This window comes from Canis lupus, chromosome 4 (genome assembly GCF_003254725.2).
Source record: "Canis lupus dingo isolate Sandy chromosome 4, ASM325472v2, whole genome shotgun sequence".
Taxonomy (NCBI): Eukaryota; Metazoa; Chordata; class Mammalia; order Carnivora; family Canidae; genus Canis; species Canis lupus.
In genome coordinates, this window is record NC_064246.1 from 72,658,346 (window position 1) to 72,788,186 (window position 129,841).

Genomic DNA, 129,841 nt, shown 5'->3' on the forward strand with positions numbered 1-129,841 from the left:
AGTGGAGGTGAAGTGAAGTGAGGTGAAGAAGCAGAGAAAGGAGAGAAGTGTTTGTCCAAGAATGAGGCTGGGGCTGGTAGAAAAAGAAGGTGAGACAGGATGAAAGACAGTCTGCCTGGAGCAAGAGAGCAGGACTGTCCAGGTAGTGGCTCCTACCCCACTGAGTAAAAACAGCACAGGAGAGGGTGAGACACCACCCAGGTCCAACTCACTAACAATTTATCTGCTGGTCTCCCAAGAGACCTGGGTCCTGTCCTTTACAGGCTCCCCAACATTGGAGGAGGTGCCAAGGACCATCCTTAACCTACTGCTCATTATTTACTCTTTCACTTCTTATGGCAGGTGCTTCACCTGGAACAAGCTCTAAAGAATAGCGGCTGTTCTGCTCACTGCTATCTCCTCATTTTTTTAATTGCCCAAGGACCTAGTTCTTGTTTGGAATAAAAGAACATATAAACAAACACCAAATCCAACATCTCAGGATATCACAGGCAGGAAGAAAAATGTTGTTCCAAGCTACAGGCAGTAAGTTGTAAGAGGGGCAGCTGGAAAAATAGTAAAAAGACTGAAGTCCTCTGGTAAGCTTAATTTTTCTTATTTCTGGTAAGCATGCTTATGAAGATAAATACGGAAGTTTCTGGTAACTATAGGTAAATAGTATGAATGCACATACAAATTCAAAGGGACAAAAGTTATGATACATGTTAAGGGAAAAGGAAAATAGCAAAGGCTTCACTAGAATGTCTCATGTCTTTGAATTTGGAAAAGCTAAACATCAAAATAATATTTGAAAGGTGAACTTCATAAAACAAAAGTCAGAAAACAGTGACTCATTCAAATACTTCATCTTTAGAGATTATTTATAATTGAGTATACTGACATTACATCTCCTAGAATGGGTTTATAAGCCATCTTTGAGAAAGTGTGTGGGAAGGCTTTTTAAATGAAGTGAGAATTTATTTGGTCAAAAGTTTTTGAGTAGCCCCCTTCCTTCAGCACAAGAGATCTATTCATTTCTTTCTCTTTTTAAAAAAATTGTTATTTAAATTCAATTTAGTTAACATTTATTGTATTATTAGTTTCAGAGGTAGAATTTATTGAATCATTAGTTCCATACACCACCCAGTGCTCATTACATCAAGTATCCTCCTTAATGCTCATCACCCAGTTATCCCATCCTCCCACCCCTTTTCCCCCCACCCACCTCCTCTACATCAACCCTCAGTTTGTTTCCTAGAGTTAAGAGTCTTTTATGGTTTGTCTCTTTCTGTTTCATCTTAAGAAATCGATTAACTTCAATTTTTTTTTTTTCATGTATCTCTGTATTTCTTTGTTCTGGTTAGGAGTCAGAGAAAGATAGAGAGGAAGGTATGGTCCCACCGCAAACAGAGGATGATGGGTGTTTCAAAATGTGCAAAATTCATGCTTTGTCCAACAGTATTTCTTAATTATTTAGAATCCATTTCATTGCATTTTGCTGACAACTCAACACAGCAAAACTGGTATATTATGCAGGCTTGTTCTTAATCTTATTAAAATAATACAAAGACAAAAATTATGCTTATTTTTAAAAGAAGAGAAAATATCCAGAGAAAGTATACTTAAATATATTAAATATGTAATGAAAAATCCTTTGCTGAAACTGAACATCAAAATGTAGCAGGTGATATTAAGGCATGAGCACATAAAATTTAGTATTTTTTTTAAAGGGTAAAAAGAACAATATTCTAAAACTTATTCTTTCCAGTAAAATCAAGGGTGTTGCATGAAGATTCCTTTGTAGACTTGTTACTATTTTATCATACAAATTAGCCAAAAACTAAAAATTATCCTAGACTTTGCTTCTGGAACCCTTTAAATTTTCATTTCTTTTTGGGGAAAATTTGACCCTGGCTCAACTGGTAATGTCTCAAACCTGAGTCCAATAGCTTGCTACACCTGGGTAGCTCCTACTGAGATCCACAAGCATGATCTTGTGTGAATCCTCAGGAGCTTCATCAATAAAATATTTGATGGAAGGCTTAAAAAGTTCTTGTGTCATTTAAGAGCATGGGAGAAACAAGACCCTCTAGACCACTTAGTCCGTTAACTGAAGACTACAACTCATCACAGATGCCCTAAGCAGTCAGAAGTTCTGGTTAGAGGATTAAATCTGGGCTTCTTAGTTCATAGCATATGAACACATAGTCTCTCTCTCCCTCTCTCTCTCTCTCTCTCATATGTGTGTGTGTGTGTGTGTGTGTGTGTGTGTGTGTGTGTGTGTGAGAATTCTGGCTAGAGGATTAGATCTGGGCTTCTTAGTTCATAGCACATGAACATATACAGAATCTCCCCCTCTCTCTCATATGTGTGTGTGTTTGTGTGTGTATGCGTGTGTCTGTGTGTGCATGATATAGATATTTGGATTGCCTCACAGGTTTTATTCTTAATATATGTGAGCCTCAAAAAGTAATATAGAAATGAAAATAATGGATTATTAAGCCAAAAATAATCTCAGTATAGATCTACCCTTAAAGTTATTGATGTTGGCTTTTCCATCACATTGCACCATCTTGAGGGCTTCTTAGCTACATCTTCCCACCCCCTGCCAGCAAGTGAGCATGAGAGAGCAAGGGTGAGAGAAAGAACACTACTTCAACAAGGATTTTTACATTTCTGGACTCAGGAGGCATTTTGGAAAACTGGATTTAGATATCAAAAAAGTGCAACTTTAAGAAATTTCTCACTGGCTTTAGAAGGATAGGATCAAAATATTTTCAATTTTGGTTTTCTGGCAATTTCTGAATGTATTTTACATGACATACTATGCATATAGTGATTCCAGCCTTCTCTATATTCTCCACATCTCCACGGATGACTGACAACCCCCTCTCCAACTCTCAGGAGATGACCTTAATGTTTTCATGAGTAGGTAATAAAATTGCTCTACACATGCCGTCCATCTGCCTAACTCTACTCCTACAAAATTTTTTTTTTGCATCAGGTTATTAAGTAGCCAAAAAAGTGTAAGACATTGTTGAATATATCTTAATAATTGACTCATTCTCTGAATATTTTGGATATCTCTTTGCAATTGGCTAGGTTATACCTTTTATTTTACTGATTGACTATATCTTTATTTAGTTTTAATTCCAATTCAGTTGTTATATATCTATCTCTTATAGCCACAGTGGTTTGAAAATTGAGGAAGAATTTATTTGACAAAAATTCTGATTCCACATTATGTCTTTTCCTAATGAGTTTTTTTAAAACTTGTTTTGCGAAATTGAAATTAATCCTAAAACAATAAAAATTTAGTTGTTTTCTTGTTATTGAAATTTGAGACCTCCTTGTTATATTCTGTATATAAGTCCTTATCAGATATTTTCTTCCAGTCTATAGTTTGTCTTTTTATTTTCTTAACAGTATTTTTTGAGAAGCAGAAGCTTTTAATTTTGACAAAGTTCAATTAGGCCGTTTTATTTGGTATGATAAATTACATGGGAAGCATTGTCCAAAAATATGATGATACACATTCTTATGTTGTACTTTTGGGTACATACTACAACTGTTATAGAAAATATAGGAAAGTACTGAAGTTTTAATATGTTCTGGTATAGGGTCATCATTTGACATTCTAATTATGAAATGTTGTAGGTCACAGAAATAACCGTATTTCTTTGTCAACCTCATTATAGTGAACTCTCATCAGATATTGATCCATGGCCATTTTTTAGTCTTTTGTCATATATATTTATTGTTCTGATGCTCTTGCAAAATGTATTTCCTCTTCAAGGAGATTCATGGAAATGACTTTTGAAAAATACACGGTTTTCTATCTTTAAAGTCATAAAACTAAACTGGGTAAGAATTTCTGGAATTAATGGAAATGCATTCAAACACAGGGCTGAATGAATGGAGGGAGATGGTTATAGTTTTTGTGACTTTTATTTGAAAGTTTGCTGGTTCTCTTCTGTTCATGTTGGCTCCTCCAGGTGTAAAGACTTTCTCTCAAGAGATCTCTAACATGATAAAATATTCCTTTGTAAGAAGATTGAAACATAAACTTTTCTCTCAACCTGAACCCTCCAGAGTTCAGAAACTCTTAGTGAGTATTGTTTCTTTCATGGCAATTTCAGTTGTTTCCCAAAGTTCGATAAGAATATCTTCTTTCTGTAATAGGACACCATTGGAAACGTTGGTTACTTTACAGAGTCTCTGACGGGAATGTCATATTGGAGGGAGACACTCATAGACTCAGATATGACCAGACAGTATTAAGGAGCTAAGGTTGACTTTATGGAGCCAATAAAGCCCCCTTAGAAATGTTGGCCAGATTCCTTGATTTCAGAGCTCCAGTAGCCTTACCAGATGACTAAAGAATGTCCCTTCTGGCAGGTTCACGAAACCTCAGGATATCTGAGGGAGGTGGAGAAGAGGAATTCACCCAAATCTACAGTATTGCAGGCAAGCCTGATGGCAACTATTTGACTTGGATTCTGGCCTGGAGAGGCTTTTAAAAGTTCAATTTAGAGGTTCCTTATGAAAAAGTTCCAGTGAAGCAAGTTTGAAAGGATCTATAAGGCCAATCGCTGTTCTTGCTAAGCTTATGTAAATAATTGGGTCAACTTTGTTGAAATTGCACTTGTTTTTCCAATGAATTAGTCTCAGTATGTATACAATGGAATATTCCTCAGCCATTAGAAACGACAAATACCCACCATTTGCTTCAACGTGGATGGAACTGGAGAGTATTATGCTGAGTGAAATAAATCAATCAGAGAAGGACAAACATTATATGTTCTCATTCATTTGGGGAATATAAATAATAGTGAAAGGGAATATAAGGGAAGGGAGAAGAAATGTGTGGGAAATATCAGAAAGGGAAACAGAACATAAAGACTCCTAACTCTGGGAAACAAACTAGGGGTGGTGGAAGGGGAGGAGGGCGTGGGGTGGAGGTGAATGGGTGACAGGCACTGAGGGGGCACTTGACAGGATGAGCACTGGGTGTTATTCTGCATGTTGGTAAATTGAACACCAATAAAAAATAAATTTATTATAAAATAAATAAATAAATAAATAATCCTCATTTCTAAATATATCACGTTTTTAAAATAACTCATGCATATACCATATCATATCATTTATTTATGGCTCATGCCTATGAACCACTTTATCCTATCTATGAAATCTTTGCCTAATTCAAGGTCACAAAGGTTTTTTCCTCAAAACTGTAAAACTTCTAGAGAAAAATATAGGAAAAAATACTCTTTATGGGTCTACTGGGATGATCATATGATTTTTCTTCTTTGTTTAATATGATGAATTACATTAATTAATTTTCAAATGATAAACCAACCTTGTTACTCTGGGATAAATCCAACTAGATCATGATGTATTATCCTTCTTATGTATTTTTGGATTTGATCTACAATTTTTTTGTTTAGAATTTTGGCATTTGTTTTCATGAAAAATCTATCATTTTATTTTCTTGTCTTCTTTGGTTTGGGAGTCAAGGTACTGCTTCATAGAATGAGTTGGGAAGTTGTCTTTCCTATTTAACTTTCCTATTTAATTTTCTTTTTTACAAGAAAAGCTTGTATTTAATTGCTATTATTTCTTCTTGAATGTTTGGTAGAATTCACCAGCAAAGCCATCTAAGATGTTTTTTGTCTGTGTGGAAGATATTAACTCCAATTTCAATTTATTTAATAGATATAGGGCTCTTCGTGTTATGTGTTTTTTCTGAGATGAACTTAGTGGTTTGTGTTTTTCAAGGAATTTGTCAATTACCTGTAAGTTGTCAAAATTCTTGGCATGAGTGTTCATAATATTTCTTATTATCCTTTTAATATCTATATATCTGTAGTGATGTCACCTTTCTCATTACTGATATTGTTAATTCGTGTTTTCTTTTTTCCTGATCAGTGTGCCAAAGGTTTATAAATATTATTAATTTTCTCAAAAAAGTATCTTTTGGTTTTGTTGATTTTCCCTTTTGTCTAATTTTCTATTGTATTGATTTCTTTTCTGATTTTTGTTATTCCTTTTCTTTCATTTACTTAGGGTTTTACTTTCTCTACTTAAAAATCATATCTTGGGGATCCCTGGGTGGCTCAGAGGTTAAGCGCCTGCCTTCGGCCCAGGATGTGATCCTGGAGTCCCGGGATCGAGTCCCACATCCGGCTCCCTGCATGGAGCCTGCCTCTCTCTCTGTCTGTGTCTCTGCCTCTCTCTCTCTCTCTCTCTCTCGCTCTGTTTCTCATGAATAAATAAAATCTTTAAAAATAAATAAAATAAATAAAAATCGTATCTTTAGGTGGACTTCAAGGTCATTCATTCAAGACCTTTCTTCTTTTCTAATATAGACATTTACTGCTATAAATATCCCCCTACCTATTGACTTAGTGGCATTCTACAAATTTTGATGTGTCATGTTTTCATCTGTATTTAGTTCAAGATACAATTAATTTCCTTTTGGTTTCTCTACGGCCATAGGTTATGTATAAATGTGTTTTTTAGTTTCCAAATATTTGGGGATTTTCCAGATATCTTTATGTTATTAACTTCTAATTGATTTCCATTGAGGTTGCAGAAATACTTTGTATAACTAGAATCATTTTAAATGCATGGAGGTTTATTGATGCTCAGAATATGGTCTTTCTTGGTAAATGTTATACACACTCTTGAAAAGGATGTATATTCTGGATTTTTGGGTAAAGTGTTCTATAAATGAATCAGGTCAAGTTGTTTGATAGTGCTGTTCAGGTCCTCTATATCCTTACCAATTTCTTTTTACTGTTTTATTAACTATTGAGAGAGAAGTATTGAATCTCTGGCTACATATGTCTATTCTTCCTTGCAATTCTATCAGTTTTTGTTTCACATATTTTTAAGATCTAGAATTATGTGCATAAACATTTAGGATTGTCATGTTGTCTTTTTTTTAAAGATTTTATTTCTTTATTCATGATAGATGCACAGAGAGAGGCAGAGACATAGGGAGAGGGAGAAGCAGGTGCCTCACAGGGAGCCCAATGTGGGATTCCATTCCTGGTCCCTGAGATCACGATCTGAGCTGAAGGCAGATGCTCAACCTCTGAGCCACCCAGGCATCCCCATTATGTTGTCTTTGTGAACTGACCCCTTTAACATTATTAAAGGCTCTTCTTTATTCCTGGTAATAGTCTTTGATCGGAAATGGATTTTGACAGTAATATCACCACTGAAGCTTTCTTGTGATTAGTGTTAGCATGGTATAGTTTTTACATTGTTTTATTTTTAATCTGTTTGTGTCTTTACATTTAAAGTGGGTTTATCAGAAGCAGCAGGGAGTTAGTATTACTTTTTAATTTAATCTACAATCTCTGCCAGGGTATTAGACCATTTATATTTAGTGTGATCATTGATATGATTAGGTTCGAATCTATCATCTTACTATCTTACTTACTTTTTCCTATGTGGCCATCTGGTCCTTGTTCTCTTTCATATTTTTCCACCTTCTTTTGGATTGAGCATTATTTTTACTGTTTATTTTATTTTTAAGTAGGCTATATATTTTAAAGAAGCAAAGATTCAGGTCAAAATTAAGTGGAAGGTACAGAAATTTCTTATATATCCCTGCTCCCACACATGCATAACCGTCCTAACTATCAATATCCCGCATTAGGGTGATAAACATTTGTTACAGTTGATGAACCTGCATTGACACATTATTATCACCCAAGATCAATAGTTTACATTAGGCTTTACTCTTGTAAATTCTATGGGTTTCTAAGTGTATAATTACAGGTATCCACCATTATAATATCATACAGAATAATTTCACTCTCCTAAAGAACCTTTGTGCTCCACCTATTCATTCCTTTTCCCCTCTCTAACCCTGTAGCCACAAGTGATTCTTTTCTACCTCCAGGGTTTTGCTTTTTCCAGAATGTCATCATAGTATGTAGCCTTTTCAAATTGGCTTCTTTCACTTAGTAATATGCATTTAAGTTTCCTCATATCTTTTCATGGCTTGATAGCTCATTTTAAAAACACTAAATAATATTCCATTGGTTAGATAAACCACAGCTTATTTGCCCATTCACCTACTGAAAACATCTTGATTTCTTCCAAGTGTTGGTAATTATGAATAAAGCTACTATAAACACCTGTGTGTAGGTTTTTTGTGGACATAATTTTCGACTTCTTTGGGTAAATACCTAGGAGTGAAATTGCTGGAACATATGGTAAAAATATGTCTAGCTTTGTAAAACCCTGCCAAGCTGTCTTCCAAAGTGACTATGCCACTTTGCATTCCTACTAGCAGTAAATGAGATTTCCTGACAGTTCACATCTTCATCAGCATTTGGTGTAGTCAGGGTTTTGCTTTGGCCATTCAATAGGCATGTAGTGGTATCTCATTATTCTAATTTACAATTCTCTAAGACATATGATGTTGGACATCTTTCTATAACCTTGTTTGTCATCTGTATATCTTCTTTGATGAGGTGTCTGTTCAGGTCTTTAGTCCATTTTTAAATCATGCTGTTCATTTTCTTATTGTTGAGTTTTTAAAAGTTCTTTGTATATTCTGCATAACTGTCTTTAATCAGATATATCTTTTGAAAATATTTTCTCCCAGTCTTCAATTTGTTTTCTTATTCTCTTGAAGTATTTTTTATTATTATAATGTATATCCTGTGTGGAATTATTAGCTATACCTTTTTGTTTTGTGGTCTCAAAGGTTTGTAAGTTATACCTTTCACAGCTTACCTTTAAGTACATTGTACCACTTTACTTATTGTCTAAGAACCTTACAATAATATACTTCTATTTCTTCCCTCTTGATATTTGTGCCATTGTTGTCATAGATTTTATTTTTGCAAATGTTATAAACTTCACACAACATAGTTAATATTTTTGTTTAAACAGTTGTCTTTTAAGGGGCACCTGAGTTGCTCAGAGGTTGAGTATCTGCCTTCATCTCAGGTTGTGATCCTGGGGTCCTGGGATTGAGTCCCACATCAGGCTCCCCGCAGGGAGTCTGCTTCTCCCTCTGCCTATGTCTCTGTCTCTCTCTCTGTATCTCTCATGAATAAATAAATAAATAAATAAAATCTTTTTAAAAAAAGAATTTTAAATTGTCTTTTAAATGTATTTAAATAATAAGAAAACATCTTATATATTTACCTATATAGTTACTATTTCCAATGGTATTCATTCCTTTGTACAGATTAACATTTCCAACTGATATAATTCTCCTTTTGCCTGAAGGACTTCCTTTAGCTTTACTATTTCTTATAGTAAAGGTATGTTGATAATTAGTTTTTCAGCATTTTGTGTGTAAAAAATTATTTATTTTGCCTTCATGGTTGAAAGATATTTTTACTTGGAGTAGAACTCTAGGTTTACAGTATTATTCTTTCAATACTTTAGAAGATGTTGTCCCATTGTCTTCTCACTTGTGTTGCTTATGATGTGGAATCTGCTCTTTTCTGTATCTTTGTTATGTTATAGATCACATGTGTTACACACATGTTTTCATGGGCTGCTTTAAAAATTTTTGGCCATTGGTTTCTAACAAATCAATGATGTGCCTTGGTGTGGTTTTCTTCATCTGTCTTGTACTTGAATTTATGGGTTTCTAATTTTCATTAAACTTGAAAACATTTTGGCTATTATTTTTAAAAAATTATTTTTTCCTGCCTTCCCCTGACTCTCTCATCTCTTCTGGTGACTCAAATTACACATATATTAGGTTCACCTGCAGTTGCCTAACAGCTCGCTGATGCTATATTCATTTTTTAAAAATCTCGTTTCTCTATATACTACATTTTAGATAGTGTCTGTTATTCTGTTTACAAGTTCATTTATTTTTTTCATTTTTTTCATTTCCAGTATCCAATTTGCTGCTAATCCCATCCAGTGTATTTTTCCTTTCATTGTATTTTTCCTTTCATTTCTATTTTTTACATCTTTCGTGTTTCTAACTTTTTGAACATATGAAATATATGAGTTATAATCACTATTTTAATTTTTTATCTGCTAATTCTAACATCTATTTTGTTCTGAGTTTATTTTGATTGATTATTTGCCTTACTATGAGTTGTAGTTTTCCTCATCCCTAGTAATAACTTGCATACCTGGTAATTTTTTATTGGATGCCAGTCATTGTGAATTTTACCTTAATATGTGCTCTACATTTCCTTCTCTGCAGATCATTAGGTGTCTCTGTCTGTAAAGCTCTTTTTTTTTTGCCCCAGTACCTTTTCCTGTGAACTCTAGCCACCTTATTCACTGCACATGTTCAGCTCCACTTGGGTCCCCCTTTCCGTCTACAGACTGGAATCTCTCTTAGGACAGCAAGCTAGGATAATCATAGGACCCACCTCATCTTTCTCCTTTCTTTCAGAAGTCGCTCTTCTTCATTGCATGATATCCAGTGTCTTGAAAACCATTGTTTCATATATTTTCTTCACTTATTTCTTGTTTAAGGTGGAAATGTAAATCTGGTCCTGTTACTCCATCTTGACCAGAAGTAGAATTCCGTTTCCAATGTATTAATTTAGAGAAGGACAATGGGTACAATTCATTATCAGGAAAGAAAGAAAAATAAAGGAAAAAAAGAGAGAAAGAAATTTGGTTTTAAATACACCTTATAGAGGGATGCCTGGGTGGCTCAGTGGTTGAGCACCTGCCTTTGGTCCAGGGTGTGATCCTGGAGTCCCGGGATCAAGTCCCACATCAGGTTCCCTGCATGGAGCCTGCTTCTCCCTCTGCCTGTGTCTCTGCCTCTCTCTCTCTCTCTCTCTTTCTGTGTGTGTGTGTGTCTCATGAATAAATAAATAAAATCCTAAAAAAAATAAATATATCTTATAGAAAGAGATTGTTGTGAGGTAGCAAAATGAGAAAAAAATAGTTTGTCATTAAGCTAAATTTATTTCATTTAAATTTCAGTTCCTTATGCTGAGATATATATATTTGCTACTTTTGTGTGTTAAAATGACTTTCATCTGATTTTGTTTTTTACCTTGTAAAATTAAAAAGTAATAATTATTTTATCTGAAAAAAATACTAGCATATCAAATTCTAAAATCAGAAAAGAGTGGTAAATTTGGGGCCTAAAAACAGGTGACTGAGAAATAATTGATTTCTAAGATGACAGAAAAAAAAAAAAAAACAACTGTGGTCTCATTGAATGTTGAGATTATATCTCTATTAAACACTTTTGTTTCCAATGTCCAGCATATAGTTGGTGCTTTGTATAAGCTTACTGAATGAATGAATAAATTTGGTGCCTAACCACATAATACTTAAGGACTGCTGGTCTGGCAGCCCCAGGAATTTTCCAGTGTAGCCCTCTTCTTAATTGATCCGCTTCATTAAAGTGGAAACAGGAGACTAATTGGCTTTGACACAGGGCTAATTTCCCCAGGTTGGTGATGTGGCTGTCACACACCTCTCAGTAAATAAGCTGATATTCAAGGCACCTGAGGCACAGGACCTAATCAGTTGGCAGGATCTTGGACCATGACAGCATAGACAGGGAGAGAGGAAACAGTACAGCATTAACTGGTGAATCTGCCAGGATTGGGGGACGTAGACACAAAGAATTGACCGGGAAGATACTTGCTCTGTGCGTTACAACCCTGGCTGCTCTTCAGAATTACTTGAGTTATTTTTATAGCATATAGAGCTAAACCCTATACCCAGTGATTCAGACTCAATATTTGAATATTTTTAAAGCTCTTAGGCAAGTTGATTGTATCTCTAGGGTTGCATATTACTGTGTCAAGCCAAGAAATTAATAATCCCCATCTTTTTATCTTTGTTAGTCTCTCCCATTCAAAAGATGTCCTATTCTCCAATAAGACACCACCAGTAAGAGATGTGTGTTAGAGGAATGCCAAGTCAGATGTTGGCAGATATGATCTTCCCTGTATTTTGGTACTGGTGCCCATTTTCCTCTTACAAGCCCCCATTTCTGTGCTGCAGCAGAATACAATTTAGTGTAATCAGGAAAACATCCATCTAATTTACTATGTCTGTAGTCAAGTTCAGGTCAAACCATTTCAATCGCGATCCAGTTCAAAATCCTTTCTATGAATTGCCTTCACTCCTACTCTTACTGAATTTCCGGGGAAGAAATCTCACACTTGACTTTTGTGAAAGTAGCAGGAAGATGAACTCAGGAAGAGTGCGCTGACTGATACAGGTCCTTGGGGCAGGAAACTGAGAAGCTGGTTCCAGTCACTTCTCTGCTGGTTTCAGATGCCGGTGTCCTCACCCAGTCTGGTTGTGGGTATCTCCCTGCTGGCTCAGTGGTCCATGAATGTTCTGGCAACCTGCGATTCCCTTCTGTTTTGTCCTCAGAGTGCTGACCTATCCTGAGTCTCTGTGGGTTTCCTTCATGCCCACCAAGTGTTATAAAGCCTGAGGCAGGTGGAGGCACACGTATCTCAAATCTATCTATTTAGGAGTTATAAGTCAGGTTAATAAATTGCCAAATGAAATATGTTCTATCCTCCTAACCTGATATATATATTTTGTAAGGGCAAATCAGGAAAATATATATAAAGCTGAAAGTTAGCAAAATGTCAGTCGAATACAATTGTATTTAATTTGTATTGCACATGCCCAGGCAGTCTCTGGACAGGATGGCAATGTTAGGATGAGTAACAGTTCAGAAATTAGTATATATTTGTTTTTGTAATCTAAATTTTTTGAGCCATTATTTCAAGTAAAGTCACTAATTTTGGTGATATATTCAAAACTTTCACACATAACTTGTATTCTTGTGTTCACTAATGAACACGTGGATTAAAAAGTAAAATGTAATTGTATTGAAACTGTATAAAATGTCTATGAATTTTTAAGAAAATTTAAAGTAAATATGAAAGGGGCACCTGGGTGTTTCAGTCGGTTAAGTGTTTGCCTTTGGCTCAGGTCATGATCCCAGGATTCTGGGATCGAGCCTGGCATCTGGCTCCCTGCTTAGTGGGGAGCCTGCCTCTGCCACTCCCCTTGCTGTGTTCTCTCTCTCTCTCACTCTCTCTCTCTCAAATAAATAAATAAATAAATAAATAAATAAATAAAATCTTTAAAAAAGAAGTAAATGTAAACAAATAAAATTATTTTTCCTACATTGTTAAATAAGATTTCTTCTAAAATATTTAAAATTATTTATTAAAATTAAAAGGCAAACTACAAACTATAATGAACATCAGTTCATTTTCCACAAATGGAAATTAAATTAAAATTTCAATTTTCAAAAAAAATTTCAGTTTTCAATTAAAACTGAAAACTTAAATATTTTTAATTCATATTAAATGTTTTTATAGAATCAGAACTATTTGTAATTCTAAAATGTAATGCCCATGAAATTGCCACTATAAACGAAAGTAATTGTGCTTCATGCCTGCTACACTACACCTACAATATATATGCATTTAAGGGGAATATGAGCAATACTGCAATTATTTCTCAGCTGTGGGGTTAGCTATCGAAAATAATGGCAAATTCATGAGCACCTCTGGAAGTACAAACAAAAAATGAGGAGAAAGAAGACAGTTGGCACAATGAGGTAATCGATATCTCATTGTAGAAGAAAGTTCTATATTCACACTATTTGAGAGGAAGGATTTATAAGTTAATTAATTTGCTTCTTTCTCCCCAAAGCGTTTTCACCAAATGTACTGCTATAATCCTCCCCACACTCCCAAGCAGCCTCTGTACAAACACAGACCACAAACCTTCCTGGCTATGGACACAACTGCCTTCTGTTTAGAGTACCTAAGGAGAAGAGAAAGTTTCCCTGGGGCCTGAATAGTATCAGAGAGCAGAGGTGTAGGGTTTTACGTTGGTCTGTGCCAACTCTGACCTCAAATCCTGAGTGGCAGCAGCACCATGTATTCTTCAGCACATGCATTTGCTGGTGATTTGCAGAGCCCTGTGAAGACGGGGTCCAGGACAGGGGTCCTAACTGCCTGAGACTAGGGCTTCTTGTGTGTCTTTTGGGGAGTGAGGATTTTCTTAGCAAGCGATCTGCGCTTCTGACCATCTTATTGGATCTCTGGGGCCCTAGGAAGCTTGGACTTCTTGATAGAGCCACCTTGGCTCCATGGGACGCTGGGAGGTAATCTGTAGCCATTCCTGACTTGTCCTGCCCCCCTCTGAGCCCTCTGCCTGTGTCCAAAGCCCTCTGTGTGTCCTTTGCCTGTTCCCTGGCAGCCCGGGACATGCCCATGGTTTCTGCCATTCAGCACATTCCAGAGAGAAGCTGGTGCCAGCCTCTATGTTCGGATGTGTCCCTGAACTTCACAGGCTATTCTCTGGGGATCCTCTTTGCAGGAAACCACGGGGAATGCTCCCCCTTCTCAAAGGTGGGGGCATAGGGAAATAAAGAAGCTTCCAATCTGACACTTGAAGATCTCTTGAAGAAGTCTTCCCAGTCTCTCTCTAATCTCTCTGTAGCCCACCCTCTAGCGGTGGAGTGAGGCATCAAATTCACTTCTGGTGTGCACCATTGTTTTGGACTCACACCTGGCTGGTCCTCACTGAGCCTACACGTCTGTATTTAAGTCTGTTCTCCCAGGAAGGGGTTCTTGCCAGGGGGAGAATGTAAGAATTGTAGATTGCCATTTTGAAGCCATCCAAGGACTGCTCACCACCTGGTTGTGGTGGACCAGGCTTGATACCACGTTGTGGGTTGGTGGACATCACTTTTTTCATGACGTTCATGACATTCTTTTTTTTTTTTTTTTTTGCCCTAGAGTGTAACACAGTCTGTGCCAGCTTCCCAAACCATACAAGGATTTTTTTCAGAAATCTGTACCCTGTTCTGCTAGACAATTCAGATATCATAATTTTCTGTTTGCTTTAGTCTCTTAAACTACAAAATGCTTGCCTACGTTTAAACTCAAAATGACACAAAGTTTGTTTCATATGAGCTTGAAAGAGAGAAAATCATATATTTTTATATAATAGATTTTAGACATACATACTTAACTCTATTTCATAATACTAATTCCCTTGGATGAAACAGTATTGCTTATCCCAAGCATGGTTGGCTCTCTCAAATGCACTGAAGATAATTCCGCTTGGTATCTGCTATGTCTGTAATTTACTGGGTCTGCCAAATGCTAACTAAACAATTGATGTTAGTTGACTCCCAATGAAGTTCTCCTCTTCAGTTCACACTGGACAACTATCTCCATCTTTCCATCATATCTAGTTAACATCTTTCATGCTTTGTGTGATTGTAAATAGTATTTTATTTAGAACTTTGTAAATCATAAAAATGACATAATTTTAAACATGCGTTTCACAACCCATAATAATAGAATTGGGAAAAGAGAAAGAAAAAATGTCTGTTCTTTTTTGTTTGTTTTGAGGGGGGGTTCTTTTGAGAGCAAGAGTGGAGATGGTTTCTAATGAAGTTCTCATGCAACTGGAAAATCCCCACAGCTGAAAAGCTGGCTGTCCCTCAGCCATCGAGCTGAAAAAGGTTTCTTTGAGAGAAAATGGGAATGTGAGAAAGTCAAGGAGGAATGAAGCCCCACTGCTTTTCTGCTTGATATTATGCAGGTTTTAAATTATCAGAGAAAAATCCTGCCAGGAGTTCTGGGCTGTGCTGTTGATACAAATTTTAGCAATTTGGCTCAGATAAGGCCTTGAGTGTGATTTCATGAATTCATTCTGCCAGTAAAACTCATTGCCATCCATGGTGTGCCAGTCTCTGCTCTACATTTGGACCCAAAGTCAAATTAGACACGGTCCCTGTCCACAGAAAATCTTGATTTCCTCTTGTTTAGACCCCTGAAATCCACAGGGCTCAAATTCGATAATTCAAATTTATCAGTTTACCCAAGCATGTTCATTTTATAGAGAGTGGACTCATCCTAAACCAGAACAGTATAAATATGGTAAGAAATATATATTTTCTAGTTCAGTACTTGCTATACATGGAAAGACGCTAGCATCTAAACAGCTTGTGCCCAGCATTGAGCTAAGTACAGTTATCTCATCTAATGTGTATTAATCTCATAAGATAGGGATTACTGCATTCATTTTGTGTGATGCAGAAATGGAAGCTAGAAGATGAACAGTTGCTCATGATCACACAGTTAGCAAAAGATGAAGCCCTGACTCCAGCAGGCCTGCCTGCTGCCTGATTTCAGAGCTCTTCCCAGTTAATGATCTTGAGCTCATTTAATAATATTAAAGTCAGCCTTTGGTTCTTAGGTCAGTAGCATTTTATTCTTTTTATTTATTCTGGATGTCAACCATTTAATGAATCTACTTTCCCCAACCATTAAAAAAAATTGACTGTAATCTTCTCAATTTGGTTTCTTAACCATAGATGAAGCAGAATTTTTCCCAATTTGGGGAACAATCTGCTAAGATCTAAACATGCCACAAGTTGGTTTTTTCATCATGGTCTCATTGAGAAAAAAGAAAGAAACCATAGAACTTTTCTTCCTTCCTTTCTCCATCCTTCCCTGTCTTCTTTCTTATCATCCCTTTTCCTTTCTGTCCTTTAATTCTTAATTCAAAAGCACCATATATTAGGCCCAATGCACTAATATCTTAGTAGGAAGAAACATATAAGTACAGAAAATTATCAGGAAGTACATAGACTCAATAATAGAAATATATCCAAAATACAGTTCCAGCCCAGAAAAGAGTATGATTGACTCTATCCTGAAGAAGGTGGTGCCAAGGAATCTTTCACCCAGATGTTTGATCTTGATGCTTGAAAAATGAGTAGGCCAGAGAAAGAGCAATTCAGGGAGAGAGCACAGAGTATGAAAAGCCCAAGTGTGTCTTTGTTGGCTACAGATTCCTTTATCAGTGTCTACTAAATGCAATATTAAGAAGAGGAATGGAGATGCAGAAAGGTCAGAGCCAAACAAGTGTTGTATTGATATTGGCAAAGTGTGCCTGATTTCCAAAGACAAGTCTCCTGTTGCTCTCAGTGGTATTAGTGTGGAAGGTGAGGCAGCTGCAAGAATGGCACCGTGCCAGTCCGTGTGGATGGAGAGACTTCTCTCTCCTGGAAATTATGATACTAAATATCATAATTTGTTATCAGGACTTTTTCTGTTTGTTATAAAAACCATTAATCCGAGCAGAGTGGGGTCTTCGTGATGATTTAGACCAATCCCCAATGATGGAGATGAGACCCACCTCTCCCAAGGCAAATGGCTGCACAAGATCAGTGTTCTGTGAACAAAAAGGAGGGAGGAAATGGCTGCTGGACAGGCACTCAACAATGTCTACTATGGAGCAAATAAGAAAATGGAGGCACTAGGTGGTTGACATTTGACATTTGCTGTGAAGTACAGATGATGCATCCGTGTACTAATGAAGAAGGACCATTGCATGTTTTCTTAGTACTATGCATATCACTATCGGTCACATATAATGGTCTGTAGAGGACTTTTCATTAGTTTTGTTTTGTTTTGTCATATCTTTAGTATCTTTAAACAGTGCTTTATAAAAGTGTTTTGAAATTTTTATTCATCATCTGCAAGGTGCTGGAGATTTAAATTTACCTTCATTCATTCCATATCTGAATACCTACAGAAGGGCAAGGAATTTGTTTTCTGGTGAAAGTAGCATTTTCTAAAGTCAAAGATGGTAAATAAAAATGGTTTTTTTTTTGAACAACAAAATGGAAGCCAGAGATCCTGGATGACCTCAGATAAACATGCCTACCTAGACTGGATCACTTGCACATCCCTGGGTTATTATACAAGAAAGAAATTTCTATCTTCTTTGAGGCACTGTATTTTATATTTTAAAAAAGATTTTATTTATTTATTTATTTATTTATTATTTATTTATTTATTTATTTGAGAGAGAGACATAGTGAGAGAGAGCATAAGAGGGGGAGAGGGAGAAGCAGGCTCCCCACTAAGCAGGGAGTCCAAAGTGGGGCTTGATCCCAGGACCCAGGGATTATGACCTGACCCAAAGGCAGACACTTAACTGACTGAGCTACCAGGCACCCTGAGGCACTGTTAATTTTAGAGCCTATTTATTAAAACAGCCTATCCTAACACACTTGCTGCCTTCTTTTGAAGGGGGACAAAATTTTCTGATATTGTTGCCAGAAACTGAAATTTAGAATTTTATATAAAATCTACAGGTCTCTCTCTCTCTCTCTCTCTTTAAGGTTTATTCTTAGTTCAATATTACTTGAAGATCTGTTTAGGGCAAAACCACATGTCTGTGCATTACCACTGCCCCTTTGGCATTGGTTCTTGCCTCCAACACTTCTTGGCTGTGTGACTGGTTGCTTCTGTGTTTTGTCTCCACCATGGGCACAACAATACTTGCAGGGAGGCAGAGAGGGGATCCCTGGCCATCATTTGAAAGGAGAACATGAAAGGTAGGTTGTAGACTCTTACTCTGTACTTTATACAAAAATTAATTTATCAGTAGAAATATTACAGAACACCCAGCTCCTTGAGTTAAGGATGATTAAGGATGCAGTAAACCATGGCAAATGGAAAGATAGCCTACAGAGGGCTGCTGAGATTAGATGGGTTAACGTGTAAGGACTTAGGACAGTGCTGGCAAACAGTAAGCACATACTTAAGGCTGGATGTTAGCATTATTCCACTTGTCCAAGGTCACAACTAATAATTTGAGGAGTATGTGAACCTCCTAGATGGACTTTCCATGTTTCAACTTGTTCACAATTTTTGTCTGCCTTTTTGCTCTGCACACTGAAATTTCCTTAACTTTACCTTCTATATGACTAATTCTACCTTTAATCATGTTCATTATTTAGTTCACTTTTTAAATGAGGTGTGGGGCTTTTGGTAATCATATTTTTTATTTCCAAGAATTTTTCTAGTGCTCTGGTAGCTCCTTTTTTTTCATGTCAACCTGTTCTTATATTATGAATGCAATCCTTTCTGTTCTGAAGACACTAATTTAAATTATTTTTTTAAAGTTCTCTTTGATTTCCTGCATTATTTCTACTTTTTTTTCAGGGTCATCTGTTCTGTTTGCTCATCTGGTCCTTTTCCCTTCTTTTATTGGTTTTCCTCAAATATCTGATGATCTTGCATTGGCCATTCACATTTAGGAATGAAAATGTAGGTTGATTTGTATGGAGAGTTAGCAGGATTTTCCTCTGCAGCCGTGTGGGTCTTTTTCCCCAGCAGGCTTCTCCTAAGGGTTGGTTGCATGCTCTGTGTACGTACACTGGTTGTATTGACAGACTTTGGGGTTCGTGGATGTAAAGCAGACAGGCATCCTGAAGACATCCTCCAATTACCACAAACTAGGACTTGACTTTGACTGTGGAAGGCTTCAGCACATTTCTTTCCTGAGAAGATCTACTTTTCTCTCTCTCTAGTCTCTTTCCATGTGGAATGTGGGAGGTGGGCAGTCGTAGGGTGTTTTGGCTCCACTTCTTTTTCTGGTCCCTGTTTAAGAGGCACTTCCAGGCAGATAGCTCACATTCTTAAATTGTCAGGATTTATCCTGTGGATAAACACTACTATTCCACATGCAGTTTTGTCAATAATATATGATGATTGACCAGTTACTCATCTTAATTGACACCAAACTTCTTCTCTTACTATGGTTTATTCCACTCTGTTTAGATTCCCCCACTCTTTTATCTTGTAAGTCTTCATAATTTCTCATCCAGTGATGGCACACACATAAAGATAATTTTCTAATCAACATCACCTACATTTTTTAGTCATCCCTTTGTATAGCTTTTCATATCATCTAAATGGATTTGGAAATCTGTGCTGAGCTCCTTATTTTGATTGGTCTTTCCTATGGGTAAGTTTAAAACATCTCTTCTCTACTGCCTTCTTTAAATGTTTATTTAGGATTGATTATCTACATTGGTTTACTTAGGAAAGGTGAGAATAAAGAAGTATATGTTTGCTGATATAATTGATATGTGTAATGTACAGGAAAACATACCAGGAGTTTTATCCAATTGTGCCAATAACACTTAAATCTAGGCTTCAGAGTTTCTGGGAGAGCTTCAAGCTTCTCCTAACTGAGAAACAGTTTAAGGGATCCCAAGTAAAAGGCTGATTGTTTCTTGATTTACCTCACTGGACCCCTGAGACAATGAGCAGGATCTTGTATTCTGACCCTTTCATCTTTGTCAAGCTCAGTGGCCCTGTGTCCTCACTGAACAACAAAGGAATGGCTTCAGTGGCCCTGATACCGATCCCACTGTTCAGGAAGCCCCTGTGCTACAGTTCACTGGGTCTTGTTATTTGAAGTTGAAGATCAATATTTGAGCTACGAGACCTCATCCTCACATGCCAGTCGTGAACACTAGGGGGATTAGAGGAATGTGTGTCTGGGGTGGGGGGATTTGGGAGGCAAGAAGTGGCTGTAGTCCTACAGCAAAATGTTAGTTGATATTTATTGACTATCATGCATAGACCTCTAAAGTCATATATGAGGGAATATAAAAACCTCCTCGATATTTTTTCTCCAATGCCCCACCAAGGAGCTGAATTTAGATTAAAAGCTCTCCTCCATCCTTGAAAACTTAACCTGTTATGGACAGTTTGTGTCCTCCCCTACCCCTAGTTCATATGTTGAAATGTTAATCTCCAAATGTGATGGTGTTAAGTGGAGCCTTTAGGAGGTGATGAGGTCATGAGGAAGGAGCCCTCCTGAATGGAATTAGTGCCCTCATAAAAGGGACCCCAGAGAGTTCTCTCACCATCTTCCTGCTCTGTGAGGCACAGTGAGAAGGCTTCAGCCTGCAGCCAAGAAGAGGGTGCTTGCCAGAACCCAACCATACTGGCACCCTGAACTTGGGCTTTCATCCCACAGAACTGTGAGAAATACATTTCTATTGTTTATAAGCCATCAGTTTATGGTACTTTGTTACACCAGCCCAAACTAAGATACAACCTAATTACATTTTTAATAGAAATTTTAAATATAAATAGTAAAACAGTAATACAATTAGAAAAATGGAACAGAAGAAAACATATGTACAATTGAGAAACAATGAGTAAAATGACTCTGGTTTTCTTTAAAAATGAGTGTGTCATCCTCATGTAAGATCCAGCCTTCTTCCTCTGTCCCAGAGGCCCCTAAACTTGGCAGTCACAGCCCCTTGCCAACGGCAAGTGTCTCCGAGTATACCTTGATGTGCGTTTGTTCATTTATAAATTGTATTCATGTGCTGCCCCACAAATACATTATGAATGTCAACATTTCCTATCTTCGTATATATTTTATAATATAGAAAGTAAAAAGTTAAATAGGAAAAGAAATTTGGAGGTTTCTCTTCACATCCTAGTAAGTCACAATGCCCATTCCCATTCACAATGCCCAAATTTTTTTATTTTGGAAATTAAAAATATGTATATAAAAGTCATGAAGGAATAGTAAATCTCATGTATTCATCACTTCATTTTAATAATTATCAATTTATGGCAAGTCTTTTTTGGGGGGGAGTTCCAGTGGGCTTTTATTGAGATAAACAAAAAGCAAGATTTTATCAGGTGCCTGGGTGGCTCAGTCAGTTGCGTATCTGACTCTTGGTTTCTGCTCAGGTCATGCTCTTTCAGTGCTGGGATGGAGCCCCATGTCAGGCTCTCTGCCCAGTGTGGAGTCTGCTTCAGATGCTCTCGCCTCCCACCTGCTGGCTCTCTCCCTACCTCTCTCTCTCAAATAAATAAATAAATAATATTTTTTAAAAAAACCCTCCCCCATAAAACCGTAAGATGGTTTTATCAAGCATCTTTTCTGAACCGTATAAACTCAGCAGAAATTCTAGTATAGGTATGTGTACATACAACATAACACATCCCAACAAAAACAGTCTCACTGGAACAGAAAGTTAAAGTTAACAGAAATTAATTTTTCCTATCCCCAAATGTTTTCAAAATTTTGAGTCACCACCAGTCTTCTCAGTGAAACTGGTCCCTCATGGCTAGGGACATTGAGATTCTATCCCATTTTTACTGAACAAAAAATACAATTTTTTTTATGTTTTAGTTTACTTTCAAAAAGGAGAAATGACTTGTTTTCTTTTCAGGCACTACTCTCCTCTAACCACTGGTTAAAATACAGTAAAATTTATGGCATGATTTATGTCATCTATATGTTCCATATCTTCCTCACTGAAATTATTTTGAAGCAAATTCCAGACATATAATTTCATTTTCAACTTACCAAAATTATATTTTACTCCACTAAATTAACATAAAATGAAATGAATAGAAGAAGAAATAGAAAAAAAAAGAGTGAAAAAGAAGGGAAGGAAGGAACCAACAAGCTAACTAATGAAGGAAGGAAGGTATGAGAGAGGTAGGGGGGGGAGAAACATAGCTTGGTTATTATTTTATTCCTGTGAATGTAAATTCATATCAAGTAACAAAAGTTTGGTCTGATGCAAGTTAATTTGCTTTATTTTGGAAATGATCCCAGTTAATGAGTGTTTACCTTCAAAGAGTTCAGTTCTGCTGCAAACCCATTGACCCCGTGCCCGTGTACTTCAAACAATTTTAGGTGGAATTCAGACTCTGTAGGATCATTTGATCCTACCCAGATGGTGGACATTATGGAACCAGAACCACCATACTCTGAGTTTCCTTGCCACTTAAAACAAACAAAATAAAACTCTGCATTTTTCTGCCCTTTGGTTTTATTTTGTCTTGTTTTCACTTTGGCTAAAAGGCTTTGATAAAGCTAGAAAAAACGTAAGGCTACAGAGATTAAATACTCGTGCACAGTAACAATCAAATTGCACCCGTAGGAGAATAATCAGGTAACTTTCCTACAACCTCAGACACTGATAATCATTTCCTGAGCTCACAAATGCAAAGACCCCATTCTGAAAGCACCAGATGAAAAGACGGGTTGATTTTGCACTGAAGCCAAGGCTGTTTTACTAACTGACCTTGGACTCTCCTGACCTCCAGAGGGAGCCCTGTGGCAGCCAAATCTGAGGCTCATCTGAGAAAAGGCCAAAAGTAATTTTGTTTCAAATGCCAAGGCAATGTTTATGGAGTGAGGCAATATTTCTGATAACCGAGACCCAAATGTTGGTGTTCAATGGATTACAGATCAATGGTAGCAATTTCAGCATAGTGAACACCTTTAACAAGTAAGCAGTTTGGGACTCCGCCAGTGTAGCCTCCTGAATTCATGGAGAGGAACATGTGTTGAAGCAGAACAATCTCTAATGCAACCATTTGCATCTCATACGTTTTGACAATTAGCAATTATGTGGATCCAGCCAACTGTGCTAGCCGAGCTAAAAACATACAGTGACTTAGAGGTAACACAACTATAGACAGCCACAAAGCCTGCCATGCTGGTGTTTTATGATATACACATTGCATAAGCCATTGTGAGATCCTGAAACTCAACATGCTTGTCCACCATGTCTTTGGCGGAAGGAAGAGTGATTTAGAAAAAAAAAAAATCTACCATGCGATGATATAAAGGAGCAGAGGAACTATTATTTAAAAATCAATAGAAAATCTAAAGTCTTAATACTAGTTCATCAGTCTTAAGCTAAAATGAGAATGTAGTGATCCTGCAGTACTTTAGGGGTCATAGTGAGGCTCTGGCCAGGGTTTCATGGTTTTCATGTTTGCCTTCTATTGAGGGTCTTTTATCCTATTCTTTGAGGATAAGAGTGATAAATGCTTTTTATTTATATTATACTTGTCATGCAAATCAGCCTGAAGACTTTCAAAGAGTAGATATACTTGTATGCTAAATATCATAAATACTTTTGAAACAGGCAGGTTATTAATTAAACAAATAATTCACTTGCATACTAATGTACAATGCATATGTTCCTACTTTTTAAATATGGTTCAACTGAAAGACCAAAACTCTCCTATAAACTTAAGGCCATTTATATTATTCAGCCAAGTACTATGCTTTCTGAGCTATAAATTCCCATCATTAAATATCAATTTGCCAGTATCCACCCCAAACGCACCAGTTGATAAGATCGATTATTTACCTGTGACATGCCGTTCCACTCTACCCCTCTGGGAGTACAAAGACACAGGTTAGGCAAAGAGAATACAAGAGAGAAGGAAGAACCAGGCCAAGAAAAACAGTGGCATCTTTTTGACACCACAGAGAGTTGACAAAGAAAGAACCTTGAATTTCATAGAAATTCTAATTAATATTTAATCAAATTGCAAGTAAAAAATACTAAATTATTCACCTTTTTTTTAACCCAACCAGACTTTCTATAGTCTGACTCATTCCTTTATTTACAACCAAAGAGCAAAGCATATTATGCCCATATGAACTACTAACTTAGTAGTGTCCCTGAAAAATAAGGGTATGGCTTACTATCGCTGATTCTTACTATGGCTGATACAGCTGATGTTAGTTCATTTATTCCTATAACACACTGCTTTCAGCTGCACTGGGTTATTTCCAGTGGAAACTGGTGAGCCAAAACAGAGACTCCTCCCAGAGGAGGCATGTGACTCAACATGCAATGTAGGAGCTCAGGAATCTCCTTAACTCAAGTAATCAATCGCGGGGTCACTGCCCAGGGCTGACTCAATGATGTACAACCATAGGACAAAGAGGAGCCGCTCAGGGAGTCTCCCCCGATATGGTCCCTAGTCCCTTCCCTATGTTGTGGCATTGGAAACTACATTTAAGGAGTTCTTGTTTGGTTGCATCAGCTTTCAGGAAAGATATAATGAACGAAATAATGGAGAAAACCAGGTCTATGTAAGCAGATTGTTTATTTACCCTGATAAGAGGACTTTAAAAATATTCCATCTAAAAAAGCCAAATTCAGAACAATAGAGAGTAGTGTGATGGTTACAAGGGATTGGGGGTGGGGGAAGTGGGAAGTGTATTGGTCAAAGAGTAAAACTTCACAGTTACAAGATTAACAAGTTTGGAGGTCTAATGTATAGGATCGTTGATTATAGCTAATCCTACAATATCATATACTTGAATGTTACTAAGAGAATAAATAGATCTTAAACATTCCCACCACAAAAAACAAATGGTAATTGTGTGACAAGCTAGAGGTGGTAACTAACCTTATAGTGGTGATCATCTTTCAAGATATAAAAGTGTCTAATCACCATGTTGTACACCTTGAACTTACACAATGGTTATGTGTTCATTGTGTCAATGAAGCTGGAGGGAGAAAGTCAGGTTAAAAAGAATATATATATTATATATATGCATGTATATAATATATATAATACATATTCTTAATATATGTGTGTGTGTATATACATATATATTCCAGACACTACCCCATACCTCCAACTCTGTAGTTGGGGCTCAGGAATCTATCTTTATGACATTCCCAGAGTAATTACACAGCCAGGTTTGAAAATCGAGGGCTTAGATTTTCAAATACATTCCCAAATCCTACTCATATTTTTAGGTTTAAATCTACTTCTTTCTCTTCAGGCCATAGCCAAAGACAAAGCAGGGTACTCCTTCCTTTCACAGGTCTTTATAGCCACAGAATGAATGTTGAATAATTTCTTGCATTGCTTGCCAAATGTCTGTTTCTTTTTTTTTTTAAGATTTATTTACTTATTTATGATAGACATAGAGAGAGAGAGAGAGGCAGAGACACAGGAGGAAGGAGAAGCAGGCTCCATGCAGGGAGCCCGATGTGGGACTCGATCCCAGGTCTCCAGGATCACACTCCAGGTTGCAGGCGGCGCTAAACCACTGCACTACTGGGGCTGCCCCAAATGTCTGTTTCTTTTGACGAATGAAGACACAAACTCAGAGATGTCATGTACTTGCTTCAAGATTACACAGGACGCTAACGGAAAGCTAGAAAGTTGGCTGTCATAGCCTCTGTGGTTAACCATTCCTTTTCCTTTTTTTTCCCCTCAGTTTTATATGCATAAGAAAAATGGAGACATCTAGGGGCTTCCTTGAAAAATCAGACATAAATCAGGGTAAGTGTAGTTATTAATCCGTATGCAACATTTTGTCTCAGAAAGAAACCTACAGAATGAAAAAGACTTAGGATACATATCAACCAAAGACAGTATGTGGACCTTGGGGTCCCAATTTGAACAAAATGTATTTTTTTCTTTTAATTATGGGATACCAAGAAAATAAGACCACCATTTTAATATTCAATTACATTAAGGAGTTGTGTTTAAATATTTAAAAGGTGACAATTTTATTATGGCTCTATTTTTCAGAGTCTTTGCATTTTAGAAATACATATTGAAATTTTTATGAATGCAACGGTCTGTGGGAAGCTTTAAATCCAATGGTGGGGTGGGGTGTGGGAGTGGCTGTGATGAAATAGATTTGAAATAAGATTGGCCATGAGTTGACAATGATTGAATCCAAGTGATGACGTATAGGACTTATTATGCTATTCTTTCTACCTATTCATATACACATTTTATTTTATTATTTATTTTTATTTTTTTAAAGATTTTATGTATTTACTCATGAGAGACACAGAGAGAGAGAGAGAGAGAAGCAGAGACACAGGCAGAGGGAGAAGCAGGCTCCATGCAGGGAGCCCGACATGGGACTTGATTCCAGATCTCCAGGATCTTCAGCCCTGGGCTGAAGGCGGCGCTAAACCACTGACCCACCCGGGCTGCCCATCATATACACATTTTAAATTTCTCACTAAGAACCATGTTTTTAAGAATCCAATTTCCTCAAGGGTTGGCTTACAATTTTGTGGGTTATTTGACCTATATAATAATATGCTTATTGGTGAGGTCCACAACTTGATAGAATATCAATAGCTTTATGCCTCCACCAGCCTTCCACCATGACCGTAGGAGATAAATGCCAACCGGTAAAGCAGAAACAATGGTTCTCTCGTAACTCTTTCCAAATAGCTGCATACTTCTACAACCTGTCGCACTGTGAGAGGCCTAAAACTGCAATAGGTAAACTATTAAAATAATAAAAACAGTTTAATAAATCATAGTAATTATGAAAGAGCAATCAACATATCGTAAGAGTTTTCATAACTCAAAGTATGCTTGGGGAATTATTGTTAATTGCATCAAAGTACAAGGAGGACACCTGTCCACATCTGGCTTGGGGGTCACCTAGTTAGGGGGTCAGGTTTATTCTTTTGGGGGGGGGGTCAGGTTTAGCACCAATTTCCAAATATGCTCAGGAAGCTGCAGCACCCAGACTTTGAGGCTGGACACTCTGCCTTCCTCCTTCGTTCCAGGCCCCCCCTAACTTGTTCAAAAATCTACAGAGCTGTGAATCTTGAAGGGCAGGATCTACCAGCATTCATTACAACTTCAGAGGTAGGAGGCTTCCAAGTTATATGAAATGTGTTCAGGGTATGTTCTTTGAACAGTAATTAAATATTCTATTATTTCAATGAATTTTTCAATGAAATATGCTATTTCAGTACAAGGAAACTGGAAAAAGCTTTGTTTTATGACCTGGAAGTGGAAATAGTCTAAGGGGAAACAGAGATAGATTTCTGGAAAGATGTCTAATGTGTTTATTTGTCTTCCAGAACTCCAAATAGTTGCATTGGCAGGCAGGCTGCTCTATAACTGCCCGCTTCTGAAGACTCAGAGGTGTTTACAGAAACTGAAAGTTCCAGCAGTATATTTCCATGAGCTCATTACCAGTTCTGTTATATCCTTTAGATGTTGCCTATACAAATGAGTATCCATGCAGTATAAACCCCTGCTCTGATATTTTGTTTTAATTACAACGTAGCAAAGTCAGATATGTAATTACTGTAACATCAGGGCATCCTTTTAGAATCCCTGCTTTGGTCACCATTATTCAAAGCAACTCCAATGCCATTTCTTGCCTGCCTCTTTATGCTAATCAGCCTAGCTCACTCGGCTCCTCCTCCTTCAGCTTCCCTTAAGAACTGTTCACTTTCAGCTGTCACGGAGGGTAACTCAGACCAGGCTTAGGAATCACTTGATTTAACTCAGCAGCACTTTAAAAATTTTGTGTCTATTACTCTAGCAGTCCTCTCTAAATACCAGAGGCATTAGATTTCATGTCAGCAGATGTCAAAAACTGCCAAAAACTGTAATTGGTTAGAAATAGTTATTTTGTAGGATTTTACATTATAAGGGGAAAGCTCCAAAGTGCTCTGAAATGAAAGAAGAATTAAGTTGTGTTTTTATCCAAACGAATTGGCATCTTTATATGTAGGGGAAGTTATGCTAGCAAATATTTATTTCAAGAACCATGACCAGGAAGCACTTTGGAAGTTTATTAGAGAAGTAAATGTTTTACACTCAAGGACAGGATCTGCATGTACCTCTGTGGCTCTGGGTATCTGGTGAAGATCATTTTAGGTAACTGACCAAGGGCAGGAAATGCCCCAGTGATACTGGACCCACAGCCATATTGCCAGCACCATGTCTACTATACAAAGAAAAGGCAGCAGCCACCTGTTTGACAGTTTGTCCACCTGTAAACTGAAGTTTCCAGAAGACCAGCGACAGCAAGGTGAGTCAGCCAGGCTAATGCACTATGTGTTCAGTGATTTCCTGGCCATTTGCACTCCAGGAAGAATGGTAGGCTGGGGAAGGACCTGGGGAACCTGGTTGTGAAATGCTTTACAATATTTGATTTTTTAACTCTGAGAATAGGCATAATAGTGATGCCTAAGGGTGAGTTAACTTGGATTCACTATTGGTTTTAAAGGACTATGGGAGACTATCAAGAATGCACATTCCTTGGACTTGTCATTATGAAGTTTATGTGCTTAAACTTCTGGCCACTGTCATTTTTCTAGAGTATACTAGCCTTGGGTAATTCAAAATACCCATCCAGGTAAAGCTGAATCAGCTACAAAGGGAATTTGCTGACACCAGCTTTAAGTTAGCCTGGAACTATCTTCCCCGTCCTGCCACTAATGTCACACTTTTGGATTTAAAGTTTAAACCTAATTTTTGCCTGGATCTCTGACTCATTTGTTTGTGGGAAAAATAAATATATTCTTGGCTCTTTCCCTGTTATAATGTAGGAACAGCTGGAGCCAGGCAGGGGAAAGTGTCGCATTTCACACGATGGGTGCTCATTCAGACTAAACTATCTACCTGGCAGCCATTTTCACCATCAATCTTTTTAAAATTTCAAATCCACTACCCAGCTGCATCAATTAGTGGCAGATGGTTGACATGAGTAGACAAGATGATCCCTCCAATCCATTCTGTCACTGACAGCAAGGGACACTTGAGAAAAAGGCAGGGTGCTGTCATAGATGACATCATCACTCCCCAGAGGTTAAGAATGGCCTCAGATATTTCTAACTTGCCTTCAATAGCTGCTGATGGATCTGTCTATGTATGGATCTAGGCTAAGAGCTTTTTATTTACTTTTCCATAGACATAGTTTTAGATTTTAGTGGAATGGAAAGTGTTGGCTAGCAGGCTAAAACCTCCCATTTCCAAGGTGGCATCTGTGTGCTGACATTTGCGTGAGCTGTCAGGCCACCTCCCTGCATTAGTTCCTGGACCTCATGCTGCACAAGGCTTGGCATAGTGTGGATAGAAAATATAATAAATGGAAACAGCAAAAACTTTTAGGACCATTCTGTATCATCAGGGATTATATAAGTTATTTTAAACTAACTGCCTTAGGATGTAAAGTCCTGGAATGTGCCAGGGTTTAATCACAGCACTGTAAAATTCTTGCCCTTCAATTAGTAAACCCTAATTCATCATAGGTTTTTTTGTTGGCTTTTCATTTTGTTTTAAATGTCTAAAGTAACCTCCCCCCTCCAATTCCTAACATATTTATTATATAAAATTTGTTAGGGGAGCATAAAGGAGGTGGTAAAAATCATCACCCAAAGATAGTTGCTATTAGCATTTTAATGTATAGTCTTGTAGCCTTTGCTTCTGTGCATATGTACAACTTATTCTTTTGCTTGATTTTTAAATAGAGTTATTTCATATGTCATTGTTTTGTAAACTGCTTTTTAATTTAATAATTGATTATGAACAAATTTCCATGTCATCATATATTCTTCTACAACCTTATTTTTAACAGTTGCATACTATTCCTTTATATGGATATAACAAATTTCTTAGGCAGTTCTCTATGATTAGATATTTTATTTTTATTTTTCACTATTACAAACAACATGTGTTTCACATAAGCTAATGGGTAAATAATTGCAGAGATAAGATTATTTTGGGGGGATACATTCTTAGTGGTGGAATTGTGAGGTCAAGGATATGTATGTTTCTAAGATTTTGTGTTCGTTTTTTTGCCAATTGGTCCTCCAATCAGAAGTTCAGGGGTATATTCTCAGTAGTACTAGGCATTATTTTTAAAAATCTCCCCCAATTTTATAAGCGGAAATACCATCCCACTGTTGTTTTAATTTAAGGCAGGCTGTCTTAATGTTCTCTCCTCTTATTGGCCATAACCAGAGGACACTGGAAAAATCATTATGATGACATACTTCCCAAAATACCAACAAGACTAGAAGTCTGGTCTCTTTACTCATACTGAAGCTTTTGCCTAGAATGTTTTGAAAGCAACCATATTCTTCCACAACCGAGTCTCAAAATATCAGCCCACATAAACCACAATCCATAAAGTTGTAAAGTATGCTAATGCGATCCAGACTGGCCATTGACTGCTGCAAGAACTGTCATTGAGAGGTCTGAATTGACAAGTGACACTGGGCAGTGTTTGCTATGCTGCTAAATAGCATACTAGTTAGTGTTTGAGAGTTTAAAAGTATTCATTGAGTATGGTGGCCTTGGTTTTTCCTCCAAGCTATATTTGCACCTTGCTATTATGCAAAGTTTAGCGAAGTTCCAAGAAAGCAAAGCCATTAGTTTCAGAGAGTGAGGTCCAGCTGTGGATTTATTCACGGAAGCATTCTGAGTTTGTGGTTTTGGCCTACCCTCAGCCACACCAAGGTTCCAGCTTTTTAAGTTAACATATAGATCATAATTAACTGACATTTAACTCTTGAGAGGGCATAACCAGATTCAACATGTATATACTTTCTAACCCTCCATGCTCTATGTTAAAGCGCTTTATGTTATAAAACTACTTTTTGGATGATCACTTAGATAAAAGTCACTTATTCTTTAGCAGCTATCTGAACAATGACTATGCAAAGCACTGTGCCAGTCACTGGGCACATCAGTTGAATCATGCCAACTAAGCCACGGTTTCCAGTCTACGTGGTATTTATATTCTACAGCAACAGATTCAATATAGTCCAGAACCAAAGGTCAGTAGGCTGGCTCCTCTCTCTAACTGTTGCTGTCTGATAGCTTCTGTGAGAGTTCAAATCCGTTTATCTATAACATTGATCTGAGACTATATTTGTAAACATTGATTTATACCTACAAAATTTCAACAAAGTTCAGTACACATTACTGTATGTACTAGGCAAACTTAACCAGATTTATGTTTTATAATGCTGTAGGCTAAAAATTACACAATTTTCAATACATTTCCTTATTCAATTCTTACAATAATCAGGTGAGGTAGTATATTAATCAAGATTCTCCAGAGAAACAGAATCTATAGGATGTGTGTGTTTGTGTATGTGTGTATGTGTGTGGATAGATAGAGACAGAGACAGAGATAAAGATAGAAATTTATTGAAGGGGAACCTGGGTGGCTCAGTCAGTTGAGTGTCTGACTTGAATTCGGCTCAGGTCAAGATCTTAGGGTCCTGGAATTGAGCCTCCACTGGGGCTCCGAGCTTGGTGTGGAGTCTGCTTGAGACTCTCTCCCTTTCCTTCTGCCCCTCCCTGTACTTGCATTCTCTCTCTCTCTCTGTCTTTCAAATAAATAAATAATCTTTTAAAATAAAAAAATATATATTTTAAGATATTGCCTCACACAATTGGGAAACTGGCAAGTCCAAAATCCTCTGTGTGGGCCATCAGGCTATAGTCCCAGGCAAAGAGCTGACCAACGTTGTGGTTGAAATCCGAAAGCAGTCTACTGGTAGAATTCCTTCTTGCTTAGGGCAGGTCAGTCTTTTGTTATGTCCAGACCTTCAGCTGATTAGACGAGGCCCACCAACATCCTAGAGAGCAATCTGCTCTACTCATAGTCCATCAGTTTAAATGTCAATCTCATCCAAAAGCACCCTCACAAAACATCCAGAATAATGTTTGACCAGATATCAGGCACTGTGGTGCAGCCAAGTTGACACATAAAGTTAACCATTGTTAATGTTCAGCCATTGTTAATGGATAATGCAGCATTATCCTCAATTTCAAAGATGTGAAAACTGGGAATCCTCAAAGTCAAGTGATTTTTCCAAGGTTATGTAGTTATTTAGGCCTACTTTCTGCTATATATAGCTAACTCGTAAAATCCATTATTCCTAATGTTACAATGTTTAATTTTCTTCATTGATTCATATCAAAGGATCTTCTCTGCAAATACTCAAGATGCATTGAGATTCCTTCTGAATTTGCTTGTTCTGACACCAGCTGGGTGTGCTACTAATTAATCCAATTCTGGCATTATCCAGACTTAGTAACTCAAAAAGTTGAGGGCTCAGTCTCATAAGACTGATCATTTCAAAACATCAGCCACAAATTTCAGGTGTCTCCAAGCCACCTGCATTTCTGCCTGCATGGCTACAAATTGAAGGCTTCCCACAACTCTCCCAGGTTTTAAAATTTGCTAAATGACTCATAGAACTCAAGAAAGCCCTGTATTTTTTATTACCATTTTATTATAAGGGAAGTAAATGAAGAGCCTGCTGAAGAGATACATAAGGCAAGGTGTGGGAAGGCTCTGAGCACAGGAGTTCTGTCCTCGTGGAGTCAGGTTATACCACTCTTCCAGAACATCAGTAAGATCACCAACTAGGAGTCTTGTTCTGTCTGCAAAACCATTTTACTCACATTTAAAGGCACAGATTGGTGGAAACAAATATAGACTACTTTAAAATAATTAGAAAGGAGAGAGTTCATATTCTATTAGATTTGATCACATTCAAGCTCCCACCCACTACAGGAGTCCTTTCCATTGAAAACTCCTTAATGGATGGCCATATATATATAAGGATTTGGAAAATATATGTGATGGCTTAAATTTCATTTTCCCACCTCACACTCATTAGGATGGCTACTATCAAAAGAAAAAAAACTTGGAAAATAACAAGTGTTGGCATGAATGTGGAGAAATTAGAATTCTTATCCATTGTTGGTGGGAATACAAAATGGTACATCTGCTGTGGAAAACGGTATGACAGTCCCTCAAAAACTAAAAATAGAATTATCACGTGATCCAACAATTTTACTTTTGGGTATAAACCGAAAAGAAGTGACAGCAGAGACTCAAATAGATACTTTACACCAACGCTCATTAGCAGCATTATTCACAATAGCCAAAAAGTGGAAGCAACCCATCGTCCATTGACAAATGAATAGATGGACAAAATGTGGTGTATACATATGATAAAATATTATTCAGCCTTAAAGAGAAAGGAAATTCTGACACATGCTACGGCATGGATGAATCTTGAGGACATTATGCCAAATGAAATAAGCAAGTCACAAAAAGATAAATACTACATGATTCTACTAATATGAGATTGCTAGAGTTGTCATTCACCAAAACAGAAAGCAGAATGGCAGTTGCCAAGGGCTGGGAGAGGGAATAAGAGGTTATTATTTAATGTTATAGTGTTTCAGTTTTGTGAGATGAATAGGTTCTAAAGATTGGTTGCACAACAGTGTGAATGCAGTTAGCACTATTGAACTGCTCACTTAAAAATGATTAAGATGCTAATTTATGGTATCTGTATTTTACCAAAAATTTTTTAAAGCCAGAGCTGCCCAAAGCCAGCCCTAATTAAATTTCTGAATATGAACTTTAAATAGTAAAAACCAGGATGCCTGGGTTGCTCAGTGGTTTAGTGCCTGCCTTCGGCCCAGGGCGTAGTCCCGGAGTCCCGAGATCAAGTCCCACATCGGACTCCCTGCATGGAGCCTGCTTCTCCCTCTGCCTGTGTCTCTGCCTCTCTCTGTGTCTCTCATGAATAAATAAATAAAATATTGTTTAAAAAAAGCAAAGACAAAACAACCTTCATTTTCACTTTTCCTAAAACCAAAACTAGAAGAAAACATCCTGCTCATCTCTGATTCCCAAGAGTTAGTTTTTTGAAAATTTTAATGAAATTAATAAACTCTTAATTTCCATAAAAGGAAACAAAACATTACCTCTATTAGAAATGACAGAGAGTGTCATTATAGATCCTATAGCTATTAGAAGGATAATAAAGGAATATTATGATTAACGCTGTGCCAGAAAGATGCAAAAAAAATTTTTTTCAACTGCCATTCATGCAGAAACTCTAAAAGGATTTAGAATAGAAGGGAATTTCCTCAACCTGATAAAGAATATATTTGAAAAACTGACAGCTAACATAGTACTTTCACTATCAATGAAAGATTTAATACTTTCCTACTAAGATTGGGAAGAAAATAAGGATGTCTGCTATAAGCACTTCTATTCAACATTATGGAATAGGACTGAAGGTCCTAGCCAGTGTAGTAGGTTAAGAAAAAGAAATAGAAGTCTCACATATTGGAAAGAAAAACTATATTCACAGATGAATGATACTCGGTATAGAAAAATCTTTAGGAATCTACTTTAGGAAAAAATAGTAGAACTAATAAATGAGTTTACCAAGGTCACAGGATAACAGTGTACAAAGCCAATATACAAAAAAAAAAAAGTATTTCTATATATTAGCAAAGAATGAATGGAAATTGAAATTTTTTATTCTTTTAGTAGTACCTTTTTTATAAAAAAATACTTAAGTATTAATTTAACAAAATATGTGCAAGACCTATACACTTAAAACAAGTAAACATTGCAGAGAAAAATTAAAGAAGATGAACTAAATACACAAATTGGAAGGCTCAATATTGTTAAGATATCAATCCTCCTCAGATGGATCTAAAGAGTCAAGGTCATCTCAATCAAAATTCCTCCAGACACTTTTCTTTTTCATTGACAAGCTAATTTAAAATTTATGAGTAAATGCAAAGAACCTAAAATAGCTAGATGAATCTTGAAAAAGAAGAACAAAGGTGGCAACTTATGCTTTGGATTTCAGGCCATAATAATCAAGATGGCGTAATATTGGTATAAGGAGAAAAAATTGATTATTGAAACAGAAGAGGGAGCCCAGAAATTGACACATTCATTTTTGGCCAATTGATTTTTGACAAAGATACTAAGATGATTCAAAGAAAGAAAAGATGGTATTTTTTGAAATAGCTCTGGAACAAATGGCTAAAGATGTCACTTAAAATGGACCTTGTTACCGTCCTCACACAAAACTTAGTTTGAGATAAATATGAAAACACAAAAGCTTAGGAACACATAGGAAAATATTTTCACAAATTTGTAATAGATAATTTTTAGACAGACACGAAATAATAAACTAGACTATAAACATTAAAACTATTTGTTGTTTAAAAGATAGCATTATTGATACAAGAAAAGAGAAGACTGAGGGGCACCTGGGTAGCTCAGTCAGTTAAGCATCTGCCTTCGGCTTATATCAGAACCCTGGGGTCCTGGGATCTAGCCCCATGCTAGATCACTGCTCAGTGAGGAGCCTTCTTTTCCCTTTCCTCCTCGCTCTTGCTATCTCTGTCACTATCTCTGTCTCTCTCTCTCAAATAATAAAGTATTAAAAAAAAAGAGAGAAGACTGGGAGAAAACATTTGTGATATATAGATCTGAAAAAAAAGCTTGTAATCGGAATATGTAAAGAACTCAGCATAAACCATTTGATTTAAAAATAGGCAAATGATCTGACACTTTAGAAAAAGGTTATACAAATGTCCAATAAGCACATCAGAAAATGCTGAACATAATTAGTCATCAGAAAAATGCAAATTAAAAACACTGTGAGAGGGACGCCTGGGTGGTTCAGTGGTTACACATGCCTTCGGCCCAGGGCATGATCCCGGAGTCCTGGGATCAAGTCCCACATCAGGCTCCCTGCATGGAGGCTGCTTCAATCTCTGCCTCTCTCTGTGTCTCTCATGAATAAATAAATAAAATCTTAAAAAAAAAAGAGAGAGAGAGAGAGCACTGTGAGAGATCACTTCACATCCACTAGAATGGCTCAAGTTAAAAACACCAATGATGATGTGTTGCGGAGAACATGGAACAACCAGAAGTCCCATTTATTGTTGTGAAGTGGTATGACCACTTTGGAAAATAGTCTGGCAGTTTCTTTTATAGTTAAATCTATGCCTACCCTATGATCCTCTATTACATTCTTTAAAAAAAAAAAAAGATTTTATTTATTTATTTATTCATAAGAGACAGAGAGAGAGAGTGAGAGAGACAGGCAGAGGGAGAAGCAGGCTCCATGCAGGGAACCCGACATGGGACTCAATCCCGGATCTCTAGGATCAGGCCCTGGGCTGAAGGCAGCGCTAAACCACTGAGCCACCCAGGCTGCCCCCTCTATTACATTCTTAGGTATTTTCCCAAGAGAAATGGAAATGACAGGTCCACCAAAAGCTTGCAGAGGAATGTTCATAGTAGATTGTATACCTGTGAACTCCAACATGTGAACAACCCAGATGTACATAAGCAGATAAATGGATAAGCAAACTGTGGCATGTCCGTAAACTGGAATACTACCCAGTAGTAGAAAAGGAATAAATTTACTGATACACGTAACCACATAGATGAATCTGAGATTGTACGACATTTTGGGGTTGAAGACAAGAGGCTGGCCCTATGGGATGAATCTTGGCACACATGTAGCTTAGATAGCAGGGTGCTGCTGCACACAGGCTGGTAACCTCTGGCAATAGCATCCATCCTAATCCGTATGCTGTGTTACAGAAGGCCATCTATTGAGGATGCTCTAGACACCTCAGATGGTAAGTTCTACTAGGAGGCCTATAAGATCCTTTCAAAACCAAGATTCTGCGACTGCCCCTAATTCTTTCATTCATTTTGATGTTGTCTCCTCAACTGTGTTGTAACAGTTCTTTGGGAGCAGTTGCCTGGGTTTATACCAGGACAAGCACGGTGCTAACATGTCACCTATAAACAAATCACATTTTGTCATATGCCAGGCACTGTTTTAAGCACTTTGCATGTGTTAGCTCATTTCTTTATGAAAGTCCTGTGAGGTAGATAATATCAAGACCTCATAGCTGGGGTCTTCTCTAAGATCCTAACCTAAGAAACTCCAGATCCTGTGCTTTAGCCCATGGTCTCTTCCTCTTATGGGGGCACAAAATAGATGCTCAACTAAGTACCTGAAAATGATCTGTGTGGTGGCTGGCCCTTGAACTCAGTTTGTGGTTCAGTTTAAAAGGTGTTGTTATTGAAGTCAGCAATCAATTTCTATATAAACTGCTCACCACATCCAACTGTCTCCCAACAGGGTGTATTTGACTCTAAAACAAATAAGGTGATAAAGTGGCCTGTTTACCAGGCTAGTGGTTTTCACTTAAATCTAAATAGCTTCATGGTCTCCATCTCTTACACTGCACAAAGTGTGAAAGATAGCAATGTACCACTTTTAGAACTGGGCCGATATGGCCTTGGAGAAATGATTTGGATTTTAACAAAAGAAACAAGAAGTGTCCAAAACTCCAAATTAAAAAGGGGTTAAGTAAGAGCCATTATTATCATTCGTTATTTTATTTAAACTGAAGACTCTATTCAAAGTGCTGGCTCAACTATTATATTAAATCATTAACTTGACTTGAAATCTTAACATTTAAGCAAGGTAAGTTTCACACCTGAGTTGCTTTTTAATGAAATCTGCTGGTAAAACTAGCATAACATCCAAAAGTCAGGATTCAAAATGCAGTAAATACCCGTCTTCCTTCTACCTAGTGATCAAATGACTCACCCTGTGTGGATGGGCAATAAGTAAGCGTAAGGTCATAGGAGAAAGATCCAGACTACTGGCAAGAGCTGATAGTCTGAAGGTGGCTTTTGATACTAACTAGAGCCACAGCAAAAGGGCTTTGTCCAGGAGACAGAGGTTAAACTCTAACGGAGGAAATGCAAACTGACCTATATACTCGAACAGGAGAAAGAAGAAAGACTTTTGTAAGTGTCCTGTATCAGTGCAAGATGGGCTTCATGTCTGAAAAGAACCCAAGGCTAACAGGACACAAATTCCTTTCCCTCAGCAGATGCAGAGAAACTACCAGACCTCCAGACACTACAGCTCAGTAATTTGATTGTCCCTCTCAGGTAGGGATCTGTAATGACTGGTTTAAATAATTGGCACCAACCTTTCTTGCTCTCATAAAAGGAGGTAATTCATGACAAGAAGGTATGTGACCATCTGGAGAGGACAGAGTTAAGCAAGGAAGATAGCCTTCTTTTTGGAAATGGGTGTTTTAGGTCTAAGGCTGTGTTAAACTTTAGTTGTCTTGCAGAGAAATGGAGGCACAGATAATGATTTGTGTGTATGTGTGTTTTTATAAACTGAGTGTGAGTAAGACTTATACCAGTGCCACGGATTATGAGGAGCTGTTTCTTCAACAAGACCAACTTTGACATAAGGAACTTCATTCTCAAGTATGGATTAATGTTTTGATATTATTTGCCATTTTTCTTTCTGAAAATTGACTAAGCTAAATTTAAATAGTAGAAGTGATTGTAGGATAAAGCAAAGTAGATTTTAAGGGACTCGTAGCAAACAACTCCAGCTACAAACATAAAGGGAAAAAAACAAAGATTTAGAAACCAAATCTTCAAAAAACACCATAATAGAGGTGCCAAACATCTTTCTATCTTTGTAAATATTTCTCACATTTTAAGGCTTAAATTCAAAATATTGTTATTGTTGATGACCATGCTCATACCAGGCACATAATGTTTATTAAATAAATCATGACTTATCCCCCTCAAAGTTCATCCAAGTGGTTAATATTCCTCAATCACTGAATACTAGAGCTTCACACTCCACTTAGGCCAACTGATCGTCACCAGAACACTAAAATCAGAGGAGAGAAGTGACTTACTCAAAGTTTATAGTTAGGGCAAAAAGCTGGTACTGTACTCCTTCTATGTCTGAGAATTTTATCATGTAAGGGCCAGCATAAGAAAAAGGACCTCAAATGGCTAAAAAAATTAAGACAAGATAAACTTGCATTTTATCTCATTTAGAATACCCGTTGAAAGAGTACTTATTTGTATAATAATCCTAATATTAAGCATGTAGAGAAAATGATGAGTATACAAGGGGCGAGGAAGGAGAAACAGGAAATGTGAGGAGGCAAGGAACCGGGCGCTAGAGAGAAATATGCAGCCAATATGAGAACAAGGAAAAGAAGAGAAGGCAAAGGAAAAAAAGCTGATTTAAAAAAAAAAAAGGGCCAAAATATGCTACATACACACACTGGAATATTTATTCAGCCTTATAAAGGAATGAAATTCTTCATACATGCTCCAGCATAGATGAACCTTGAAGGTATTATGCTCAGAGAAATAAGTCAGATACAAAATGATGAATATTGTATGACTCCACTTACACAAGGTGTCCTAGAGCAGTTGGATTCATAGAATGAGAGAGCTGAGTGTGGTTACAGGGTCTGGGGACAGTCAGATGAGGGGTTAGTGCTTCGTGGGCAGCGTTTCAGTCTGGGATGATGAAAAAGTTCTCGAGATGGATGGTGGTGATAGTTATGCCTCAGTGCGAATATACTTAATGTCACTGAACTGTACATTTTAAATAGTTAAATGAGAAATTTTATGTATATTTTCCGCAGTAAAAACCAAAAAACAACATTTAAATCACTTGATTACTGTATCTCCTCTAATCCATCCCGACTTGTCATGATAATTCAATGATTATGAAAACTTGAAGGAAAAAAATGAATAAATTTAAAGGATTCGTCTCTGTTTTCTTGAGAATCTTCCAAGTCACATAAATTTGAAAAGTGTAAGTTTGTCTCTTGTAGCATGGTGAACAAAACGTTTCTGGGAAGTTTTACAAATTGCTACCTGGCCTATACTTCTGCCAAATTAGCTCTAAGTCCATTCAAGAAGGTGTCTGCAGCAGGCATCACTGTATTCCTGCTCATTTCTGTGCCTGAGGGCCAGCGGGGCATTTCAGGGACGTCAGCCCGCCTGCCGGCTTCTGCGAGTTCCCAAGAAGAGAATGAGGCCCAGGCCTTCTGGGTTTATGAGCGCCTTGGGTGGGCAGCTCTGCTCCTTTCTTCTGGCCTAGGCCTCCAAGGTCTTGTTCTCAGGGGAATAACATCCATTTATTCCTGTGGAAACAAGAAAACAAGGAGCCTTTTCTCCTGCTTGCTCAAAGGCTCAAAGAGGAATAAGTTTAAGGAAAAGAGATTTGGAATTAGAAGAAGTTGCAATCAAACTTCTCCATCCGGCCTGTGTCCTTGGAATCCATGAAGGGATTTAAAAATAGTGTGCTTCTTTACTGAAGAGGAAGAGCTTAAATTTATCTGAATTCAACGTACCAAGCTATGCTTCAGCCATATTGACTTATTAATAGCCTATGTGAAGAGTGACTTAATTCTTACTAATAGGATACTTTGTGTCAAAATCACCTCTTTAATTTTAGCAGCACAGAAACACTGGAGAATTACTTGAAATAAAAAGATACCATTTTAAACCTGTGCATGTGCCTGTTCAATATTAATCTTCAACATGTCATAGGACCTAGACTATATTTCTCTTCCCCCTCCCTCAGCAAAATGGAGAGACCCATTTCTAACATATGGAAGCAGTTTCACACTGCAAGTTATTCTGAGGGGAAAATATGTGATTTATAAATGCTGTCAAATGAAATATGTATTTCCAAATGGTACTAAGTTGACCAAGCACATCCTAGGACACATTCCCCATCTTTATAACCCCATGGGCATAAATGAAGGAACAGTGTCGAGAAAGAAACAAACAGCCCCTTTTCGTATTCTCAATCCAGAAGTCCCACACTTGTTGCTGGTAAAAGTATTCAAGTAATCAAAGATTACAAGTAACCTTATCACAAAACTGTTTTATTTATAAATAAAATAGCACCTCCAAATTACGGAGAAGTGGGTATGGTCTGTCAAAAGTAATACATACATCTGAGTTATTTTATTAGTGGTTGAGTATATATATTGACATGAGGATTTTATTTTTTATTTTTTTTAAGATTTTATTTATTTATTCATGAGAGATACAGAGAGAGAGAGGCAGAGACATAGGCCAAGGGAGAGGCAGGCTCTCTGCAGGGAGCTCGATGCTGGATTCAATCCGAGGATCCCAGGATCATGACCTGAGCCAAAGGCAGACGCTCAACCACTGAGCCACCAGGCCTCCCGACATGGGGATTTTAGATGGCAAGGCTCTCACTTGTCTGATGACATTCTCGAAAAACCTCTTTCTTCAGAATGTGAACAGAAAACAGTGAGACTAAGTGAAGCATCTTACAGTGATTACAGAGAGCAAAACCCACGTGTAGGGAGACTGACACAGTCTGAGATCACGTCTCAGTGAGGCTGGTACAGTACAGACCACGGAAGCAGGAGAGCTATCGCAGCCCAGGCGTATCACAGCTCAGAAGACAGGAAGCCATCCCATAGTCATTTTACTGACAATGGAAGCGGTGTGTGTGTGTGGGCGGGGGGGTGGTATGGAAGAAGGGGGGAAGCTTTCTTTAGGGGGTTGGGGGTGCTGGGTGGGGAGCTCGAGACTTAGAGTCCTTGCTTGCTTTATTAGTCCCTAAGTATTGGCTGTTTGACCTTGGGCACATCCCATAATTTTAGAGCCTTTCTTTTCTCATGAGCACAGGGTTTAATAACCTACCTTTAGAAAATCCCCCAATGCAGTAAGAGCAGCAGCTTATTGCCTACCTTACCTTACTTAATCCTTACAACTCTGTGAAGAATGCTTTATGCTCTTCATCTCATAGATGAGGAAACCTGCCCTAGCTCGTAGTTAGTAAATTCAGGAGATGGAATTTGAATCCAGGTCTGTTTTCTGCCAAAGCTTAGATTTTTAAAACCATACATTCTGGTCCCTAGTAGCCATTCATTTAGTCACCAAAAACTGATATATTTAAATCTGTTTTGTAGTAAGTGATGTGTGATGCAAATTAAGTTTTTCTATTACACTGGTGGATAAAAGAAGCATCTTGGGAGATCACCAAGGTCTAACTTTTTCTGCTACTTCTTAAGGTCATATTGAGTTAAATACTTCAAAAGGCGAAAGGATAAAGACTAGTCATGACATACATACGCATATCATAAGGAGGCTACTGTCTTTACGAATGAAAAAGGAAATAATTCAAATAGGTCTATTCTGACACTGGAATAATAGTAAAATTTAAGGAAGTATGCTATGATATCTATTGAAAAGTCACCGATCACCCCCAAATATAAAGCACACTGCACAAGATGGCCATATCTTTTGGGGGGACAATTACAGAATATTCTCAAAAATATGAAGCCAGTTTTTTTCCTCACCATTATGTTTTGGTTGACAGAGTGATTTGGCCAGATGTTCTATACTAAATGATTTAATTAAAATGATCTGTTCTTTAATCTGTACACTTCTCTGTTTATATAGACATTAGTGAAGTAAATGACTTTAAAAAATAATAATTTTTCTTCAATTGAATTACTGCTGCTACAAATCACCAGAGTCTAAGATTGAAATGAAGTTAATTTACTGGCTATCTCCCACTACCACATATAACTGGATGATAAATTAAGCAGCACAGTTTAGAGGTGACGTTGGGTGAGTGCATTCAGCACAGAATTCTCAGGGCTTGTTCCTACCTCCAGAATGGTAGCAAGACCTATAAATGACACAACCTCAGAGTCTTCTTGCTTCTTGCTCACACCAGAGACTTTTATTATCTCTATGCCTTGGTTTTCCAAAATTGGTCTGTGTCTAGATCTAGACCAATGTACAAAACAGTGGAGGAAAGAGTCTAGACTCTTCAAAACTTAACAATGAACAGGGACACCTGGGTGGCTCAGCAGCTGAGCGGCTGCCTTTGGGGCTCAGGGCGTGGTCCTGGTATCGAGTCCCACATTGGGCTCCCTGCATGGAGCCTGCTTCTGCCTCTGTCTCTGCCTCTTTCTTTCTGTGTCTTTCATGAATAAATAAATAAAATCTTTAAAAAAAACCTTACCAATGAACAGATCTCTTGAAGATTATCAGCATGAGAAGCGGATGAGTTCAGAAAATCGGATGGATTGAATAAACTCTGGGTGGTGATGGTTGTTTTTAGTGGATTGAGAGAGACTTTTCTCATCTTCTCTAATTTCCTATTCTGATATGATTCCCATTCTGAAATTGAGTGATTTCTTTACCAACATTGACGAGAAGAGGAATAGCTTTCTGGTTCTATTCTAATGTCAATTCTTTTTGTCTCCAGTGTGTGCTTCTCATAATAAAACAAAACAAGAAATGCTATATTTCTTGGAGTGGGCAGTTAATAGCTTCATTTTCAACAAGAACTTAAAGCATCTCAAAAAATTTAGAAGTTAATTGAAAGTGTGAATGCTTTCCCCTTCTACTTCATATTAGGTGTTTATTACAACAGTTTTGTATTTATAGTACACAAAATTGGTTATGACTTCAGCAGCAACAACCAGGGCTGGAATCGTTCTAGAGGGTCCATTCATCTTGTTTCTCAAGTTGAGCTAATATTTTGTGAATCAGCTTGGAAACTTCCCATGTAAACTCTCTGTGTTCCTCTGTGTTTCTCTGGGGTCCCGGTTACTTCACCTTTAAAGCATATGCAGCATCTCAGAAAATAGAACCAAGAGTGTTCCATCACAGTTAATAATGTCACTCTGTGTTCCTACCATCCTCTCTGTAAAGACATACATCTGTATATATTGGTGGGTAATTTGTTGTTTATTTCATTCCTTTTACATTTTTATAGAACTCCTCTGTGTATGGCTGGAAATAAGTTACAGAATGTCTCATGCTTGTGCTTCCGTTGTAAATTGGCACAGATCACTTTATGTTCTGGGGTTGCAACTTGCCCTTATAAAACTGTCTTGGAATATTTTAATATGAGGTTGAGTTGTTTTTTTAAAAAAATCAAGATTATTCAGACCCTCTGTGTCTCCTCTTTCTGGGGTCCCATACAGAGATTAAGGTCACTTGCTATGATTTGCCTGTTATTTTCTACAGAAGACCTCATTTTTAGATTTGAAGCTTCAGATGTTTCGGGTTTTTGCTGAAGAATCTTAGTACCATGACAAAGTTTTTGATGTAGTTTATGCTTCCAGCCTATTTTTTTGCCTGGCAGAAATTAACATTTAATAATCTCAAGCAGAGACGTTTTCTAAAAGCATTTTTCAAGAAAAAAAGGTCAGAAATCAGATACATCAAAGCAGCAAACAAACTTTTGCATCAGAGAGGAAAATCATAATTGCTTCAAGCAAAATATTTGAATGACTGATTTCAATATCAATGTCAATATTTTAATATCCTTACTACAGGGATTTCTTTTTAAGTCCTCAGCACAGCCCTTGACTTCACCTTACATTGAATCATAATAATCATAGTATGTGGTTTGAATAGTAACCATTCTCTCACAAATTGTCAGGTAATTCCGAATACCTGGAGGTTTAGTCACTGACTCCATGAGCCTCCACTGCCATCTTCCTAAGTTTGGTCTCGGGTGACAGAAGCCCGAAGTAGTCTATAGGACTACTATCGGGACCACACTTTGAGGACCAACAATCTCTAAAACTATGTAGGGGCCACAGCCTGAATTCAGAAATTTGCTCCTATTAAAAGAAGAAGAGATATAAGAGCTCAATGAGGAGAACTGAGAATAGTAGCGGTAAGAATAAGGTAATGAGTGAAAGGAAAAAGAAAGACCTTTGAGGAACAATGAGACGTTTCCCCCAAACTAACAAGAGTCACTGGAACCTGCCTATACCATTGGATTGGAGAGGAGGAGGGCAGGGAATCTTACTTTTAGTGAATGTCTTCCGTGCAACCTGTCGTTTGATCTATTGCTATATGTTTATGGATAGATGATAGATAGATAGGTAGATAGATAGATAGATAGATAGATAGATAGATAGATGATATGGAATATGCTGTAAATATCTAGATGTATAGAGAGATGTGTGCATATATGGAGAATGGATAGACAGATAGATAGATAGATAGATAGATAGACAGACAGACAGAAGTTCTGCTCTGTTCCAAACAGGTTTGAAGAGGAAGGTGTACTAGGTGCTCGCATCTGCATACGTGACTTCAATCCTCACGACAAACTTTTAAAAATATATACAGAGAGAGAAGAAATAGCTGAGGCTTAGAGTAATTAAAAAAAAATGAACTCTAGGACTATTCGATATCAGAGCTCCAAAATCCATGCTTTGACCAGTCAGAGAGCCGGACACAAGTTAAAGAGGATGGGGGCATAAAGAACTGTATTGGAGCCTGGGATAAGACAGTGCACAAGAAGAAATTAGAGAGGAGGATGTGGCAAACATGTGGATAGGTCCAGGAAGAAAGGCAGAGGAAAATGCAAGTCCTGCCAGGGCTGCGGTCCAAGTGGATAATTCCAGTCCTGGTAGCAATTAAGAGGTGACCCATTTGGCAGCGCCTGCCCCTCTGCAGGGGGGGGTTGTTGCCACTCTCTTTCCTGCCAAGAGTGTTTCTATAACCTTTCTGGCTCTGCCCAGAGTAGCCTGGTTCTATCCAGCGTGGACGACTCAGTTTTCACCTTCCCTAAACCAGCAATGCAGTAAGAGACGGTCTGCAGGACTCTACATGGGAGAAACTGTATAGCAGACACTTGGGGACCCTGGCGATACCTGCCCCCACTCCTATGGGGACTCTGAGTCAATGGTACTCCACGTCAAGTGCCTTCCTCCTCTTCTGGATCTGCTTTTGGCTCCCTAGATCCTTTTGAACCTCCTTCTCTGAGATGATTCCTTGAGAAAATCCTCCAGTTACTTGCCTAGATGAAATAGGTTTGTCAGAGACTGTCAATTAAACATATGGAAATAAAGGGTAGGGACAAGGCCTTATAACCTATCTAAAATTGGGGGAAATTATGATACATATTAAAATAGGAGAAAAAGAAGTTTATATTCACTCTCCTTCAGCCTCATCTTGTACCACTTGTCTTCTCTCTCTTGACTTGCATGGTGTCTTGAACATAGTCAACCCTCAGTAAACCTTTTTTGAATAAATGGATTGATTAATGAATATATGAGAAAGAAAAGAGGATAAATTTATTTTTCTTTTTTAAAAGTTTTTAAATATTTTATGTAAATTCAATTTGCCAACAAAGAAAAGGATAAATTAAAAAATATAAAATCCTAAGAACCTTGCTTTTATTTCTAAATTTTCCTACTGGGTCAAGTAAGAAAATTGTTACAGACCTGGTGGCTTGATAAATGCTTGCTTTCGGCATTGTCTTTGGAGCCAAAAGAGTTGCTTGGGAGAAGGGGAGAGAACTCAGAGGGAGGAGGAGGTATGAAAAGTCTCTGTTTTCCAACCAATGTATCAGACAACGTCAGTGGGCAAGAGAAGGTGACTGTGCTGAGGCTAATATGCCTTTAATCAGACAATGTATACCTACAGCCAGCACAGTGGCTGGCACAAAAAAGATACTCAATAAGTTTTCATTGAATTAATGAATAAAAGTGATGTACTTACTTTACCATATATCCTCTAAGCTGCAAGTAACCGTTTGTGGTTTCTTCCTTAACGCCGCATGGAAGATTGTTTTTGCCTGTGTTTAGCTGAATGTTTTGATCAAGGGAAAGAAAGTCAACATGCCCTTTGTCACAGATTAGACCTCATCATGATGTTTTAGCCAGAACTATCCTAAATCCAGTTTAGAAGAGCAAATTTATAATTCTAATTCATATGTATCCTCTGAACATCCACGAAGACTATTTTCTTTCAAAGTCACTAGATTTCTCTTTTCTTAAATCTAATCTAATTGCTGGAAGAGGAGCTTGTTAGGGAAGCAACAAAAAGTTGAACTATAGTTTAATATGGATGGAAATGCTGATGTGTTCTTGAGCATTTTCTGCTGGGGCTCACTTGGTTCCAAGGGCAGACTATGTGGTAAGCACTTGCATGAAAAAGTGAGCAGTTTATCTCACTGGACTGAAAGAATGTACCCAAGCTCACAGGGCCCAGGAGCATGGCAAGGATGGTGTGGCAGAGATTCAATACTCTCTTATGGGATTAGATTATGGGGAACTGGAGAACCTCTTCCTGGCATATTAAAAAAATGTAATTGTCTGCTAGTTCCTTGAAACTCCTCTGTGAGAGTTTTAATTATTCAGCCCAGGGATGGCAAATACCTCGGCTTGTGTGCCAGGACAATATATTGGTAATGGCTGCTGGAAATCTATTATGGGGAGACTTATGAGATCATATTTGGGCTCATTAAGAAAGTGTTGTCATTTATACTTCAATTTTAAAAAGAAAGAAAATGTTGTCATGAATTGGCAATGTCAGCTAAGAGTTTTGGAATGGAGATTGGTGGCATGCCACATTATTTAATATCCTTTCTTTAAAGCTTTTTTTTTTCTCTCTCTCTCTTCTCTCTCTCTCTCTCTGGTCTTGTAAAAATATAAATAATTATATCTAAAAATCCATTTAATCATCATATAAACTCTGTGAGGTAAGTACTGTTATAATTTTCATTTTGTTTTCAGATGAGGAAACTAAAGTTACAAACCTATTATTTCTCCCAAGTATTAGTGCTACACATGCCTAACTAACTCCAGGGCCCAAGCTTTTAACAAACATGTCATCTTCCCTAAGAATTCTGGAGTGGCTAAACTGTTATCACTCATTTATACCCTAGAGTAAATGAGCTTCTCTCTGTTGTTTTACCTAAGAGAGGAAAATATAAAAGATTCATGAGGTCAGCAGGGCTGAAGACAAAAGACTGATTCTCAGTCTAAATATTGAAAATATGTCTTAGTATATGACTGCTCTAATGAAGGAAATATGGATTATTTCTGGAACAATCTGAGGATAGAATGCAATACATCCCCACCATTCTTACCTTGAGATCCAACTCAAGTAGAAGAACTATTCTTAGATGAGATTTTTCACCCCTTGCAATTTTTCATTCTAAAAGCAAAGATGTTAATCATTATGTCCTAATGATATTGTAAATGAAGATAATTATACTTTGTTTTCCTTAAACACTTAAAGTGTGTTCTTTTAATGGGATGATCTCACTGCTTATGGGAACGCGTTATTATCACTTTCCCCAAGTCCTTATTTCTGTAATTAACTGCTAAAATAATTTGTAAATACAGAAGTTATAGCGTCCATGTAAAAACAGTTTGGATTTTACCCAAAGGCAGGGAAAAATACAAAGTGAAACAAACAAACAAAAAACTTCTAATATTTTTAGTTGGTGTTAGAAATGTCCGAATATAGTTTGACTTTCTCCCTATTCTTTTCCTTGTACAGAAAAATCTGTCATTGCTCAACCAATATTTGTTTTTGCAAAGAGAGAACAAACTTTTAAGGTAAGCTCGAGCTAATTTTCTTTGTTTGATTTTCACTTTAGGCAAAGAAAATTGTTTCAAGAAGCTAGTGAGGCTAAATGATATACGATTGCCTTAGTTTATCCTCTTGCTCTTCACTTAGCAGAGTTGTGCCTCTAGAATATTTATATAGTGGGTTTTTACTGGTAGCAATTTGGCCAAAATGGGAGGCCAGAGGCCTGCCTTGTGTTGAAGCTATGAATAACACGTCATCTTTACCAAAATTATAGAGTTTTTTAGTGACTTGGAAAAGGGCGGGACTGAAAGAGGTTAGCAGGGCAGAGACTCCGCGTGGGTCTCCACCACTGACCTAGCTTACAACTGGGTGTAAAGTCCTAAACTGGGATGCTTGACTTAAAAGTGAACCTGTCGGATCTTATTTGGAATTGACATTCTCTATTATAATTTTGTTCCTGTTGATTTTTAAATTTTCTTTTTGTTTCGCTAGAAAGGAAAGATGATGCTCAGTTTTAAACGTGAAAAGTGTATAAGCTGCTTTCTTACAATAAAACTAAATGTGTATACAAGACATAAAAATTAAAAAAAAATAAAAGGGGTCTGAAGGACCCTACCTGCATCACACTAAAACCACCAGCTTTGAAAGACCAATGATAAGATTAGTAGCTTTCCACTTTAGCTTGATTGGTATTTTCCTGTTATTGGGTTCTGCTTATGCAAGTCATTTACCTTCCTACCCACAAAACTGACTAAAGAAAAGCTCAACCCCCAAGCCCCAGTCAAAGATAAGTCCATTTCCTGGGCTCCACCCCAGGTCAACAGCTCCAGATCTTGAGAGCTGGTGTTTCCAAATCTTCCTTTTAAACAATTTCTTTTTTTTTTTTTAATTGGTGTTCAATTTGCTAATATATAGCATAACACCCAGTGCTCATCCCATCAAGTGCCCCCCTTAGTGCCCGTCACCCAGTCACTCCCACCCCCCTGCCCACCTCCCTTTCTACCACCCCTTGTTCGTTTCCCAGAGTTAGGAGTCTCTCATGTTCTGTCTCCCTCTCTGATATTTCCTGCTCATTTTTTTCTCTTTTCCCCTTTATTCCCTTTCACTATTTTTTATATTCCCCAAATGAATGAGACCATATAATGTTTGTCCTTCTCCGATTGACTTATTTCACTCAGCATAATACCCTCCAGTTTCCATCCACATTGAAACAAATGGTGGGTATTTGTCGTTTCTAATGGCTGAGGAATATTCCATTGTATACATAGACCACATCTTCTTTATCCATTCATCTTTCAATGGACACCAAATCTTCCTTTTAAACAATTTCTGACAAGGCATTCTACAGTCCCTGAAATACAAAACCGCTCTACTGAGGCTTTGTTTTGTCTTGAATATGTGCCTAGCGAGTGAAGAGTAAGGGTGAGAGGCTTCGCCCTGGCCTAGCTGAGCAGACCTGGCTTTTGAGAAATCTCTGATGGAGCCACAGGGTGGAATTCTGTTGTAAAAACAGCAAACACTCAGCTCTCACTGGCAGCTTTGTTTCCTTCCAGAGACCTGCAGAGGACTCCACCTATGAAGCATCAGAACATGGTAAGGACTTACCTCTGGGATTTCCAAACCCATCTTCCTACAAGGAAAATACACAGGCACAAATATTTGGGCATGTGGCAAGATGTAAAACTTCATGGTTTTTCTCATGTTTAAACACCAAATTGGCTCTTGTTTTGAGAGATGACACACCAGTCCCCAGAGCACTGACGTTAGTGACGCTGAAGGCCCTCATCTCTCCATTGCCCTGTGTCTCAACCCGCCAAACAGTCTCTTTACCATCTCAAAATTCACATGCAGTTTCTTGCTGAAGTCACTTGTTTCTCATTGTTTCTTATGAGGCTGGTGTGCCTGTAGCTCTACGGCCACCAAGCTATTAAGCCCGGCATTTAAACTTGGCCTTTGGGAGTTAACGAGTTATCAGATGATGATCTATGCAGCAAAAGGTAATTCTGTTTATCCTTTGGTTGAGGATAGCTTGTCATTGTCAGCAATTTTACTCATCATGTTGAATTTCTTGCAGAATGCAATGGTTTTCTGAGAAAGCGCGTAAGGTCTTCATCTTTTACTTTGCACACTACACATCCTCAGTCCCCAGGAGGTAGGTATAGCCTGAGTGTTGTCTGTTCACCATTCTGTTTTCTCTGAGTGTGAAAGCACTGAGAGACTTTTCAAATGGGAAATGTTTAAGCCCACGTTTATAATAAATTGTTGCGTGAAAAGAGCAGTCTATAAAATGGATTGTACAGCGAGTCACTTTAAAAATTAAATTTATCAGGGGCACCTGGGTGGCTTAGTCAGTTGAGCCTCTGCCTTTGGCTCAGATCATGACCCCCGGGTCCCTGAGTCTGATTCCTTGCTCAGTGGGGAGTCAGCTTCTCCCTCTCCTTCTGCCCCTCTCCCGGCTCATGTGCTCCCTCTCTCGTTCTCTCTCTCTCACTCACTTTCACTCTCAAATAAATAACAAATCCTTAAAAAATACAAATAACTAAATAGAAATTCAATTTATCAACATTGGATGAAAGATTGAAAGGACAGAAGCCATAATGTCAGCAATGGTTATCTTAGGTAATGGGAGTGCAGGTGATTTGGGGTTTCAGCAATGGTTATCTTAGGTAATGGGAGTGCAGGTGATTTGGGGTTTCCCACCCATTCTGCATTTTGTTGTGCTTCCAAAGTATCTGCATTAAGTATGTATTAGCTTTGTAATTAGGGGAAACTGTCATTTCTCCCTGAGTATCCATCTACTTAAATAGATGTCTGCCTTGAAAAGAACCCTTTAGGAACTTCAGCACATACTGTATTCTGAGTAAATCAGTAACTTAGTTTGCCTCTCTCCTACACTCAAAGTACTCCGTAATTCCTTTTAGAAATGACCGCATTAAAAAAAAAAGAAAAGAAAAGAAATGACCTCATTGCCTTCTGCCTTGTAATACAGCTGTCTCTGTGTATGTCTGTCTCTTCCATGTGACTTCCTTGAGGTCGTCTTCATGCATGATAGAGTGTCTTACACATGGTGATCACTCCAATATTTATTGAATCAAATAGAAATTAATTTATAATTCCCACCATAGGCACATTTTATTTCTATTGATAACAATACAAAACATTTTCTAAATCAGTGATATAGAAATCTTCCTGAAACAGCAAAAGTCCAAATCAAAAGAAACACAAAACCCCACTTCCTCACTGACTTCAGTTTGCAATTTGCTTCTAGCATCAAGCTTGTCCCAGAATCGAATGAGATCATCATCCTTCACCAACCTCCTGACCTTCCCCCCTTCTGGGCCAGGTAATAAACAGCTTCTAGAACTTTGAGCTTGACACTCTGACTTTTCAAAATCCATTCTCACGAATGTTGAGCTTTCCTACTCAGCTACTATAAAACTGCTGGCATTGTAGTGAGTGGCAAATAAAATAGAAGCCTTTGCAAAGTATGATTAGAAGAATCCCTTATGAATTCCAACTCCACAAATCCAAGCAGTGTGTTTGTTTATTTTTGGTAGAAATTTTGAACTTGATGATGTTTTTAAGGAATTCATGTTTATGATAGTAATATGTTATATAAGACAGCTTTATAAAATAACTTGCTTTATTTTACTTATTATTGTTCATCTGTACAGTTTATAATATATATAGTACTCAAGGGTACCCAAGTGGCTCAGTCAGTTAAGTGTCTGCCTTCAGCTCAGGTCATGATCCCAGTGTCCTGGGATCGAGCCAGCATTGGGCTCCCTGCTCAGTAGGGAGCTTGCTTCTCCCTCTGCCCCTCTCCCTGCTCATGCTTTCTCTCACTCATTCTCTCTCAAGTAATTAAATCCTTAAATATATATATATATATATATATTTAAGTCCTTAAATATATATATTTACACATATATACTTAGAGTACTCAAAATATATAGCTATGTTTTAAATTCTTATTCTAAAGTTTATGCTTTAGGTGAATGTATCTAAAGTTTAAAATGTGATTCCTTTTATTTTTATTTATTTTTTTAGAATATGATTCCTCTTAAACTTTTCACTAATTAAAACATTACTTCTTTTTATTTGAAATTTGTAGTGCTTTGCTAAATAAATATTTTATCGTTATAAAATATTTGAAATGGTTGGAACATTATATTAAAACTACAATTTATAGGGTGCCTGGGTGGCTCAGTGGTTGAGCATCTGCTTTCAGCTCAGCTCGTGATCCTGGGGTCCTGGGATCGAGTTCCCCATCTGGCTCTCCACAGGGAACCTGCTTCTCCCTCTGCCTGTGTCTCTGCCTCTCACTCTGTGTCTCTCATGAATACATAAATAAAATCTTTTTTTAAATAATTAAAATTTATATTCTTTTTGTTCTTGTTTCTACTGAACAACCAGCTGCCTTTTCCATGTGAAATTTCTTGCCACTAAGAAATTAAAAAAAAACAAAAACAAAAACTATTCACTTCCTTTTAACTGATCCCTCTCTACCCGGGAGCCACAGGGTTTTCAAACTAACGAATTTATATTCTTATTAATAATTCCAAATATGACTGAGTACCATGTATACTTTTCAGATACAGAAGAAATATTTTCAAGTTCAATAGGCCCCATTTAAGCCTGACTAACAAGTTACAGACATTAAGAGGAATAGGGGTCCTAATCCTAGAGAATTTGTTTTATTGTATTTGTGCATAAAGTGAAGGGATGGCTCTAAGTTATCTGAATAACTGCTTCGATTCATTATTATTTTAAATTAGACATACACTGACATCAGTAAGTACCATTCCATTTTATGTTGTGCAGAATGTTGGTGATACTGGAAAGGAGAAAATGGCACCATTTTATAAGCCCCATTTGTTGCCGGTTTTTAATCATAAAGATCATAAACCATTTAATTGAACTTTGAATTAGAGAAGCAATTCTATGCCCAGCATTTATAATGTTTTAATACTCGGAAGAAGCAATTTTTATTCTATTCTCATTTCCATTAATCAAATGCTCAAAGGTTGGTGTTTCTGCCATTTGCAACCAAGAGGTAGGTAATCTCTTTGAAATGGATAGTAATCCTATACTTGCAGCCACTACCATAGTCTTTCGCCACCAACACATTTCACAGAAAAATCACCTAGCGTGACAGTCATCTCTCTAGAGAGGAGAGGGACAAAAAAAAAATATATATATATTGTATTTTTTATAAAGTGTTATGAAACCATTAGTAAATCCATATATATATGAAATCTTCCTTTCATATATATATATATATATATATATATATATATGCACTAATATGCCTTAATACGTATTAATACACCCAGAGGCTTCACTACCATCAGATTTTGTAATCGGTACTCATTTTCATGATTCTAAAGGAGACTGCCTATTCCATTAGTGGACCAATTTTCACTTATATTTCTGAAAGTAAACAGAACTATGTGGCAAAACTCATTGCCATCACCCATTTTTAGCGGACCTGCTTTCTCCGAGCACTACCTACAGTTATTAGTGCCAACAGCGACATCTACTGGTGAGTTTAGTACAAGGATTCTTAAAACCCAAATCCTATAGAAACCAACACTTAGATTTAAATGTGTTAAAATATTTTTTCTTACAGTGAAGAAAAACAATGTTTTTATGACATCATCTCTTGTGCAAAGGAATGCTGACATGAACAGTACAGAACAAGGTATGTAGTTTATTACAAGAACCTCTGAAATTTTACATTTTACCACTTATATTTTACTTTGTTGTGTGTGTGTTGGGGTATGTAGGTCCAAGTGACAAAACATGAAAAAACATATTTGGTAAGCCAAGTCCCATGGCCAAAATGAATAGTTATTGGGTAAAAGATAGGTCAGAAGTAAGCACTAAGTGATTCACTGGCTATTTAGACATTGAGCAGTTAACATTAATCCCTCATCTAATGATGACTTTAGAAAGTAAATATTAAATTAGCCAAAAATATGGAAGAAGAATGGGGGTGCCTGACTGGCTCAGTCTGTTAAGCATCTACCTTTGGCTTAGGTCATGATCCCAGGGTCCTGGGATGGAGCCCCATGTCGGCTTCCTGCTCAGCAGGCAGTCTGCTTCTCTCTCTCCCTCTGCCTCTCCCCTTGGCATGTGCTCTCTCTCTCAAATAAATAAATAAATAAATAAATAATCTATAAAAAACACGGAGGAAAAAGTATTTCACTAAAGACATTGACCCTTTAATTCTGTTCCTTTAAGGTCCTGTGAAACATTCTGAACATGTTCTAAGACCTGCTATTTTGCAGCCACCTCAAGCTCAAAGGTGTGAAAAAGTGAGAAAAACATTTGGACACAATTCCCTGGAAGCCTGCAAGACCAAAGAAAAAACAAAGAATAAGGTAAGAAAAACCTCCTGGAGTGGGACCAATATCAATTCTCCATCTTTCATTTGGTAGATTGTTATGGGCTGCCTGACTTTTGTTCTGTTGCTGAAGCGGCTGCCAGGCTGGAGAAACACCCCAACTATAGATGGCAAACAGTCCTTGGTAACCTTATTAAACATGTTTAATTAAACAACTGTTTTGTTTATTTGTTTAATTAAACAAATTGCAGAGTTGTTCCTGGGAAGTAGTTTTGTGGTAGTCTTCTAAGCTGTAAAGAGGAGTCCCTTGTGGTGGAAACCTCTGGGGTCTTGTTCCAGTGTACTGACCTCACAAGAGAATAGGAGGAGCAGAGAGGTGGCCAGGAGAAGGAGCCAGAAGTCAAAAAAGGAACAGGGGTTTTCTGCATCCCCAATTGGTCGACATCCTTGTGTGCTTTGCCAATTCAGGTCACACCAGGGATCTATCTAGACCCATCTTCGTGGATAATGGGAGCAGGGACCTACCTGCATAAGGGAGAGATTTGGGAGGGCTAGGGAAACTTCTGAAGACAAAGAATTCTCCCTTCCAATTGTTGTAGATAGCTGAATCTCTCATTGTGGGCCTATCTAGCCACACAGATATGTGTTTGAGGATATTCTGTTGCTGTGTCTTCCAAAAGACAGTACTTGAGAGGAATGGCACCCAAGATTTTCAGAATAATTCCACCCTTCATTTGTTTCCAGCTGAACTGTTGAGGGTTGGTCACCTGTTTTGTTTTTCCATACTGAAAATAGAGACAGTGACAAATGGAAATGAAAAATACCAGTCATTTCATTCATGCAATGAAAAAAGATCCATACTAATCCAACCTCTGCCCCTATCCAACTATGTTTATGTTCTTGGACAAAACACCCAATCTTCTCTTTTTATCAGTGAAGTGAGAGAGTTGAACTTGGTCAGTATTTGGCAACATTTTTATAATTCCAAACATTTTCCTTTGTAAGAACTGATCTCATGCGACCCATTGTGAATTATAAAAATCATTTCATCATTTTTGCATGGCATATGGTGTGATTTTTAAGTAAAACATGTTTTAAATTTCATATCAGTAGATTATTAAAAGTTTTCATTTAAATATAACCTAAAAATCGTAATCATATCACACAAATTCTTTTATCCATTTAAGTAGTGCGACATGTTGTTTCATTTGTGTTAAGGTATGTAACAGAAAGTGTGATATGTCGACTAATTTTTAAAATATTATATTGCATATAATTTTGGAACAGAATGTACTATAAATTATAGATTAAAATTTTTATTATGGGGACGCCTGGGTGGCTCAGTGGTTGAGCATCTGCCTTCAGCTCAGGGTGTGATCCTGGGACCCTGGGATCGAGTCCTGCATCGGGCTCCTCATAGGGAGCCCGCTTCTCCCTCTGCCTATGTCTCTGCCTCTCTCTCTTTGTATCTCTCATGAATAAATAAATAAAATCTTAAAAAAATAATAAAATTTTTATTATGTTATGATATAAAAAGTAAATCAATATTTCTTCTTTTGAATGGCTTATTGAAATCTTGCATTATGTATTTGAAAAATAAAATTTGTTAATATTTTTCTTGCATTTTCTCTCTAAATGATAATAAGAGAAATATTCAGGTAATTATAAGCATTTCTTCTTTAGCCAATGTATTAAACATATGAATAGCACTTTTTCCTAATTAGTGAACAGCTTAACTGGATATGCCTGTTATTGAATTTTCTCTAATAATGACCTTTGAAGATTTAAGGGCATGCTATATAAGATGCAATGTAAGAATTCTGACAAAATAATGTAATTTCTAGATCTAGTGAAAATTATCTCTAGGTGAATTTCATTGAGCTATTATTTTCATGTTCCTTAATGACTTGTATATAAATCAGAGCAATTTTTATTCATTCTGTCAATAATCAATGGTCACTTATTATGTACAATTTAAACAATATATGCCTAATAAAAAGTACTTTAGTACATATGAGTAAAAACTACCATTTTGGCTGAGAGAGAAATCATCCGAGTAACTGAGTCATGGGCATACACTTTGATCGTTGCTAACCAACAACATATATTCTCTTCGTATATATTTCTCAGGTCTCAAATTCTATTAAAAAGGGAAAAATGTTCAAAATTATTTTTATTGATTGGTATAAAATTAAAGTGAAAACAGACCCCGTCTACCTTGAAAGATATGAATTCTTTACAACATTTTTGCAAATCCCTACTAGGGGAAAGGAGGTGTTCATAAAACATTGGAGACCCTAGATCAGATCATTTATAGGGCTCCCTCAAGTTCTAAATTTGCTCATGCCTTCATTTATACATTAGTCAGGTAATGTACATATATATACATCAGACAGAGTCACCAGTTGATTAAGTTACCAGTGGAAAACTTTTAGATGATGAATGGGATTTCCTCTGACGTTTGATGGCCATGCTGGTGAAGCTCTTAGGGTGTTTTCAGAATTAAATAGCCCTGAAGGATGTATTTGCTAAGCTGGAAATGAGAATTAATTCCATATAAGCTAAAAAGGTAAAAATAACAAAAGGAGGAGGTGGGATTTCTGAATATAATGGCAAAGTGTATAGTCTCTGATATCAGACAGACTCTGGCTCTAAGGTCAGCCCTATTCCTGGTTGCCCAAGCCTGACCAAGTTCTTTAACTTTGGGTCAGTTTACTCATCTGTAAACTATAAAATGTGAATAATAGACGTATAACCTGTCTAGAGATGTTGTGAGGAGTAAATGAGATAATGTACATAAAATGCATAGGGAAGTACTTAAACATAGTAAGTTTTCAATACATTTAGCTCTATTGTTTCCTTGTGTGATGTTCCTCTAGTAAGGGAATTTAAAGGAACTCTCTGATGGATTTCCTTTCTTTCAGATCTCTGAGGGGAACTCCTGTTTGCTAAGTGAAAATTTACCAAGTGCCAGAATTTCAGTCCAGCTGACTACTAACCAGAATTGTTTAGGTGCTACATCAGTAGGGTAAGCTGATGATGGGGACTCAGAAAGGATATCCTTTTATTCTTGTTTTCTTTTATCATTATAATCATTTATGGAAAATAGCTCTCTGATACTGCACAGATAAATTGCTAAGATTTCTGTTTGAGATTTTATAAACGACACAAGTTTAAAATGCTTTTCAAAATGTCTCTAATACTTAAAGATTGTCATATTAATATTGGATTATCTCTATTGTTTTGTTGACTTGGGTGAGAATATCTAAAAAACTTATAGCTAAAATTTTATTTAGTTAAGAATTAATTATCTGGCTGCTAGATTAGCCTCCCCTTTCTCCCCTTTCTCCCCTTTCTCTCCCCTCGCATTCCTTCCACCCCCCCCCCTCGCCATTTTAAATCATTTCTGGTGTTATTCATTATTTATGGACATACATTGGCTAGACAACAAAAAAAAAAAAGCAGTGTAATTGTGCAAAATGAAAGTTTTATTTACTGATGTCATCACAATGAAGGCATGTTTGATCTGAGGGAAGATTAAAATGAGCCAGAGACATAAACCAGACTCACATGATTAGGGCCATGTAGTTGCATAGCATTTACCTACAGTGCATACTGGGGGTGCAAGGGGGCCCCAGAGCACATCAGCCTACAGATAGAGAGCTGCATGTCTTTGAATTTTTCATCATGCAAAACACTTTTAACATTAAAAAAAAAAAAGTTCCAGGGGGAAAAAACCCAAATTAAACAAAAGCACAGTCAAGTATAACTGATAAGAAAGATTGATGTTGCTTTTGCTCTGGAGACCTCTTGTAGCTAAAAGCATTGGCCACTTGGGGGAGGGGGAGAGTAGAAATGAGAGATTGGAGAGGCTATGCTGGAAAAGCAAGAAGATAAGATCCAGGCAGTCCCTGGTTGATCACACAGCCGGAACAGTGATGGGCATGACATGTGTTTGGACGGTCTCAACTAGTGTTGTCACAGCTGTCAAATATTTTCAATATCATCCCTGGGAGTACCTATCTCCATTTTTCCTTCATTTCTCAATAACTGCAGATGACCAAGAGTTAGCAGATGTTTTTATGCTTTATATATCAATGTGTTAAATCATCTGATTATTTCATGTGCTAAGGTCTAACATGGCTTTATTCATATATTTCAAATAGTAAATGTTTATTTCTTTTCCTTAGATGTCAACCAAATGAAGATAAGTATTCTTTTAAAAGCTGCAGTTCTGACTTCGTGTTTGGAGAAAACATGGTAGAAAGAGTTTTGGTAAGAATTTGGAAAATTTTTCTATTATATAGAAAACTGTCACTTTGCGTTTCTGGAGGCAAATTAATTAAGACAGTGTTAAATTGGAGCATACCTTAACTCCTGAGTTCAAAGCCACATTTTCTTTCTTTAACTAGAAAAATTCTCCTGGGAAGCAAGTTTTAGTTCTTAGAATAATAGGCAGGGACCCACAGAGGAAGGGAATTGTATAATTATAACATTCTTACTGATGAGAAATATTAAATAGTTCTTTGATATGTGTTACACCCAAAGTACCCAAAAGAATCCCAGAATTGTTTGCAATAGATGAGCTTAACTGGTAATGATATTTTAATATCAGGTTTTTGATAGGATCTTTCATAACAAGATGCATTTAAAATCATTTGCCATTATTTTTCTTGTTAACCACAACCTTCCCCGTCAAGCTTTTATGTGAAAAACATTATCATAACTATTTTTATTCTGCAGGCTTTAAGAGGAAAATCATAGTACTTTACTTGCCTAGGGAAATATACTTGCCAAGCGCAAACCCCTAACGAGTATTACTAGCACCCCTATTTTGTATTGGAGGTAGACAGCAAAGTGAGGGCTGTGTAGCAGAGATGCCTATGGTTTCTTCGGGTCTTTCACATCTTCATACCCTTTCCGGCTTTCACCCAGACCAGAATCTTGGCTGAGATTGGCCAAGGTGGCTAGCTTGCATTAGGACTATTAATCACATCCAGGATCCAGAGGCTACACAGATTTCAAAAACTGCACAGAGGCTCGGAATAGCAAAAGGACCAACTCGTGAGGCCTGTTTATTCCAAATTTTTTAGGGCTTTCACAAATCAACCCCTTTTAAGACTTTTTTTATGCTACACCCACCTCAGGCTAAACCCAAACTCCAAGAGTAGTATCATAGCTCTTTAGCTTAGGGATACCCTGTCACCCTCAAGATGAAGGCCAGCTCCACAGGTCTCGAGCTGGTGACCCACATCTTTGGATCTGAACCAGAATGGACCAGCTTCCAGAGTGGAGTCCCAGGCAATGCATTCAGGCACATTTCTTCTGTGTCATTCTTTCCTAACTTTGGCACTAGATTAGTCACAGCTTCCGGAAGATGTCACGGACACAAATAAAATACTTTCCCAGCCTCACAGGATCAACCTTAACACTCAATTTAATTTAACAAACATATTTTATGTTCTTATGATACCTAGGGTACTGGCGTTGGTCTGAAGTTTGGCTGCATATTAACAATCATCTGCTGAGCCTCTAAAGGATTTCTTAGGCCCGGGCATCTCCCCAAACAGATTAGATCAGAGTCTCAGTTGGCGAGGCTAGGTATCAGGTGATTTGAATGTACAGCCAGGATTGAAAAACACCTGGGTGAGTGGTTACACAAAGCTAAAGGAGACACTGTGCTCTAGAGGTGCTTATCGTCTAAGGGAGACAGAGACATACCTGAGCAAATGAACTACAGTTGAAATTCGAAATTTGGTTTGAGGAGGTCCTTGTGTACCTATGGGCACTTTAAATCTGGCTGGCTAAAGGAAACTGAGCTTCCTGTCCCTTTAAATTGATAACGTCCTAGGATAGCAGGAGCTATAGAGATCACTTGTATTTGTCCTCTGGTTAATCCTATAATCCTGTGACCTTGTGACTTGGGGGTCAGAACGCCCTCCTGATTTGTTTGCTGACCATGTGCTGCTCGAATGAGTCATTAAACTTCCTGTGCCCTCGTGTTTATTTCCTTAAAATGGGAATAATCACACCCATCTCTGCCAGTTTTACCAAAATATTTAAAAATATCCAGATGAACTAATGTGGAAGAATTTTGAGTTCACAAAGGAAAAGACAGAAAGCTGTTCCGATTCTCCTGGTTCTGCAGGGGGCTCTCCAGGATCATAAATGGCCTGGTAATGACTCGGTCTTTTTTCCCAGGCCTTGATTACAGCACCTGGGCAGGGCACCAGGGGCACAACCTTAAAAGCAACTCTTGGCAGACACTGTCTTAGAGGAAAAGTTAAGATGAGCTCTGAGAGAGCGAGTGCATTCTCTTGGTGACTTTTATTATTATTTTGGATAGAAAGTGAAGTGCTGGGAATATTGAAATACCTTGAAACAGAGATGATATTTGTATCTCCTGCTGGGCATCAGGTTAGTGTGGTGATGGCATCGAACAGTGCTGCTAGACCATCCTTCTGGGTCTCCAAACCTTCTCCCATTGTCCCTGGAATGAGATCCTGCCTGAAGTAGGCTGTAGTGACTAGATGACACTTCCTGAGGATCAGGACCAAGGTCCTCTGATGATAGGAAGAATCCCCCCCGCCCAGTTCAAATATATAGGGATGTGATTAAGTAATAGATCTTTTTCCCTCACCTAGGATACTCAAAATCTCACCCAACCTCAACTGGAAAATGATTCACATACTGAGGAAAAACCATTCAAATCCACCCTAGAATTCCCCGTTACCTCTCCAAACTCAAGTAAGAATTATTTCCTTTGTAAAAAAGAAAAAAAAGAAAAAAAACTATTAGCATATTTCCTGTTTTGCCATGTCATTTGTTTAATATCTATGTAATGCAAAAACAATAATGCAGCGCTTGAAAACTTTTTGGTAAAGATTAAAGCATACAAATATGGTTGTGCGATACATAAGCTTTCAAAATTTTTTTACTTGTGGATATGAGGAATCAAAGAGATTTATCTAAACTCAAGTAATTTCGCTTCTTGGGAAACACTCATTGTTATAAAAAGCTAAGGAGGGGCAGCCCCAGTGGCTCAGCGGTTTAGCGCTGCCTTTGGCCCGGGGTGTGATCCTGGAGACCCAGGATCAAGTACTGCGTTGGGCTCCCTGCATGGAACCTGCTTCTCCCTCTGCCTGTGTCTCTGCCTCCCTCTCTCTCTCTATTGTCGCTCATGAATAAATAAAAAAAGGTAAGGAGGCATGTAAAAGGGGACAGTAAAGAGCTTGTGCAGTAGAGAGAATGAGGTCTTTCATGTGTCTTTTCCCCTATCTTTTCTTAGGCACACACTCTATTCAAAGGATATCCCTAATTGAATCAGCTGCTGCTTTCTCTTCTAAGCCATCACCAAAATGCTTGCTGGAGAAAATTGATGTTGTAACAGGGGAAGAAGCAGAGCATAATGTGTTAAAGGTCTGTATATCACATGTTGTTCTTTCTGGCAGCATTTATGTGCATGAAGTCAAGTTTCTACAAGCAGGAATACCTTTAAAAATAAAGGCAGATATATATCATAAAGGGAGACAGAACATGAGAGACTCCTAACTCTGAGAAATGAACTAGGGGTGGTGGAAGGGGAGGTGGGTGAGGGGGTGGGGGTGACAGGGTGACAGACACTGAGGGGGGCACTTGATGGGATGAGCACTGGGTGTTATTCTATATGTTGGCACATTGAACAGCAATAAAAAATAAATTTATAAATAAATAAATAAATAAATAAATAAATAAATAAATAAGGCAGAAGTATATTTTTCGTGAAGTCTGAGCTGCTTCAATAAAAATGTGAAAGGCTTCCAATGACTGAGCTGATATTTTGTCGTATACTTACATTAGTTTGTGTAATTTTCAGGAAAATGGGTTATTGCGTTAACAACCATTCACATTAGTTTCTTAGAAAGAAGACAGCCAGGTACGGTGTCTTAAAACAAATTCAGACCTATGTTTTATACTTATGCTTGCTTTTATAATCAGTGCTATCATCCTATGATGTGGAAGATCTACGTACTGTAGACATTGTAAAAATGATGGTAAGATGAATAGATTTCAGTTCTAGATAATAAAAAAAATTCTGTTTTTCTTTGAAAAGTTCTTTTATATAAGTTTTGGGTTTTATATCAAGCAAGACTTTCACAGTTGTAGTATACAGTAGCATATGTAGGATTTGAGTATTGAGCGGCCTACCTATCGGTCTAGGCATGTGAAATGTAATTGCTATGACATAATCATTTTTCAATGAGGTGTAGATTTCCCTTTTTCTTTCTCCATCTGCTTTTACCCCCAAATCTCTCCATCTCTTTTCTTTTCTCCCATGATTTACTGATACATATACTATGCATGTGTGCTTCCAGGCATAACTCTCAGGTCAGATTAAACCGAGATTAATTGAAGTAATTGCTAGGGGTGAGGCCCTGGCATGCTGTATTTTTAATAAGTCATCTGGGTGATTCTTGTACACAATAAGATTTAATTCTAGTAAGCATTAAATTATAGTACAGTACTCTGTGGTATCACATCCTAGTTCTGATGCTGTATTCTTCAAAAAATGGTTAGGCATACAAATAATTTCACTATTCCTTTACTTTCACATGTTACATGGGTCAAATAACATTGAATTTCTTTTTTTTAAGATTTTATTTATTTATTCATGAAAGACATACACAGAGAGAGGCAGAGACACAGGTAGAGGGAGAAGCAGGCTCCCTGCGGGGAGCCCAATGTGGGACTTGATCCCAGGACCCCAGGATCACTTCCTGAGCAGAAGGCAGACGCTTAACCGCTGAGCCACTCAGGCAGCCCAATAACATGGAATTTCATTTAAAAGTTGCTACATATAAATATATTGTTAAGTGAAAGGGCACGATGCAGAAAGTATTACGGTATTCACCATTTATAGAAAAATAGAGGGCATAAGTGTTGGCATGTATATACATACAAATATCTCTAGAAGACATTCGCCGCTAATAAACTATTAGTAACAGTGATCACCTGTTCCAGGGGTGGAAATTGACAGATGGTGAAGTAGGGTTGGAAAGGACTTTTCATTTAGTACATCTTTTTGCTTTTTGATATTTGAAGTATTCAAAAATGTATGTTTTAAAAGTTAAATTTTTAAAGCTGGTTTACAAATCATTAAGAGATGTTATTCTGGTAAAATCAGACATAAAAGTGTTACAACATAGGAAAGAAATCACTTTAAAACGTTTTTATATATCTGACATTTTAAAAAATTGTCCTTTAGATCAACTGCAAGCTTTTTATATTCAACAAAACAACACAGTCGTGGATTGAAAGGGGCAGAGGAGCTTTGAGGCTGAATGACACAGCAAGCAGTGACTGTGGAACATTCCAGTCAAGACTAAGTAAGGAATCATTTTGTAAAGCAAACCCACTACTTCTCAGAGTAAAATTTCCAGTAGGTACACATCATTTTCTGGAGATGTGTTATAAAATAGTAAACAAATCAGACTGTTGAAAACAATGGTTTTTTTTTTTTTTTTTTTGGTTTGTTTGTTTGTTTAACAATGTTGTTTTTAATGTACTATAGGAGCTTCCTGTTTAGAGCAGGCTCTGATGTCAGACCACACAGGTTCTGGTTCTCCTCTATCATTGACTAACTAGTGACCTTGGACAAGGTACTTAATCTCTCCCTGCCCTAGTTACATCAGTTTAAAATGGGGATAATAGTACTCTGTGACTTATTGACCAACTGAGAACTCAGTGGAATAATGCATGTTAAGCACCTATGAGATAGCCCGGGACACACCTAAGTAGTAATCTCCATATTGGTTAAAACAATATGATGACATTATTTTTGAAGGAAAAATAGTTTTTCTAAAAGAGAATATTTGTCCTATAGTTTATTCTTGGCATTCTAAACATGGCGTGTGGGTTGAGATGAAGGGTCAGTTTCCAAGGAAATAAAGGTATGTGGTTACTGAATCTGTATGTGGCTGACATCCAGAGCAATGGTAAGAATCTAGAGTCACTCAAACTGAAAGTTTTCGGCACCTGAAGAGACACACTGGGCATCGTTCAGAGGCCCAAACTGAAAGTGAGCACAGGCAGAGATCTGGGTAGGGTGGGTAGGTTTACTGGTCAACATTAGGCAGTCAAAGCTGTGGCAGGGACCACTGGTAGAAGTTGGATCCATGTATATGGATGTTTTTTGAGCTTCAGATATCAAGCTCGAGAAATCTGTAAGGAATAGAATTCAGACTAAGAGAATAGGAACCATGTCTTCAGTTCTATAACTGGCAAACAGGTTTCTAAATAACCCAACCAAGTAGTATTCCCAAGGCAAGTATTAGTTGTTATCTACTATTGTTCAATGCCACCCATCCCGCTGCCTGCCAAAATTTGTGACCCATGGTGTTTCTATTGCTGTGTAACCTGACTTTACCTTTTATGTAGTATAACATGATCACCTTTCCACATCAGTAATTATCTTTCTTGCGAATTCTTAATGGATTCATCATATTATCATGAATAGCCATGTCATCATTTATTTAGCTAATTCCATTTTTTGAACCCTTAAAGCAAAGTTTTCTCCACTGTAAGCAATTCTTGGGTAAATATTCTTCAGACCACTAGATCTTCAAAGAAGTTCTAAAATTTTAATCCTAAAGAATTCCAGCTTTTAAGCTAAAAATAGTCCTCTAACATCATAAAGCCCTATTTGAAAACTGATAAATAAGCCAAATTACAACTTTTTTCTTTTTTTTTTAAGACTTTATTTATTCATAGAGACACAGAGAGAGAGGCAGAGGGAGAAGCAGGCTCCATGCAGGGAGCCTGACATGGGACTCGATCCAGGGTCCCCAGGGTCACACCCCGGGCCGCAGGCGGCGCTAAACCGCTGCACCACCGGGGCTGCCCCAAATTACAACTTAATAGTAATATTTTCACTAGTGATATTTCACTGTATTTCAGTCTGAAAAACAACTATAAGATTTACTTTGCTTTCAAAAATGGCAAATTCCCCAGGAAGGTCAAAGAATCAACTGTTCTGTAGTCTTATATATTCATCTTCCCATTTTAGTTATGCGCAATCAAGGCAGCCTGAGGCTGATTCTCAATAGCAAACTCTGGACTCAAATGGAGATTCAAAGAGCAAACCACAAAAATTTGAGAATAACAGCGACTGACTTAGATGACTATAGCATCAAAGTGTTTTTAATTCAGGTAAGTGACAAATCTCAGTAATAGAGAATTATCTTACTGTATTTCTAGATATCTGCAATTGCTAATTTGTTTAATTTCATTGTAACCTGCACTACTGGCCAAAAAAAAAAAAAATCAATCATTCATTTTGGTTGTTTACAGTTTAATATAACACCTAAATTTTATATGAAATTTACAGATTAACACCAAAATCTATAGTAATCAATTGGTATATGTCCCAAGACATTTGTATTGGTATATATGCTTCAAACCTCCACATTTTTCTTTACCACTGAAATTATGTCAACAATCCTACTCAGTGACCAAAGAGACTGTTGTCAAGATTGGCTCCTAGGAGTCCAGTGGAATACACAGTCCAGTGCTTACACTGAATGCTGAAATTGAGAAGGCTTTGAGATCCCTGGAAAGAAACCAGTGAGAAATGGAAAAACACAGGGCTACTAAGTTAAAACAATCAGTCCAGCAGCAAATTCCAATTCTGGACATGAGTCAGTCTCCAAGGTAACAGGATGGGAGCAGAGCTTTAGCTGTTCCTGGCAGCAGGAATGCTTGACCTCAAATACAAGATCCAGGCACAAAAGAGAGAGAGCTGGCAGGGATCAGACCAGAAGAAAGGCTAGGTTTCCCACATGGGCTGAGACCCAGAAGATTGGAGAAGACTGAGTACTCACATGACTCGAGCAGGAGGTAACAATACAAGTAAATTAGCTTCCGTATAATGAGTAAAAAAGGTGGCAAGTACCCAGTGATGAAAAACCACAGGTTTTATTAACTACCAGTAAGTGCACTGTTAGGTGTAAGTAATGTTGAGTATTGAGATGTTAGAGTAAGATAATGCCCAAACATTATTTACCATTTAGGGAGACAATATTTGATACCCTGCCAGGCTGGATCTCCTAGCTTAGAGTGAGTAAAGCAGCCAGCCTGCCTGCCACTGATACTGAGATTGAGACCATTAGCTAGATGGGATTCTGCTGTTCAATATCTGACCCATGCTGGCTCCATAAATTGTAGGATATTTGCTAGAATAAACAAACTAAATGCAAATAACTTCCATTCCCAGAGATGGTCACTATTAATGTTGTCTTATATTTTAGCATATATGTGTGGGCATAAATATGTATATACAGTACAAACTGTATGATCTTCAGACAGGTTATTTAGATTCCTTAACTTGATTTTACTCCTCTGCCAAATATAATAATAATATACTTGTGGTTGAATAAATTAGATAGCTAATATTTGATTATGAAGTACACATATATAACCTTTTCACTTATCAATGAAAATGAGTGTTTTTGTGGCATTAAATAGCTCATTCTTCAAAAGTTCTTTTAACGGGTGAAAAGAATTCTGTTATGCACCATAATTTATTCCATTAATTCTACTCTGTTAAATAGGTAATTTATGTCTTTCATTATTATAAATTCTGCAAGAAAGACATGAGGAATTCTCTGTATACATACACGTTAATTTTCTCGAGATAAGGTTTTGACTTGTCTTGACAAGTTTCTCTTCAGAAAGACTGAATCGATTTTCATTCCCACCAGCATTTTCTTATGGTACTTCCTGGGAATTATAATATTTTTAAGCAGTGATAATTTGTTATTCAAAAAAAGTATGACATTGTGATTTTATTTTTAATTTCTTGTTTGAATTTCTTGAATGAAAATATCTGAATGAGTTTGCCAAATGGCAATATATTGACTGGTGGAAGGTATATTTAAATTTTAATGTTAGAAAGTCAAGGTGGCAGAGTAGTATTTATATTTCAATTACAAATACCCTTTCAATATTTATCAAATTAATAAGGAAAAATTACACCTTTGCACATAATGTAAAAATTAAATCATTCGGGAGTGAACAATTATTTTCTAAACATCTACTATATAATACTTAGCACAATATGAGGAACGAAAATATTTTATTTAACTTATAGTTATTTTCCTCCACAGTAATTAAGGGAACTTAAGAACATGCAAATGAAAAAATAGAAATTAAGACTCTTCTCCCCAAAAGTTGGCATGTAGTTTTTTTCAACCCTCAGTTCTAGACTTTGAAAAGTAAGACAGCTTTCTGGAGGGGTAGCAAAAAGATAATTTACCTAGATTCTCTTTGAAATTGTGAAAGGATGCAAAAATGTAAACTACTGCCATGTTACCTTGAAAGAGCACTGACTTTGATGACAAAGATCTGGGATTTGAGCCCAACCAATTTGCTGACTAGATAATTAAATCCAAGCAAGTCACTGTAACTTTCTGAGCCTTAATCTCATCTGTAGAGACATGAGGGGAATTAGTATGTATTGACTACTTGTGCTGTGCACATTTGCTTATATAAATGAAATAAATAGTTAACTCATAGTTTTATAGTAAGGATTGAATAAAAAGTAATGTAGTAACCATAACGATTATACCAATGATATTGTTACCATCATTTTTTATATTAACAGCATCCATAAAACAGCATAGAAAAGTACTGAAAGCAATGACTTCTGATATATTGATGATACATATCATAAGTGTGACTCTGTGGTGTAATGGAAAGTACCCTGGGCTTCTACAATGCAATATTATAGATTGCTGTAATAAACTCTGCTTTTCCACTGAGCTGTGAAGCTTGCAGGGGAGATCTAAACACGGTTATGTAAAGGAAATGGAGGGGTTTTTTCATCCACCCTAAAATTTCCTACAGTGTAAAATAGTGGAGGAAGGATAGTCTTAAATTCAAATAGAAATTTTAAATCACAGAAATTTCTTTCTCAGTTTAAATGCACAAATTGGGACCTGTTATAAAATTATTCACTTTCAGAATCAATTTGGTTCAAGATGAATGGCTTTTTACTCTTTATTTTTTAGGGTTATTTAGATTCTAGATTTATGCCATGTAATTCCTTCCTCATTAATAGTGAAAGATTAAAAATCTCTAAAATGTGGCTATTAAGTTATTTATACTCTTTAAGATTTTATTTATTCATTTTTAGGGGGGAGGGGCAGAGGGAGAAGGGGAGAGAGAATCTCAAGTAGACTCACACTGGGTGGGGAACATGAGGTTGGATCCCACAACCCTGAGATCATGACCTGAGCTGAGATCAAGAGTCAGCAGCTTAATTGACTGAGGCACCCAGGGGCTCTTATTTTTATTCTCAACAACTTAATTTTCCTCATGCAGGCCAGTGCCAAAGACACAGGATGTCTGTATGCAGCAATACATCATCGGCTTGTTGCACTTCGAAGTTTTGATAAACAGAAAGATCTAAATCAAGCTGAAAGCCAGTCAGAAACAATCCTCCAACAACTAAACTGCGAAAGCTGTGACGAAGATGAGGATGATTTCATCCAAGTCACTAAAAATAGATCAGGTAAATAGCTTTTCTTAGGTTAAAGGTTTAAGAAAGAAATCTTCTGCACAATCCTAATATATGAAATAGATTTTTGTAAAGTGGAACTGATCTATTTAAAGTGGATGGGAATTAGAGTCCTCACTCTTTGGATCAGAGGAGTGGGTTTGGAAATCACGGTCTCTATATGTGGCCTTCATTAGGATTTTGCTAAAAGTCATCCTCAGGGTGATGCCCGCATGTCATTTGCACATAAATTTAATAAAAATACCATAAAGTCTTATACTGGTACACTGAAATTAACCATTTATTCATATTTCTCTTCACTTGCTCTCATTTTCCTATTATTGGCTATAATAGAAAAATCATAAATATGTTATAAAGTTAATAAACACATTACAGTGGAGCCCACCAGACAAATCTGGCTTGAAATGCTGAAACTCCCGCTTATCTCCTTTTTTGAATTTGCTTTATTCTCAAGGACTTTTTTTTGCCTAGGGCAAAAGGTATTATTTTTTTTTATTGTGTCAGGATTCATGAATTGAGCAAGGTTAAAGTGGAACCAGTAGTTAGCAGATTTTTAGGCTTCAATGCTTGTCCTGGTGAGTAGATTTAAAACAAAAATTTATCATTATTTTTGGAAAGAAACGTTGTCAAGAAAATATTAAGCCCAGTTTTGTTATATAAATGGTGCCAAGTATCTTCAGTAATAGTTTCATTTAGGCCTGAATTCTGCTCTACAGAGAACTGAGTAACATACTTACAATGACAGTGTGTGAGCAAGCATTTTTTCCAACTTTTAATCATTTTTTATCTTAAAGGTAACTTAATCATAATTTAAGAATCTATCAAAGTACACGTGCAAAACTTGATGAAAGATCTTCCTTTGTCCAATATTAAAAATGTAATCAAGAAGAAGAGTGCACAAAATGTGCAGATTAGGATTATAAACTGCTTGACTCAGTGAGCCAGAGAACTAAGTGAATATGATTTTTCTTGTCGCTACTAAACAAATGGTTTCTTACTCTTTAAAATGTGTGAGATGTATAAGTGATATTTTATATTGTCAACAATAAACTAGGATCTAATAGAAAATGAATTGGTATCCATTAGAAATATTAACATGAAATAAGGATTCAATGGCAAAATTCTCTCATCAACAAAATCACACTTATGAAATCTATACTTTATTCCATTTTAGGAAAGAGTAATGTCTTCATACAAAATGAGAAACAATGGAAATAATGCAAAGTAAACGACAATCGTATGAACCCACCCTTCCTCTGTCATTTTTCCCTTTTCACACAGGAGGCGTTGCATACAAATGCTAAGCTGTTACGAAAGCAATAAAAAGTCTAATCTTTTTAAACTGTGCTGCCCACAAGTTAAGGGTTTCATTATCTGAAAATGTCATGTTTAAAATTAGCAACATTTCCAAACGTTACGTGTAAAATGTAAATTCTATATATTGCATTTCCTCACAGTAAGCATATTCATGTTCATTTGTGTTCAATATTAAATCTAATCTGGATATAACATTTTATAATATTTGAAATTTATATCACAGATCCTTCTAGGTGGACCCACAGACAGTCGGTTGCCTGTTCATGAGCGCTATCTACTATAAACGTGACAACATCTACAAAAAGATTGGTCATCTTACTGAAAATACTAAACCATCTTAACTAAATAAGAAGATCCGATTCATTCCTTGAAGAGTTTTTATAGTAAAGTTCATGAAATATAATTTGTTGCAATTAAGATTTTTCTCTATCTAGTCTAATAATTACAAGATTTTACATTTTGATTATTGTGGAGAAAATGACGGAATTTAAGAAATACATGGACTTTGGAAGTTCAAAATTTATCATTTTTGAAGAAGCTAATTTAGAATAGGATTTAAAAACTAATTTGGACTATTCATCACATTGGTGGATATAATAGTTAAAATAAATTGCTGGATTTGATAAATACCTAACTAAAATATTTTTTCAGTCATACATAGTCTGGTCATAAAACAAATATTTTACAAGATTTCCAGTCATTTCTTCCAAAACACTGTAACTGCATGCTAACATTTCATGAAGTCATGTTTCTCTTCTGGGAAATGTGTATTTTCATTTAACCTTTGGATTTACTAATACTATAATACTATTATATATTCATGGTGTGAATTCCTTTAAAGATAGTATTGTTCTTGGACCTGTATCCATTGTACCTTGTATATGCTTGACTCCAGTTCAGCATCCAGTAGTTGTTGAAAGGATGAGCAAAATACATTATCTATGTAACAAAACAGTAAGTATACAGAAAGTAAAATATGTTAACTTGTTCTTTGTTTTATGTAATTAAATTGTCATTAATAGTCTAATGGTTGTAGCTGTATAGTGACCTTTTTAAAAAAAATATATATATATTCATATATACCCAAATTAATTTTTTTAAATGCCTTTGTTGTGGTAGACCATAATGATTTCAACAACTGTGCAACAAGGTTTGGATGCTCCTCTTTTGAGATTTGTCTCAGAGATACTTCACAAATACTTATAAAAATTAGTGCTTATAGCCATATTTCATTTTTCAATCCAGTTTGATCACCTCATGACTTCAAATGACTTTTGATCATGACTTCTAAATATTCCCTTGTTAGAGGCATTTTAGTCTTCTCAGGTGCCTTAACAAAATACCACACTGTGCAGCTTCAATAATATAAATTTATTTCTCACAGTTCAAGAAGTTGATGATCAAAGGGTCAACAAAATAGGTTTCATTCTGAGGCCTGTGCTCTTGGTTGTTGGCTCATGTTCTCACAGGACCTCTTGGTGGGAGCACAGGCAAAGAGAGAGAGCAAGCTCTCTAGTGTGTCTTCCTATAAGAGCACTAATCCCATTAGACTAGGGCCCCACCCCCATAAATTTATCTAACCCTAATTAACTCCCAAAGCCCCATCTCCAAATTCAATCACATTGGGGATTAGGGCTTCAACGTATACATTTGGGAGAGAATACAAACATTGTCCATAACTAGGAAATAAGATTTACAATCCCAAAATGATTTCCGAAAAATTTTTCAACAATGACAACATATTTGGAATAACGAGTATAACTTCACTAAATGCTACTTTGAAGAACAATATTCATTTGGATATATACATGTGAATACACATTTTTTAAAAGTTACATTATTTTGTTACAGTACCTTTTATAGTAATAAAAGCAATTATATAGATTCTTACATATAGATATGGATACAGTCAAACCTGAGCTAATGCCTGATAGTTTTGCATATGAAAGTTGAATTAACTCTTTTAGACTGTAATTTGGTTAGTATATAAATCATTCAGGGTTTTGCTCTTTCCTCATAACTGCGTAAGTATTAACTTAGTAAAAGTTAACTATTAACTTTTAGGCCATTCATTTTAGAGAATATAAAAGAAACATAGCATCCTTCTAAATTAAGCAATGATTCAGGAAATGGAAAAGAAAAGTTAATGTGAGAGAGGAATAGAGAAAAGGTTGAAGGGGAAAAAATTAAAAAAAAAAAAAACAGCTCTAGCATAAAAGGAAGAATAAAAACAATGGGAAAACAAAAGTTTAAAGTTGGTTGGGGTATCTTAACCCCCAAAAAAGTGCCTTTGATGTAGAACACAGTGGAAAATTTCTTTAGAAGCTAAAATAAACAGGAAGACATCTGGAGAAGAAATTAAAGAATTGGTTCTCTTTTCCTGTAGGATCTTAGCTGATACAGGAACATTGTGATTTCACTAAATCATTAAAGTAAAGCAGAGAACAGAGATCTTCTTTATCTTCTTGATATGTTCATTCTTGCCCTGACTTGAGGGTGAAGATAAAGCAGTATTTTCTCAATGCCTCAAATATTTTAGTATCATTTGAATTCATTCTTTCTTTCTGTGATCTTTCTTGTACTTCTCTGCACATACCAAACAAAAAAATTAGACTACTTCAATTACTTATCTATACGTAATGCCAGTATAAAAAATAAAAAATAGTATTAGAATATCAGAAAGGCAGAGAGAAAAAGAGTGAAAATTTCTGGATTATGACACAATTACCAACAGCAGAAACATTTTATTTAGCTTATGACTTTCAAATAATTTTCTGTCCACACTATTATGCCTTCTCATGATCATTATGCAAATATTTAGTAATATTTTGGAGGGGGTAATAAAAGTAGAAACATCTTATACTTTCTTTTTTGCCCTCTATCTTCATTTAGCCTTCTTCTTTTTTGTTTTTTCTACAGACTTTGACCTCTCTTTAAGGTGAAGAGATCATCATACAATGAAATAATTTTCATAAGTTTTTAGGTAGACGATTTCAAAGCATAACTCTTAGATTTTGATAGAAGCTGCTTTTGTTAAAATTTAAATACTTCCCAAATGTACTAGATATACATTTAATATATCCAATTATACATCTCTTATATTCAAGTAACCTTAATATTCTTCTCTTTCAACAAGGCTTTAGACTCTACCAAGTTATTCAGCTTAATTATGGACCATCAAAACATTCTCTATTAAAATATTATTTTACATCCATTACTGCCAAAGCCAGGAATCCTTTGACTCCAAGGATTAATATACAAGTCCTAGAGTATGTGGATGTCATTTTAAAAGGGGAGGGAGTTTATCTTTCATAGAGTCAGAATGTATGTCGGTTGGAGGGGGCTCTAGGGATTGGGAAGGATACATCTTAACCTTTGTAAGCCATCAAATTGTGATTATCACAATGATATATAATTTACTCCATAAAATGTTGAAAACAAATAAACTTCTTGAGATGTGGTTATGAGGTGGTTGGGTAAGCTCACCTACTAGAAAAGTACACCAGCCCTGCCATAGATGGGGTTTGAATTTGAAACTCAGTAACATAAGCGATTATTTTAGTAGTTTTGAGAGTATTGAAACTCATATTAAATCCACGAATGCAAGCACTTTGGTTTGTTTTGCAATAGGCAGGTCACACCTACAGTACTGCATGATTTTTGACATCAGACTTAAGAGTGGACAAACTGGAAACATGAACACATTTAAAGTTTCTAAGACAATATTTGGAAAACCATGGCATTGGAGAAGTTATTGAAATAACTGGCAAATGTATAGCCTAATAAAGATTTGATGTAATAGTTTTCAAACAATTAGAAGTTTGCCAAAACTTCTTAATTTCTGCCAAGCTAGTGGATGTAAAAGACTCAGTGAAATTACCTTCATTTGCATTTTTCTACTTCTAATAAGGTTGAGTATCTTTCAGGCATTTATTCTCTGCTTGTTTCTTCTAAGAAATTCCTGTTTGTAATCTTTGCAAAGCTAAGCATATCATTTTCCCCTCTTAGTGGCTTCTTAGAATATGCAGGATAAAGGCCAAGTTCCTAAGCATAGATAGAACACTTTCCACGTCTTTCCCCCATCTGCCTCCCTAGCCTCACTTCCCACTGTGGCCTGCCTCCTCTAAATTCTCTAGCAATTCAGAACTGCTGTTTCATTGCTCCATACTTCTGTTCGCGCTGTTTCCTCTGTGGAAATCCTTACTAAACAAGGTGTTGGAATAGTGGGAAGAGGAAGGACCTTGAGGATGTTCAAGTTATAGATGAGTAATTCACACCCCATAGAAGTTAAGAGAGGATTCCATGTTCAATGCAAGTCGCTAGGAGCACCTGCTGTGAGACATAGCTCCTGGACAGAAGGGATCAGAGACCTACTAAAAGCAGACACCAGCCTCCACTCTGTATTTCCTATTCTAATATACTACCTGGCACACAGTAGGGACCCCATAAATATTCGGTGAACCGATGGATGAATGTTGGTGGTGGCGGCTAGCTGAAAAGCAAGAGTCCTGATTCTGAATCAATTGGGGCTTGACTGAACCTTGGTATCACTCTAGTTAAACACCTTCATTTTATAGATAAGGAAGCTGAGGCCCAGCAAGATGAAGTGACCTGCCCAAAGTCCACGGGCTCGTTTAATACCGATGATGCTAGGACTAAAAGAAGCAAAGAAGGCGCCCAAACAGGTGGATGTAGGGAGGAGGAGGGAGGAGCAGGAGGATGTAGACAGCCATTTGATGCAACCCTTAACGACGGGAGCGTTTTCTTCCACTTCCATTACCAAGTCAACGCAGGGCCACGTGTAACTCTTCCATCAGGGCCAAGTGTCCTTCCTCGTCTTGCCTCCCAATCCACTCAACAGGCTCAAGCCAGATAAACTGCTCATCACGGTTTCATGGACTCCCTTCTTTCCAGTTAAAAGCCTTCCAAACGCTGACTCCTACCTACAGAAGGAAGCCCAGAAGACTAACACATTCTTCACCTTCCTCTCTTGACCTATCTACTCTTTCAATCTTCTCTCCCCATCTAGAAATGCTCCGCTTGGCCAGATTCCTCACCCCATCACCCTCTAATTTCCTCAAAGGCTAACTCTTTCCCTCTCCGGGCTGACACTTTTGGGGTTGTCCGCAGGGTGCACAACTCGCGTAGTCCCACCAGGCGCCTTGCTTAGACGGGCCGGGCACGCGGCTCCCTGCTGTCTGTCTGGCACTTCTCAGTCACTTCCGAACCTGAAGCTCTGCATTTGCATCCTGCACGAGCCCGCCCGAGCGGCGCAGACGGTCCTCGCTCCGTCTCCTGGACCGCAGCCCGGCGGGGGTCGTATCGGCCATCCGACTGGGCTCGGCGGAACGAAGGACTCAAGAATCCAGTCTCGTGTGCGATGATGAAAGCGTCTGGTTTCACACCGTCCGGGCCCGTGCAATGAGGAAACCCAAGCGGGGAGGTGCGCAGAGGTACCTGCTCTCCCGCCCGGCGCTCGAAACCGCACCCGCGGGGCCCCCCACGCCGCTTCAGACCGGTTCCAGCTGGATTCCTACGGCGGCCCAATCGCTAATTAGAATTCCAGCCCTTCCTCCGGCCGCAGCCAATCCCCGCAGCTCCTCGGGCTCCGAGCCGCAGCCGGCTCTGATTGGCTCACAGCGCGGGGGCCGGGCGGGCGGGATTGGTGGCCGCCCAGGGAAGGGGTGGGGCAGGCGGTGGGCCCCACCCCCCGCGCGGCGCCGCGGCCACTGCGCAGGCGTGGGCGGACTCGGAGCCGCGAACACGGCCAGGCCAGCCCAGCCCCCCGAGGCCTCCCGCTCCTCCCCGCCCACCCCTCCCGGGGCTCGGGCTCTCCCGCCGCCCCGTCGCCCGGCCTGCCCCGCCCCCGCCAACGTCCGGGCACGTCCCCCGGGCGGCGCGGGCCACGCACGGCGGTGCACTTAACCTGTCCCCGCCCGGCGCGGAGCTGGAGGCCGGGGCGGCGCGGCGGCGGGCAGTGCTGGTGGCGGGCGGCGGAGGCGGGAGCCCGGGCCTGCAGCCCCGCGGGGCGGAGGATGACTTGCTACCGAGGCTTCCTGCTGGGCAGCTGTCGGCGCGTGGCGGGCGGCCGGGCGGCGGTGCTGAGCGGACCGGGCGCGGGAGGCCCCACGGCGCGGCCGCGGCTCTGCGGGGACGGCGGCGGCCGGCGGCGGCTGGGGCAGGGGCAGCCGCGCGAGCTGGCGGGCTGTGGCAGCCGCCCCGACGGCGGCTTCCGCCCGTCGCGGGTGGTGGTGGTGGCCAAGACCACCCGCTACGAGTTCGAGCAGCAGCGGTACCGCTACGCGGAGCTCTCGGAGGAGGACCTGAAGCAGCTGGTGGGTCCCCGGCGGCCCCCCGTCCCCCCCCAGGCCCGGCCGCGGCTGCGCGGGGCGCCGAGACCTCTCGGGCCAGCCTTCCTCCCCGGGCCCCGGACGCCCGGCCTCCCGGCTCGCCGCGCTCCGCTCGTAGACCCCCCCCCCCCCCCGCCTCCCGCCTCGTGTGTGCGCGTGTGCCACGGGGCGGGGGTCACCGGCACTGCAGGGACCCCCTAGTCGGGGAGGAAGGCTCGGGAGCGGGGAGCAGGAGCTCCCGGCGGGCAGGGTTGGGGCATCCATTCGAGCCCTCTCCAGCCCCACCCCCTGCTCTCCCCCTTGGGAATAGCAGCCACAGCCCCGAGGAAGGTGGGCCGCCTGGCTGAACGTCTGGACGCTCCGGCAACAGCTCCCCAAGTCTCCGCGGGGGAAGGGGGCCCCGGGGCGCCGCGGCGGGAGGTGGGGGAGAGGGCGAAGGTACCGCGGACACACCCCCTTTTACCCTGCAGGACTGCGAGGCCTGGGATACCCCGGAAAGCCGGCCTGGGCGAGCCTTTTCCGTGATGGAACGTGGTCGTCAGACAAGGTTCTAGCAGTTTGTTTTAAAAGCACACGTGTTTTGGATTCAGGCGACAGCGAGGGAGAAAATTTCACTTTGAATATGTTTCTACGGAGAAAGGGCAAGAGGGAGGGCAGGAAGACTCGGGAATCATGCAATAAATAGCCCGTGTCCACGCATAGCAGTGGCTCCACAGCAGAATGTGTTTAGTGCAGATATTAGTATCTTTGCAAAAGTATGTAAGTCTGTCCAAGAAAAAAAAAAAACTGTGAATATCCCTCTCTTTGTTCCTTTCTGAAACCTTTTTTTTTTTTTTTTTTTTTTAAAGATTTATGTATTCATGAGAGACACAGAGAGAGAGAGGCAGAGACACAGGCAGAGGGGGAGGCAGGGGCCCTGCAGGGAGCCTGATGTGAGGCTCCATCCCAGGCCCGGGGGAGCCAAAGGCAGATGCTCAGCCACTGAACCACCCAGGTGCCCCACCCCCTTTGAAACTTCTGATCCCTTGCTCCCTGCGCTTGAACTTTAGGAAAAGGAGCGTTAAGATGTTACCATGAACAATATGGAAATCTCTAATTGTTGATACTCTGCACCATAAAGCTTTGGAATTAGAGGCCTAAAACCAAATCTTGTAGAATTCTGTACCAGAGTAGACAGCCTGTTTTTTAAACTTCTGGTATGGTTTGTAATCTTCAGATTTTTACTGTTTTATGCAGGTATCAAAGTGAAGTTGTAAATCATCATGTCTGCTTAAGGACTCTTTTCAGCATTAAACTTCTTGATACTTTAATGGGTTAATTGAGGAGGGCCCCTGCTTTCATTAGATGGAAGTGCTAGGTGCAGGTTTGTTTTTTTTCTCCTTTCCTTTAGTGTTTGAAGATGTAGCAATTTATAGAAAACAAATGCATCATTTGAAAAGAGTAGATCAGTTTGAGTAGGAAGTTGGAGTAGTGAAATTGGGGGCGAGGCCGGGAATAAGAATGTCAGAAGCAAGCACATTGTTTCTGTGTTGGGGAAGAGGTGTGTTCCTTGGATTGTACTCCCGGTTTTGCAAGATACACTTTATAGAGATTGTCAAATATATGTGTTGTAAATATGTTCTTTATACAGTTTTATGAAAACCTCTCAAAAACAGTTTAAAGTAGTATCCTCTGGCCTGTTTGGGGGTATAGGATTGAGTGTAGGATCTTGGAGTCCTCTGCCCATTTCTGTGTTAACTTCCTACGGGCCTTTTTAACTTTTGTGGGGTCATGTGTGACAATGATAAATGCCTTTCTGTAGTACGGTCATGTTTTTCAAAGTGCTTTTGCCTCGTTCGGTATGTTAAATAGTAAGGTTGGGCAAGATAGCCTCCAAGGCCTTTTTTAGTGCTAGCGTTTTGAAACTCTGGGTAACTTTTCAAGGCCTCAAGAAAATGAGTGTTCTCTAAATTAGATTAATTCTAGGACCTCTGAACTAGATTGCCACTAATGAGAACTTTTAAAATGTAGGCAAATCAATAAGTCTTTAGAAATTGAACTACCTAGTGTACCCACTCTGAGTATCTAAAAAGAGAAATCTCTAATAGGTAAATATTTGTCTTTGGCTAGGATTGCTGTTTGGGATAAGAAAACTTTTGAGTTAAAACTTCTGTACCATAGAACACATCGTTTTGTAATTGCAAGGCAAGTGAAATAGCTGTTGTCATTTCAGTTACATATTATTGGCTTAGCTCCTTACTGATGTGAGTTTATTTTACCATTTGTATTAAAGCCAGTATTCAAAATGGAATAGCATTAGGTGGAGTCCAGGCCAAATAATACCGGGCTGTGTAAAGTTGTTCTCAAATGGGATTCTGTGGTAGGCCTGATAAGCTGGTTAATATTGTTTGCTATTTTGCTGGGGTAAAAGATACTAAGTTATATCAATCATGTGAATTGGATATAAAAGAAAGTGGCCATGTGCTTACTTTAGTCTCTGGCACCATTCCTCTTGTGTCTACAGTGTCATGGTAACCTGAAGCTTTGTATTTGAGTGTTCTCATTTGCTGTGGAAGTGGTGGTCTTGTTGCAGAATAGGTATCTGTTAGCTTATTTGTAAAAATTTAAATAGAAGATGAAGGATGGAGTGTCAGTGGGATTTTATACCCTCAAGCATCATGAGTCTTTCACTTTGTGGAAACTTAAACCAATAGGGGAAATACTTCTTAGTTGAGTTGGTTTGTACAGAGTAGGTTTCTGTCTTTCAAAGTCGGTCAAAGTCAGACTTCCAGTTTTCTTTCATATTGGTTGCATTGCTTTATTTATTCTTTTTAAAGATTTTATTTATTAATGAGAATACACAGGGAGGAGGGGGGGACCGGGGGGGCGGGCAGAGACACAGGCAGAGGAAGCCTGACATGGGACTCAATCCCGGGTCTCCAGGATCACGCCCTGGCCGAAGGTGGCACTAAACCGCTGAGCTACCTGGGCTGCCCCGCATTGCTTTATTTTTAAATCTTGACATGATGTTTCCTGTGAATTTCTAGTCAAGGATTGTACCTCTCCTGGCTCACTACCTTGCAAGGACTAATTAAACTATTATTGTGATTTACTTACATCAGAAGAGATGCAGCTGCTGGCAAATGTGGAATTTTTATTAATAGGGTCCATAACACTCAACAAATTTCATCTTTAGATGAATCAAAGCTGATTGGAAAGGATTTTGTCATTGTAAACATGCCTTATTGGCTAAAGAGTAGGTTTCATTTAAAAATATTTTAGTATAGGGGGATCCCTGGGTGGCTCAGCGGTTAGGCGCCTGCCTTCAGCCCAGGGCATCATCCTAGGGTCCCGGGATCAAGTCCCATGTCAGGCTCCCTCCCTGCATGGAGCCTGCTTTTCCCTCTGCCTGTGTCTCTGCCTCTTTCTCCCTCTCTCTGTGTATCTCATGAATAAATAAATCTTAAAAAAAAAATATTTTGTTCTATACCGAATAAGACATGAATGGTTTCCACCCTTCTCTCCCTCCACCCCAACCCCAGAAACAACCCTTTTTAAGGTTGCCATTTTTATTGTTTTTAAAATTATCTTTAAAATGGGATAGAATAATTTCATTTTGCAGTCCCTCTATTACTGGATTAAATTATTCCTAGTTATTACCTTCTTAGCATATTTAGGAGATATAGCACCGTGGATTTTGTTTCCTTTACTGGGTATCATGAAAATGATAGTGTAGCTTAGGTTATAATTCTCGGGCAGATACTTTTGCCACATGGTGTGCAAGGAGTGTAGTCTATGTGAATATTTATCAAATTAAAGAACATGATCTGGAGTACTTCCAGGGCCTTCTAACAGAATCCCATTCCTTTCAAATCTTTCAGATACAGGCACCAAAGTCGTCTATCTAAAGTGAACATCTGGCCACTTTACTTCTCTGTTTAGAACTACTCAAAAGCTCCACATAACCTGTAGAATCACCTAGGAAATTTGCTAAAATGAGGATGCCTGAACATTAGCACCCCAAGATTCTGATTCAGTTTATGGAGACTCCAGACTCTACCTTTCTGAACCACACCCTGAAGTTTGCTGGGTCTGTCCAGGGATCTGCATTTTTAACCAGCTCTCCAGATTTGCAAGTGGTCCCCAGATCACATTTTGAGAAGCACTGTTGTATGGGAACCCTTATGATCCTTACTATGCCAAACAAAGCCCTTCAGGAACTGGCTCCTGTCTACCTCTTAAGCTTCATTTCTGATCAATTTTTGTCTTGGACTTCATTTTCCATTAATTTAAAACTGATCTTATTTTCATTAGGTGGTGCCCTGATTTAATTTTATTTATGGATCAGTAGTGCATTAAAATGGTCCAACATGTAAAAGATACAGAAGAGTGTACAATGAAAAAGTCTTTCTCTTATTCTTATCCCTGGGCACACAGTTTTTGTCCCTGGAAGTAGCCAGTGTTATCAGTTTCTTGTGTTTTCTTCCAGAAATAATCTATACATACAAATCAACACAGTGAAATATTACTTTTCTTTGTCCCATCCCTTTTTTACACAGAGATAACATACTATTTAAGGTTTTCTGCACTTTGTTCTTTCTTTAAAACAGTTTGAATAGTATTCTATTGGGTGCGTCTTTATTGAAGTACATTTTGTATGAACATTTGTGTTAATTTACTTGCATGTGAATCAGCTTTGAAGATAAATACCTAAAGGTAGAATTGCTGTCAAGGCATGTGCATTTGAATTTTTTAATCCATATTGCCAAATTGCTTCCCTTGGAGGCTGTATGCCTTCACCAGCAATGGATGAAAGGTGTTCCCCTCCCCCAATAAGCAGTTTATCACATTTTGGGGGTCTTACCAAGCTGGCAGGTGAAAAATGGTATTTCGGATGGTTTGATTTGCGTCTATTAGCATCTTTACTTCCGCAGCCTCTTTTGGTTAGAATATTCCTGCTTCCTCTAGCCAATTCCTAGCCTTCCTTTGAGGTAAGGCTCTAGACATTACTTTTACAGGAGCCTTCTTTGGTAACTTTGTCTTGCCCCTCTCTGGCCACCAAGGTTGCCAATATATCTTCCTAATACTTAACATATTTGAGCTTTCCACCTTTGAGTATAATCTGATTATTTTCTTCTCTAGACTTGAGGGCAAGGAATGCATCTTATTCATCATCATCCTCTCTATCTTCCCATCCCCACCAAAAAGGGTGGTAAAATATTTTTGACTTTTTAGAAATCAGTTTTAGTTCTTTTTCTCCTGGAGGCTTCTAGTCCAGAGCCTTATTTCCAGCTATCATTTTTCCAAAAGATGTTAGCTGCTGCAAGCTTAAGGTTGAAGTTACCAACATGAGTTCCCTAAAAGAGTTTTTTCATGGTTAAGTATGTTTGAGAAACATAAACCTAAAGAAAACAGGATTTTGATTTGACTATGGGATTCGCAGTAGGGGGAAGGAGGCAGAAAAACATCAAATTTTGTGGAATGCAAATTGGGAAATAGAGGCTTACGATAGTCTCCCTTCCATAAATATTTGCAGTTAAATAAGAGACTCTGAACAATGTAAAGGGGTTGAATGTTAGAGTAGCTGAAATTCTACCATTAACATAATCATTAACCAATGGGCTTTTGAGCCCTGCTTTTCACCTTTCACTGTATTAGGATTACCTGGGAGAAATTTTAGGAAATATATATATATATATATATATATATATGGCCAGCCATAAGACTGGTCAAAATGTAATTTCTTACTGTGATCACTTTTCCTGTATTTTTAATTATATGAATTGAATTTTGAGTATTGACACATGTACATACCTTCTGAGCTAGTAAAGTGTAAGTTAACTTCATTTTTCACTGTAATCTTTGTTAATATGTAACAGAAATGTGTATTTCAGAATATCAGCAAATTTCCTGATTATTTCACGCCTTAGGAAAGTTTATTGTATATGATGTGGATTGTGCAGGAAATTAGACCAACCCCTGTAAGACATCTGCATTCAAGGAGAGATTAGCTGATTGACTTTCTTCTTCCTAAAAAAGTGGGTAGAATTAGGACATAGGAACAGAATAGTTCTTGGCCTATATAACTTAATGATTAAAATTGAGGCTTAGTGCCCTAATGAGTATTTACAGCTCTCAATCAGGAATGAAATATATAGCTAACATAGGAATATTAGGAATCTGTAGTGGACAAATCCTGGATTAAGAGCAGGAGGAATGAGTTTTGATCCTGGCACCAGTCTATTAGCTTTATAAACTTGAGCAAGTAACGTAACCTCTCTCTATTTATCAGCTTCTTTGACTGTGGAATAGGTATAATAATGTCTGCTTTTCCTTGTTTACATAATTTTTAGGAAGATCAAATTAAATATATAATTTACATAATTTAAAGCAGCATAATTTTAATTTTCCAGCCACAATAATGATTATGTAAATGCCATTATTATTTGTTAAATTATGTACCTAAAATGGTATGGCTTTGGTCACTTTAAAGTAGGTTCCTTTATAAAATAGAACACTAAAGGAAATGAAGATTTGTTGAATTTAACTCTTGCTTATGTAGGTTTTTTTTTTTTTAAAGCCTATCTCTTGTAGGAAGTGACAGTTTTGAATTTTTTTACTCTAAGAAGTATTTTTGTAATGGAGAAAATAATAATAAAAACCATGATCTTTAAAATACTAGCTTACAGTATCACTATTGCTAACATTCATGACGTTTGTTAATTTTTTTTATTTTAAAGTGTCACTTTTAAATATTCACCAACCCATTCATTGAGCACTTGCTAATTAGGCATCCTGCTAGGTTCTGGGGAACCACAGGTGAATAAAAGGGGTTCCCAAATGTTAGGAGAAAATATATTAAATTGTGTTATAACTGTATAAGTGGTCCATAGGAATACAGAGAATGGAGAGAATAACTTGGGAAAGGGCAAGAATGAAAGAGAAGAAGACTTTTGAATTTTTTCAGATTTTAAGCAGACTTTCTAGTGATTGTTTTTAGATTTTCAATTGTGAAATATTTTTACCACATAGAGAACTTTCAAAAGATACTTGTATATACAGCTGAGACTTAACAGCTGCTAATATTTTGCCACATTTGCTTGTGATTTTTTTAAAGGAAGTTTTATAACTGAAGACTTATCCTAGGGCACTTGGGTGGCTCAGCGGTTGAACATCTGTCTGCCTTCTGCTCAGGTTGTGATCCCAGGGTCCTGGAATCGAGTCACACATTAGGCTCCCTGTGAGGAGCCTGCTTGTCCCTCTGCCTATGTCTCTGCCTCTCTTTGTGTCCCTCATAAATAAATAAATAAATCTTAAAAAATAAAATAAAGCCCTATCCTTCCACTTTTCCCCTCCCTGTGTCCCTAGTGGTAACCACTGGCTTGAAGCTGTTAAATATGTATGTGTGTGTATATATATATATATCTTCCTCATGCGTATGTTACACATTGATTAATATGACCGTCCATAAAAAGTATACTATTTTGTGCATCTTGAAAAAGTTAGGTCAATAATATATTCTTTAGATTGTGCTGCCTGTTCTTTAGAAATTTGCTTTTCTTACTCTTGGCTTGATCTATGTTATTTGATCTATGTTAATTCACTTTAAGTGCCATCTAGTATTACATTGTTTGGGATATTAGGTTGTTTCCAGTTTTTCTACTATTAAAAATGTGATTAGAAGTACAAATATTATTTCCATATGCATCGAACAACTCCCAGATTCCTCATGTTCTCACTGGCACTTGGTAGACTTCTACATTTTTGACATTGTGATGAGTGAAATATCTTAAGTTCAGGATACTTTAATTAAATATTAAAGAATAAGGAAGAATTGATATGTGAATAGGAGAGAATAGTACTAGCAAGACAAGGGAAAGTTAATCCTTTTGCCAGCAAGAAGAACTTAAGTGCTTTTGACTCTAATCTACAGAAAAATTTTACATCATGGCTGAGTAAGTATACTCCTATTTGAAATAAAAGATAACATGAAACAATTGAGCCAGTTACATACAGTAGTTTATGTTTTTCTTAATAGCAATGCTGGTTGTGATTAAGAAATTGATGTGACAACCGTTTTAAGGGAGTTTGGAAATCATTGCTCAAGAATAAGTATCTAGAAGCTACACAGGTAGGCTGGGTGTTATAAAGATATTAAATGTCATGAACAGGAGTTGGCTTTATGTCCTAATAATTTCCAGTCTTTGTTAGCAGTAGAATGCAACCGTCCTGCTCTCTTTCCCCATAGGTGTGGGCTGGAGGGTCAGTTTTCCTGAGACTTTAGCATTCTGGGGCTAGTATAAAAGCAAGCTTGTCATGGTGGTGGTTAGTTTGGTGGAATGAGAAATAAAGACTTAAATAAGGAAGTAGTTCTGGAGGCAGGCTATTGGCACGAGACCACATAAGAGCTGATGTCGAAGTCAAGTGGTGGCAGCATGCCTGTGAAGGACAGATTGGGGAAACCGTTTACACGTGTATTTGTTGTACTTTGCCACCAACTGGCTATGGAGATCGAGTGTGAGGGAAGAATTAAAGGGGACACCTGGAGGTCCCCTGGGTGGCTCAGTTGGTTAAACATCTGTATGCCTTTAGCTCAGGTCATGATCTCAGGTTCCTGAGATCCAGTTCTGTATCGCCGTCTCTGCTCAGAGGAGAGCCTGCTTCTCCCTCTCCCTTTACCTGCCGCTCTCCCTGTTCTGCTCTCTCTCTTTGTCAAGTAAATAAATATTTAAAAAAAAAGGACATCTGGGTTTATTCTGTTGATTATACAAATATAAGTATTGCTAAGTTGTCAAATCACTGTGTTGCACACTTGAAACTATGTAACATATCAACTACTCAAAAACATTTAAAAATAATGGAAAAAAAAGTATTGTTAACTGATATAAGGCACTGAGAAGAGCAAATTTGAAGAAGAAATAGGTCATTGGAATTAGATGGTTTTGGGGAGAGGTACTTGATCTACCGGTGGTGGTGGTGAGGGGGGGGATATAAATGTAGGCTTTCGAAAATTTGAGCCTATAGCTCAAGAGAAAGGAGAGAGCTGACAGTGTGTATCTCACAGTTACTGGTGTGTACTTGGGAGATCAAGCCTCTGGTGTGGAAAGGTAACTCAAGGAAAATGAAGTGGGAACAAATAAAGTTGAAAGTGGTACCTTGAGCAATCCCAACACATGAAGGAGTAGAATAAAAAGAGGAATGCAGTTGTAAGAAGAGAATGATGGGTAAGCACCTGGGAGAAAGGATACGTGAAATGGAAATGATCCAAGATAAATGCCAGATATAACTAAAGAAGTGTTCAGGCTTCACTGTACCAGACCACCGCTGCGCCACCCAGGGATCCCCAGACCGGATCATGCTAGGTGGAATCATTTACTTTCTAGCTGTTGACTAGGTGTTAGTAATCATTTTAAGGCAGTTCTGAATTAATACTCAGTGTACCATTAAGTTATGTGGGTGTACTTTGAAGAGTGCTTAAATTATGCCTAGTGAGTTTATGTACCAAATTGTTGCCTCAGAATGTGCATTTCTTATGTGTTAAATTTAAAAAGACCTATTTCCTTCCCTTTTTGAGCCTTCATGTGAGTTAGTATGTAGAGTACAAAGTAGGAACATTGAACTGACTAGTAAAATGAATCTTAAAAATTTGTATTTGTAATAAACTCAGTTTTGGTCAAGTAAAAATATCTATGATCCTTTAATAAAAGTGGTTGGATTATTTAGGAAGTAGCGTATCACATGTAACTTTAAGGTAGGCAAGCTTTTATTGGTTCAGAATCCTCCTTTATTTCTTTCATGCTTTCTTTTGTTTTAATTTCTAAGCTACCTGGGGAGAAGTGATGCTGGCGTTTGGAAATTTTGTAGGAGAAGCTCTTGTTGCTTGAATGAAACTTTTTTTTTTTTGTTCTTTCACTGCAGTGAAAGACTGTAGATCTTTTAGATTCACACTGGTTTTTCCAGGTATTCTGGTGAATAATCCTTAAAACTATATTTTTTAAATCACATCAACACAAGATTTTTTGGAAAAAATAAAAATGTTAACACTTTGTTGCTAATACTGGCAGTGTAACATTGCAGAATTGAGAATGTGTTCAAAGTTTCAGTAATTTCTCTAACCTCTTCACTGTAAGACATAAAGAGTTTGTGTTTTTGTTTTCGGGGAAGTATGATTTTAAATACTTGAAGTCTTGTTATTTTCAGAGGGATAGCCAGAAATTCTTTCCAGCCTTTGAATATAAAAGAAAACTTTAAACTGTATGAGCCAGTTAGTGATTTAAGACTTTCTAATTGATGCTTTTATTAAGTGATTTTACAAAATGCCTTATCTTGTGTTTGCCTACTTTAGCCAGTCCATGTTAATGAAGCTTATTAGACCAACCATTTAGATATTTGAAGAAAATAATATAGTAACTTGTATTCTCCAAATAAACGTTATTAGAGAATTAGTTTACAAGAAGAAATTTGAATGGGAACAAAATTTATGAAATGACATTTCTGCCCCAATATTAAGTATTCTGATGTTATGCTAAATGAACTTTATATTTAGGTATGGAAGTTTAGGAATTTTAGTGTTGCTACCAAAACTTGGTAAAATCATGGAAAACTTGAAGTTTTTCACAAATTCAAATCCCGTTTACCATCTCAAAGCAAAGTTTTCTAATAGCTGCTGAGTAATCTTAATTTTCTGGAGTTTGCTGAGAGTCAGAAGTGCGCACAAAAGCTTCTGAACCACCAGACCAGAATTTACAGTTATCATACATAAGGATTTATGTCCTATATTCCTGGGTACATGTTTTATATTGTCCAAACCAAAAATTGGAACATAAAATGAAAATCTAGACAGGGAGTTGAGGACCAGCTACCCTTAAGTTTTATTTATAGCAGGTTAGAAGAATATTTGATGAAATATTTTAATAGACTTATCGTACATTTGAATTCCCATTGCCTTGGCAGTTTTCAGTGCCCCATTAAATACATTTAATTGAGCTCAACTAATGTTTAACAAATACAGAGTCGTAGACACTCAAATATTTGAATAGATGAATTTAATTCTTCAGAGCTCAATTTCTAACTATGTAAAGTGTTCACTCTTGAAATGGGCTGAGAGGTAATTACTGTAACAAAAAAAATACACCACAGTAACTAGTTTGTTTGAAAAGTCAAGAGTTTGATACTGAGTATTTTAGTTTGAGATTCCTGTTAGATATCCAGAGAAAGATGTCAGATGCACTGTTGGATACATTTATTTGGAGCCCTAAAGACAGGGGAGGGGTAGCCCTTGGGAGGCCTCTGCATACAGATCTCTTACAGAAAGCCTTGAAGCTAGAGATGTCCAGGGGAAAGAGTAGAGATGGAGAGCAGCATGACCCAAATTTACTGAGAGGTAGTACAGTTTAGTTAATTTGTAATTGCATAATAGTAGTTTAATATTAATAGTATGTTCATCCATATTCAGAAATTCTACTCTTAAAATAGTTTTTCAAACCTGTTGTGTGTTGATTTGTTGTTAAATGAAGGATTATCTAATTACCTTGGTCACTGCTTTTCTTTAAAAAATATTTTTGATGTTGGTATGATCTATCTAAATATGAAGCTTATGTCTAGGTGTTAAAAAGTGTTATACAGATTATCAGATCTAGTATATTTTTGAGTTAACATATATGTATTAATTTTTAAATAGCCAAATGTTTCCTCCCCTCCTCTTTTGAGGAGCATACATTTCCCTTTAGATTATAGAGTGAGGACAAAACTATTTTAAAACTCTTACCCTGTATCATAAACAAAAGACTGGATATGTAGATACCAAAATATTAACATAAACTGTCCTAGGACAATAAGATTATATATATTTTAAATTTTCTTTATATATGTACCTTCCATGTCTTGTTATTTTTATACATTTTTTAAAAAGATTTTATTTATTCATGAGAGGTGCAGAGAGAGAGAGGTAGAGACACAGGGAGAGGGAGAAGCAGGCTCCCCGCAGGGAGCCCAACATGGAACTCAATCCTGGGTCTCCAGGACCACACGCTGGGCTGAAGGTGGCACTAAACCAGTGAGCCACCTGGGCTGCCCTTTTTATACATTTTTTTTAAGTTAAATACGTTATTAAGAATGCTATCAAAAATGGGTTTTACTTCATAATTCAATAATCTAAAAATATATTTAAGATTTGGACAGGTACTTGAAAAACCGATATTATGTCATCAAGAGGCAGGGTATAAGGGAAGTTGGAGAAGGAAAGAAAATAACATGCTTTTTAATTCTAGCATTCACTTTACTGGACAAATTTCCTAGTTGATTAAATGGATATTGCAATGAGGATATGTCTGAACTTCTTTCTCAGCATTTTACTTTTATGGATTATTTAGAAGACATATAATTTAAAAGGAGAATATTAATGGTAAGGTGCTAACATTATAAAAATATCACTCTAGTGGACTAGGAAAGATAATTCTTGAAGGATATGTCTTCACATCTAAAAGTTATCCAATTTCGGGGAGCTAACCCGTCCTTTGTTTGGATTGCGTGGGGTAAATTCCAAATAGAGTTCATAAATCTGAACAGAAGAGAGCTGCAAATTCAAGTGGGACAAAGGTCATCTGCCTTCTAAAATATTAGTTTATCTTTGGTCTTCAATGTGTTAAAAATCCATTTAAAAAACCCTCAAGTTGAAAAAAGGAAAAAAAAAACCATTTTGAGATTCTGTTAACTACATGATTCTGGAAACTTAATGCTGTATTTGGTATTGAAACCAAATTATGATTTTCTGAAATCAGACTTTCTAGTTGAATTTAAACTTCTGGTCCTAAAAATGTGTCTTAAATCCATTATATTTTTATAGGCCTTTTTAAAGAGCTATGTTATAATGTGTAATATATGTCCTATAATGAGACAGAATTTGTTTTATCTTGATATAGCTTGCATTGAAAGGCTCTAGCTACAGTGGACTGCTTGAACGACATCATATTCACACCAAAAATGTAGAGCATATTCTAGATAGTTTACGGTAAGTGAATTGGATTGGATCTTGGATGGGCTTTTGTATTCAGGACTTCCAGTTTTTGTTTTTACTAGCAGAGGATCCTGAGGTTTTTAGTAAAGACTGCCATTATAAAAGCGTTTTCCAAAAATTATACTGTTTTTAGTAGAGTTGATACAGTATTTCTAAGGAAATTTTTATTGTACTCTGAAAATTCCACAGATTTTCAGTTACTGGGTGGTCTGAGAAGTGCCTTTTCTATAGAGATAATTCTATATGCATTAGGTTTCACCTGTATATATAATGTTTTATTAGAATACTGGACTATTCTTCATTAAATTATTCTTTGAATGTCTAAAAATTATAGGAACTTCATTAATTAATGCAGTCAGGAATATGTTTGTATGTAAGGGAATCGGTGTGAAAACATGAAAAATAGTATTTTAGTCACTGTTTCAGTGTCTGACAAGGAATGTTTGTTGGATTTAAAATAATGACTAGTTTTATAGTTAAAAAGTCTCTTGAGATGTTAAAGTTATTGGCCATTTTTGTAATAATGAATTTTAGCATCAGAGGAAATAGAGAAAATGAAATAAAATTCTAATCTATCAATATTGTTATTTGTCAGGGGCAAAAACAAGATGTTTTTGAAGTACATAGAGATTTCGGATAGTTATTAACTTCCAGTTTAGTCATATGCTTCCTGACCATAGTAAATTGGCTGTTGTAATTAAATGAAAATGAAGTTAACCTTGCAAAACTAAACATAAATTTGTTTATAAAACAGGTTTATTTTCCATCATTGTAATAACCTGCCTCTCAAAACATCCTTTATGTTATTAATGGACATTTTATATAAACTTTACTTTTTTATCTCAGGAATGAGGGAATTGAAGTTCGTCTAGTAAAGAGGCGAGAATATGATGAAGAGATTGTTCGATGGGCAGACGCTGTCATAGCTGCAGGAGGTAATAGCTTTACAGAGGTAAAGATGTTGGAATATGGAGAGGCTCTTTACTATGCATTTCCAGATACTCTGTGGTCTAGCTGTAATGAAGCCTTCAGAATCCTACCACAAGATGCATTTTTTGGACTTTTAGGATAAAATGTAAAATATCTGCTATATATTTCACTTTTTTAGTGAATGGTATTGTGAGGTTCTGTGTCTGTTTCTATGTATATTTAAGGTGTGCACTTCAATTTGATTCAAAGGATGCATTGTAACTGTATTTTGGTTTAGTTATGCCAGTCTTAAAAAAAATGTTGAAATTGTTTAAGAGTTCAATGAGAAAAAAAAAAGAGTTCAATGAGATTAGATAAATTCCATCCACTCTGGCTCCAATATACTTACAGCTATTTTTCCTGGGCTTTATTATTAAGGAAGTGGATGCTGTTGCCAAAGCCTTAAATTAAATTGATAGCATTTATTAGAAGGAAAAGTCTTCACTGGACACTTTGTTGGGTATATTCTCCTTAAAATAGTTTCTGAATTTGGACTGATGTTATGATGGAAGGAAAGAGATTTGGCTAATAGAAATAATAGGATTAGAGTAGTGGTTCCCAGCTGGGAGGCTACTACTTGGCATGTAGCAGGTACTGCTAACTATCACCTGTAATACACAGGACTGCCCCCCACATCAAAGAATTAATCTGGCCTAAAATGTCAGTCTTGCCCCTGTTGAGAAATCCGGGATTAGGGATAGTAGTTAGAAAGGAAGTGGAATAGACTGTGGTGGGCAGCAGGATCGAGTGGGAGTGTGATTCTTAAAAGGACTTGTGTTCAAAATGATGTTAAAAACTAGTTTTGTAGCAAATCTGGTTATGTCTTCTGTCCTTTAGGTGATGGCACGATGCTCCTGGCAGCAAGTAAGGTTTTGGATAGACTTAAGCCAGTTATTGGAGTAAACACTGATCCAGAACGGTAAGAAAAAACTTGTTCCTTTTGTTTGGTATGTGTGTGTTACACATACAGTTATGTTTTGCTTTGCATGGTATCTATTTCTGATAAATCTTAAATTTTGGTTGCTCTTTATTTTCTCTACTGTTGTCACTTTGCTGTGCTCCATTGCTACAGGGGGTTTATTATTTAGTGCATGATGTTTAAGTGGAAGTATTATTGCTCCTGGTAATCATGAAGGTTAGAGCCATGTTCCAAAAACATTTTAGAAATGAAATTCAGGCATGTACAATTTGTTTCTACCTTTAGTAGAATTTTCTTCTGTATAGTTGTTTTCAAGGACCTAGCTCTTATATAAAGTTCAGGCATGAGACATATATATGCATTTGGCTACCGTTGGTGGTAGGAAACTATGATCTGGATGGACAAATCTTCACGTTGGATTTCCCAGGTAGTCTGGGGGTAGTGCCTTTGGCAGAATAGACCTGAGCCTTTGACCTAGTTGGGTATTGGTAACCCCGGTATTGCTGAAGAGGGATGAGTTCATGTCCCGTCTTTGGCCCTTCCTTTTGTCTTTTGTCTACATTTCTGGTTATGCCTCTGCTGATTTTCTGGGTCACTTCATTAACTTAATGAAGAGACCAAACCCTGTCATCATTTCTTTTTTTCTTTCCTCGCTTCACTGATATTTAGCATCATTCTATACCAGCCACCCACAGCCATGACCATACCTGGACTTCATGATCATCTAGAATTGCCCCATATCTCAAATCTTAATTCCACTCCACAGCCTCCTACCTTTAACAACAGTCTTATTCCCTTGATCCTGTTAAATCTGCCATTTGGTTTGCAGCGTGTTGAACCCCTCTATTGTCTTCACTTAATTTTCCCTTACTTCATTCACTTTCTTGACAAATTTCTTTATATATATATATATACACACACACACACACACACATATACACACACATACACATAAATATATGTATATATATACACACACACACACACACATATATATAAATTTTGGGGGGGTCGGGGGGGGGAGAATGCATGTGGGTGGGGAAGGAGTGGGAGAGAGGGAGAGAGAATCTTAAGCTGGCTCCATGCCCAGTGTGAGCCCCTCACAGGGCTTGAGATCATGACCATAGCTGAAATCAAGAATCCCATGCTTAACTGCCTGAGCCACCCAGGCACCCCTCCCAACAAACTTCTTAAACATTTTGTACCACTGTCTTTCTGCCCCATCCTACATCAGTCTGTCATCCTCTTTATTCCTTCATCAGCAGTTGGGGCCATCTGGGGAAAAAAATAGAAACTTAAGCTTGGTGGTATAGTTTGGGCCCAAATTTACATCCAGTTTGTCATTTCTAGCACTTAGATTAGAACCAGACCTTCAGAATTGTTCAAAAAACTTTGTGTGGCCCAGGTTGTATCTCTACTTCCTTACTTCAGTTATTGTTTTGCCATCTTTTTGAACTGCCTCCAACCAGTTCATTAATTTTCCTTTTGCCCTACCAGTGACGTCCTGGTTATGAACTTATTGGACGTTTTAGTCCTTGTCTTACTTGATTTCTGGGAGATTTTTAGTGCTAACTGATCCTGTGTTGCATCCGTACTTCCTTGGAATTTATGGGCCCCTCCCCCCTTTCTTCCTATCCTGATGGCTGCTACTTTGTCTCTTTTGAAGGAGGTTATATTTTATTCAGTGCTTTAAAGGTGTTTTCACATCCTCTGGGCCATCTGTCTCTTTCTCACTTTTTATACTGTTTCCAGAATAACTGTTTAATATCTGTAGTTGAACTTAAATCCTGGTGACTCCAAAATATTTATATCCAACATTGATCTTGCCTCCACTCTTATCTTTATTAATATTCTCTTCTCACTGCAACCAGAGTGATCATTTTATGAAAGTTTGATAATATGTGACTCCTCTGTTCAAAATCTTATGGTGGCTTCCCATCTAACCTAGAATGAAATCTAATTCTTTACAGTGACTAGGATGACCAACTCATCATGATTTGCCAAGGACTTTCCTAGTTTTACCACTGATAGTTCCATGTCCTGGGAAAGTTTGTCAGTCCCAGCCAAACTGGGACAGTTGGTCACCTTAACAGTGACATATAAGACACTACATTTTCTGGTCTCTGACTATTCTGTGTCCATTTCTCCTGTTATTTTTCTTTTTCTTCATGCTATCTAGCCATACTGTCTTCTACTTGAATTTATTATCCAGTAACATTAAAAATGTAACATGTCTGGCTGACTCAGTCTTCAAGCATGGGACCCTTAATTCTCAGGGTCATGAGTTTAAGTCCTACCTTGGGCATGGAGCCTACTTAAAAAAAAAAAAGTAACCTGTCTCCTATCCCCTCCCCTACCATACTTAATAGAATCATAACCTTGCTGAAGCTGTGCCCGCCCACCCCTCACCCCCTTTATCACATTGGTTTATGGCCATAGTTCTAAGTTCTTGGAATCTTACCTTTGAGTCCATGTCTTGACATCCTCACTGCTACTGAACATAGGCCTTTATAATTTGTTGTTTAAATTACTGCAATAGCTTTCAGACTTTCTCATTCTAACCCATCCATTACACTTTATGTTCTTTCCAAAGTACAAATTTAATTGTATTCATTCCTAAATTAAAATCTTTCAGGGTTTTTCCCATGACCTTCAGAATACATTGCAAATTTCTTAGTATAATAGTATGATCTTTCACCATCTGTTGCCTATTTGCTTTTTTAGCTTCATCAATCCTCATTTACTCATAGGCATTATACTTTCAGTTAAAAAAATTACTTAAGTCTATCTAGGAACAGCCTAGGGTTCTTCTTAAGGCTGTTTTTTTTTTTTTTTTTAATTGCTTTTCTCCCCCTCCCAGTTTTGTTGTGATATAACTGACTTGTAGACTACATAAATTTAAGGTGTACTGCATAATAACTTACACATAATGTGAAATGATTACCACAGTTAACATTATCTCATATAGATAAAAAAAAGTATCTTTTTTTTTTTTTGTGACAAGAACTCTTAGGGTCTACTCTCAATGACTTTCAAATATACATCAGTGTTAACTATAGTCATTATGTTGTATGTTACATCCCTAGTACTTATTTATCTTATAAATGGAAATACGTACCTTTCACCGCCTTCATCCAATTCCTCCACTACCCACTCTGGCTGTCCTTAGTGCAATTATCAGGTATAACCATCTGCTGACACTCTAGGTGGAGGCTTTTCCTCTGGCGAGGAGATTTGTTGATACTTAAGACAGTAGGATTTGAAAGAATAAATGAAAGAGTTCTCCAGAAGGTGCATATTCTTTTCATGACTTGATATCTGTTTTTGCCTGGAGTGCCCTTGTACCACTTAGTCAGTGGTATAGTTGTATATTGTTCATTGAAGATTGAACAATATTGGTGCCTCTCCTGGACTCTGACTAGAATTTCCCTGTAGAGAGCATATTGTTTTTTGCTTGGTTTTTGTCTTTTCCATTAGACTATAAATTTCTTGAGTATAGGATTGCATTTTAATTCCTCCACTATTACTGTATTACACATAGTCCGTAAACAATCAACCTTTGAAATGTATAGCTGAGTAAATATTTCTTGAGCATAAGTAATTGAGATCATTGGTTCAGTAATTATTTTTTGATTGCCTTCAGTGTGACGCCTGTGTATTTTAGAACTTCTTAATGGCATATTTTTATATCATTAAGAGATTCTTAACTTTAGTTGTCACATTTTAACAGTTTGTTGAAATATATTTTCCTTTAAAAAGTTGGCTTAATACTCATAAGCTTATGGGAATTTTGAAACTGGTAAGCAGATAGTATTGCTTCTCTAATTTCTACCTAGAATAACAGGCTTTAGAATTCCTTTTGTTTCTTTCTTGTCTCCAGGACAGAAGCCTCCTAGCTTGTTTGGTAATTCAGGTTACCTGACTTCTTTTTTTTAAGCATGGTGGTAACTCACAGTCCTTAAATAAACTCAGAAGTTAATGTTCAACTTAAATTTCCTCTCGTTTCTATTAGTTATCAAATGCTGCATAACAGATCAGACCGGAACTTGGAGGCTTTAAACAGTAATAGTCATCTATTCTCATGGTTTCTATAAATCTGGAATTCAGGAGCTTAACTGGGTAATTTGGCTTGAGATCTCTCATGAGGTTCTTGTTAGATGTCAGCTGGGGCTGCAGGCACCTGAAGGCTTGAGTTGGGTTGGAAGATACCCTTCTTAGATAGTTCTTTCACATGGAGTCATCTAAACTTTGGTCTTACCTGTATTCTGCATTCAGTTTACTGAGCCCAGTAAATAATTATGACATTTAATGCTTGCTAATTAAAATAGGATAGAAGGCATGTGGTAACTAGCCTCCAGGGTAGCTGCCTAGCATTCACACCTTTATTTGGTTCTCTCCGTGCTTCTGTATTCAATCAGAGCTGGCCTGTGTGACCAGTGGAATGTATGACAGTCTGTAGATTCCAAGGCCGGGTCATAAATGGTATTACAGCTTCTGTATTAGTCTCTTGGATCGCTCATTCTGGTGTAAGTTAGTCAGCATGATGTGAGGATACTCAAGCAGCTCTGTGGAGAGGCTCACATAGGGAGAATTGAGCCCTCCTGCCGGTAGCTTGGACCAGTTTGCCAGCCATGTGAGTGAGCCACATTGCAAGTGAATCTCCAGGCTAAGTCAAGCCCACAGGTGCTGACAGCCTAGCTGATACCTGACTATAACCTCATAATCAATTGTTGTCTCTTGGATGTTTCAGACCCGCAGTTGATCCTAGCAGGTATTATTCAACAAATGACTGTTAATACCTTCTATATACTTAGCACTGTGTAAAAGTATTGCAGTGAATATAAAAATTAAAAAAAACTAGGGCCTAAGTTTCTTTATCTAAGAGGATCAGCACTGAGATTAAGAAACTGATCCGTCACAACTTTGTAAAAACCTTTTTCTCTGCTCTTCACACCTGTAAGTTAATGTACAGTTATTAAAAGTTTGTGTTGCCAAGCCTCCTCTCAACCTTTCCTTCAAGATCAAAGCATCATGTAAATGATGATGATTGAACTTTCTGGACACCTTTCCTCATGTTAGGTGCCACGTTCTCTCCTCTTCCTATAGCAGCTATAGGCCATCTTAACACTTTGTTTTGTTGTCTTTTATGTCAAGCTCTTCATATTTATTTATTTATTTATTTATTTATTTATTTATTTATAAATATTTTATTTATTTGAGAGAGAGAGAACAGAAGTAGAGGGAGAACTAGACTTCTGAGCAGAGAGCCCAGTGTGGGGCTCAATCCTAGGACCCTGAGATGAGTGACCTAAGCCAAAGGTAGATGCCTAACTGACTGAGGCACCCAAACACCCCCATCCTTATGTTTTTTTTGAATAAATGAAGAATTGGATTGGATTAGCTTTGTGATTTCTCTTTATGATGTGGAATATCTTAAATGATATTTAAAAGGGATTTATGGTTCACTTTCATATATAGTTTGATTCCTTAGAATAACCTTTTGAGATTCATGGTTTTGTCATCCTTTTCGAGATGAGAAAGTTGATGCTAAAGTGACTTGCCCAAAGTTTATGGTTAAATAATTTAAAGGTAGGAGGCAAACACAACTATACCATTAACTAATTTTGTAGGGTAATCAGTCAGTGACAAATTGTTGTTATTTTTAGTTTCACTGTGATGTGGAAACGTAAATAGTATTGTGTATTATGGCATTGAAGCTAGATGCAAAACTACTATTTCTATTTGATCTTTTTGTCTCATTGAAAGTACAGAAAATTTTGTGGCAAAAAAAAAATCAAGTACAGAATAGAAATTTACAAAATTTCATATCTAGTTTTTGTAGTTTAGTAATACCTTTTGAATTAAGTTTTTGGTTTTTTTCTTTTTTTCTTCTTTTTCTTCCCTTTACATCACTACAAATCTCTTAAAGATCTGAGGGTCATTTATGTCTTCCTGTTCGATATACACATTCCTTCCCAGAAGCCTTACAGAAGTTCTATCGTGGTGAGTTCAGGTAGGAATTTCTTACATTTGTTTTATAAATATTTTAAAATGTGCCATTAGAAATGCTATTGAACAGAACAAGTTAGATAATATTTGGCTTAGGCATTGGCCTAACATCGTTATGTATTACTCTTTGTGGTTACTGTTATTAGCTGAGTCACAAACACCTCTACCTTTTTTCTAGTCCAACTGGAACTGCATAGAGAAACCCTGATAAATGCCACTTGGTCTGTAATCCAACTGCAAGAAGAGGGGTTTCTCCATCAGTGAGATAGAGGCCGTGTTTCTATTTTCTTAACGTTATTTACATGTTCTTAGCAGTTTGGTAGAGATAATTAAAACTATTGGCTAAGAATAAGTGTTCATATTCTTTGACATTTTATATTTTTATCCTCTTCTTCCATCCAGAAGACTGAGGGTTGGATTTACTCTACCATACTGAGGTTCCCGGTATCTTTATTTTACATATTAAGTGTTTCTTAAGCAGGGGAGTGTTTTTTCATATTTCCTTCACTTAATTTGTTCAGCGATCAGGCTGTCTTGAAAAGAAGGGTGGAGGGAGTCGCTGAGATGGAGATTGTGATTATACTAGAGAGAGCCAAGTTGGACTACTTTATATTTCCTGACTTAGACTAGATTTTTATAGTTTGAGAAAGTTTTTTGTCTATTTTTTGTGAAATTAAATCTTCTTGACTTCTGGAATCATTAGTAATGATTCTAGTTTCTAGTCATTTCAGTATGGCACCTTTACAAATGACCAGTTATTAGCTATCAAGTGGGAGTATATTTTTATATACTAATCTAGCAGAATCTGTCCCACTGGCTTTTTGCTACATCAGTTTTTGGTTTTGGAATCAATTGTACTTGATTTTTTTTCCTTCTATCAAAAATGTCATTTAAGTTTTAGGTGTAATCTCAAATGCTATGAAATTTATCATTGATTTCTTTTTACTATAAAAAAAAATCATCCTTATAGAACTCTAGGGGAGAGAGTTATGTCTAATCACCCTAACACAATATTAATCTCAGAGTCCTTTTTTTTTTGCCTATGTTACAATTTTATATGAGTGAAATACAACTATATCTAACTCAGTATCTTAGATTTAATGGATACTTGATAAAGAATTTGACTTTAATTCATTATGTGGGAGATTTTGTACAAATACATAAGATATTTCTACTATATTTGAAAAGAGAACTAAATCTCTAAATTTCTCTTTGAGGAGGAACCTGTGGGTTTTAGGTGTTTCTGGTATAATTTGTTTATGGAATAACTAGTTTTTTAATATGAATTTTTTAATTTGGTGAAATTATAATGCCTCATCCTAAGTTTACTTTATCTTAACATAATTTTCCTTCACTTTCTAAGGTGGTTATGGAGGCAGCGAATCAGGTTGTACCTTGAAGGGACTGGTATAAACCCTGTTCCTGTGGACCTTCATGAACAGCAGCTAAGTTTGAATCAACATAGTAGAGCTTTCAACATTGAAAGAGTTCATGATGAAAGTAGGTAGATGGGAATTATATGTGTTTGGGCAATATTTAGCTTTTCATTCCTTTGATTTCTAATTTCTAGAAGTAATAATTTATAATTCACTTATTTGGGCATTTTAGTACCACTGACCACACTTAAGAAAATACAGTGAACTCCTTCAGATATAAAATGTATTATGACTAGATACTGAAATAAAAAACATATTTCCAGAAGAAATGTTTTTCTAGGGTGAGTTTAAAAACCTGTTGATTATGAAAGGATTATAAAATGTCTAAGAGAATAGTTGATATTTAAGGAAAGATTTTTTTTTTTTTAAGATTTTATTTATTCATGAGAAACACACAGAGAGAGAGGCAGAGACAGAGGCAGAGGGAGAAGCAGTAACAACCCATGATCTTGAGCCGGAGGCAGGCAGATGCTCAACTGCTGAGCCATCCAGGTGTCCCTTAAGGGAATCTTAAGGAAAGATTCTTAGCTTTAATCTTTGAAATGTCAAAAAGGAGAAAGCAAGCGGTAGAAATAAAATGATCTAATCTGTAGAAGATTTCCTAATAATTACACTTGTATTCATATTTAAATATATATATCATAGTTACAGTTGTTGATTAAAACTTTTTTGTTGGGAAGTTTTGCATCCCAGCCTTAAGATTTATGTTTCAGACATCTCTGTAAGCTCCTAAGGGAATATTAGTATAAGGTGATATGCAGCTTTTTTTTTTTTAAGTGTTAAGATGGATTTTCAGTCTTAAGTTAATTTGTGGTTTGTAATTTAGCCATATTTTCCCACTTTTTCCAGTAATTGTGGCTTTCCTGGTATAAGAAGACCCTGAGATATACTATCTATGGACTACATAAAAAGATACCTATTTTTTTTTTTTTTTTTTTTGTTCCTCCTGTGTTTCCTTTCTTGGCTAAACTTACCAGGAAAAGCTATCTTTATATATCTGCTTTGTCTGTCTTGCATGGTACCTGATGTTTATGTTCATTATTTTCAGACTTTTTTATGCTTTATATATTAGGCTGTTCTTACAGTATGTGTTCATGTCATGTTTTAAAGATGCTCGTTCTCCCCATCCCGCCTCCCCAAATCGTATGCATATGGATTCATTGGTTTTGGAATGAAAACCAATGTTTATAAAAGACTGCAGTAAGATTTTAAACTTTTAGTTAGAAATCTTACTTTATCCCTCACCAGAAGAAGGTATTGCGATCTCCAGAGATGTTTAAGATTTGGCCCTGAAATTTACCAGTGGCTTTATAAGAAAGCTGTAGATATGTTCTGTCTCCCTTTCTGATATTACAGAACATGAAGACTCCTAACCTTGGGAAATGAACTAGGGGTGGTGGAAGGGGGAGGAGGGCTGGGGGTGGGGGTGACTGGGTGGCGGGCACTGAGGGGGGCACTTGACGGGATGAGCACTGGGTGTTATTCTGTATGTTGGCAAATTGAACACCAATAAAAAATAAATATATTATTAAAAATAATAATAAAAAAAGAAACCTGTAGATAAAAAAAGAAAGCTGTTCATTGCTCAGATTCCTGTCTCAGATTTGCTGTTTACTTAGTTTTACAAACTAAGTTAATGTATATAGAAACAAAATCACAGAGTTACTAAGTAACATCCAGTAATCACTCACATCTGATTAATGGTATTTCTAGAAAAAGAAAACATTCAAAATAAAAATAATACAAGAAAATCTCTCAAAACTTTGACACCATTCTTTGAATTGAAAGGACTCACAAGTACTTAGCATAACTAATGGTAAAAGATTTCACACCAAGGTATGTCAGAATGCTAGGGATAAAGTAAAGCTGTAGGCTTCCAGAGAGGAAGTGTTGGTGATTGTGGTCATTATTTTATATATAAACAATCTGGAATCAGAATAATTTTTGATTTCTCAATAGTAATACTGGAAATTGCTATGCTTATTATAATAACTATTTTGTTAGTAATAATTATATGGTATTTACTTTGCCTAGGCACTATTTTAGAGTGCATTTTTGTGAGAGTGTTTTTTGTTATTTTGATAGCTTTATTTTGTGAGAAAAAGTTGAGGAAGATTTTAAGGTATATCTCATTTTTTCTATTTAAATTGTCATCAAATTGGTAGGAAACATTTCTTAGGAACCTGCCATTTGGAATTTTGGAATAGAGGAATGGGTTTGAGATTAATAAGTATGCCACCATGTTTGATCCCTGATTTAGGTTTCTAATTTAGAACAAAAGATTACAGAGAAAAAAAAATTCTAGTTTTGTTTTGTTTTTTTTTTTTAAACTTTCCAACTTAATCCTTTACTGGATTGTATTTGTGTACAAGTTAATGAGGAATACATTTTTACTACCTATATACTTCCAGGTGAAGGAAGGTAGGGTTGGTTTATTGACTACTATTTTTAAATTTTTTCATCATATAAACTAGCAACTTTCTTATTTGAAAAGTTGATTGTATTAATTTGGATAAGTGAATTGATTTGATAAACAATCCCAGAATCTCAATGGCTTAACAGAATGGTTTGTTTCTAGCTTCTTTCACTGCCTGAGGGCTGTTGAAAAACTTCCAAACCGTGCCCGCCACCATCTTCTAAGGCCTCTGAGTAATGTTTTGGATCCTCTGTAGAGAAAACAGCATGGAGGATCTTAAGGGAGGTTTTAGGAACCATGTTTGAAGCATTAATTTTCCTCATATTCCATTGGCCATTACTAGTCTCATAGGGTGTACCCAATGCAAGTAGACCTAGAAACATAGTCTAGCAGTATTGCTGTGTAAGAGATGTGTAATCTCTTATACAGCAATGGTCCCTGTCCTTAGTATAACAATTCTGTATTTAAAAGTACAAATTATAATTAATTTTGTAATCCATTCTTTTGGAGAGAAAATTGTTAATTGTCCTTTTCATGTCCAATTGAAGTAGTTGCAAATGAACAATTTCATTAGTTAGATCATGTTTGGTAGTCAATTAGCATGAAAGTAAATATAAGCAGAATTAAGATGATTGTTGAGATTTGAAGCAGTCTTTATTCTCTTGTTTGACAAAGAGTTTCAGGTGAAATTCAATAAGCACACATTTAAAAGTGCAGTATGGAGAGGAAAATTAGGATAGAGAGATTTGGAAATAGAGGCAAAAAGTCAAGACCTTATAAAAGATATGGTACAGTTTGGTGAGAAATCAGATTTATTAGTAATATTTAGCGAGTACCTACTGTTTGGCATTTGCAGGAAATCTGTGGGGAGATATAAAACAAATTCCATTAGGAATTACCTTATGTAAAGAAAAATAATTTAAACAAAAATTTTTGACATGTATGAGAATGATATACCTAGTACCAAATTAAGATAGTTTCAAAAGTTAGCTGTTGTGGTCTTTAGTGCAAATTTAATTAATACATCAAATTTTTTAATATGCCCTTTTGTATCAAGTTTTTACAGCTATGAGATTGAGCTGATAATGCTAGTCCATTATACAATTTAGTCAACAAGCTTTCATATGGTCTTTGGCATTATAATGACAACTTGTTATGTTTGAAAGAATAGTTGGGTCTCCTGTAGATGGTTAAATCCAAAAGAAATTAGATATATGTAATTAGTGTCCAATAAACATATAAACAGGAATGTTAACAATCATGCTAACAAGTCAAGAGAATGTTAGATCAGTGGCCATGTTGGTAACAGTGATGGAAAGTTTCATTAGTGTAGTAAGTGTCTAATGTGTATTAGATATCTATTGCTAAATAACAAATTACCCTCAAATTTAGTATCTTAAAACACAAATATTTAGATTTCACAGAGATTGTGAAGATCAAGGATCCAGGAACAGCTCAGCTTGATAGTTCTGTTTTAGGGTCTCTCAAGCAGATTGTCAAGCTGTCAGCCAGGACAGCAGTATCTGAAGACCCGACTGAGACTGGAAGGTTACTTCCCAGTTCATCACATGGCCATTAATGGGAGGCTTCAGTTCCTCACTATGTTGGCCTCTTCGTTGGACTGCTCATGAAATCCACCCCCTCCCTGCCCCTGAGCACATGATCTGCAATGAATCTGCTATTGGTGACATTGAGAAGATGGGCTTGGCCTTTCCAGTTGGAGACAGATAAAAGATAAAAGTAAAAGAAACAATTTGAAGGTGACAATTGCAGATTTGATCCCAAAAGCAGTGGGAATCCTTTGGAGGGTTTTGTGTGATGGAATTAGGTTTAAATATCATCAAGGAAGATTACCTTAACTGTGCATACTTACTTATGGAGTAAAAAAGACAAGGTGGATGTGTTTTTAGGAGTCATGAAAGGTGATGTGGCAGTGTCCTTCCAGAGCTACTATTGCTAGAAACACTTTTGAGGTTTTCTATTTGGAAAAAAAAAAAAATCAATTTGGCTTCCAACATGAACCATGCATGTAATTGTTGCTTAAATCCAAAGTGGCTCTCCTCTGGAAGTACTTGACTATTTCTTCCTCTGAAGCTTTCAGAGAAAAATTAAGCATGACAATAAGATTCTTATAAGATGGATAAAAATACGTCATCATTCTTGAAAAATTGTTTCAAGAATAATTGAGGTTTATTTTGGAGAGAGAAATGCTTCATTACAGATATGTTAGGTGATTTTGAGGTTCATTATGAATGCTTTATGAGATTTAACTTATGTTAATATTATGGATTCTATTGAAACAGAAGTATGAATATTTTAATATTTTATAAAATTTAAATCCTAACATTTCTAAAATTTAAACATTTTGTCTTGAACATTTATTTATTCTTTTTATTACGTATAGGGCCAGAGGCTTCAGGACCCCAGCTTTTGCCAGTGAGGGCACTAAATGAAGTCTTCATTGGGGAGAGTCTATCATCCAGGTACTTTTAAACTGTTATCTTCAGTTTGGAATTTAATGTTTTAGTATTTTTTTAAATATTTATTTGATTTCTACAACCTAAGAATTGGGAATAATTAATACACTATAAGTGATAGAAATGAATTATTTAATGAAATATTCCAAAACCTTCTCATGGATTTATAATACATGTTAAGAGGAAAGAAGGGTCTATGAGCAAAAGTTTGTGAAACTAGTTTAAACCAAGTTACCCAGGTTCCATTACTACAGAGCCTTTAATCTATCATAAAGGTGCTTCATAAACATTTAAGAGAATGATATACTAGGCATACATTTGCAGTTGTTATAAAAATTTTATAGATAGTTCATATTAAAACTTCCTAATTATCTTAATAGTTTCCCTTAAGGCTGATTTGTTTGCTTATTTTTATCCAGCATCCAGTTAAGGGATTATGCATTGCATTTGGCCGTTTTGGCCCTTTAGAATTAAGAATAGTTCCTTAGTTCCACTGTTGTTTCATCATTCCTGATATTAATATTTTTGAATAGTCTAAACCAGTTGGTTTGCACAATATCCCTTGTTTTAGATTTGTATGATTTTTTTCTCTGCATGATAAGATTCAGACTAAACACGTTTGGCAGGAATACTATTTGGTGGTAATTGTATCCCTAATGCAACATTATAAGCCAAGTGTATTGACAGTTTAAGATTTGTAATCATTATTAGAAAAAATTAAGGTTAATAAAGCTATTCATTAGGAGTATAAAAGTATACTATTGTTTTATTACTGATGAAATCTGTTTTGGGGTGTTGAATAGAACTTAGGCTCAAATTGTCAGCAGAATGTTTTTTCAGAACTTTGTGTGATATTAGTTACCTCTAATAAAATGACTGCCATAATGTGAAGTTAATTTAACTCTTGGCTGTCATTTAGAACTTGCCTTCTCATTTTTGTAGATGTAAGTAATTTAGGGGTGGAAAATTACAGATGAGTCTCTGTCTCACTTTGCTGCTACCAGAACTGTGTGACACTCTGAAGGTCATGTGGTTGACTTCTCTAGTTTACTGAGAGTTCCACATATTCTGAAATTCTGTCTGTTGACCTGTCTTTTCATAAGTCTATGATGAGAAATACTTGTCTTAATTAAAGAAGATATCCATGTTTTAGCCAATGACTAACTCAGGTAGTACTGAAAAGAACAAAGCCTGATTCAGTAGAATGCTTTGAACAGTGTTTTTCAGCTGTAATAATTTTGATTAATGTAATTTAAATTTATTCAGTAAAACATATTGTGTACCTGTACATGTAATACATAAGTCACTAGGGATGTAAAGATAAATCAGATAAAGGTAGTAAGTAGCATCCTATTTTTTTAGAAGATGGTAAAATATATAATTTAAAAGTATTTAAAAGTAAAATTCTTTGAATCAAATAAAAATATACTCTTTAAAGAACGTAAAATGTGGGATGCCTGGGAGGTTCAGTGGTTGAATGTCTGCCTTTGCCTCAGGGCGTGATCTGGGGCTTGAGTCCTCCATTGGGCTTCCTGTGAGGAGTCTGCTTCTCTCTCTGTGTCTCTCATGAATAAATAAAAATCTCTTTTAAAAAATGTAAAAAAAATAAATAAATAAAAAAAATAAAGTGTAAATACTTATTTTAACATAGTAATAAGAGCCTTTGTTATACATAAGTTTTTTTATTTTGCTCTATATCAAGTTTGAAGCAATGTGGAAATAAATAATGGATACTTTGTAACAGAAGGCAGGAGATGTAATTCTAATTAGTGATATAATCTAATCATGATTACTAAAAACATAGGCAGAGAGCAACAACTAAATGAAATTGGACAAAGTCTGCTTTAAACAGATGACAAATGCCATTTGCAACAACATGGAGGGACCTAGAAGATACTACACTAAGTGAAAAAAATCAGAGAAAGACAATTACCTTGTGATTTCACTCAAATGTGGATTTTAAGAAACCAGTAGAAAAAAGAAACAAAAAAACAGACTTGAATGTAAAGAACAAACTGGGGGTTGGTGGGGGGAATGGATGAAATAGGGGATTAAGAGTATATCTTGATAAGCGATGAGAAATATATACAATTATTGAGTCACTGTATTGTATGCCTGAAATTAATATAACATTGTATGTTAATTATACTTGAATAAAAAAATAATAGATGACAAAGGTAAAAATGTTTGAATTTATGCTTATTCTAGAGTAGCCATTTAATGGTTTATGTTATGGTTCGTGTATTTTAAAGGTTGTAACTTTCAAGAGCTTCCTACTAGTGTTGTTTTATAATTTGTACTTACTAAAAATCAGGTAACTTATAAAATGAAAGGATAACTGGGATTGATTGACAGACTTTTGGGAATTCGGTAAAATCCACTAGATTTTTAGCTTGAATATTTTTATTGTCTGAGGCAGGAGTGATTTGGTTGGTTTATCTCTTTAATAATGTCTGCTGCTGCTGCTTTTTGTGTTCTTTGAGCCTCACCTTATATCCTTACTAAGATAAGGACAGCAGTTGGTTCGCTTCCGATGCTATTGAAAAAGTTTTCACTATAGGAGGTATTAGAATTTGTTTTAAAAGAATCTATGACATAGACCCTTAAGGCAGAAAGGAAATGAACACTTATTGGATCCCTGCTATGTGCCAGGCTTTGTGTATATTGTGTATATTACCACATCAGACACTCATTGCAACCCTGTGAGAAAGGTAGTTGTGTTTATCAGTGAAAAAGTTGAGATTTGGAGAGTTCACTTAACTTGCCCATGGTCCTATCATTAGTTAGCATCGGAACTGTCATGTATACCCAGTATTTCTATATTGAGGCTTCACTATGCCCTGAAAAACTTAAGTGCTTTGCTTGGAAAATATGAAGTGCAGCAATATTATTCCTGCCTCATTTATAATGTTCTTAGATTTAAGAACATTTTAAAAGCCCAATTTTTTTTTTCTTTTCTATTCTAACCTAGAATGTCTTATTCTTGGGCTGTAGCAGTGGACAATTTAAGAAGAAGTATACCCACTCTAAAGGGACTGTGAGTTTTATTGCTGCCTTAAAAAAATAATTTCCCTGAAAACAAAAATTCTGAGTTGACTAATCTTGATAAACCTGCATGTGAGAATGACACTAAATTTGCTCATCATTTTGGGCTCAACACCTCTCACCTGCCTATACTTTTCTTCCTCTCCACCTGTTTCTCTTCTATCCCCACTTACCTCTAATCTCTTGTTTCCATGTGATTCTAGCATAATAGCAGCCATTCCTATAGAGTTGACTGGATTGTCTGAATGCAATAGGCTCCTAATATGCCTAAAATTCCTAATTTTCTAGGAAGACATAACAAAACTATGAAATAGGTTAAATGTGAATACAAGGCCTGCTATCTTTTATGAAGAATGGTAACTTCAAAGAAAACATGTAAAGGAATGTTATGCCATGTAGAACCTTTATAGATTGAATTTGGCAGGATAAACTGAAAGGGCTAAAATAAGAGATAAATTATCCATTGAGTGTTACAGTGTTTGTAAACATGTCTAATAAATTGTTACTACTGCAAAAGCTATATTAAGAGTTTAACTTTTTTTATTTGCTGGACAAAAACAACCTAGTGTTGATCAATGACACCATTATTTTAAGCTACAGTTTTACAAAACAGGCTTTTACATGTTTCAAAAGTTTTTTGAATAATTGCAAATTTATATGTTCACAGAAAGAATAGTGACATTTTTGCTGGTGTCAGAAAACCCATTTGATTTCATTTTTATGAACTACTCTAAGAAGTAGAAATCTTTAAAGAAATTATAATTCTAGTTTTATTCCTAGTTTTGCCCACTGATGCAGTACTGGTTGAGAATTTTCTTTAGAACTTTTTCTCTCAGCTAACCATCAATTCAAAAGGCACATTAGGATGTAACTTAAAAAACACAAATTGAGCAGAAACTGTTGGCAACTTGAAGGGTTAGATGCAGACTGGATCTATCAAGGACTAGCTACCAAGAATGAAACTCACCTCAGAATAGTATTTTCTTTTTGAATTCTGAAATAAGGCTCTGTATATGTTAGATTCCATAAAAACAGTAATAGCTATGGTAGGTAAAAATTTACAAGCAGCCCCTGTTTGAAATGTTAAAATACTGATAGAAAGGAGCATATATGATCAGAGAGGGATGGAGATACGCAGATTTTTTTTTAACTTTTTCATTTAATCAGTATTGGTATTAGCATCATGGTGTACACACCTACTAAGTCAGGTATGTCTAAGTCAAGCTGGCCCACTTAGATTTCATTAGTTCTGAAGAAATGATGTTTGTCTTATTTACTGTGAGCCATAAATTTGGCAAATCCAGTTTTATATTTTCAATTCATAGGGCTTCGTACTATGAGATTTCAGTTGATGATGGTCCATGGGAAAAACAGAAGAGTTCAGGGCTCAATTTGTGTACTGGAACAGGATCAAAGGCCTGGTGAGTAACTTGGGATGTTGCTTATTGACTTTTGTGAAATATTTTAAGTAACGTAATTTACCCGAGGCTGCCCATCGGTGTATCTAAAGCCTCTGGTACATGAGAGGTAGCCTGGTTGTTACGTTTGTTGGTTCACTTTCTGCTCTACTCCTCAGTTGGGTCCAGAAGTCCTGCCTTGACTTCACAGATTAGAGCTGTAGATTTGGTCATTATTTAACCTATTGCAGTAGGTTTGTAGGAAAAAAAGAAAATAAATGTTTTGGGGGACTATGTTTTTTTTTAATGAAAAATATTTTAATAGTAAAAAAATGAAAACAGTACAACAACAGCAGCAGATGACCCGGAGGTTTGTGCAGCAAAGGGCTAACTGGAGAGAACTGGGCTCCCATAGCTTACTCTCTAACCTCTCTCTCTCTGGGTGATCACTGCTGCTGCTGCTTAGTTATACACATGCAGACGCCCCCCTTTGATCCACAGCTCTCTTGTTTCCTGAGCACAAACTCCTATTCTAAACTACCTACTAGAGAGAGTGGTAATAGACCTTCAGATTCAACATATTCAAAACTAAATTTATTATCTTCAATTTTTGTTCCTGTGATCTCTGCAGTGCTTAATAGGATCACTGTTACCCGGAGTTCATGCTCTAGAGAAAAACTTTGCTCCCAAAACCTTGCTCTTATTTTGAGTCTCCCTGTTCTTCACATACCAGTGTCTGAATCCTGCCAGTCCCACCTCTCAAGTCCTTGCCCCTCCTTTTCAGTTTCTCCTGCTATTTCTTTGGTCCAGCTCCATCTTCTTAGTGAGTATTCTTTGTGCCTCGCCCTTTAGTTTTCAGGCTGTCACCCATACTGCCAACAGAGTGATATTTCCAAAATGTAGATAAATTTGGCTAGATCCTTTCTGTGGTGTAAAACTTTCATTTATGTCTATGTTCAGTTTACTTAAGTCTGTGTTTAAGACCCTGTAAATAAGTCCTGAGGAATCTGCCCAGCCTGTTGCTGCCCTACCCTAACCCCCAGCCCACTGGAGGAACTGCAGGCTACTTGCAATTCTCGGCACAAGCCACGTTCTCTCTGGGCTTTTTGTTTTTGTTCAATGCAACTTCTTCCTGCATTGAATGCCTAAATGTTCTCCACTTTCCATCCCCTGGCTTGAAAAATCCAGTCTTCAAATGTCATGCTGTGTAGGAAATCTTTACTAGAATCTAGTTTTTTTTCATTAGCATAATGAACCTTCTTTTGGTGCACACCTCACACTTTTTCCTCGTAGCACTATTTTTTTTTCGTAGCACTATTATAGATAGCATTTACCATGTTATTAGTTCTCTAATGAGCTGATACCTGGCTGGTTCAAGCAACTTGAAGCATTTGGGGTGGTGACTCATGGGTTTGTGTGTGTGTATAGCACAGTACCTAACACATATTCATTCAATTTTTTTTTTTAAATAAATGACTACATGCTCACTAATACAGTGGAAAACTGTACTTATTAAATTGTAATTTTAAGTTTGGATAGTTTAATAGTAATACTTTTGCAGTATTCTTTAAACAATTGTGAAAAAGATTTTAAATATATGTAGGCAAAATAGCATAATCAGTATCTATGTACCTATTAGCCAGTTTCAGTAATTCTCAACATACGCAATCTTTTTCTCTGTTCCTGTACTGTCTCCTTTTATCGCCTATTATTTTGAATTAACATTCAGACATTACATTCAGTAATGAATGAATGTGACTTTAGTAACTTCACATGTTTTTTAAAAACAATCATCATTTTTGTCAAATAAATGAACCTTTGGAGAAAATGAAAAGTATCATTTAAAGATTGGATAACATCTCATTTTCCTGAGGGCCAGTGAGAACTACATTTCTAAAATGATTTTTAACAATAATTGTTTGAAAAATAAACTTAATTATCTAATATGTTATAAAATTATTTTGTAACCCTCCCATAAAGTGAAAACATTATAGTTAACTGCTTTATCATAACATCTTTTCTGCTCATCGTGATGTTGTTGAAAACTAGATTGAGAATCAAAAATGGTTTCCTTTATCCTCCTTTTCCTCTCCCAGTATTCTGTTCCCCCCAAACAACTGAATAGAGTACTAGCACGGAAGTTAAAGAGACCTGGCTAAATGACCAGCCTTTTAGCTCTGTGATCTTGTACAAGTTTCCTTTTCTGCAAAGTGAGGGGAAATGGAACAGATAAAATAAGATTACTTTATCTTCTGAACTGTGATTCTGTAGTTCTGTATAATGCATTATAATATAAGCTATCAGTGATTTAGCCCCTGCTACTTTGATATAATATGCTAGGTGCTATTTAATACCTTGACAATATTCTTACAGAAATCATGCAAGAAAGTAGTAGTATTTCTGTTTTATAAAATAGAAATTGAGGCTTCACAAGGATAAATAATTAGGGTGAAGTCACAACTAGTGTCAGAAATTGGATTCAACCACAGGTGAGCTTGACTACAAAACCAATGCCTTTTTGACTACCCGCTTTTAAATGCAGAGGGGGAGCTGTCTATAGAATCCATACAGTCCAAAGATGTGTTACTAGCTTATATTGAAGAATTAAGTAGTAAGAGCATAAAGAATAAGAGCCATTAGACTTGTAAAGTAGTCCTGCCATCTGCTGCCACACACCTTATAGCTGAGTCCTGTGATGATGGTGGACAGAAGTATGGCTTTGATTAGAATTTCAGTCTTCTCTATATTGCTTATTAAAGTCTCCTGTCCTCTCCAATGTTGTAGTCTAGAACTCTGTCACTAACTATATTCTGTCCTTGTTACCTTGGTCACTGAGTGGCCTCTGTCTTCAGCCCTATGTAGCTTGCTTGCTTCTAACATCTTCTACCTTACTCTGTACCATTACTGATCCTTCTTTTGCTGTGACTGCATTTCCCATTCATCTTTTGTTCTTTTTCTCTTCAGAATATGGGAGGAGAGAAGTCTGGGGGCCAGAAGGGCTGAGGGAAAGCAATACATTTCTATGTTTGATCAAACTACCATTTCTAAGCATTTTGTATTGAGCTACATATATTATTTAAATTTTCAAAAATACTCGAAGTAGGTGATTTTATTTTCATTAATAGAGTATTAAAAGTCTCTCAAAGCCATGTGACTAATAAATGGTGAAGACAGGATTTAAGTTCTGCACTTAACTCTGAAATGTAGATCTCAGGAATCACTAGAAAGAAAGGAGTAGAATAGCCTATTTATTTCTTTTAATCTTCTTTTAATTCTGGATACATAGATAAAAGTTTTCCTATGTGACCTCTCAGTCCTTGCTTTGAATATGAAATGTGGAAATGTATAACTTTGAATAAGAAAGTTACTGTAACTAATAAACCCCCAACCTTAATACAGTAGAAGTTTATTTTTTGTTCTTATAAAGTCCAAGTGGGTCCTCACTGGGAGGTGGGTCTCCAAGTGGTGGCTCAGGGATCCTGGCTCCTTCTATCATGTGGCTCAGCCATCTTTTAAACATAGCTCCTAGTTACTCTACTTATTTACATTAAGCCACAGAAGGAGGAAAAGCATGGAGGATCACCTGTGGGAGGCTTAATATGGGACACAGGCTTAGATGTGTTGTGCATGACATCCACTTTCATTCCTGTAGCTAGAACTCAGTCACATGACTTTATGGCAAGAAGGATGGAAAAGATAGCCTGATTATGCACCACATTCAAAGAGTCTGGGGATTAGCTATCCCATTTTGCATTTCTAAAAATTCCTCTACAGGACAGAGGATGTAGGTGTTATGTTGGATAGCAAATTGTCTCTGAATTGTCTCATTGTCATCTCTGTCCTCTTCCCAGTGTGGAACACGATTTGCTACATTCACTGAGAGAAGTACTACAGAGTCTAATCACATATATTTCTGTTGGTTTTTAAGACTGTTGCCAGTTCCCCTCCATACGTTCTGTCTTAGCCAGCTTAATTAAGGGTAAGTGTTAAGTGAGGAGAGAAAGCTTCACTAACTAAAAAAGATACGAGATTCAATTTGTCTTTCAATTGGATTGTCTTTAGTGGAGGTTATGTTTGATTTTAAGTGGGAACTCTTAGAATGGTGAAGGTGATAGACCTAGGAAAAGTCATCATGTGCTAGTTAATACCTTCTTAGGCATATAGTTTGTCTTTGATGTAGAATATAATCCACTCCTAAAGGGAGAGTGAACTAGCTGAGATCCAGATTATAACCATAGGAAATTCATCTTAATTTAACTCCAATTCTGAGGACTTAGTTGGGTTATCTTGTGGTATCCTGAATAAGTCCTAGTTCTTGGACTATTAGATCAAGTTGTGATCGTATGAGACTTTTGTCCTCTTAAATTAAGTCTTAATTTCAATATTTTAATTCAGTGGAACCTAATAAACATAGCTTATTTTATGACTTTTAATTTAAAATAAAACAGTATCTTCCAATAATGTGAATATTCAAAAGAATTAGAATGTAACTCATGCACATCTCTTTCATCTGATATTTTCATTCAGTATCAAGTTCTTGCCATGAGCCAGGTGGTGCTGCAGATGCCTTGCCTTGTAGTGTGACAGTCATTCTAAGGAGAATAGGTACCTCGAACCTCATACTAAACAATGGGTCAGGACATTTAAAGTATTTTGCTTCATTTCATGCCACTTAGTAAGTATGAGCAAAGGTACAGAGGCAAGAATGGGCTTGGTGTGGTTGCAATATGAAATTGGAGAGTAGATAATCCTGAAAAGTAGAATAGGCAGCGGCAAATTTCGAGTTTGTTTGTTTGTTTGTTTGTTTGTTTTTAGCATAGTAATGTGATCTGTGAATGGCCCCATAGTTTTATTTTTCATATAAAAATTTGTGTATCTGCACTAAGAGAATGCCTAAAATATCACATTTCTTAAAATGTGAAAGGCATAGGGCTAGAAGGGTATGCAAAGGTATCTATTGCTCCTCCTCCTCAAAAAGGTTGAGAGTCACTGAATTACATTGAGAGTGTGTGGGTTGTTATGCTATACCTACCTGTTCACTGAGTTATATGATGAGGCCATGTGAGAAGAGTTATGAAGCAGCAGAATTCTCAATTACTGGAAAGAATTAAAAAACAAACACACACTTCCTTAACCAACTTTGTAGACCCAAGGACAGAGCTACTTTTAAAAGTGATTCACATTTGTGTTAACATTTGTTCTTAAGTGGGTTAAGCGAGGCATCACAGCGGTAAAGTTTTCTAATCTTTTCTATTTTATAATTTAAAGAAATATTTACATATTAAAAATATGTTAAATAGTTTAAAAGGCTATCAAATGAAAGGCTAGTCTTTTATTTCATATCTCTAGTATTAATCTCCAGACACAACCACCCCATATATATATATATGTTATATATAAATAGGAATGTAATATATACACTACATAATTCCTTTGGTTTTTTTAACTTATCAGTTATCTATTAGCACATATTGTTCTGTTTGATTGTTTTTAATATCTACGTAGTAACATATTTAACCTGCTTCCTATGGATGAGTTATTTTGCTGTTATAAACAATGCTTCAGGAAATATCCTTGTACATGTCTTTGTATATTATAGATGCAAGTATACCTTAGGATAAAGTAGTAGATTAAAGAATCTGTTCCTTTTAAATTTTAATAGCACAGAATTGCCCTCCAATGGCAACTTCCATAATCCCATCAGTGTATGAGAATGTTTTTCTGATGCCCATTCCAATATATTATCAGTCTTTAATTTGTATTTCCTTAAGTAGTAGTAAAATTGAATACTTTTTCATATAGGCCTGTAAACTGTGTACTTTGCCCACTTTTTAAAACTGAGTAAAGTGGGGGATCCCTGGGTGGCGCAGCGGTTTGGCGCCTGCCTTTGGCCCAGGGCGTGATCCTGGAGACCTGGGATCGAATCCCACGTCGGGCTCCCGGTGCATGGAGCCTGCTTCTCCCTCTGCCTGTGTCTCTGCTCTCTCTCTCTCTCTCTCTCTCTCTCTGTGATGACTATCATAAATAAATAAAAATTTATTAAAAAAAAAAAACAACTGAGTGAAGTGGCTATTGTCTTTTGGTGTTTTTTTTTTCTTGATAATTCTGAGAGGTTTTTGTATATCAAATAGATAATTTCTTTTTCACTTTTAGTATGTTTTTTAGAATGAAAGAACTTATGTGATGTTTGTTTTTAGGTCATTCAATATTAACAGGGTTGCAACTCAGGCCGTGGAAGATGTTTTAAATATTGGTGAGTACCAAAATAGCTATTATATGTTATAATTATAATATGCTATGTAATGTATATATTTTATTATATATTAGCTATTATAGGAGACAAAATATTTAATCAAGATATTTCCCCCTTTCCTTTTTCAAAAGCAAAACGACAAGGAAATTTAAGTCTTCCATTGAACAGAGAATTGGTGGAGAAAGGTCAGTGACTAATCATAATTATAATTACTGAGTCTCATTTATGTTCTACATCAATCTTGAGGACATTATTGTGAAGTTTACTTGTCTAATTAGTAAAGCACAGTACTTTTTTGACTCAGGCTCTTGATATACCTTTACATATATTTAAGCAAATCTTCTCTTTAACTTTCTCCTCCCTACTTCTGTCCAGTTACTTCAGGGTTCTCTTGAGAGAACTAGTCCTATTGGGAAAGAATACTGATCTGGGATTTTGAAGATTATCTCAGTTTTATGACTTGTTTTAATGTGGTATTCAACTAAATGTTCTTTCAAACCTGATTTCTTTGTACAGTTGTTTTTAACCAGTTTTTGCTTTGTCTACCAACTCTCATATGGCTTTTCATTATTCGAAGCAGGTCCCAAAGATTTCTAAAAATATCTTGAATAATGGCAGTTTCATTAGAGAAAGCATCTTGCCTATCATTTTTTAAGACTGGACTGTACATTAAGACAATTAACTTATGAATACTTTGACATGGTATTTTGGAAGGGAATTTAGCAAGGGACTTGTGCATCCCAAGTTGTATTTTTGAGTGCCTCAAGCTCTATCTAGTTCCTTACTTCTATTTAATTACTAGTTTTGTAGCCCATCCCCAGAATGTCTATTTCTGCTAGATTGTGGTTGATGTAGGCTCTGGTGGCCTAATCTTGGAACCTAATTCTCATATATAAGGTTTTTGTTTGTTTGTTTTTTGTTTTTAATGGAATGTGTTGTGCGTGCCAAGAAACTTGCTGCCAAACAGACCTTTGGAACAGAGTTGCTTTTAGGTTGGGGATAGGATAGCATACATTTTTCATTTTGTACCTCTCAGAAGCAACCATCTTTCATTGAATATGCTTATACTTTTTTTTCCCCTTTATAGTAACAAATGAATATAATGAATCGCTGCTCTATAGTCCAGAAGAACCAAAAATACTTTTCAGTATTCGAGAACCAATAGCAAACAGAGTTTTCTCCAGCAGTCGTCAGCGTTGCTTCACCTCAAAGTAAGCTTCCAAAGGCTGACTGTACTTTCATCTCTCGTAATTAAAAGGAGTCTTGGTTTTAAAGTATTCAGTTTGATGAAATTCACTCATTCAAATTTAATCTGGTAGCTAAAGTATAGAACTCGTGGAACTAATGTATCATTCTGTACCCTAGTGAGAATGGTATTTCCTTTCTAATATATTGTACTATTTTAGAGAAACTAATTGATTAGAAAGGGCATAATTATTTAATTGGGTGATATGGATCTGTTGTTTTAATCTATTAAATCACAATAAGATCAGATTATCCCTTTAAAAGAAACTGGAAAGCACCTTTTTTTCCCTCATATGCTCTGGGATAAAAGCAGGATAAACATTCATATGAAACCTCAGTTGTATAGCGATAAACTTTTAGAGTAGGACTCATTTCTTTTACCTTTCCCCTATAAGTGGCCCCCCCCCATTCTATCAGATTTGATTTTCTTTTGAAGGGTAGATGTAAGAAAACATACATAATTTATTTTGTAAAGGTTGCCCAATTTTCCAAACAAAAAAAACTTAATGGAAAAATGTCATTGTCTCATGGCAGGTAAAGAACAGTTTAAAATTACTGCTTTACAGTGTACATATTCTCTTTTTTTGAAAATACAGTTGATTTTTTTTTCTAGGAAAAACACTCAAACTCATTTTACTGATCTGAGAGTTAATTTTGATTAATCAACAAATCTACTCAGTTTAGGTGAGACTACAAAGACATTTAAATTTTTGTTCATATAAACAAAATAAGCTTCATGAATTTGGCAGTTGGACAATATTCCTTAAACATGTCATAAAAACACTCATCAACAAAAGATTGACGAATTGAACTATATTAGAATTAAGAATGTCTGTTAATCATGACACCATTAATAAAAAAATAAAGGCAAGCCACAGAGTGAGGTATTTGCAGTACACCTATATCCAACAATGGACTTATGTCCAGAATATTGTAAAAATTCCTACAACTCAGTAAGAAAAGACAACTCAGTAGAAAAATTGCCAAAGTTCTGGACAGACATTTCACAGAAGAGGGTATCCAAATGGCTAACTGTATGGAAAAACATCCTTGACCTTATTATTCACGTGGAAAATGCAAATTAAAACTACATAATCTGATACCACACATACCCACCAGAATAGCTAAGATGCTAGTCTTACATACAGTATTGTTAGGGATAGTTTGGAAAGTTGTTTGGCAGTAACCTACCAAAGCTGAATATAGCACCAGCAGTTCCACTCTTAGGTATCATCCAACAGAATCGTAGAGACACAAATGTCTGCAACAAAAGACATGCTCAAAAATATATGTAACAGCATTACTTCCAGTAGTTAAAAACCCAGATGTTCATGAATAGAAGAGATCCATAAATTTTGGTATTTTCATACAATAGAAGTATATTCATACAGCAATGAAAATGAACACACTACTAACTAATAACCACGGATAATTGGTAGTAACCACGGATAAATTTCACAAGCATACTGTGAAGCAAAAGAAAGCTAGACACAAGCAGACCTCTGGTATTCTTCCATTTATATAAAGTTTAAGAAGACAGAGCTATTACTGCGATAGCTGACTGGCATTAGGATAGCGGCACGTATAGGAAGGAGGGGCCAGGAGCAGTGATTGGGAGAAGGCAGTGATAGAGCCCCTGAGGAGCCGGGCAACATTCGATTATTGATTTGGGTGATGAATACGCAAATGTGTTCAGTGAGCTATACACTACAAATTTGTGCCTCTTTATATTTTGTACTTAAGTAAAAACTATCCATGAAAATAGTTACATTCTTATTCGGTAATAGTACTTGTAATAACTCAACATTTTGTCATGAAAAAAGCCTGTGAGTTCTGTCAAGCCTGAACTTGTTCTCTCATAAATGTTTGAGTGAATGGTGATGAAATACTGGTGAAATATCCTGAATATTAGATTTTGATAATGTACCCAATGTTACTCTCTCAAACCGAAGAACCTGATTTTTAAAATCAAGCCAAATGATCTGCCAGTTTCAGTAAAAATTAAGGTTTTTAAAGAAGCCATAATCTAAGGTTAAGGAAACTTTAATATTTAATGAGATGTTTCTTTCTGCTCAGGGTGTGTGTTCGTTCTCGTTGTTGGGATGCCTGCATGGTTGTGGATGGAGGTACTTCTTTTGAGTTTAATGATGGAGCAATTGCTTCGATGATGATCGATAAAGAAGATGAGCTTCGAACTGTGCTTCTAGAACAATGAAAGATTTCCTCAGATGACAAATAAATTTTGATTACTGGGAAAATACTTTCACTGCAGAAACAGACTACCACTCATGAAACTACATATTTTGGTTATTATTGAGACTGGTTGGCCCTGGGCTTCAAAGGTGACCAAGAAAGTGAGATTTGTATTATTCTTTTGGATTCAGATAGAAAAGATTGCTTGCTATGTTAGAAAATGGATGGACTAAACTGATTTAGAATTGATACCAGTGAAATTTCTATATTGCTTACAGTTGGTATCCAATAGTACTGATATCTTCTTAAATTTAGAGAGGTAGGCTCAAATAAAGGAGTAAATGTTTAGGATTTGAAATTTCACTGTACAAGTTGTTTTTGTTTGTTTTTTTTCCCCTTCCCTTTCCCAACTACAGAATTGGTCAGACCAAACAACTATCATGATTAGTGTATATTTTTTATAGTACCTAAAAATCAAGATTTTTAAAAATTTTGATGGAGAATTTTGATAAATCCTGACATTGACCTAATTGAAGTAGGTAAATGTGCTTTTTATATGTGCTTAGAATTTTCTAATTTCAGAGTACAATACTATTATGGCTCTATTGATTTAAGACGTTCAAACAATCGTTTTTGAAATTATCAATGTTTTCATTGGCTTTCAGGTTAATTTTGACAGTGCTGGAGGTGAAATACGTGTATCTGGACAAAATCATGATACTATTACAAATGGATTATCCCATAGCTATTTTAGGTCATAGACAGGTTTTGTTTTGTTTTGAATGCTTTTGAATCTTAATAGATTTTTTCTATTTAAAACTCTAACATGGAATCAAAGACTAAAAGAATGAACATACTCTTTTAGGAGTTTGATAAAACCTTTAAAAAATATTTTCATCTAGTGTTAGGAGTAGTGTCAGAAAATGGATTCTTTAATAAATATGCAAAACATTAATTTTGGAATTGCCTTATTTTTAATATCATGGTAGTTTTCACCTCACTCATATTCCATGTTTCATACATTAGTTTGGAAGATAAAATGTTATGGCGCCCCCATCACTGTGAGAGTTCTTTTTAGTTTGAGAGGAAATTACCTAATTCTTGATCTACTTATAAGTAATCTTAGAATTTTTACAGAAAGCACCTATTGCTGCATTATGAGACAACTGGTATTCTCATGCCATTTACTCAGAGTTGTATCTTTTTTCACTTGCTGTTAAAAAGTTATTCAACATTGAAATATTTATTGAACACATAGCTTGTGCCATGTACTATGTCAGATGCTGGATATATGTTGATGAAGGAAACAGACTCTATTCTAAGAGAACTTGAGTCTAGTGAGCTCAAATTCTATGAAAACTAGGACGTATAATCAAATCGAGTGCTATTTAGTTTTGCCAACATTTTAACATGTTCTTGTCAAATTTTTAGATAAATGTTACTATACAAAGGTAACCTAGGTTTTGATGTATATCCAGAACAAGAATCTGTTTTTCTTTTTTTCAGAGTATGTGATAGACACTCAGAGCAGTGTTTACATGATGTATAAAAAAAAAAAAAAAATCGTGTTTTCCCAGAGCTGGATCTAGTTTTTGGCTTGATTTAAATTGATATACTGAAGATAACACTATGGTATGGAATTTCAGTTCTTTATAAAAAATTCTCTGAGATTTAAAATACCTTCTTGACAAAAATGCCAATTCCATCTTTATATCAAGCAAATCTGATTGTCCAAAATGGTACCATATATTTGTTAATATGTAATATATTAATAGGCAACCTGCTCTGTAAAATTGTTCATAAGCCATATTTTAAAAGTTTAAAAAATAGTTAATGTTCTCCATTTGCAGTATAACTTCTAACATTTCTGCTATGTGGTGGGGATTTATTTGGAAGAGACAAGAAGCAAAGGATATTACAATAGGAGAAATGTGTTTATGAATGAGTTAACCCTTTAATGGCAACTGTATGTGAATAAACATAATTAAACTAGTGTTATCTTTTTTTTTTAACTACATTTGTTTCCTTAACTGTTAACAGCATCATTATTGGAAAACCAGATTTTCCCGAAATACTATGTTTTAGGTCTTTTCCAATGCTGTGCCCTGTTGACTTCATTTACTGCTTATATTTCACCTAGAACTAGGACTTACTATATAAGCAAAGGGTAAAAGTACTTGTAAGTGCAGACTGCAGATAGGTTTGACCTACTATTTTTGATGCTCCACATGTATTTATATTCATAGCCCCAGTAAGTCAAATCATATTAAATGTTTTACTAGCCTTTAAATATAAAGAATTTCCATTCATTTCGATTTTAAATATCAAAATATGTATAAAATCATTAGAACCAGTTAACACAAATTTTGTATCAAAGATTCACTTGGTGCACATGGAACATTCTTCAGAATAGATCACATATTAGGCCACAAAACAAGTCTCAACAGATTGAAAAAGATCAAAATCATACCATGCATCCAATCTAACCACAATTCTATGAAACTAGGAATTAGCCACAAGAAAAAAAATGGAGGTTAAATAACATGCTACTAAACAGTGATTGGGTCAACCAAGAAATCTTTGGAATGCAGCAAAAGCAAGTATAAGGGAAGTTTATAGCAATACAGGCCTACTTCAGGAAGCAAGAAAAAGCTCGGACAACCTAAATTTACACTTAAAAGATCTAGAAAAAGAAAAAACCCAAAACCAGCAGATGGAAGGAAATAATAAAAATCAGCAGAAATGACATAGAAACTAAAAAAAAAAAAAAAAAATCAATGAAACAAGGAGCTACTTCTTTGAAAAGATTAGCAAAATTGGTAAATCTCTAGGCAGACTCCTAAAGAAATTACAAATGAGGGAGGAGAAATAACCATCAATACAAACCAATAGAAATAGAATATTATGAAAAATTAGAGGCCAACACATTGGACAACCTAGAAGAAATGGATAGATTTCTAGAAATATATAACCTACCAAAACTGAAGCAAAAAGAAATAAAAAATTTGAACAGACCAATAATCAGCAACAAAGTTGAATAAGGAATCAAAAACTCCCAACAAACAAAAGTCCAGGGCCAGATGGTTTCAGAGGTGAGTTCCACAATTCTTCTCAATCCAAAAAACAGGAAGGAAAAATTCTAAGTTCTTCCTATAACACCAATACCAAAACTAGATAAAGATAGCACAAAACAGAGAACTATAGGCCAATATCTGATGAACATAGATGCAAAAGTCCTCCACAAAATAATGGTAAACTGACAATACATTAAAAAAACCACCATGATCAAGTGGGATTTATACCCAAGGGTGGCTCAATATTCACCAATCAATCAACATGATAGATCATATCAATAAGAGGATAAAAAGCATATGCTCATTTTAATAGATGCAGAAAAAGCATCTGACAAAGTATAAGGTCCATTCATGATAACTCTGAAGAGTAGGTTTAGAGGAAACCTACCTCAATAAAGTCCATATATGAAAAACCCACAGCAAACATCACACTTGGGGAAAAACTGAGAGCCTTTCCCTTAAGGTCAGTAAAAGATGAGGATGTTCACCCTCACCACCTTTATTCAACATAGTACTGGAAATCCTAGCCACAGCCATCAGGCAAGATAAAGAAATAGAAGCCATCCAAATCGACACAGAAGAAGTAAAACTATTTGCAGATGGCATTATACTATATATAGAAAACCCTAAAGACTCCACCAAAAAATGACTAGAACTAATAAATGAATTCAGTAAAGTCACAGGATATAAAATCAATGTACAGAATCTGTTGCATTTCTATACACAAATAATTGCATGTGTAGAAAGAGAAAATAATTCCATTTACAGCTGCACCAAAAATAGTAAAGTACCTAGGAATAAACTTAACAAAGGTAAAAGACCTGTACTTTGAAAACTATAAAACACTGATCAAAGAAAGATGACACAAAGAAATGAAACGACATTCTCCATGCTCATGGGTTGGAAGAACAAATATTGGTAAAATGTCTATACTATACAAAGCAGTCTGCAGATTTAATGCAATCCCTATCAAAATACCAACATCATTTTTTTTCTTTTTTTTTAATTTTTATTTATTTATGATAGAGAGAGGCAGAGACATAGGCAGAGGGAGAAGCAGACTCCATGCACCGGGAGGCCGATGTGGGAATGGATCCCGGGTCTCCAGGATTACGCCCTCGGCCAAAGGCAGGCGCTAAACCGCTGCGCCACCCAGGGATCCCCCAACATCATTTTTCATAGAATAGACAAACTGTCCTAAAATTTGTATGGAACCAGAAAAGACCTGAAATAGCCAAAGCTATCTTGAAAAGGAGAAACAAAACTGGAGCTATCACAATTCCAGACTTTAAGTTACATTACAAAGCTGTAATAATCAAAACAGTATATAGTACTGGCACAAAAACACACATAGATCAATGGAACAGAACAGAAAACCTAGAAATAAAAACAATTATACGGTCAATTAATCTTTAACAAAGACCTAGCTGGTCTAGCAGTGGTAGACACCATTTCTGGGTCTATGTAGCTAGCACTGCTTGCCTTGTCCTGCTTTAGTGATCTCCTGCAGACCTGATCCATCCAACCAGCCTGCCCTAGCAGGGGCCCCTCCAAATCTGCTCCCATGCCAGTACACCCAGTGGGTGGGTTTGGTCTGATCCAATGCTCTTCTCTCCCCAAAGTGGCTCCTTCCCTGGGGGAGCAGCCCAGCCTATCAGTGCATCCATAGCAACTGCAGCTGGGTGCTACAGTCAGCTGAGCTGGAGGTCTGCTTTACCCAGGAGCATGTACACAGCAACTGTGCCCTAGTCACAATAGGAAAGCACACACACCCCACATGTGACAACCCGGCAGTATCTGGTTCTGGTGATATGGGTAGGTTGCTCTTCTGAGCCCCACAGGACACCTGCTACATAAGACCACTCCTTCAAGACTAGGAGACCTAGCTGATCTACTTAATAGAAACACAGGCAAAATGAGATGACTGTATTTCAAATTAAGAAAAGACAAAACCTCAGAAAAAGAACTAAATGAAACAGAGGTAAGCAATCTAGTGATAAAGAGTTCAATGTAATAGTCATAAAGATATTTACCAAACTCGGAAGAAAAATGGATGAACACGAAACTTCAAGAAATATATAGAAAATGTAAAAAAAAAAAAAAAAAAGCTGAAGAATAACAAAAAATACACTAGAGGGAATCAATAGCAGATTAGATTATGCAGAAGTAGTACCAGCATCTGGAAGACATAGTAGTGGAAATCACCCAAGCTGAACAAAAAGAAAAAAATTTTAATAAGAATGATTTAAAGGACCCTTTAGACAACATCAAGTATACTAACATTCAAGTTATAGGGCTCCCAGAGGAAAAGAGAGGGAGAGGGGACAGATAATTTATATGAAGAAATAATAACTGAAAACTTACAAACCTGAGGAAGGAAACACATCCAGGTTCAGGCTGCACAGAGAGCCCCAAACAAGATAAACCCAAGGAGGTCTACACCAAGACATAATAATAAAAACGTTAAAAAAACAAAACTCGGGATCCCTGGGTGGCTCAGTGCTTTAGCACCTGCCTTCGGCCCAGGGCGTGATCCTGGAGTCCTGGGATTGAGTCCCACATCAGGCTCCCTGCATGGAGCCTGCTTCTCCCTCTGCCTGTGTCTCTGCCTCTCTCTGTGTGTGTGTCTCTCGTGAATAAATAAATAAAATCTTAAAAAAAAAAAAACCTAAACTAAAACTAAAGATAAAAAGAGAATCTTAAAAAAAGGAAAAAACCACTAGTTATGTACCCCCAAAAGATTATTAGCTGACTTTTCAGCAGAAACTTTGCAGGCCAGAGGGGAGTGGGTAAGATACATTATGTGCTGAAAGGAAGAAGAAACCTACAACCAGTGACACTATCTGGCAAGATTATCATTCAGAATTGGATAGAGAAAAATTTTCAGACAAAAGTTAAAGCAATCCACTAAGCCAGCCTTACAAGATATATTAAAGGAACTTAAGTGGAAAAGAAAAGACCATAACTAGAAGAAAATTATGAAAGAAAAAAAATCTCATAGGTAAAAGCAAACATATAGTAAAGGTAGTGGAGCAACCACTTATAAAGCTAGTAGGAGTAAATTAACTACATCTACAGTAATAGGGATATGTAAAGTATGAATGTCAAAGACAAAAGATGGGGGGAGTAAAAATGTATTTTTAGAATGCTTTCAAATATAAGCAACCACCAACTTAGAATAGACTGCTGTGTACATAGGTTGTTATATATAAATCTCATGGTAACCACAAACCAAAAATCTCTAACAGATATACCATAAGTAAAGAGAAAAGGGTCAAAACATAGCACTAAAAAAAGTTCTCAAAACACAAGTGAAGACAACAACCAAAGAAAGAATTACAAAATTAACCAGAAAACAATAACAAAATGGCAATAATCACATACCTATCAATAATTACTTGAAATGTAATTTAACTTGTATGCTGCCTACAAGATACTTTCTTCAGACCAAAAGATGCACAAACTAAAAATGAAGGAATAGAAAGTTATTCCATATAAATGGAAATGAAAATAAAGCTGGGGTAGCAATACTTCTATCAGACAAAACAGACTTTAAAACAAAAACAGGGCGGCCCGGGTGTCTCAGTGGTTTAGTGCTGCCTTCAGCCCAGGGCCTGATCCTAGAGACCCGGGATTGAGTCCCACGTCAGACTCCCTGCATGGAGCCTGCTTCTCCCTCTGCCTGTGTCTCTGCCTCTCTCTTTCTCTCTCTCTGTCATGAATAAATAAATAAAATCTTTAAAAACAAAAACAAGAGACCAGGGCCTTACATAATGATATAGGGATCAGCCTAACAAGACAATATAACACAAATATTTATGCATCTAATACAGGAGCATGTAAATATATAAAGCAAATATTAACAGACACAAAAGGAGAAATTGACAGTAATACACTAATAGTAGGGACTTGAACACTGCACTTACATCAATGGATATATCATCCCCACAGATCATCAATAAGGAAACTGCTTTAAATGGCACATTATATAAGATGACTTGAGAGACATATACAGAACAGTTCATCTCAAAATAGGACAAACAATACATATTCTTTTCAAGTGCACATGGAACATTTTCCAGAACAGATCACGTTAGGCTATAAAACAAGTTTCAATAAGTTTAAGAAGAGTGAAATCCTAGCCAGCATCTTCTGTGACCACAACAGTATGAACATAGGTATTAATTACAGGGAAAAAAAAAAACTGGAAAAAATACAAGTACATGGAGGCTAAACAAAAACCAATGGGTCAATGAAGAAATCAATGGGTCAATCAATCAATCAATGAAGAAATCAGAAAATACCTAAAGATAAATGAAATTGGAAATAATACTCCAAAATCTGTAAGATACAGCAAAAGCACTTCTAAGGAAAGTTTGTAGTGATATAGGCCTACCTCAAGAGACAAGAATCTCAATCTAACTTTATAAGTAAAGGAGCTAGAAAAAGAAAAAACAAAACCCAAAGTTACTAGAAGGAAGGCAACAATAAAGACCAGAGTAGAAATAAATGAAATAAAGACTTAAAAAAATGAAAAAAAAATTAGGAGAAAAGAAAAAAATAATAAAGCAAACCAGAGAACTGGTTCTTTGAACTGATAATATTTATACACTTTTAGCCAGACTCAAGAAAAAGAGAGGGCCCAAATAAAATCAGAATCAGAATTCAAGGAGAAGTTACAACAGACACCACAAATAAGAGACTACTACGAATTATTATACACCAATTATTATACACCAATAATTAAAGTGGACAACCTTGAAAAACTGATAAATTTGTAGAAGCATATAATCCTCCAAGACTGAATCAGGAAGAAAGAGAAAACGTTAATAGACCAATTACTAGTAAAGAAATTGAATTAGTAATTTAAAAACTCCCAACAAATGGGAAGACTAGGACCAGATGGCTTTACAGGTAAATTTTAGCAAATATTTTTTTTAAAGTAAACACCTATCCCTTTCAGACTATTTAAGACATTGAAGTGGAGGGAACACTTACTTCCAAACTCATTCTACAAGGCCAAAACACTAACCTGATAACAAAACTAGACAAAGACACTATTGAACAAACAAAAATTACATACAGGCTGATATCCCTGACAAACATAGATGCAAAAACTCTCAACAAAATATTAGCAAACTGAATTCAACAATATATTAAAAAGGTCATATACTATGATGTGGGTTTATTCCAGAAATGCAAAGGTGTTTCAATACCCACAAATCAACCAACATGATATTACATTAACAAAAGATAAAAATCGTAAGATTAATAAATGACAAAGTTCAATATCCATTTATGACAAAACCCTTCAAAAAAGTTTATATAGAAGAATCCTCAACAGAATAAAAGCCAAACATGACAAACCCACAACTAACACCATAATCAAAACACAAAGCTTTTCTTCTAAGATAATTATGCCCACTCTCACCACTTTTACTCAATGTAGTATTCAAAATTCTAGAATCAAATGAGAAAATAAAATTAAATAAAATCACCCATACTGAAAAGGAAGAAGTAATATAGTCACTATTTGAAGATTACATGACACTATATATAGAAAACCCTAATATTCCACCAAAAAACTATCAGAATAAGTGATTTCAGAAAAGTTGGATAATACACAATATACAGAAGTCTGTTGTGTGCGTCTTCTGTCAAGATTTTTACTTATTTATTCATGAAAGACATAGAGAGGCAAAGACATAGGCAGAAGGAGAAGCGGGCTCCTCGAGGGGAGCCTGATGTGGGACTCGATCCCAGAATACCGGGATCACATCCTGAGCTGAAGGCAGATGCTCACTACTGAGCCATCCAGGCATCCCAAATCTTTTTCTATACACTAATAATAAATAATGTAAAAGAAAAATTAAGAAAAAAATCCCACTTATGGTTGTATCAAAAAGAATAAAATACCTAGAAATAGAAGTAAAAGAAACACTATGAAAACTATAAGGCGCTGATGAAAGAAATTAAAGATGACACAAATAGATGATATTCTGTGCTGTAGGATTAGAAGACTTAATGTTGTTAAAAAGTACATACTTCTCAAAGCAACCTATAGATTCAATGCAATCCCTATCAAAACACCAGTGGCATTTTCCATGGAATTAGAATACATAATCCTAAAATTTGTACAGAACCACAAAAGACCTGAACACAATCTTAGACAAAGAAGAACAAAGCTGGAGGTATCACTCTTGTATTTCAGGCTATACTCTAAAGCTATAGTAACCAAAGCAATATGGTACTGGCACAAAAACAGACACAAGATCAATGGAATAGGATAAGGGCCCAGAAATAAACCCATGCTTTTTTTTTTTTTAAAAAAAAAACCATATTTATATGGTCAATTATAGTTGACCCTTGAACAATGAGGGGCTTAGGGGCACCGACCCCCCTGCCAGCACAACTTCTGACTCCTCCAAAACTTAACTCCTAATAGCCTACTATTGACTGAAAGCCCATAAACAGCTGATTGACACATATTTTGTATATGTATTATATATTGTATCCCCATAATAAGTAAGTCACAGAAAAGAAAATATTAAGGAAATCATAAGGAAAATACATACATTTACAGTATTACTATATTTATCAGTACCACAAATTTATGTTATCTGTTTACAAGACTAATCATTTGTCATTACTAACATCAATACTGTCTTATACAAAACACCATAAAGGTTACATATACTAACACTAAACACCAAAAGTGAAAAGATAATATAAAAAACACATTCATATTTATTTATAGGTATAATGATCCATGCGTTGATTACAAAGCAGCAGCAATATCATTGCTTTATTTACTAGCAATAAATACTAGTAAATACTAACCTATCTACTAGCAGCCTAGCATAAATAATATGATGGTGTCACAGTGCCCTAGCCTGTACACCAGTGAATGAAGGGCATTGCAAAATACATAGGGCATAGAGTATTACAGTCATATTCATAACACAGTATTGGAAACACGGACTTTTTTTTAAAAAAAACCACGTACCTTGATAATAGGCTGATAGTTTCTCCAATTTTAAGTAAGAGGCATACTGCACGGTAATTCTTCAAAAAGTTATAAAATAGCAATAATGTCAATTTTATATTAAATAGCACTCACCTTATGCCTACGTAAGGACAGGCTATCTACTATTTCCACAGGTTTTGCACATGACATCCTACCTTACAAATACTTAGGTGATGACGATGAAGACACACAAACTTATCAGTTTTTGCCATACAGTTAGATTTTCACACGGAGACACTCATACACCACAGATAAGTTTATTAACTGTGCTGGATTATTTTTATTCGTTAAATGGATCATCATAAAGGTCTTCATCCTCATCGTCTTCATGCTGAGTAGGAAGAGGAGGGCCTGGTCTTGCAGAGAGACGCTGGGGCAGCAAAATAGAAGGTGGAGAAGGTGGAGGGGAGACAGGACAGGTAGGCGCTCTAGTGTAACTTCAGTGAAAAACATAATTTCTGTCCTTTTCGTTTTTTCATTTTTCTTAAAGTGTTTCTATATAGTGCCAGTTTTCTTCCACCCTCTGCTTTCTTTTTTCAATGCTCATATCATAGAAAGGTCCATGTAGTTAAAGAGATCAAAAGCAATCTTAAAGAATCAGAACCCTTCTGCCTGTCTAATGTCAATTTGTTTTCTGGAACTGCTTCTTCTATGTCTTCATCATGCATTGGTTCAGAAGCGCTCATCTCCACAAGTCATCTTCAGTTAATTCCTCTGGTGTGGTGTCTATTAAGTTCATGGATTTCTCCTAAAACTGTATCTTGAAAGCCTACATCCCCCACCATTTTTTTTTGCCATGTCCACAATCTCTTTATTTTTTTATTTTTTCCTTTTTTTTTTTCACAATCTCTTTCATCCTTGATTGGCTCTGTTGTACATCCTGTGAAGTTATGCGTAACATCTGGACATGGTTTTCTCCAGCAAGAACTTGTTTAGTGCTGGATAGCTTTCATGGCTTTTTCTCTAACAAAGCCATCTTCGATGGTAAAATTCTCTTAGACTTTCATGATGTTCTTTCAGGGTTCTCTTGCACGGCACTGACAATCCTTTCCATCGAGACTGTGTGTAATAAGCCTTAAAGGTCATTATGGATCCCTGATCAAGAGACTGAATTAGGGACATTGTGTCAGGAGGCAAGTAGAGTGCTTCAAAAAACTCATGAGGTTCTGGATGGCCAGGGGCAAAAATAAACAAATGGAACTACATCAAAATAAACTTTCGTACAGCAAAGGAAACCATAAAAAACAAAAACAAAAACTAATGAATAGGAGATACTTGCAAATGACCTATCCAATAAAGGGTTAATATCCAAACTATATAAAGAGCTCACACAACTCAACACCAAAAATAATCTGATTAAAATGGGCAGAGGACCTGAACAGACATTTTTCCAAAGAAGACATACAGATGCTCAA

General features: G+C 36.7%; 2 protein-coding genes and 1 long non-coding RNA gene across 7 annotated transcripts; 2 read left to right on the forward strand and 1 right to left on the reverse strand.

The window, feature by feature from the left end:
* The first annotated feature begins 27,825 nt into the window (after positions 1–27,825).
* On the forward strand, positions 27,826–72,786 carry RANBP3L (RAN binding protein 3 like). Of its 2 annotated transcripts, XM_025436425.3 has the most exons (15): positions 27,826–28,422; positions 48,370–48,428; positions 49,956–49,995; positions 50,477–50,554; positions 51,671–51,745; positions 54,035–54,106; positions 54,649–54,788; positions 57,676–57,779; positions 58,942–59,026; positions 61,396–61,498; positions 62,040–62,170; positions 63,996–64,116; positions 65,796–65,938; positions 69,110–69,299; positions 70,846–72,786. In XM_025436425.3, the coding sequence occupies exons 1-15, from the start codon at positions 28,332–28,334 to the stop codon at positions 70,887–70,889; spliced, it is 1,476 nt and encodes a 491-aa protein (XP_025292210.1). In that variant the 5' UTR covers positions 27,826–28,331; the 3' UTR covers positions 70,890–72,786. The 2 variants fall into 2 exon arrangements, with proteins under 2 accessions (XP_025292210.1, XP_048965304.1); XM_049109347.1 differs by lacking the exons at positions 27,826–28,422; positions 48,370–48,428; positions 49,956–49,995; positions 50,477–50,554; positions 51,671–51,745 and adding an exon at positions 53,817–53,947.
* Positions 72,787–76,574: 3,788 nt separating this feature from the next.
* NADK2 (NAD kinase 2, mitochondrial) lies at positions 76,575–120,318 on the forward strand. 4 transcript variants are annotated; one of them, XM_049109351.1, is made up of 14 exons: positions 76,589–76,957; positions 77,443–77,519; positions 89,872–89,960; positions 90,813–90,901; positions 91,773–91,854; positions 97,784–97,867; positions 99,227–99,363; positions 104,120–104,198; positions 107,164–107,229; positions 108,563–108,658; positions 114,832–114,887; positions 115,019–115,072; positions 115,975–116,098; positions 118,209–120,318. In XM_049109351.1, the coding sequence occupies exons 5-14, from the start codon at positions 91,784–91,786 to the stop codon at positions 118,345–118,347; spliced, it is 906 nt and encodes a 301-aa protein (XP_048965308.1). In that variant the 5' UTR covers positions 76,589–76,957; positions 77,443–77,519; positions 89,872–89,960; positions 90,813–90,901; positions 91,773–91,783; the 3' UTR covers positions 118,348–120,318. The 4 variants fall into 4 exon arrangements, with proteins under 4 accessions (XP_048965307.1, XP_048965305.1, XP_048965308.1 ...); XM_049109348.1 differs by lacking the exon at positions 77,443–77,519 and having other exon boundaries at positions 76,584–76,957; XM_049109350.1 differs by lacking the exons at positions 77,443–77,519; positions 97,784–97,867 and having other exon boundaries at positions 76,575–76,957.
* LOC118354654 (uncharacterized) lies at positions 102,505–111,420 on the reverse strand. Its single transcript, XR_004815532.2, has 3 exons — positions 111,311–111,420; positions 103,589–103,693; positions 102,505–102,576 (listed from the first exon to the last, which is right to left on the reverse strand). It is a non-coding gene; the product is annotated as an uncharacterized LOC118354654 (long non-coding RNA).
* Positions 120,319–129,841: the final 9,523 nt, after the last annotated feature.

Coding starts and splice junctions, on each gene's coding strand:
- RANBP3L (XM_025436425.3), top strand. CDS start 28,332: ATGTCTACTATACAAAGAAAAGGCAGCAGCCACCTGTTTGACAGTTTG. Junction 28,423..48,369: donor AGAAGACCAGCGACAGCAAG/GTGAGTCAGCCA, acceptor TTCCTTGTACAG/AAAAATCTGTCATTGCTCAA. Junction 48,429..49,955: donor AGAGAGAACAAACTTTTAAG/GTAAGCTCGAGC, acceptor GTTTCCTTCCAG/AGACCTGCAGAGGACTCCAC.
- NADK2 (XM_049109348.1), top strand. CDS start 76,658: ATGACTTGCTACCGAGGCTTCCTGCTGGGCAGCTGTCGGCGCGTGGCG. Junction 90,902..91,772: donor CGCTGTCATAGCTGCAGGAG/GTAATAGCTTTA, acceptor TCTGTCCTTTAG/GTGATGGCACGATGCTCCTG. Junction 104,199..107,163: donor GGGGAGAGTCTATCATCCAG/GTACTTTTAAAC, acceptor ATTCTAACCTAG/AATGTCTTATTCTTGGGCTG.